General features: G+C 39.3%; 2 protein-coding genes and 1 long non-coding RNA gene across 6 annotated transcripts; 2 read left to right on the top strand and 1 right to left on the bottom strand.

The window, feature by feature from the left end:
* Positions 1-22,187: 22,187 nt before the first annotated feature.
* MRAP2 (melanocortin 2 receptor accessory protein 2) lies at positions 22,188-42,047 on the top strand. Its single transcript, XM_033512890.1, has 5 exons — positions 22,188-27,270; positions 27,934-28,082; positions 31,288-31,437; positions 36,361-36,460; positions 40,797-42,047. Exons 3-5 carry the CDS (start codon positions 31,311-31,313, stop codon positions 41,146-41,148), a joined length of 579 nt encoding a protein of 192 aa, XP_033368781.1. The 5' UTR covers positions 22,188-27,270; positions 27,934-28,082; positions 31,288-31,310; the 3' UTR covers positions 41,149-42,047.
* Positions 42,048-44,827: 2,780 nt separating this feature from the next.
* CEP162 (centrosomal protein 162) lies at positions 44,828-86,109 on the bottom strand. 4 transcript variants are annotated; one of them, XM_015622130.2, is made up of 28 exons: positions 85,876-86,109; positions 85,142-85,319; positions 84,211-84,314; positions 79,563-79,701; positions 72,894-73,046; positions 72,447-72,633; positions 71,666-71,715; positions 70,357-70,472; positions 69,366-69,396; positions 68,869-68,991; positions 67,925-68,116; positions 67,686-67,761; positions 66,564-66,828; positions 65,128-65,395; positions 63,333-63,475; positions 62,317-62,544; positions 61,536-61,670; positions 60,517-60,629; positions 59,630-59,735; positions 58,781-58,907; positions 57,708-57,871; positions 56,210-56,314; positions 54,936-55,160; positions 53,192-53,859; positions 52,234-52,375; positions 51,169-51,267; positions 48,275-48,409; positions 44,828-46,577 (listed from the first exon to the last, which is right to left on the bottom strand). In XM_015622130.2, the coding sequence occupies exons 3-28, from the start codon at positions 84,268-84,270 to the stop codon at positions 46,359-46,361; spliced, it is 4,269 nt and encodes a 1,422-aa protein (XP_015477616.1). In that variant the 5' UTR covers positions 84,271-84,314; positions 85,142-85,319; positions 85,876-86,109; the 3' UTR covers positions 44,828-46,358. The 4 variants fall into 4 exon arrangements, with proteins under 4 accessions (XP_015477616.1, XP_015477618.1, XP_015477619.1 ...); XM_015622132.2 differs by having other exon boundaries at positions 85,142-85,221; XM_015622133.2 differs by lacking the exon at positions 85,142-85,319.
* Positions 86,110-86,213: 104 nt separating this feature from the next.
* Positions 86,214-89,600, top strand: LOC107201991. Its single transcript, XR_001520506.1, has 2 exons — positions 86,214-88,273; positions 89,022-89,600. It is a non-coding gene; the product is annotated as an uncharacterized LOC107201991 (long non-coding RNA).
* The last annotated feature ends 38,111 nt before the right edge of the window (positions 89,601-127,711 follow it).

The following is a 127,711-nucleotide window of genomic DNA, read 5'->3' as shown; positions in this document are numbered from 1 at the left end:
ATTTTTCAGATGTAATTTAGGATTAATTGTCATACTTCTAAAAGCCTCAGATTTCCAGTGGAGTTTTGAATAATCTGTTACTACTAATAGCAGGTCTTTGTGTGAGTAACTCAGCAACAAGTGGTCATTTGACATTACTTTAACTTGCTGATCTAGATATGATACAATTTGTTAAAAATGTCAGAAGTGTATCTTTTAGATTTTACTTATATTTTTCTAATACTTGAAAGACTTGTTGCAGATCACAAATTTTATAATACATTCTTAAAGTGATGGCCACCAGGCTGAGCATCTAAAATCAAGTGTGAATATTTTTTGAAGGCAGCAATGCTCATGGTCTGCCTGTTTGCATTAGGAATCAAATCAGCATTAATACAGCTGTTAAAATGGAGCTGCTGGCAGTTTTGGTTTCTTTTTTCATAATTAACCTTTATTGCTAGCAACGTGGTCAAACAGGCACAAAATGTTTTGACTGGAAAGCAGCCCAGTGCAAAAGGACTTGGGGGTGCTGGTTGATAGTTAGCTGAACGTGAACCAGCAGTGCCCAGGTGGCCAAGAAGGCCAGTGATGTCCTGGCCTGGCCAGCAATGGTGTGGCCAGCAGGACCAGGAGAGTGATTGTGGCCCTGTTCTCAGCACTGGTCAGGCTGCATCCTGAGTTCTGTGTCCACTTCTGGGCCCCTTTACTACAAGGATGACATTGAGGTGCTGGAGCAAGTCTAAAAGAAGTTAAGAAGGCTCATGAACTGTCTGGGAGTGACTCTTGAGGAACTATGAGTCTGACTCTGACTATGAGGAACAGCTGAGGAAGGAGCTGGGTTGTTTGCTTGGAGAGGAGGCTCAGACATTCTCACTCTACAACTGCCTGAAAGGAGGCTGCAGCCAATTGGGGGTTGGCCTCTTCTCCCAGGTAACAAGTGACAGGACAAGAGGACATAATCTCTTGCACCAGAGGAGGTGCTGCTTGGACATCAGGAAGAATTTCTTCAAGGGCTGTCAGGTACTGGAATGGACTGCTCAGGGAGGTGGTGGAGTTACCATTCAACAGAATGTTCAAGGAACACCTGGACATGGCACTTGCTGCCATGGTCTAGTTTACAAGGTGATTGTTCAAATGTTGGATGTGATGATCCAACCATTTGATATCCAATTGATAGGTCTCTTCCAACCTAAAGGATTCTATGATTCCTGAAAGTTTTCTGTATCCATGTGTGAGCTGGTGTTGATAAGGTATATCATACAGCAAATTGCCATGACTTAAAAAACAAACAAGAGAAACAAAGTACTTAAAATACTCAGTTGAGTGCTTTCAGTACATTCCTTCAATACAGTGTTCTGTGGTTAGATGAATATCAAAATGTTTTACACACAAAACAATTATCCCTACTTATATAAGCACTACCTTACAGCTTTTTTTTCCTTTGTAGGATGATATTGAAAGTACCATGACTGCTTTTGTCAAGTTGAGATACTTTGCCACTCTTTCATTCTTTGCATTATTACATGTTTAAAAGGTGCAAGGGGTGAAATGACAGGAAAAGAAATCATAAAAAAGTTTTAAACACCTTACAGTTCAGTGGGTTTTTGTGTCTATTTGATCTCTCCAGAGCAGGATTTAGGTTGAAAATGAGTTGTCTAAAATGAGCTGGCTGTGGCAGAGATACATTTATGAGCTCTCTTATTAATCACTAGAATTCAAATCAGCACAGCCTGTGCCGGTGTTGAGAGTTGGTTCAGCTGTGCTGGATGTGGGATTAAGGGTGCTATGGGCCATTTGAGATGTTCACTGGCAAGCCAGACCTCTCAACAGCATCTTTTTTGTGTGTCTGTTTTTTCTTCCGTTTATACCTGTCAGACAATGTTTTCTATACATCTGAAGCCCAGTTTGGTGCCTAAATCTGTCTCAATATCTAGGTTTTTGATCACTAGTGATGTAAAGAAATAGAACTGTGAAAGCAGGTTTAAGTTTTTTGGTGATTTTGTTTTTTAACTGTCTTCAGGTTTTTCCTGTATATGTTTAAAAATATATCTGTACTCCTAAAGAATTAATACTTCCATGATTTTCCTGATCATACTTTAAATGGTCCTGTTAAAATAGCTGTTTTCACACAAACAGAGGAAAGAATAAGCTTACTTCATTTTGTATTCTACAGATATATAAATCTACTTGGAGAAGGGATTATGTAATTTTCCTAGGCTAGTCTGGAAAAATTTAGATTGACAAAAACTGAAACTCTGTAAAACCACAGCCCTTTCATTATATCTTGAGCAGATATTATAAATATTAAAGCTGCCAATCACTAAGGGGGAAAAAATCATATGTTTACAGAGTTCCTAGAGTGTGTGATCAGTGGCTTAACACTCTAGTCAGAGTCCAAATTTACTTAGTTCTTGGCCAGGGTAAATATTCTGTGGTTGTCTCTCTATACAGTCCTATGAGTATGCAGTACAGATTCTCCTAGTTAACTACCTGCCTTTCATTCTTTGATTTTCCTGTTATTGGATAAATTTCATGTTTTCCCAGCTGAAATTTCAGGGCAGGCCTGCATGTTTAGTTCCCATGGAAACATATTACTGGCTTCACACAAACTGGGCATGCTGAGTTGCTGTGGCAACACAGGTAAAAAATTGTAGTAGGTGTAGAAAAGTGTTAAGTCCATGCTAGCTGCTAAACCTGAGCATCTGCCAGGAGCTGCTGCTGGATGCCCCAGAAGGGAGTGAGGAGCTCCCTAGGATGCAGATCCTGGTCTTAAACCTTAAAATGGCAGGATGTTCTTCCCAACTTGCATATCTTTCTGCATTTAACCATGAGAAATGCACTTACCTTGTGTGCTTTGTAACTTCTCAAGGGATTTATTGATTCTGTTATTGATGAGTGGGCACATAGAGGTCAAAGAAGAATGTCTGGGTTTTGTCATGAACTTGCAAACGTTTCTAACTGAAATATACCCGCTCACAGTCCTGTCTTTGCGTGTGCAGGTAGAAAATATGATCCTGTTGGAACTATTTTCTCCTATTTAATATATTAATACCAATGCTACCCCATGACACATGGTATGCTATGACCTTTCTACTCACTAAGTCAGAAGTGGTTCCTAGCTTATTCCCAGTAAAGGGGAAAAAAGTTGCTAAACCAATTGACCAGCTCAGGATGGGGAGAAGGTGCTCACCTCATTTCCCTTTTGGTCTTGTTGATCTCTTTGAACTGTGTCCCCCTTGATCAACTGAAGGTCAGTCCAGAAGACAAAGTAAAATTTTGAGCATCAGCTTCATTGAAGATGAAGACAATTTCAGAGAAGAGTTACCTGCTTCAGTTAAAACTGTGGAAACTACACTGGAATGGTGTTCATGGAAAAGCCAGGGAAGTCCTGCTCTAATGTATATTCCAAAATAGCAATGTGAGTTACATGAGGGATATGAGTGACAGGTCTAAATGTCAGCTGCTTGGGAGGTGAAAGAAGTGATGTCCAGGAAGGTTATAATTTAGGGTCTTCTGCCCAAAACTTCCATGTCTTGAATGGTCTGTTCATATGTCAATGTTCTAAGTGGTGAAAGGCCTTCACAGATGCTTTTACACCAGGGGAAGGAGAGAGAAAGGAGGGTGTATACTATATAAGTGTTAAATTTTGTGGGGAGCCATCTCCTACCTCCACAGCAGACTGAGCCACTTTTGGAAAGTGCATCCAGTGCCTCTGGTAGCTTGGACTGTTTGGAGCAATGGAGTTTAGTTTGCTCCTAAATAACACAGTCAGTGTGAGTTTTAAGTAAGGTCATCTTCACCTGCTGCCTCCCTGTAGCCATTCAACAAGATGAATGAATAAAAGCAGATTCTTTATGGCGGCACCTTTTAAGTCTAAAAAGGTGTTTAAATAACCATCTTAAATCCATCTCTTGTCCTTTCAACATTCTGCATCATTCCTCACGGGAAAAATAAGTTCATTAAAACAAATTCTGTAGAGTAGTCAAATGAACATTGTTCTTTTTCAGTGCAGAAATTCCTGTAAAATTATTTTTCTGTAAAGACTACTGAATATGGAAGTCTTAATAAAAAAAATTCTGGAGAAGTAGTACTTATATGCAGAGATTCCTCTGCATATAAGTATATTTTGAAGCATATTTTGAAGCCAGTGAAACAATTTTAATAATTTAATATCTTCCCTACCTTTGTTTTCATGAACTTTAGGAAACTTGCCAGCAAAGTTTACAAGCTGAGTTCAGCCTGCTTTGTTCAGGCTCCCAGTGTGGGAGATACTGGTACCTTAGGACTGATACTCCCTTAGCTTTGGGCTCTGTGAGCACAGTAAAGATGGACCCTGCCAAAATGTTTTTGTAAACCTTGCAAATGTTTTGCCTTCGTAAACATGCACCATAGGTCTGAGTGCATATTTTGTCACACAATTTCTGCTTTCCCCTAAGTAGTCAGCTTGTTCTTGCATTTCTCTTGGTTGATGATGCAAACAGCTACCAAGGCCTTATCATGTATTTTATTCATATTAAAATAAATAAGTCAATAAATTGGTTGTTTTAAATGTGAGCCTGTAGGGCTTTGGTTACTTTTTGAACTCATCTCTTAGGCTCCTCATTTATATTTGAGACATAACCTGTCAAAAACTCCACTCAGGAGACCTTTGATCAGGTCTTTGCAATGGTGTTCTACAGAGCACAGCTGGTCAGTGAACAAGGGCAAGGAAAGGAATTCTGTATTGATAATATACTGGATGTTCAGTGTATTATTTTTCAGACATTGTTTATACACCACCTTGTCCAGTGACACTAATCTCTAGCTTAGCTTGCCTTATCAGTGCTGTTGTGTCAAAGTTTCTCTCTACCCTACTCCCTCCAATTTAAGGTCTCAAACCATCAAATATGCCTGAACCTGTGTACGTTATATACTCCCCAGCACTCATGACTGCTGTGTGTGTGTGTCCCCTGTGCCAGCACTGTGCTCACTGTTCTCCTCAGGAGCACTCTGCTCTCTGCTGCTCTATTTCCTTTCCCCTTAAGCTGAGTAGCTGAGGAACAGAATCAAGTTAAATTCAGATCAACTATCTCAAATTTCAACTGGAAATCTGTTCTTTCTGTTTCAGGCACAAAGCTGGTGTGCCCTTTTTTTTTTTTTTTTCTTATTTCAAGTGCCTAAGAGAAGAAATAGTTTCTCCCAGCAAAACACATCTTGTTGAGATTAGAAAACCTCAACACAGCCCTTTAGTATATGTTGAGGACATAAGAACATGGTGTCTTGCATATGTAAGGGACACATTTGCCAGTCTCTCTTGATAAGGCCTTGAGCTAAGGTATAGCTTATCTTGGTTAGCATTTAACTCTGTGTAGCTCTCCCTGACATTCTCTTAGTAAAATAAGAATAATTCAGTAATAAAATATGCCAGTGTATTCATAGCTACAAAAAGAACTTCTCCTAGCCCAGCAAATAATTGCTTTGGAAAATAGTTTCTAAAACTTTTATAGCAAATAAAGGTCTGGCAACAAAACTTGCAAATAACAGCCAAACTTTTATGTAATCTCTTTCTGATTGTTAGTATGACTACTTCAAAATGACTACAAAGAAAAATTGAGTGCAGCTCCTTTCCTTTTTCATCCTTTGCCAGAAGTCAAGAAAATGCATGAATCCTGTGTATAACTGGTTTTTTCAACTAGAAATTATAATTTTGTATATTCTTCAAGGCAGCAGAAAAAAATAATTAAATTTCTATACTGCAAGCTAAGGATGATTAAAAATGCTTGAAGGATGATTAAAGATGCTTGAAATACCTTTTCATCAATTATTAACCTTTTATTGACTCCTGGTAGTAAAGACACTGGTTTCAGCTCCCTCAGCTCACCAGTTGCCATTGAAAGAACTTGCAGTGAACTCTACTTTGATATCCCAGTATGTCCTCCAGCAAAACTGTGCAGCAGATTTAATGCTCCTGGTTTTGTCTGTGCTGTGTCAGAGGCATTGGTTTTGTGGTACCTTTGAACCATAGTTGTTCCACCAGAAGCCATAAACTGAGACCAATGGACAGCTTAGTCTGTGCTGGAACAGTTTAATCTGTTAAAAAGCCAAACAATGTCTTAGAGCAAAGCACCGAGGTGTCCTGCTCTGACACACAAACTGAAAGTACCAGAACATTGTTTTTTTTTCAGGTGCCTGGCTTTGATTTTCCGTATTAGTTTCTCTAGTCCAACTCTGAAAACTATGCTATGCCATGAATGTGGAAAATGCCCGTAACCTTGCCTCTCTGCATATGGCTGAAATCCCTTTGACAGTGTGAACTGTGGGCTTCTTGATAGTGGCAGGCATGTTTTTTTTCCATTTGCAGATGTGGCTATAAAGAGGTTCAGTCATCAGTGAATATCTGTGCTCTCCAAAACATACGTAAATACAGCAGAATAAGCAGGAGTTCTCTTGGATCTGAGGAATTGAGAAATAATTACCTAAACTGGTTTCCTACCCCAGTCCTGTAGCAGCTGTGTAGTTACCATAGCAATGAAAATGTTGCTCAGCATAAGAGAGAAATTAGCTGGACTGATGGACTATGCCATGGGTGATTTGGAACAACACTTAGTTCATATCCCATTCACTGGGAATAAAGCCAACAGAACAATGTCACATTTAATAAAACAGGAAAATAACAAGACCACAGTATGTCTCAGGTGAATAAATTCTACGGAAAAAGACACAGGATACAATTTTTGTTTGTATTCCATGCACAGTTGTATTTATAATGGCATGCAGCAGCTTTGGCAGTCCAGACAGCTTCCTAAGTGAAAGTGTGTTTGCTTTTATTCCCCCTTTCAAATAGATTGGTATCACGAGACTGTTTACAAATAAATTTTATGTACTCAAGGGAGAATGAGTGTGAGGAAAATTCAGAATTTATATCTTGTTGGGCTGTGTATAGTAGGACCCAAAGACAGTGGAATTTTACTCAATAAATAGTAATTATATATTTTTAAAAAAATATGAAATAATTATTATGTACATTTTTTAATGCAGTCAATTTTTAATGCTTTACCTTTTGGTAAAGCTCTTAATAAAATTCTAAGCATGGCAACAATGCTTGTGAAATGTGTATTGGGATGCTCACACAGCCTGAACACTTGAAAAATGAGCTGACAGATCAAGACCCTGAGAAGTGGTGTTATCTGGAAGTGTCTCTTAATGTGTGCTGCTTGACAGGAGAGCAGGATAAATCCACCACTCAGGCACAGGGGTTACTTTACTGTGAGACGCTGGAGGTGACTGATCCTGCAGCTGCAGAAAGACCCCTTGTGTAGGTTGGGGCTCACTGCACATTCAGCTCCATGCATGTTGGGTTTAGGAAGCAGGGTCATTGTCACTCTAATGGGGTTTTCTGGCCTTGCTGGTCTTCTGTGCGGGCACAGCACCAGCAGGACATTCCTCTTTCATCCTCAGTCCTGACCTACTGCTCTCATCTCAGATTCAAATCTAGGCTGAATATCTGGTATAGGTGAAGATCCTTCCGTCTTGTCATATTTCTTCTCTCATCAAACTGGCTAATTGCTCTCACAAAGTGGAAAACTGCTGGCCATCCCTTGCCCAGGAACTGCTGGGAAGCTTTGTCAGGAAGCCAAAAAATGTAAAACCATTAAGGGAACCACTGGTTTAGCCTACTTTTATGTTCCCTACTCATGCAGGGTGGGATCTGCATCCTGTCAGTGAAGTGGCACAAACACCTTGGGAACCAAGCACAAGTCAAAGGTTTTAGTAGAAAGAAGATGGGCTGTCTCTTGGGAAAAACATCCTCAGAGGCAGCCCTGTTGTGGAGAAGGTTTTTCTCTGAGGCTTGTTAAAGGGTGCTCCCATTAGCCCAAACGAGACAGGTAGTGCAGCTGTCCTGTTTCTGCTGGAAACAAACGTCTCTCAATACTTTTGCAGAGCAGCTGTTACTGTACCCATTGCTCTGGATGATAGCAGGTGTGCCCAGCCCATACCTCTTTGGGGCTGTTTTCAGCAAGGGATGGGCCTGGCCGAGTAGGCATGAAATCTAGCTCAGCAGATACTGAGAAAATTTGGAAAAGCAAATTGAGGTACAGTTGACTTAGCCTACTTCTATGTCCACTACTCATCCATCCCTTCAGAATTAAAACATGCTGCTGATCATAAGGTTTAGTGAGTGAACTCTTCTTTCCAGCCTAGGTTTGTGTGAGGCAAAGTGCTGAAAATAGTTTTAGCAGTAGTTTTGCCACTGGCAGCAAGAGTGTGAATTCCTAGGCACTGAAAAAAAGCCCCACTTTTGGCTGATCCTGTGATAGTGTCCATTTGAACACACAACTGACTATATGGATGTCTGTGCTGGGACTGAATGTAGTGCCTAGCCTGGATGGTTGCTAAAACTGGACTGAAACAACAATGAGAACTGCAGTTCTTTATCTAAAGTTGCCTTGGGCTCTTCAGTATGTGTCACTTAGAAAAATGTGGACTTGAAATAGTGTCTTCTGTCTTATTACTAGCTTGGGATGATTTCATGTGTTGGTGGAGGTGAAGGACAGCAAACACTTTATTCCTTCTCTCTTCCTCACCTCAGCCTTCACTGAAGAGAAGAAATGGCAGCATAACAGAGAAACACATGTGTTGAGGAGAACATGAACTTGACACAACCAGCAATTTCAGAATGCCTCAAAGCATTCCTTGAAAAAATGCCAAGATAAATAAAAAGGGAAACAGACGAGCTAAATGTAAATGTTTTGACCAGTGGGTGTTATTTTACCGACATGTTCACAGGGGTGTTTAGAGATGGGAGTGTGATGGTGAAAGAAGTGTTTGAAAAAGAAAATGAAAAAGAAAATGAAACCAGCATGAAATTCTGTAATGTGCCTGCAGAAATCTGGGGGTGATGCCAAGGTGTTACCTTTTTTTTCTTTTGGTTTCAGCGAGCTCAAGGTCAGGTCCTGAATGCACATTCTCCTGCTGTTATCTGGGCTTGCAGGGGACTCTTGTGATGAACATAAACAGTAAATATCTTCTTCCTCACTTGGCATTAGGCAAAAAGTTTTTGGCATGGACAGAATTTAATCAAAGTGCTAATTTGTTTCAGGTCTCCCCTGCTTCTTCTGTAAACATGGTGGTTTTTTCAAGTCTACAATGCTGTTGAAAACAAATCCTGAAACTGTTTTATAATAAAATCGACCTCATCTGTAAAAATAATCTGTTATGCATTGCAGGGATATAATTACCACAGTCACTGTCAGAATTGCGTAATTAAAATCCTTTATCCCTTTCTTCTATGGAAGAAAAGGAACTAATTATTGCAGGGATTCCCATTACTTAGAAAGAGCAAGATTCTTAAAAGAAATTCAGTTCTTTGGTGGCAAGTGACTTGTCTTATCCCAAGGAGCACTGCAAATCTTGTCTGTGTGAACCCCAGGGAGATGTGGGTGTGGGGCCTTTGTTTCAGCTTTTGTGTTAGCTAAGTGTAGGCATCTGAATGGATATACTTAATTTGCAGAAAAAAGTGCACATCATCTAAAGCAGAGTCTCTGCTAGTACTCTGAGATGAGAGTAAACCATGTCTTCCTGGATCATTGGCAGCAAGTGATGCTGATGATGCATGTTTAGGCTGACAGATGGAAAATTTATTTTAAAATATATCCCCTCTCTCCTTCAGACATAATCATGGAATATGTCTGTAATACTATTTTATTGCTACTGCCAAGAAATTTTCATCTGTTCTAAGGACCTGGAAGTCTGTGGTGAGCATCTTGTGTGACCTGCCTGCCTGATCGTTGGCCTCTTTGTCTCTGCAAGGATCCAAAACATCTTTATTTTTGCCTAACGACTACGTTTCCTGGCAAGCTGTCTTATATTTATTCCAATTACTGTCTCTATCTTCTATGCCTCTCACTCTTGGTAAGGTACTTTACATAACAGAGCAAGTGTATCAAGAGCTGTTTATGCTGTCCTCTGCTTCTACAGACTACCATCAAAGAATTATCCTGGCACCATGGATCTATCTGCCTGTGCACATTCTTCTTCATGTATTCAAATATTCACTTCAAATATTTCACTTTCTGAAATATCTGGTAAAACAAATTACTTGGCTGCTATTGCCATTAGTTCTGTTAAAGAACCCCACCAGCTTGATATTTCAATTGTTATTTTATCTGCTATGCAGCATGATTCTCTTTTAAACCATACTCTGGTAGGTTGGTACAGAAGAATGGCATTGTCAAGAAGTTTCCTTTTAGCTATCTTTTTCTGTCCTCTTTAGACATGAGATATTTTTTCCAAAGTGATCATTGTCCTGTAGTGTGGAATACTTGAAGAGTCTTTACTGAGTATTGCTGACCTGGAGCTCACTGTTCTGTCAGTCTGGTCCTCAGTGAGCCTTCACGGTGAACCTTAGCTTGGAGTAGATTCTCAGCAGTCATGGTTTTCCCAGAACTTACTGCTAATTACTCTGATTTCCATGTTTCCTTCCCAGCTGTAATCTTAACAATCTTCTCCAGAGTGAAAAAGGGTAAATGCAAAACAGATCAGTCTGGACAGGGGATGGGATGTGTGCAAGAAAAAGCTGAAGAAGTGAAAATGTGCCAAGACACAGCTTTTTATCAACTGTTTTTAAACAGAATTATAGAATGATTTGCACTGAAAGGAACCTTAAAGATCGTCTAGTTCCACAGCCCTGTCAAGACTTTATTTTTTTGCTGGATCCTATAGTTATTTCTGACACTTATGAATCTGACATTCCCCATATATTGGGCAGTACCCAAACACTGCCCATTAAGTTGGTCGAGAAATGATCATACTGAGCAAGCAGATGTGCACAAATGCTGTCTGCTGTTAAATTGGATAGGAAATTTTTGGGTATCGTTCTAATAACTGGAAAGCCAGAGCTTGGGATGGGAAAATTATAAACTGTACAACATACCCTATTCCTTTTTAAGTTATGACATCCATAACAGCAGGGCTCATCTAGAAGCCAACCTAATATTACTCCCTGCTTTTGGGAGGGTAAAATTTGAACTTATACTCTTCTTCAGGAGTTGCATAGCAATGTAATTTTTTTACCATCACATGGTGTATGAGCCTGAATTTTTCCTTCAGATTCTGATTATGAGTGTCTCAAAACTGGGACAATCCTCATCAAGCATGCCGTAGGAAATGCAATTTCTTCCACAGAGTGGTGATAATACACTGATGTTTTAGCTATAGATGAACAGTTTCTGCACAGCATCAAAGCCTTGGTGTCTCACTTTTCATGTCCACCCCCACCAGAAAATAGATTGAGGGTGGGGAGGGCACAACCAGGCAAATGTCCCAAACTAAGCAAGAGGATATTCCATGCCATATAATGTCATGCTCAGCAACAAAATGGACAGGAGGATATTTAGGGAGATGAGCCATCTTTTTTTTTTCATGGCTGGTATCAGTCCACTCATGGGAGGTGGTAAGTGATTGTTTTGGTTTGTTTCAGTTCCCTCCCTCCCTCCCTCCCTCCCTCCCTCCCTCCCTCTTTTTATTTTACTTCTGCTCTTCCTTTCCTCTTTCCCTGCTCCACTGTGGGCTGGAGGGGGATGCAAGTGAGCGGTTGTGTGGTGCTCAGTTGCCTGCCAGACCCACAACCTGACATTTCTGCATTGAGAAGACAGCTCCACTTCCAGTCAAGCTGTGTGAGTTTCTGAAGCCTTGGCTGGAACAGTAATTGTTAGCACATCTCTAAAGCCACTATAGCAAAGTGGCTCCAATGGGATGGATCTTAACAATGAATGCAGTAATCAGCTCTCTCTGGTGAAAGTCAGAGAGCTTCTGAAGGTGCACAGGTATGAAGATCTGGGAATATATGCAGGAGTCTGGGTCTTCTCCACAGCTGTAAACGATGACTTGCAAAACCCTGGTTGTCTTCTAGTGCTGCTTGGGGATCACCAGTCCAGCCATGCCAATATGTAGACCGGACTCATGCATCAGCAAGAAAGAGTGGTCTCAAGTACCAGCTGCTTTTGGCTCATGATTTTTCAGGTGCCACCTGGCTTTGGTTCCTGGCTCAGCCATGGACTGCTTGGGTAAGACCCTTCGAATCTCTGCCATGGCTCCACACAATCTGCTTCAGTGCTGTGGCAGTGGGAAGGTGTTACAGAAAATCTTATTATTGGACTCAAATAACAATACACACTGTGGCTCCAAGTAGCTTTCTCCCACGTTTTGAAGCTGACTTGCCCAAATTGAAGCTGAATGAATCATGACAGAGAGCTCTTTGTCTCTTTTCCCCTGTACAATGATAAATGTTCCTCCTATGGTTTCATTTTTAAATTAAAGCAATTTAAATCCATTGTACTTTCTCTGCACCTTTATTTAATTTTCAGCCTCTTGGCATTTTCCTTTCACTCTTCTTCAAAAGTTGTTATGATTTTTACTGTCTGATTAAATTAATTTAGGGCTCCACTTGTCACTTGTTTATTGTCTGACTGCCTAGCTCCCTTCGCTCTCCTACTGTTTAATACTTAGTACACATTGTATTTCCCAGCTTTAGCAATCTTCTTTCCATCTTCCTTGGCTGTTGTCCAGTATTTTGCTTATGAGTAGTTCTCATGACATAAGTTTCCCATTGTTATCCATCAGCATTGGAAACCTTTGAGTCAGTTTCTCAGCAACGAAGCAGATTGTGCCACCAGTTCCGCAATTTTCAGTACTAGCTAGTAGCACTGTGAGTAGTTCAGCCATCACGTTTGTTTCTTTTCTGATATCAACGGTAAGTTTTTGAAAATCTGACAGAAGTGTTTTTAACCATGAAGTCGTGCTGGTATCTCCAGCCTTATGTTCTCCTGACATACCTTGCTTTTGTGTCCTTGTTGCTTCTGTGATGATGGTAAGAAAATTGAGTTAAATTATATTTTATAACTGATTTGTTGGTTGGGTTTTATCCCTCCTGGAAAGTCACAGAAATACTTGAAACCAAAGAATGTAGCACAGTGACAGGGTACTCCATCTGTTGATGATCTGTTGATTCACCAGAATATACTTTCTCACTGCTCATGATGGAGGATTTATTCATAGTCACAAAGAGTTGGGAACAAGCTTTCTAATGCATTTTTCTATTTCCCCCTTGGGACTGATAGCTGGGGTGTCTTCCCTGGATATAAGGTGTGACTATATTTTTATGCTTTGTGTTTCTCAAATCTCCTTTTGGGCATCTTCCTATAACATCCCCCCTTTCCATTTAACCGCTATCTGTTTCAGGACAGGGGTGCCCCCATCATATGGACTTGTACTCTGCTTCCTACTATGAAACTTCAAGATCTGGAACTACTGCCAAAGGCTATGTTAAAAAAAAAAAATAATGAAGAAGCGAAATTCTTCGACTTCATTTGGAGTTCCTTAGCTCCCTTGTATGTCAAGGGTGTTTTCTGGATGTTAAAATCACAGAAACATAGAACAGTTTGGGTTGGATATTAACTTTAAATGCCATCTAGTCCAACCCCTCTGCAGTGAGCAGGGACATCTTCAACTAGATCAAATTGTTCAGAGCCCATCCAATCTGGCCTTGAAATTTTCCAGGGTTTTACCATCCTCATTGTAAAAATCTTCTAAAATTGGATGTAAGGACTGTTGTATCCTACAAGCTCAAAGGACATCTGTCACTTTTCATTATCACACTGGACTTATCAAATATATGCAATAACTTGCTTACTAGGAACTTAAGTTACAAGAAAGATATATAGATATTATAAATTTCATTTTCATTCTCTCCCATGTAATCCAAAAATTGTTCTTGAAGACACAGAAAAGCAGAAAGAAGTTAATAATCAGCTCTTGCTGGAGAGAAGCACCACAGCATTAACTGTCTCTCCCGTGAGGAGGCTTCAGGCATATCACTTCTACTGATCATAAAACCAGCGCTGTGAATTGTTTCACATTTATATCCATATCAAGCTGATGCAAATTTATGACTGTTATGTTCTTTTCAAATACTAAAATCTTATTCTGATCTGTGCACAAAAGGCCCGTTAATTTCATTACGAGCTGTATAGTATGATTTCATAAAGCTGCCTGTTATTTATATTACGGAGCTGTTAGAACCTCACTCCATTCTCAAACACCACCCTAGCAAGAGAACTAGCATGCCAGGCCTATTGTCACTGAAGGGCTTTTTCACACTTGACAGCTTAAACATACCTGGTGTTCTCATTTTAGCTTAGCTTTCTAAACCATTTGCTTAACTACAGTGTGTTCTTGTAGCAGGTTTGTTTTGCTCTTTCTGGGAATGGTTGTGCCATGTGTTTTCCCAGGTTACACAGAGGGCTGAATGCTGCTTGAAGCTGGTGGCACTCACCTCTGCCCTTTTTTCTGTCCCACTGAGTTCCATTCGAGAACAAGTTGTCAATGGGGATTTCAGGAGCAGTGTGGACATGGAAACACTGTGTGGCTTGGGTTAGGCCTGACAGAGTCACTGGACTGTTTTTGATCTAAGAGAGCCAAAAAAGAGTTGGTTTTTCTCTGACTAAGAAAGATTTTGGACAGATACAAAACCCCTTATTGAGTAAAGACTTAAGAATTCCATACTCACACAGCCTCTGACACAAGACTTTCACTGAAGCAGGGCTGCGTGCTACCTATCAAGGTTTTCAATGCAGTAGAGAAAAACTCTTCCATACTATAAAATAATCTTTGAACTGCTGGAAGTTACCACTGCCAGACCCTCAGGGAAGGAAGGCCTGCAGGTTAGCAAGTTCAGCCTTTTCAATTTCCTAGCAAGCCCTTTATGATGGGGGCAGCCTCATTTAAAGGTGAAGGAATGAATATATCTCTCTTAGCTGCTGGTGGAAAGTTCTGACCTCTTGTCATTGTGCTCGCCAGAGGGATTCCTGTATCAATCATCCTTGCTCTCCATGCTCTCTAGCCACAGAGATTATTTGGCTTTTGGAGCACTTTAAGCATGCAGAAGATACAAGAGCCTGTGGCCCTTTCTCTGACACAGGAGGCACTTAAACATCTCTGTTGAGCTCAGGAGTCGGATTTGAAGATGGTCTAAAGTCTTGAGACCTCCAGATGAAAGGTATTTTGCTATACAAATAGCACGTACTTACATATTAATAGCTATTTCCAAGCTCTATCCTAGTCCAAGCAGAAAGATTATTTCTTTGAAGAAACATGATTTACAAAGATTAGAGGCTAAAAAACCTAATTGTAGTGCAAGCATATCTTGCTTTATCAAGGGAAACTTTTCAAAGCTGAAGATGGCTACAAGCCAGTTACATGCACACTTCAGGGAGCTGTGGTTTTATACTAACTGTGGATGCAAAATTAATTTTTTAAAACAGTAAACCCTTTAAAGAGCTAAATTTTCATTGGAGGTTAAATGAGAGCTGAATTTTAAAGTGATGTTTAGTATTTAAAGTGCCTAAAAGAAATGGAAACTTTTAAGATGTTAGGAGTCTCTGCTGACCACCTTGAGAAAAGGAGGCAATTCCTCCCCACCAAGGATCTTTTCTTTCTCTGTGGATGGTGGGTCACTCTTGATTCTGCATTTCTTCCATGCACCTTACCATTGCTGATGCTATGTGACAACTGTGCATGTATTATAAACAGGGCTTTGTTCCTGTAACATGGTAAGGCCTATTTAAGGGGCTCCCTCCCCAAACCCATGATGTTTGAAGAAGGAACAGTCCTTCCTAAATGAATGTTGTCATTACAATGACTGTTCATATTATGTTGGACTGTAGCTGTATTTGTAGAAGTGGGTATGTTGGTCTGTAAATTTTGAAGAAACCAAACTGCTGCTGTGCAATAGCACAGTGCAAACACCTCCTTACAGGCTAATAGGCAGCATATTCAGAGGAGTGCTCTTTTCACCTCTCTCATGACCCTCAAAGTGTTTACCTTAACCAGAAGAGTCTGGCAAGCATAGTCCATAACTGTACTGCATACTGAAAACCACAGACTGAAGAAGAATGTTGGCTTCTGCCTACTCCCAATCCTTTATTTATCCTTTACAGATCTGTGCCGTAAGGAGTAAACTACCTCTCTCTCTTTTTTTGGAGCTACCAACCTTAGAGCTGTATGTCTGTCTAATACCAACCTCCGCTTTACAGATTTCAATCACATATTCTTTCAAACCATTTAACAGATTAACATAAATCAAGTTAAAATCTCATTCAAATTGTACTTGGCTTTGAGGATGTAGCTTCTCCTTCAGACCAGAAGAAAGACTGTGTGCATGTTAGTCTGCCTGTCTGATTATATTAGTTTCTCCTGGTTTATCTAATAAAAGAAATTGGCTCCCAGCAAACAATGCCTCATAGAAGGCAGTGTAATAATTTTTTATGGTGAATTGCCTTGTAGTTCAATGATGTGATTCCTCAAGAGGTGAAGACCTGGTTGATCAAGATCCTCACTACAGCAGTGAATATGGGGCTGTAAATGTTCTGTGAGCAAACACACCTCTGGCAGAAGACGATCCCCACTGTCAGTATCCTCCTCTACTATAGAGGGGACAGCAGGAAGAAAAACCACTACAAATTCTAGGCTAACTGGAGCTTCACAACCTGCCCTAAGGGTTCAGCATAAGATGACAGCCTTTGTAAAGGATTAGAGAATGAATATTTGAATGTCCTCTTTCTCATATCTAAGGGAATGTGGAATTATATTCAGGTCCTGCCTTTGCAGTCTCCAGCTGTCTGATCACATCCCATTTACCCCTGCAGGGGGGAGTGCCCCACTCACAGGCCCATGACTTGAGCTATGACTTGAGCTACAAGAAGGAGAACATGGACTGAGCAGGGCAGTAGGTGCAGTAAAGCCTACCATAGTCTAAACATCTGAGTCGATACCTGCAAGGCACATCAATATTAATCTGCTTGGCAGGTTATCCCTGCCTAGAGAAGGACATGAATCTGTGAAAATAGAACAGATAAGCTGCAGAGAGCTGCCCTTGCTGGGAAGCCTAGGGATACTTGCAGGGAACCACTTCCTTTCCTTCAGTCTCAGATAACTTCAGGACAATGGAACTTCACTGCAAGGGTCTGTGAAGACTTGTGAGCCTGATGTCTGAAGGCAGATGGAAGGCTTCTCCTTCCCTTCCAATAGTCCATGGAATGACACAACTGCCTTGGCTTCCACTGCAGAAGTGCTCTTCTGTACAGCACAGCAGAACCTGGGCAGTAAAAGCAAATTAGGTTTTCCTGTTTCTCAGACTCCAGAATAAAGCAAACATAACTTGGAGGAGCTTTAGGCAGTAAGGCACACTCGTGATTTCCACCAGTTGACATGGCTTACCAGTTTCAGTGGGTGAACATGGCTTTCTGGTAAGGCTTTGAACTGTAGGCTGTAGCTTACCAAATCTCAGTGACATGGAGCACATTTCTGTTTTATTGCTTACTAATGCTGGGCTTGGCAGGCACTGCAGGTTGTTTTGCTAAATTATGACAGAACTGTCATCTGCAGGATAAACTAGGATATAATGCCTGTGACTCATGAGTAGTTTTGTTGGAATAAAGCTGCTTCATACACAACACAATACTTAGAAAACAATACCTGGAATTTATTGGAATGAAGTATTCCTGTCCCTCTTTCCTCGTGTGGCTTACAAGATTGAACCAGAAACCTTTGAGGGTTTTTTTCCCCCTGTACTCTTCACAGAAATCGCAGTTCCAGGAACAAGTTGCTTCATGAAATAGGGTATAACAGGATATCTCAAAAGAATTTATTCTGTGACCAAAACACCAATGAAAAAGAATGCTGTGCTAAGGCATTACCAAAATAACCAAATGTGAGGATCTGTACAGGGGCAATCTAGATAGGTTGCCAGAGGCGGACGAAAGAGCAGGAAGTTTGGAACAGGATGAATCAAAATTAAAGTGGAGACTGCAAGCACTGTGGGTGACTTCGTTCTTTTCAGAACTTAAACTTTTCTAGGTGGTAACTTCAAGTGTTGCAGAAGTTGGAACAATTATCCAAGAATCTGATTACTGATATTTGCTGGCTGTCAGAGAAACTGTTTGTTTTAACCCCTGAGAGTAGAGAGGTGAGCTTATTCAAACCCTAACTAACACTTAGTACTTTTAAGGGGAGTAGGGTATATCTAACAAGTATAAATCAGTTTTTAAATTCGGTTACAACTTTGTCTCATAAAAACAATTGCAAATTACATGTAATATCTGCCCCATGTTCAGATAACTCAATTAATTGCATTAAAATGCAAGTAAGAACACATCAGATGTGGTGCTGATTCAGATTTTAAACATCTATCAGTGGAAAGGTGGCATAGTCATGAACTTACCTGGCTTTTTTTTTTTATTATATTGTTAAAAGGCATTTCAGAACATGGAGTCTGGAGAGAGAGAAACACAGACTGCAGGTCACACTCAAAGAAAAAAGGAGCACATGCTAGAAATTTATGATTCTGAAGAAGTTTCTAAGGACAAAACTAGCAGTTAAGGACTTAACTGGTATGAAGTGGTTATGTTGGCTCTACATCCTACTGGAAAGAGGAATATGCAGGATCATTAGAGAGTTGATATCCATCTTTTGCGTAGCTGGTGATGGAATAATGCCTAAGTTCTGATCCACCTTCATTGAAAAGTGAAAATGGATTACTAAAAGGAAAAAAGCGATGCACAAGGCTATGAACCTTATTCAAAGAATGCTAATTATAGTTACCAGTCACCATTAGAATATACCAGGAGAGAGTTCACAGAAATGGTGCTAAGAGCTTTAAACTCCAACAGGAAAGGAGGCAGCATTTTCAGTAGCTGAGCATAAGAGCAGTGGAAGATGCTTTGGTGCAGGAAAGTGGGTTCTCAATGGCTGCTATGGGCAAGGAGGCTGCCTCAGAAGCTATTCCACAGGCACGACACACCATTTCCTCACAGCTTTTCTGCAGACTCCACTAAATATTATATTAATTCCATCTTAAAATTATCTCTTGTGAAAGTGATACCACTACAAGATATGAATACAGTGTGTGAGTAATCCACTTCTTATTAATTATTTATATCTGTAGATTTGCATCTAACCTGAAGGGGTGGCTGCTGTTAAAACTTCACTCTGCATTCATGAATGTTTTAATCTTAGCTTCTAATTTAGCTTCATCTTGAAAGGTATATAAATATGCTTTCCCCTAACATAGGTTATTATTTCTTTTAAAACATGACAGAGGGATTCAACAGAGTTTGAAGAAAAATCAGAATAATTTTTTGGGGACTCTGAACCCTGAACTTGTAAGTACAATTGTCTATCAACAACACTGTTGAAAGTCAGCTTGGGCAGCTGGTTTGTAGATCTGCAACCTTGAGAATTTTTTTTTGAGAGTGCAGCACAGAAAAACGACAAAAATTCAGAAACTTGTTTCTTTATATCATTTTTATTAACATGCAAATGCAACCATACGTCTTTATTCTTATAACACAGTCATAATTGTCATAAGTGGTGCAAGAAAGCTTTTCTGTTTAAACCACCACAGATCTGGAAGAAATTCAAAGCTTTTCACTCTGCAATAATGATCCTTTCAATACTGTTTTCCTGTTGTTGTTTCATTGGTTTTTGTTTCTTTGTTGTCAGTTCTAAATCAGCTGCAGTGAGAAGTGTTGTTTGCTTTCTAGGTGTCTGCTAAACCACAGGCAGCTGCTAACTACACACAGATCTAAAGATTAGGGAAGTGAGAAGGACTGGCAGAATGAATTTCTGCAGAATTTGTGCTCTAATTGTAAATGCAGTTTGGCTGTGTGTCACTAAACCCGGGGCTGATGCTGCAGCTGCTGAGCCGTAAGAGGGCAGCTGCTGCAGATGAAGAGCCGTCCTCATTCTGGTCAGCCACAATGTGAATGCCTGTGTTATCTCTCCTCCTCCCTCCACTGAATTCCTTTGCATTTTAAAAATTCCCACTCCTGTCCCTATTAAGAGGAAGAGACAGTAATGATGAGCATAAAGAGAAAACGAAATGACAATGGAAGAATGGAAAAAACGTTGTGCAGCACCCTTATCTACACTTGCAGTTGTGCACCTGCAGTTCCACATCCCATCAGGCAAGAACACTGTTTCTTCTGCTGCAATCTCAGCTGCACTGCTATTGCTGAACAGTCATTAATTGTGCATTTTCACTAATATGAACTGTTAGAAACAAAATTTAGAATCTTGGAAAAATGCTGCCGTTCTGTTTCATTTGTGGGTTTTGTTTGGCTTCTCTGGCATTTGGTATAAAAGCTCTAAAATCTTTTCTTACAGGACATAGCAGAGATGTTTTGGAAGTGGAGTATTGGCTACATGAGGCTTCTTCCTTTTAGAGAGAATTTGAATGCTAATTTTTTTTAAGGCTCAGAAAAATGAGCATAAGCCTGAGTCATTCTGCCTTTTCAACAGCAGTGCAAATAGCAGAGATGGGAAGTTCCTGACGTGCCATTGTGCTTATTCACATTTCTGATTAGAATCATGAGCATGCATAAGCATCAGTTCTATATTTTTGAGATGAAGATGACAGTATTGGTAGCTTTTATGACCACTGCTAGAGCGGGATAGTACTGTCCAAGACCCAGGTCCTGCCTACAAAGAAACAGACGAAGGCAGTGCTAACAAGTGTCAGAGCATTGGCAAAGATCCACTGTAACATCAGAGGGTGGGTATTGCAGGGGGCTGGTTGTTTTGTTGGATTGGTGATGTCTCAGACTTGTTTCCTGGCACTGGATTGAAAAATGAAGCCATAGCATTCCTTACAATGCTTGCTTGCCATGAAGATGATTAAAAAGCCATGAAGATGGTGAAGAGCCTGGGTGTGTGATGCATAAGCATCTGTGATCCCTGGGCTTGGGGAAGGCTCAGGGCACTCTTACTGGTGTGGATGAGGACTGATGGTGGGAGTAAAGCAGATGGAGTGGGATTTTTCACAGTGGTGTCCAGTGACAGGACAAGAAAAAGTGGACATGAACTGGAGTAATAGACACATCCATTAAACATGAGAATTATTTTTTTTTCCAGTGAGGGTGATCAATGTTTCTCACGTTGTGAAGTCTCAAATTTTGGAGCTGAAGACCCAACTCATGTCCTGAGAAAAACACCCTAGCTGACTTGCAGCCCTAGATGATCTCTAGATATCCTACCAACCCCTAGTGAGTCTGTCAGCACAAGCTACACAGATCACATATTCCAAAAGGTCTCCTTGTTTTAAGAAGCTACAATTCACAAGCTGGTAAATTTGTAAGATTAGTTTACCTCATCAGTGTATATAAGCATGCAAAGGGAAACATCAAAAGGATGGAGCCAGGCTCTTCAACAGGAAGGAACTGATGCACAGGAAGTTCCACCTGAACATGAGGAAGAACTTCTTTATTGTGCTGGTGACCACGCACAGGTTGCCAGAGAGGTTGTGGAGTCTCCCTCACTGGAGATAATAAAGAACCATCTGGATGCAAGCCTGTGCAATGTGCTCCGGGATGACCCAGCTTTAACGGGGAGACAGTACCACATGATTCACCATGGTCCCTTCCAACCTGATCCATCCTGCGATATGGTTTGAGAGACCTGAACCGAATCCCTGTAGATTTCGGGCACTGCCCTCCACCTGCTGGCGGCTGAGGCAGCGCCTCTAACAACCTTCACCGCTCCCCACCAGGTCCTACCCACAAAGACTCCCCACGGGCAAGCGCGCCGGGCCCTCAGCGCCCAAGAGGGGACGGGCCATCCCTCTCCCTCCAAAATCGATGTTTCCCCTCGGGATGTGTGAGTTCCAGGCCGGCGTGCAACACGCACGGATTGCTCCCAGCCGATGCTCCGCCTGGAGCTCCCCTCTCCTCGTACGGCCGCGGCCGCCGCCGGCTCCGCGCCCTGCCCGCACCTGCGGCCGCCCTGAGGGCCGCTCCCGCCCGCGCTGCCCATTGGAGCGGGAGCGTCACGGGGCCGCTCCAGGCCGCCCGCGCGGGCCGGGGCAGCGCGCCCGCTGCTGATTCATTGGCTCTGCCGGGGAGCGAGCCCACAGCATCCCGCCTGCTCCATCCTGCCCATCCGCAGCATCCCGTCTGCTCCATCCCGTCCGCTCCATCCTGCCCGTCCGCTCCATCCCGCCTGCTCCATCTCTCCCGTCCGCAGCATCCCACGCGCTGCATCCCGCCCGCAGCGCTGGCTCTCCTGGCCGGGGCGTTCCGCGGGAGCTGCGCCTTTGGGCCGGGACGAAGCGGCGCTCCGGGATCTGGCCGGGCGGACGTGCCCGGCGCGGTAAGCGCGGTGAGGGGCCGGCGCTGCGGGGCGGGGGGCGAGCGAGCGGACGAGAGAAAGGGACGGTCCTGCCCTGTCCCCCCGTGTCCCTGTCCCGCCGTGTCCCTCTCCCGCCGTGTCCCTGTCCCGCCGTGTCCCTGTCCCGCCGTGTCCCTGCCCCGCCATGTCCCTGTCCGTCCCTTCCCGTCCCCTCCCGGGGGTGGGCGCTCCCGGCTGGGCAGCGCGGGAAGCTCCGAGCGCCGGGAGTTCAGGCTGTGGTTAACAGGTGGCCGAGGCGGCTCGGAACTGGGAACAGGCGGCCCCCGCAAGCCTTAAGATCTGAAGCGCTCTGCCAATTTTTTTTTCATTTGTAATAATAATGATAATGATAATAATAATAATAATAATAATAATATGCAGGAGGTGGCATTGTTCATTTGGGTGATGTGTAGAATTTCAGCTGTAGAAAAGCTTGTTTCTCCTTTGTGAGTTTGTAACGGAGTGATTCCTTCTGTATTCAAAAGCAGAACAGCTAAAAAGCACACTGACTACTGAGCATTTGAATGAATGTAAGAATTGAACTGAAAAGTTTATAAAAGAAAGGTTGGAGAAAAAAACCCCATCAGATAAGTTTGTTGTGTGTTTGTTGTGTGTTTGTTGTGGGGTTTTTTTGCTTTTTTTTTTTCCCTCTCCAGGTAACATCTCTCTTCCTTTGTGATTTCAGACTGAAGGGATGAACATCTCCATACAGCCTTAGATTACTTCTCCTGCTCTGTCTTGCCTTCTTCACTTTTTCCATGTGATCTTCCTTAGTCTGTTGATTCTCATATTTTCCCCCTGCCCCCTCCTTCCCTCCCTTCCTTCTCCCTTAACTCTCTCTGTCTTTAACAGTTGTCATCTCAGTGGTTTCTTCCTCTGGCCTCAGCCTCTGTTGACAGTGAATGGTGTGTAAGTTCAGGTCCCTCTCCTGAGCTGTCTGCCATTCTTTTTTTGCTGGAAACAATCACCTCAATGACAAGCTCACAAAACTTCCCTCTGAGCAGTCCCTGTTCCCTGACATTTGCCTTTTTATCCTGTCATATCACCTTGTTTGGCACATAAAACTGGACAATGACTGGAAGTGTAGACACACCACAAGTTTGGAACTTCTGTGACAGGTGTAGCTCGTAGAGAAATGGGACAGCAGTGGCAATGCTGCCTCAAACTGCCTCAGCAGGGCTGGTTGGACTTTGTTGGAGAGACAGCACTGAGGCACTTCTGTTTCCAGGTGTGTTTCCCAGCCCACTGCTCTCTCTTGGAGTGTCTCCCTGTTTTGGTCTGTTCCTCTCATTTGAGCTTCCCAGAGGCTGTGCACACAGGGGTGCAGATTTATGTAATCACTGTGGAAACAAACAGATGTTTTGGTTTCTACTTAGAGATAATCAGGTAATAGTCCACAATTCTGGTTGTTTTTCTTGTCCCTTTGTGGCTTTCTATTCAGGTTCTTAATCAGAATGTCAAGATAATTTTGACCACAGGAGTAAATGCCTGGAAAAATGCCAGGGGAATGGCAGGTCTCCATTGACTGAGGCCAGCCTGGCTCCATTCTTGTAAAAAATAATGAGATAATCTGGGTGTATCAATCACAACCAAATGTGTATCAATGAAATCAAGCTATTGCAAGAATTTTATTTTTTTTTAAGGAAAAAGCCTCAGAATATTAAGAGCTGTACACAAAGTATTTTGCTGCCTACTCTTTCCCTGGTCACCCATCTACACTTTGTCATGGAAAAGGTGAAGCACAGATCATACTCTTTCAGCTTGTTCAAGAATTTAAATCAAATTTAAAGTCTTTGACTCTATAATAGCAGCAATTACTGGCAAAATTATACTACAAATCTTACTGCAAATTAATGAAGGCTTTATTCTGTGTACTCACTGCAATGGACTGTGGTTGTACTGGTTCAGTGATGTTTTCCTGGCATCTACTTACTTATATTGTGTTATAAGTTACTTATAACACAGAGACATGGCAGGGTTAAGAATGGGAAAATTCAGACACATGCCTGTGAGCTGTCTGATTTACCTGAGGAGAAATTTGTATTTGAGGCACTACAATAAATTGTTTGCTTCTTCAGCAGTGCTGGAGGGAAGACTTAGATTTGAAGATGGGGGCAAAAATCCCCCAGGTCTTGTTTGAAACAATCCCAGACCTGTCTGACTTTGTATGAACAGCTCCATTTCAGTGAGTGCTTAAAATTGTCACTGAACCAATAAAGACAATATTTCTGCATTAATTTGTAGAATAACTCCAAAATTTAAGAAAATATTTGGTGCATCATATAGGTTGGAAATTTTAAATAAAATATCTATAATTTTGTTTTGTTACTTCTTGAGGAAATGTAATATGTGATTCAAATGAAGAAGCTCATGTGTTATTTCGCATCTGAGAGATTATGGCTTCCAGACCCTGTGTGGGTGAAAGCACAAGCTGAAGTCTTTTCCACCATAGCACTGTCAGACCCCAGCTGTGAGATACCCGAGTGTGGGAGTAGCTCTGATAGATTTATCATACCTGTTTTGTTTGGGTTTTATTGTCATCCCTCTCAGCTGGTTTATCTTGCTCTGGCTTCAGCAGGGGCTGGGAACAGAGCTATTTCTGCAGGGAGAACATTGAGAAGTGAAGAGGTGCTATGGGAAGCGTGCTGTGGCTTGTACTTCAGATCAGAGGAACGCTGCGTGAAGATTAGAGAATTATTTTGTAATGGGAGAGGGGAAATTGTCACTGGCTTCCACTCCACTTGTCAGCCTCAGCTTTGTGGTGACATTTCACACATGCAAAGCTGAAACAGAGCTATGAAATGAGGCCTGAACACACTCATCCATTTTCTGGGCTGTGCAACCCTACAAGCACTGCATGAAAGCTGGAGCCTGGCACGCTGCAGGTTGGTGCGGCTGTCTGTGCAGCCCCAGTGCCTCTCTGGGGCCCAGGCCACTGACACCAGGGGAGCCCAGGTAATTTTAGCTGTGAATCAGTCCTGAGTTTCCCAGGAACAACCACACAAGGGTGGTTCCTTCCTTCAGCCTTTCCCCTGTTACAAATGGTTGGTTTAGGTGGGGTTGTTTGAAGCACACCTGGGTGTCTCTGTTCTTGGGTACAGTTGGGTTTTCTGGCTGCACTGAGCGCTCTGCTTCCAATATTCCTTCATGACTTGCACACTAGCCAGCTAGAGTCAATCTAGTTTGGTAACCCTCTGCAATGAAACAGTTTCTCAGGGAGGTTTTTTTTGCTTTCAAATTGAATACCATCCTTCAGTTACAAAAAGTGGCAGTGTTTGTTCTGTCCCTTCTGTGGAGGCTGGATTTTTTTTCTATAGATTCTTATGTGGTAGCACAAATGGGAGGTATTTTAAAAGCTGCTCTCACAAGTAGGTCCTATTCTGATGGAGCCATTCCAGTTGACCTGCAGTGTGCTGATCAGTAAGAGTGGATGGAGGGAGCTTACCTTTCTCTCTGCTCAGAACAAAGCATTGGATTGACAGACTTCAGCGCCAGAAAGGAATTCAGAGCACCCCCATCTCAGAAAGCACTGAGCTTTCTGTGAGAATAAAGCTAATAAAAAGAATCTTTTAATAAAACTTGATTTACACTTTAATCTTACCTCATTAGTAGATATGTCAGGGATCTTTCACTGAAGGGTTTTCTACAACAAATCAGCCTGAGAGGTTAAAAAATTGTAGTGAGAAAGGTTAAAAAAAAGTAATATGGTAAATAACTGAGGGAAAGGTAGCCTTTCTTTTGGGAAGTGTTGAATACATATATATATATACCACTGATGTCAGCATTTATAACATTACAGGACTGAAAAAGTCTCAGTGTTTTAATGCTTACTGGTAGGGCTTCCTCCAGTCTGGTTGGTCATGAGGGAACTTGGGTTTGCAGCTGCCATACCCACACATCTAAGAGGAGGCTGGCTTTTAGTGGGGAGAGGATAACAGGCTCAGCACTGATTGTGTAATCCTGCCCTAGATGCAGGAAATAAATGGAATTATGGCTAATCTTTATTACACTTAGAAAATGCTGTCTCTTAAGACTGTATGTTCTGGCTGTAATCCAAAGCTTTTGGTACTGGAGTTAAGCTAAGCTTCAGTGTGCTTTGGGAGCAAGTCCCCACTAGCAGTTCCATGTCCCTTTACTGTCAGTGCAAGCCTGAAACTTCTTAAGAGGAATGCAGACATTCTGTGATACCATGCTAAGTATAATTCATCTGCCTTCTCAGACAAGGGTAATGAGTGGTCTTATGTAATATTTGCTTTATTTATTTTTCGAATCATAGAGTTGTCAGTGAACTCATAGTATGGTATGATTTTATATTAGTTTCTGCCTTAACTTCCAGGTGGCACCTGCTGAGTTGGACTGCTAAGTGGGCATTATTGTTTGCTTATATTGTTATTTTCTATAGGAAAATAGTAGGCAAATCCTTTTAGCCTTTATTAAATTTCACTTTAAAGTCATAATCTCATCAGTTTTTAACTAGGTACAAACAGTAGCTATACAGTTAGCATGAAAATTGTATATAGTGGTGTAGAGTTTGTGTGGGGTGTGTAAGAAGTTTGTTGTTAGAGTTTACATTGCACAGTTATAAGGATAGTAAAATTTATGTCATATGATGTGTAATGTGGTGGTATGAGACAAAGATGTCTCTAACTGTAACCTCTCATCCTTCATTCACAGTTAAGCAGTGACTAAAACCAGCTTTTTTCCTTTCCGTTGTTATTAACTCCTTTTGTGATGGATCCAACATTACTCTTGTTACTTTAGTGCAATGGCTCAGACATTGCTGTTTGTGAACATCAGTAGCAAACATAACCACGGTTAACATGGTGCTTTCTTTTGTCTCCAAGAAAAGACCTATATCAGAGTTAGCACTCATGATTGATTTTAAATTGTAAAGTCAGTTTTCAGATCTTTCCCTCTCTCCCTCCCTCTCTCCCTCCCTCCCTCCCTCCTTCCCTCCCTCTTTCATTTTTATTGCTTGCTTTCCTCTCTTTTATTGCAGGTGGGATTGGGCATTCCCCTGAAAAGACCACAAATTTGAACTCAAACCCTGCTCACCTAGGGTACTGACAATTAGCAAGAAACAAGGACCCTTAGGTGAAGTATTTCCTGCAGACTATCCTGTCTGAGCGCTTGGGAGTGGCACAGCTTGTTCCAGGCCACGTGGTAGGGTTGCAGAAAGATGGGGTCTGTATTGCTTTTCAGCTGATGCAGTGCAGCAGTGTAAATAAGTTTGTGCTTGTTTCTTTCATTTGATTTTTTTCTCTGACTTCACCTCCTAGTCTTTGGGATGGAGTAAAGAGGAATGTGGGGGTGGCTGACTCCCTTTTCCCTCATGCAGAATATTGGTGCTGGTATGGGAATGTAGAAGATATGGGAACAGTCTGAGTTTTTAACTTCCCATAGCCAACAATTTCTGGGTTAACTATGCTGCCTAGCTGATGGAGCTGATGCAACAGGGTGTACTACTAAGCTTTCTCAGGCTTGGACTCCTCACAGTTTGCAATGTTCCTTCTTTTTTGCCCCTGTCTGCGTCTTGGGATCTTCAGAGTTTGCAAGCAGACTTTGGTTTGTTCTTTTGAAAACCACTGAGTGCATAGATTCTGTGTCACTAAGCAGAATAGAAGTATTTGGAAAATAGACGTAGTTTGTGACTGAAAATTCACCATGCTGCTTGTGTCTACCATCCTGGCAGTTTCTCTTGCTCCAGAAACAAACTATACATGAATAATCCACATGATTTTCTTTTTCTGCATACAGGTCAGCTTTGGAGGTAGTTGTTGCTGGTTACAAGGAGAGTTTCAGACATTCACAAAACCAGATATGCCTTTGTGGTCTCAGTGGTGGTGTAAGCCATGAAGTTGTGTTGCAGACGTGGTGTGTGTTCAGTTTTGCTTTCATTTTGAAAGGTAGGTGGCTGAGAGCCTCATGTCATGTATCAGTGATGTCCAGATTGGAGAAAATAGTCCAGCTGCACAGCATTTGATAGCCTGCTGCTGCTGTTGAAGAGCATGGGTTTGATGCAAACATAGCCCAACAGCCACACTAGCTTGCTCAGGTGCCGCTGGAAGCTGCCAGGCCAGCTGAGACCTTACAAATTTCACACAGGTTACAAACAAGTTCTCATCAAGGCATAGTTCAACTCCAAGAGTTGCAGTTGGGTCTCCATGGGGAACACCTACTTTATCTTCAGAAAGCGGCCCAATGCTCCAGAAGAAAGCCCTGAGCACTTGCCCTTTCTAGTTTCCAGGATACCAGCCTCCCTAAATTTCAAAACAGAGTCCTGCTTTGGGGTTTTTTGAATAATCAAAGTGAAGCTTTTTGTTCTTGACTTACTTGCTCCTGGAAGAAGAGAGCCAGAGTGAGGAAAGCCTGTCTGCATCCATACACATCAAAATCAATAGAGGGGCTTTCATGTTTGCCTCAAAAGACTCCTGTACCTTCCGGAAAAAACCTTCAGCAAAGTCAATTATAGGAGATCCCTGTGAAGCTTCAGAGCTGTGGGATGAATCATGGCTCTCAGAAAGAGTGTTTAAGAGCATCTTCTGGAGGAGTTCCTTCTTGGAAACGCTTACCTCTTACCTGAATCCCTGCATGACCTGCTGCAGCCAGGCAAGTGCACCTGACAGGTGCTACTGTGCCAGCTCAGCTGCCTTTGCTCTTCCTCAGGAGGAGTAAGGTCTAAATAGTCACTTCTTTCACTGTGCTGGTCCTTGTACCACCATGCTAGACTGGCTTTTTAAGGAAAATAAAAGGTTTTTGCATGTTTGAGGCTGAGTTTTTGGAGGTATTTGGACAGAAAAAGCTTACAACTGAGCTGGAAGCTGGTTTGGAACAGTGCTTATGCTTAGCCCTACTGGTTGATTTAGCAGCATATTTATATGCTTCAAAGCACAGATTAGCCAGAGAGCTGGTGACTCACCTTTTCATTAGCACCTCTCCTTCTGATAGTGGCTTGTCTGCAGTGGAAGCAAGTCTCCACATGCATGCAGCCAGTGGTGAAAGGCTGGAGCTTCTAATCCCAACCTAATGCTACACTGGGACAGATGCTTTGTGTCCTGGAAGTGGCTGTGCTCCCAGTAAATCCTAAATGGACACTACTGACTAGACTGGGAGAGAGCTCTACATGCAGCCCAATGAATCCCAACTGCTTTGAGGTGGGAAGAAGGACTTGAGGTGGAAGAAACAGTGTTTTTCAGATTGCTCCAATACTCCGTTCTGAAGTTTGCTGCAAGTGGATTTCAGCTCTTTTCGCAAGACTAAAAGGAAGGAGGTGACAGTGGCCATTAGTGATGCCACGTGAGGAATATTTAAATGAAAGGCTTCTCTGGAAAGTGATAAAAAAAGCAAAATAGCCTTTAAACAGGACTAATCAATGTTGTCAAGAGACATGTCATCAACAAAACATTGAGGAGAAGGGGAAAGAAGTTGTTGTGAGCCCTGTGTAGTCTCCTGGAGCACCGTCACAAAATAAAACAAAGTCTTGTAATAAACAACTGACAGAGCTGAGATGGAAGCAAATTAGCACAGGGATCCTAGGGTTTTCTCTGTGTCACTTCCTTCTCCCAAAGCAGCAGTTGCTTTAGTTAATTAAAATAAGAAAACTTCTGTCTAAAGCTTAATCAGACATTCTGTCTTTAATTTGAGGAAATGGAAAAGTCAAGGAGGATCTTTACTGCCAACACAGGCACATTTAATTAGACTTACCTCTTTCTCTCACTCCATTCTGAAAGGGTTGGAAGTACAAGATGGGAAACATTCTCAGCCATGAACTGGGTTGTCTACAATATCCATGTTTTTTTCCTTCTCCTCTGTGCTTCAGGCTATTTATTAATTCTGGAGGCTTTCTGAGTGGCTAATTGGAGGGTGAGGGTAACGTGGTGAAGCTTCTTACCCTGATCCAAGAATGAAGTTCTTCTCAGCCTACCCCTTCACCTTTCCTGCTGCCAGGTTGCTCATTCTGAAAACTAAATTGGTTTGGGTTGAAGAATAGATCCATTTATTGTTTTAAAATATTTATAACTTGCCAGTCAAGTTTTTTGGTATGTGTTTAAATTTCTGAATGTTATATTTAAGCTGAAGTGAAGTTTACTTTTTCAGGTATCTTGCTTATTTAAAATTGCTTTGAGGCATTGCTGCCAGCATTTGGTCATGGTAGAATAGCTGCAGAAAACTATTTTGCAAATTTCAAATGCTGTTCATATTCACTGAGTGAAAGTATTTCTTATTTTTTGTTCTTTTTGTGTGGCCCTCCTAGTACTTGAAGCTTTAGTCAATCCTGCTGGGTTTTAATTGAATTCAAAATTACCCAAAGTTCATCTTGCTTTCACAAGCATATTTTTTAGTATGTTTCAATTTGGAATTCCTGATTCCAGCTACTGCAGCAGATGTTTTGTGCAGAGATGTGCTTTCTTTTGGTGTGCATAAAACTGTCTCATATTCTGAGAAAAAATTACTCTCTAAAATGCAAGGCTCTAGTACAGAATGGTGGAAATGACAGAGATATCAATCAAGACAATTTCATGACGCTCAAGTGTTGTCTTGCAATTTTTGTTAATCTGTGAGGGAAATCACTCCTGTTTTATTTTCCTTCTATAGAGGCATATTGAGCCTGTTTATCAGCATAGAGAAATTTAGGTTGGAAGGGACCCCTGGTGGTCATCTGGTCCAACCTCCTACTCAAAGCATGTTTAACTAGATCAGGTAAATTTTTCCTTGTATCTAATATGAATTTCCCGTTTCCCAATTTTTGTCCATTGCTTCTTGTCCTCTTACTGTGCACCCCTGAGAAGAGCCTGGCAGCAGCATCTCTGCAACCTCTAAGTGTAGACAGCACTGAGGTCTCTCCTCCTGGAGCTGTCTCTTCTGCAGGCTGAGCAAACCCCAAGGCTCTCGTGCCTCCTGTGCTTCAGCTCCCTAAACACCTTGGTTGCCTTTCACTGGGCCCTGTGTCTATAACGGGAAGGAATGGGAGGGGATGGGATATAGCCTGTCTGGTGAGGCAGTGCCTGCTCCTGGGAACAGTGATGAGGAAGTGATCCAAGAGATGAGTGAAAACAACAACCCGAAAGCTGTGCTAGGTGTAGCCTCCATTAACGCATTTCATATCCACAGGTCTGTGCTTGCTGAGGTGCGAGATGTCTGCCCTGAGGCTGGTCTCTAACAGAACCTCCCAGCAGGCCCTGTCTAACTCTGATTACACCTGGGACTACGAGTACTATGAGTATGGACCAGTGTCATTTGAAGGCCTGAAGGCTCATAAGTGTAAGTTCAGTAGAGACATACGTCCTTCCAGCTGAGCTTCATGTCTGTGTGTTCCTGTTCTTCACTTGTGACTGGACATTGTACAAAACCCCTTCCAGTGCCTTCTCTGCAATTAGCAATATCCCTCTATTTATTAGATCATCATTATTGCCTATTATTCTGTATCCTTTTGCTGACTTTTTCCTTGCTCATGTGACAACCATGGATTTATTTGCTGTGGTAGAAATTTGTCAATACTGAGGAATCTGACTGTCTGGAAAAGTTAGCAACAAATACAGATAGACTGCTGCTTCTGCTGACTTCTTGTTAGGATAAGTGTTGCTTTGTTTTGGTTCTATTTGTTTGTATTTGCTTCTATTAATGGTAAAAAAGGCAGTGGTGGGGAGCCTTACCTGCCATTACCTGTGTTTGGTTTTCCTGATAGAAAATAAATTTTAGGTTTTTAAAAGGTTGAAAATAAGAGAATAATTTTCTCCTTCTGAACAAACTTGCTATTGGTACTTTCTTTATAGGAGGAGTGCTAAATCAAATTTTCTGTTACTACTGGAGTTTCTTACATTAGAAGCAAAAAATATAGGATAGGTACCAGAAACGTGAAAAATATGAATGAGAATTGGGAGAAAATATAACTAGGACAAGCTAGTACAGCTGGACCAGTGTTTTTCTAAAAACTAGACAGTGGATTTGATGATCTTTCCTTTTAGAGGAGATGATTGTGAGGGACAAACAGTAAAAGAAGGGGAAAAAAGTAACAGAAACCAGCTAAATTACCTGACAGTAGAGAAATTCTGCAAACACTTTGCAGAAGAGAAAAACCCATCCTGTTTCTGAGCTAGGTGCACTGTGAAGGGGTTTGATCCCCAGACTTTAAAGTTTTGGGAAGTGTCCCTATCCAGTGCTGGAGCACTGATCCAGGATGAATCACATATTTTCTGTCTCATTTGTCACGATGAGCATTCTGACTGGGAAAAAGTAGTACCTGCACTGGCAAACAGCAGCCCAGGAAGGCTGATCTCCCTTGCCTCTACACAGTCAGAAGGTTTTGGGAAGGCTCTGGAAGGGACAGAAAAAACTTGCTGAAATTACTAACACTTCTGAAAAAAAAATTAGAGTAGAACTTACTTTTCTTTTTCCCCTCCAAAGAAGTCTGCTGATTACTGCCTGTATTTTTACAAATGACAGGTACTTGAAAAATGTGGGCTAGCTTTTATCTTGTTTTTAATTTGTCTTCCATTCTTCCACTCAATCAGAGGTTAAACCTGATTACAAAGATTACTGGTTGCAAAGATCAGCTGAAATGTTATGTACGCATCTTCTTTTCAGCTCAGTGTCTCAAACAGCATGATGGGACAAAGAGGTATAAATGACAGCTACCTCTGGATTGCAGAAGCCACAAGAAGGTCTTGGATTGCCATCAAAATAATGAGCATGGCAGCTGAGCTTCCCTGTCTGGCTATGTTGTTCTTAGAGCAGAAGGTCCTAGACAGCTCTTAGAGAACAGGATAGAAGTAACAACTGCTTTTCAGGTGGAGCTTAATGAAAGATGTCATTGGTAGTACTTGAATCAGAGATCTAGGAAGTACCTTCTGGTTATGGTGGATTTTCTTTGGTTTTTGTTTGATTCTTTGTTTGTTTAAAGCGATAGATTGGAGTTGGCTCTGTTTCCTTCACGTTTATTGCATGCATTCCCCAGAAGGCAGAGTTTAATCTACTAAAGGAATAGTCTGTGTTGTGTGTGGATACTTCTTGACGTGGCGTGTTCTTGTTCCAGCTATTGCTAGCTGAGCTGAGATCGTTGTGAAATGTGGAGGCAATGTCATCAGACATGAATGTCTCTGAAATCCTAAACTGGGGAGAAGGAGAGGAGATTAAACAGGGTTTGTATGAGGAGGGACACCTTGAATACATACAAAGAAAAGGTGTCAATGAATGCCTGTAAGTTATGTTGGAGAGCTCAACAGGGAATGGACTCCAGTTTAGGTGATTTGATTTAAATATAAAGGAATTCAGAAGCCTGTTTTCTGAAAGCAGAGAAAAATTTATTCAAAGTGACCCATGAGAAAAAGGATTGATAAAATAATCTACTACACAAAAATACTTTTCTTTGAACAAACAAACAAAAAAGATGCCACAATGATGTTTCAAATATATGAGTGCAAAAGAAGAAGAAAAAAACCCCAAAAAGTATGTTCTGCTGGAGAAGTGAAGGCAGGAACTAGAAATCAAGAAATCTGGAAAAACAGAGACCAGATATTTTGTACATTAAAGATTTAGAAAGTATATAGACAAAGATAGCCAGGAGAGACTCATGACTGGCAGAGGTAAGAAAAAAAATCACTTTTTGTGCCTTTGAAAATGAGGAAGCCTCAGTTATGTTAGCGAGAGGCAAAATAGGAATGATCAGAGGAGCTGGAACTGCTGCCAGGATGAGTCTGTATTATGAAAAAAAGGAAGGCTGAAACTGCACTTGAAAATGTTAAAGTATCCCATAATTGTTTATTTGTAACTTTGGGCAATGTAAGTGTCCTTCATACCATATTTTTTGAACAAAAGTTGGGTCAATTTTGAATAATTGTTCAGAATTTAGTAGGTTTGAATAATTTCCACTTGAGTGAGACCTAAATGAAATATTGAAGAGAACTCAGGACACCTGCTTGAATTTTAAGCAAATTCAAATAATGTAATTTATACAGCAGAGGGTTGGAACTGTGTCAGGAGGCACAATAAAGCAAGGAAGATGCAGCATTAGGTTTGGTAAACTTAGGAATTCTGTTGGGAGCAGAGACACCAAACCAACCACAAAACAGGCTTGTTATTCAGTACACAATAGGCAGTGTGATTTTTGTGGGGGGCAGTAGTTTATCAGAGCCTTGATTTTCTTTTTTTTCTTTTTTTTTTTCCTTTTAGTTAAGTTTTTCAGCTTGAATGATATAACCTATGTGCATATTTTTTACTTATCTTGATTGGATTTTACCTTCTGGTTGCTAATGCAGCTGCATACCATCCAAGCATGTTTCACTGGAAGGCACTAATAGCTGTAAATGTTTAAGTAGTAAATTTTTTAAAGGGAATATTTCTTTTTAGATGAAATCTGCATGTACTACAAAGTCCAGCAGGATGAGCTATTTTATATTAGGAAAGCTGACCATTAGGTATATCTTTAACCAGTGAGTACAGGCTGTGCCTACAGAACGATTCTGAAAGTAGCTTAGTGCACGTAATATATGGAATTACAGAAATAAACTCATGGCAGAATGCTTTAAGCAGAAAGAGATATTAAAATCTCTTCCCCCTCCATCACAGAGACCTATACTCAAACCACATTCCAATTATTTTACACAAGGTATTGAGAGGGGAAGATACAGCATAGGAGAGATGGAATAAATATTTCAGTGGGAGACTGGAAACTAAACCTCCTTAGCTTACCTGAGAAAGGGATTAAGGAGGGACTTCATTGTGATAAAGTATTTTCTCAGGGACAAAATCTCCAGTCGCAGCAGGCATTTTTGACTTTGCAGGGAAAGAGAGAATGGTTTGAGTTGATTTCCAGTTTCCACATCTGCCTTTTAATGTGGAAGATATTTCCCACTGGGAGCATGATTAACAGCTGGAGTCAAGCACAAGGTAGGATAGCCGATTCCTTGTTTTTTCAGTGTCTTTAGTGAGTCCTGCAGGAAATTCAACAGTTCTGTGCTGTGCCTGGTGCAGTGGGTCAGACATAACAGCCAGTGAGGATCTCTGAGGTTTGGTAGTGGCTGTGTAATGAGAGGTAAGGGTAGAAAGGATTCCTGTCCTGACCAAGCCTTCCCTCTTGCATGTTTGTATGTTCATGTTGTGAACTTCTACAGTGGAAGTTTTGAATGCTTGTATAAGCAAAGAATAACTAATTGAAATGACAGGTGAAAAAATACCTGGGTGCTGGTGGGTCCCTGGTGATATCGAGTGTTGGTGCTCTGTGACTTTGGGCCATGCTAATCAGTTGGTATTTGTCTGGAAATATGTTTGTCCCACTTGAACCTCTCTAAATCAAGTTCCTGGAAACTTTGAACTTCCCTTAGGAGCAACTGTGGATCCACCTTGAAGTTTTAAGTGGATATAGATTTGTTTCTAGTAGTCTAAAAAATTGTCTACAGTCTATTTGCTATAAATGGGAACAGTAGATACAGTTTATGCACACAGGCAAAAAGCCACATGCTTCCCAATGACTGCTGTATTTGGCTACTGCACTGGTGTTTTCCTATTGATTAACTGGTGGTTTGACTTTTTTGTCTAAATCTGCTGTGCTCCTCTGACACTGTGTTGCTGTACTTAAGTTGGAAACCCAAACTGAAAATTATTCAAAAAAATCTTGTATCTCTTGGTTAGTGGTATTTATTGAAGTAGCAAAGATTTTTATCTGTGGCTCTGTTTCATGCAGAACCCTTTGTCTTGCCACTGGAAGGTCTTCCTAAACATATTTTGTCAAAGAAGTATATTTAAATCCAGAAACTTAATGGTCTGGAGCAGAAATAACTTTAAATAGCAGGAGTTCAGTTCTACAGAGACAGAGGATTTTGAGGAAAATCAAATAATCCTCTCTTCCTAGTTCTAGCATTGAAGTTCCAAAGCAATGCTTGAAAATGGGCCTGGCATCACATAGGGACCTCCTCTTAGTTTACTAACCAAGAGAATTGTCTTCCCTCTGTTATCTACTGTCTGGTTTGTCTAGATAACAGTAGAATTTGGTCTCAAAATGAGATTTTCAATGGCAGCTTTCTGTTTAAAAATAGATAAAGATAAATTTGATTTTATCCCTGCTCTTTGTCACCCAGAAATAAACTTCCAGTTGTTTTGGGTTTGCACTCATGCTGCATGTGGAAGGCAACTTTTTGCAAGTGCAAGTAAAATATTGATCATCTTGTTTCATCTTTTTTCCCCCACCAGATTCCATTGTGATTGGATTTTGGGTTGGTCTTGCAGTTTTTGTCATCTTCATGTTTTTTGTCCTGACCCTGCTGACGAAGACGGGAGCACCACATCAAGAGTGAGTCTGAAAGTGGGAATGACAAATCCAGCCTGCTAAGTGGCACACCTGGGCTCTTGCAGCCCCCAAACAAACAATGACAGTGCTGACACTGTACCATTTTATTCTAGTCTGTTCTTATGAAACAGTGCAGTCTGTCTTCATTTCAGGTAATTTTAGTGTTTTCATTCTAAAAGGATGCTTTGGGTAGGCTGCCAAACAGGTGCCTTTGATTACTGTTTTGCAAACAGGTGGGATGGTTCTAAGTAGGCTCAAGTTTTCATGGAGTGATTCCGTGAATATCAACAGAGTAGATACAAATAAGATGCAGTGCAGATGTTGAATTAAGGAAGCTGTAGCCTGGCTGGTTTCCAAATGTTTGTGTGTTCAAGCTCAAAGACAGATACGAGTAGTATTTGCAAAATCTTCTCGTAAACCCTGACATCTGAGAGTGTCTTAGGTTCTGCTGAGAAATTGCAATAGATGCTGAAGTAGAGATCAGCTCAACATTTCTTTAAAGCCAGGGTCCCTTGAAAGTCCTCTATCTTTTATTCCTTCTGGCTGATAAGTATGTGCAGACCATGCCTTGCCCCAGTGGTTTATCTGCATTTGCACAGGATGCAGGTTGTAAGTGTCCCTTCCTCTGAGAAAGTTTGAGCCTACTTCTCCTCTCAGGTTTGTGTGCCATAAAGTGGAAATAAAAAGCCTCTGGAGCATGCGATTTCTTGCAGGCAGACAGCAATGATGAGAAGCTGATTGTAAAAGGCAATTCCTTGTGCTTATCACTTCCTAAAGCAGCCTGTCTATGCCTGCTGGAGCCCCTTTGCTATTTAATCACATGTAAACTGGCTCTGGAACTCCATGTGATTGCATATCTTGAGAGACAAGGCCATATTAGAGAGGGCAGGTGTACATCCTGAGCTTCCCGTGGAGTCCTAAAATTTTGCTCCAGCGAGAAGAAAACAGAGGCAGAAAAATCCAGCTTACCAGAACTGACCTGCTGGTATTTTTGTTTCCTCTACAGACTGTTATGAAGTAGCCAGATATTGCCCCCAAATAGATTTAAAATCCCTGTAATTGTTCATGTGCTGTCTCTTTTTCCTAACAATCTTATTTATTAGCTAAGCATGAGTCTGGATCTCAAGTGGATTATTTAAGAGGGAAAAGTGATGAAGTCAAAAATACCAACATAGAGAGAATTTAATACAGATGTTTGTCAAAAATTTTTACACTTGTAAAAATTTACTTCCAGGTAGCAGAGGCCTCTGTGATATCTCCCACTTTCTTCTGCTTTTTTCATCAGTCATCTCAGAACAGTGTCCTATAGAGTTTGTGAAATGTCCACCTTTGGTCAGCTTCTACATCCAGATAATGTGGTCAGAATTCAGACTTGCTCATCTTCATCATTAGGCTTGAGACTTCCAGAAATTCCTTCTGTTCTACACTTTAATATATTTTTTCTTCAGCTGCTGGAGTGAGACCGATTATTCCTTTCTGTATTTATTATAGATCTCTTTGAAGCTTTGAGAGCTGTGTGCCTGAGTGCTTGCCCACTTGCAATGTGTGCTAGTTGGCATCTTTAACAAATTTGAGCACTGTTTTATTGATATTTGGTATGAAATGTGCATGGTACTGAACCTGGATCCTCTGGAAATATGCTAAGGGCAGGGATTACAGTTGTGTTCTTCCATTTTTGATACTTGTATATAAAAACTGGAGAACACCTACCTGTAAAACCAGAGCAGACTGGTTTCACTTTGTCTGCATTTTCTATTTTATACCTGACTGGACTCTTCATGAATTGGCATTTCATTAGTGGGCTGCCTTGAGCCCTCCTTTAGAAATAGATGTTAACAGGATTCCTTGGTCCTGGGAGAAAGCCAGCTTGATTGATGGATGAAGTCTCTGAAGTCTCTGACTTCAGTAAGGCTATTTGGCTGTTCTTCAGAGTACCATTAATGTGAGAGATTAAGTGGATCTGGGCTCAGATGGATGGATCCAAAGTAGAATACTCTGATTTTTTCTTTTTTTTTCTAGTAGTATGCTTGGCTCAATATAAAGGGGCCTGATAGCTTGTACTTTTCAAAATTACACAAGATGTTCAGAATTAGGTACATTCTCAGACCAGAATGGACAGGATAGGGATGGGGACTGGCAGAAATTTAATCAGTTATGGAAATTATGTCTGTTGCATTTCTCTTTTGTTTGCTTGCATATATAACTGTGTGTGGAACATTAGCTTGTGCAACTGAAAAAAAAATTTGTTGGCAATATCTGAATTTCCAAAAAATGCTCTCATTCATCAACTCAGGAGTGGAAAGCATGCCATATTTGTTTCTGCATTTAAAAATGTCCTTAAGAGCACATTTGTGCAACAAATGCAAGAGATCATGCAACCTATCTATGCAAAATATTGGCTGATAAAGCAGTAAATGTTAGATAACTGGGTTTTTTTTAAGAAATCAGTTGATCTTTGTTAAATAAACCTGGGATTTTTGAGGCTGCTTTTCCTCAGTGTTCTGAAAAGATATCTGCTGAGGAATTCTTGAAGATTGTAATGAGCAAGACTATGCAATTTCTAATTTTTAAAAAATGTAATAAAATTCCTCTCTGAAATACAAAGGTGGTGTTTGTGAATTTCAAAATCCAAAAGTATCACCGTATATTAGATCATGTGTATGCTTCATCATATATTCTCAACATTCTGGGTCATTGTAAATTTATTTGCATCTTCTGTTCTTCCATTAAGATTAGATTGCCATTGCCAGTCTTGTGTACCCCTCTGCATGGTCAGCCTTTGTTCCTCCATAGTTTACTGGTTTATGAAGCACTTTCCACATCTATGGAGTAATTCTACTCTTGTAGTGGATGCATTTTAAACTTTATTCTGCAGTCATTTCTTCCTGGGCTTACAGTGCTTGTCCTTCCTTCTGTGCTTATTTGCCACCTCTATTGCCTGTGCCACAACCTAGAAACTCTTGGGACAGATTTGCCAAATTATATATGAAACTTAATCTGGTGCTTTTTACTGCATTGTAAATACATACATGTCAGTTGTCAGTTCAGAACTATTCCAGGCTGTTTTTCCCCTGATGTGTTTACAGTAGATTATTATTTAGTTACTGGGCAGTCTTACATCAATTTAAATGTTATTCTTCTGCCCGGTTCACTTTGAAATGCAGAGTGAGCCAATACAGCTTTGAGAAACTAGAGAACTGCTTTGGTTTCTAGGCTAGTGGAAGCGATTTTCTGAGGAAAATCTCCTCAGAAAATTCTCCCATCCTGTAATGGAAGTGAATTAGCTTTTGAGAAGCAGGGATCTTTAACTGTGCCTGAAATGGTACTAATGGTAGGTATCCTGTGAACTTGAAAATTTTAGTGGGTAGATTTCTGAAGGTGTCATCTGAGCCTTTCAAAAGCTTGTAGGCACTTACCTCCTACTGCAGGCTTGAGGAAATTAAATTACACTGAAAAATTCTTCAGTGCTGAGTGGACCTTTAGATGTCCAGTTATCTGACTCCAGTGCCATTTGCAGCATCTTCAGATGTAAACAGTATGATTTATTAATTCTTAACAAAATTCATATTCTGAGAAAACTCATTCATTCATTGCTCATTCTCTGAATACCTCTACTGCCTTCCAAATGAAAATAACTTGCATTTTGTGATGATAGCATATAAATCCAGCCTGACAAAGAATGAATCTGTAAAATTTGTTACCTAGCCTTAGCTCTTCTCACCCCCAGCTGCAAATGGCTCCTGCACAAGTCCATGTAGATTGGTGCTGGTTTGAGATAAGAGTTATAGAAAAAACTGCCAAAAAACATGTTAAATTATCCTTCCTGGGCTGCCTGGATTGTTAAGACTGCCAGTATTTAAAGCAACTTTTAATTCCAGCTCTCATAATTTGGAAATCTGAATGTCATTGATTGAAGTCAGCAGAAAAGATGGTTTGATGTCTGAACAAACAAGCACTCAATGCCCTTAGTGAGAGCAGAGATGCCTTTGCCTCAGAAACATTCTGTCTATCAAGAACATTTTGTTCTTACAAGCGATTTAAAACAATTGTTACTACTTGAAATCAAGAGTGTTTATAAACTCATTCAGTGAGGTGATCATTATAGTGTATTGATTACTAGAAGTGCCATTTAAGAGTGCTGGCTTTAACTTATTCCCACAGAAAATTATCATGACAAATGAAGACTTAAAATTATAGTGCTGGCTTTAAAAGTCTGTGGTAGATAAACTGTAGGGTTTCCTTTTCTCCTGACCATAATGGTTGCTGAAACCAAACTTATTGGTAAGAACGCAAATAGTTCTACTTTTGTGTTTAATGTATTTTTCTTTTTCCTCCATAGCAATGCAGAACTTTCTGAAAAAAGATTTCGAATGAACAGCTTTGTGGCGGATTTTGGAAGATCTTTGGAGTCTGAGAGGGTCTTTTCTCACCAAATGGTTGAAGAATCCCAGTCACTTTTCCATTTCTGCATTAATGAAGTGGACCATATGAACAAAGAAAAAGAGAGTCAGAAAGGTCCAAGTCTGGAGAGTAATGCTCACTTCCAGGAGGTTCCCAAAAGCAGTGGAACATTTGAGGAAGACCTACATTGTCTTACAAAATTTAACATTCCTAACTTTGTGAACACTGAGCAGAACTCTTCACTAGGTGAAGATGATCTTCTCATCTCAGAGCCACCAATCATTTTATAAAGCAAACTGGTTATGCAATCTTCCCATCGGATGCTTTATTGAAAAAATATTTTACTTTAAGGTAAACATTCCCATTATTGTCCAGTTTGAAGCCTTTCTTGGCCTCCTGCTCTTTTGACAGAAGATAATTCAGACATGTGCTTTTTATTGTATGCAAGACTGGCTGTACTGATAGAACTGTTTAGCCAAGAAGTAAGACATTGACTGCTTTATTCTGATGCCTTCTGTGATCTAAAACTTCTGCTCAGTATTATTTTAGCTTTTTTATTTATTTTTTGTTTCTTTCTTGTATTGTTCTTAATTTTTAAATGACTACTTATGACCAGCTTCTGAAAGATAATAATTTACACGGACTGTGAAGGCTGGAGCCTGGCACTGGGAGGTCTGTGAAAATTCACTGGCCAAGAAAAGTGCAAATCTCAAAGACTGAAGAAAGGAATAAACAGCCCCTGGGGAGGTTCTGTAGTTTCTGCTACTCCCAATAAGGATGCCTGAAGCTGAGCAGCACAATAAGTATCTGCTTGGGACTAACTTCAATTTCTGACCCCTAACTGCTTTTTAGTGCAGGTTAAACCAAATTTACAAAGCTGCCAGAGGGAATACCTTGCAAATGAAATAGTTTGGTTACAGTGTTTACAAAATGCTGTCACTACCTGCTGCTGAGTAAAAGCAAACTGGTGCCTGTAATTATACATCAGAATGACACCTCAGCAGCTGACCCATGATGACATGGAATTTGTATTCTACACACTAGCACAAACTGTGATTTGATTCTTTTTTTTTTCCTGTTAATTGATGATATGAACTTCCAGTTCAGTAATTACAGGATTCAGTAGTTTAAATCACAGGAAATAAGAAAAAAACCTATTTTTCTTTTGCCAATAAAGTTACTACATGCAGATGGTGGTGGTGGTGATATGTTAAGCTGGTGTTATGTGTTGCTAATAGGCTGAACCTTCCTATGCTTTTTGCCTTTATAAAAGATAATTTACTCATTGGCCAGTAAAGTGCTAGCAGGCTTGGAGTTGAGAGAACCAACTCCACAAGCATAGCTAAACTGTGCTTGCTCCATCTTTTGTACTCAATTTGGGACAGTGCTGCAACCCCAGCTGTCCTCCCAGTAAAAGATCTGGTAAGGATTTGAATAGGTATAGTTTCAACCTTTATTTTTTAGAGATGGAATTAAGTTCTGAACCTTTGAGAGTATTTAAAATTGTATTTCAGCTGTCTTCTAAGGATGGTAACTAATGATTAAATAGTTTTAGAGCAAGCATGTAAGATGCAGAGGTATCAGGTTCAAACCCTTTTCTGGATTTCAAGTATGCTCTGCGGGAAGTTCTTAATTGAGATGAAAAGAGTGAATTCCAGACACTGTGCCTAACTGGATTTTCTTGAAATTATTGTGCTTTATATCAAACACATCTGTGTTTGAGGTTAGAGACTTGCTGATACATTCTTCAGTCAATGCTGATTAATTAATCCCTTCTTCACCTTACAAATAGAAAAAAGATTGAGCATTTAAAGAATACAAGCTGTGTAGGAAGAGTGCAGGAAACATCTTTTATGCCCTCATTACACACCACTTACACACTAAATTCCTATTTTCAAATGTAATTCTTGCAGGACTTGCTGGTGTTTAAAGCAACAGGATTACACTTAAAACAAAGCAGAGACTATTTAAAACTAGCAGGTTATTTCTGAAAATAGTTCCCAGAGGAGACTGAAATGAATGAGCACAGCTCCAGTAAAATATTTCAGGTGCAGAAAAGGTCTTCTTTCACAGGAGCTACATAACTACAAGTATGAAGGCTTTAGGTGTGACTTTTCTTAAATTTGGGAAATCTGTCTCTGAATATGGCATCTACTTCCTGCTGAGGCACCTCAATAACTATTAGCTCTCTGATGTTTAAACTTTGAAGCTCAGTATTGCTCTTAATAACATGTGGGACTTGTACTAAATGGGGCTTTTATAGCTGATTTCTGGATGAGTGAGCTGCCTTCAGTACTGTTTGTGCTATTATTTTTTTTTTTTCTTTGCTGTGCTTGAAAACAGCAATGCTGGTTGAGGGAAGGGCAAATCTATGTTGAATCCATCTCCTTTGCATCTGAGAAATGAAGGGTACTTTAAAGGCATTTAAAACTATGTTTCATAGATCATTTAGGTTGGAAAAAGACCTTTAAGATCATAAAGTCCAACCATTAACTCAGCACTGCCAAGTCTCCCTCTAAATCACCTTCCCCCGTGCTACATGGCTTTATAAAAAAAAACAAACAAACAACAACACAACACTTTTTTCTTTTCCCATTCTTAAGTGGGTGACTCCACTGCTTCCCTGGGCAGTCTGTTCCCGTGCTTCACAACCCCTTTGTGGGAAAAAAAAAAAATCTCAAAAGTTTCAGAACTATCAAAATAATGCAGATGGGGTTTTAGAAAAAGAAGATGCTGCTACTCCCTGTAAGTTAGCCTATGCTTTTCTTCTGCTACCTTAAATCTCAGTGGCTTTTCTTTGGGTATATAAACTACTACTTAGGGGAGAAAAAGGAAGAATTTTGTGTATGGATACTGGCAATAATGCCTAAATGTAAGGTACTTAATAACAGGAGCCAGAGATGATGCCAACTTAACTTATAACACATTTGAATTTCATAGTTAATATCCTTCTGCCGCATGTATTAATAATGTAAAGCTATTTAAGTGTTTGGTTTCTGCTTCTGTTCTTTCCTGATGATGTTTCTACTTTTTTCATCTTATCTCCCTTCTATATTTAAAGTCCTTCATGCTACTTCTCTCAGAAAAATAACCTGTCAGTTCCTGCTGTAGAGCTCCCACACCACTTCACAGACACTTCAGTGGCAGCAAGTCTGATTCAGATTTTTTGCTCTGCCTCTGCCTTAGAGCCAAAGGCAAATGCAGAATCGTTCTGCAGTCTCAAAAACAGCTATTTTAAGGCTGTCCTTCCTTCCTTTTTATTTTCCTTTTTAAGACTAACAGACATATTTTGCCTCAGGGGAAAGGGCAATATATAACCTGTTTAAAAAAAAAAAAAATCATTTTTTCTCAGAAGATAAACACATTGGTGCACTAGAAACAGAATAGAAAGTGTTCTGATCAGAGTAGTCTTCAAAATGAGTACCTGGAATTTCAAGGTGTTTGAAAATTGAATTTTTTTGAATTTTCTTAGTGCTTGGCCTCAAGCCTCTTCTCAAAACTCAGTATAAATGCATCACCTGCAGCAGATTTAACTGCAGAGCTCCTCTACCAGCTACATGTTTTTTCACCTAAACATGTCTTTCATCTACAATCAAGGTGAAGTAAAGGAGGTATATTTGTCATGAAATTAAGTATTTATGCACCTTGACCTTGAATACTGTAACACTGACATTTTTTGCCACTTTTTAGCCTTGGATATTGACAGGTAGCAAGGACAGCAGAGAAGAACCTTCTGGCAACATGTTCTCCAACGAACTGGCTGAGAACTGACTGTACAAATTGCAAAAAGTGAATTAACTACATGAACATTAGGGCAGCCCTCTCCTAATGACTGCAGGATCATACATGGGAGAGGGTTTCCAGTGACCAGAAATGATTCCTCTAGGATTACTGTCCTAGGAACCCCTATCTAAGACCTGGCCTCTCTGGGAACACAAGGGCTGCAGTAGTTGAAAAAACATCTCTCACTTCAGGTCACACACTTTTAATACAGGGTTACATAAATAGAAAATTGTACAGGAAATAAATTAGTTGAAATGATTCAGTTTTTATCTTTTTCATTTCCAGAACAGATCCAAATCAAGAAAATGCATAATATTTACGCATAGCTGATACTTTATACACAAAGCATTTTTATATTTACACGTTTTATGAATAAAGACTAATACTTTTTTAGATGGGGACAGAATAGAAATACTGAAAATACCTGGACATGGACCAACCAAGCTTACCATATTAATTGGCAATGTCCATCCTTTTTTAATTACTATATATATATATTTCCTGGAGTGATGATTCTTCTTTCCCTCCACTGGGTCCATCTCTTTCTTCAAAGAAGAGCCTAAAAGCGTAGCACTCTAAGGTTCATTTATGTGCTACAGTAGGAATTGCTCCTATGTACCTGCTCTACAGCATAGGTGTGTAACTAGGCCTGAGGAGAGGGAGAAGGCAACAGCCTCCAACATTCAGTGTGTTACCTGCCATGATGCCTGTCAGCTCAGCAGAAAGTTACCTCCACGTTTGGTATTTTGGTCTGGCTTTTGGCTGGGTGGTGGTTCTGGTTTTTTGTTTTTGGTGGTGTGGTCTTGTTTTGTTTTCATTTTGTTTTTGTTTCCCTGGTCCCTTTCCTAACTTGCTCAATATTTTAACTTTACATTTCCCCACCTACACATCCCTCAAGTCTGAGCTTTAGCACACCGTAATTACATCTGACTGGTCTCTGTCAAGATCACCTACAGAGGTGCTTACTATGTCAGATCCTGAACAGCCCATTGTAAAAACCTTATCAGTACAGACTTCCCTTTAAAAAGGGACACCAATAACTACTCTCACACTGTATTTTATAGGTTTTTTTCTGTATCTGCCCTGTAAGAATTCAGCTAGACCCACTCTGCCATCATTACCAGCACAAAAGGAATTATGTGAAAAGGAAACAAAGAACAGCTTGAATCTAAGCACCAGCAGGGAATGCCTGCCCTGCTCCAGCCCTCCAATAATTCATTAAAGTGGAAAGAGGTCTTAAAGATAAGTGAATGAATATTATATGAACTGGAGGGAGACAAGCAAATATTGGAAAAAGACACTTTTCCTGCACTATGGAATGAAATGCATTTATCCTATAAACTAAACATACAAACCAAACAGCTTACTACTCAAATTTTTTGCAAGGGAATCACTATAAGCCAGGTTAGAAATCAAAGTTAAAAATATTCAGGCATATTCTAAAGTCTGTGAAAGAAGAACTTTTTCAGTGGTAGTTGAATTTATGGAATAACCTCACTACTCCTATTAAAAAAATACACAAATTTATTACTAATAAAATAGAAGACATACAATATGACTAGAGTATTGCTCAATGTAAATCTGCCTCTGGACATGAGATATTTCAGAGAAGATCAGAATGCAGTGTGATTTATACACATTACAATAATGATTTTCGATAACATTTTTTATACATAACTTAGAATATTAAAATTCTGCTGCTGTACTTAACTACTACCTACTCAGGCCTTCCAACAGCTGTCACTCCGAATCCACTGGAATCAGGTGCAGGAATAATAACCCCTTGTTTCTGCAGTTCACGTAAAACATCTAGTATTGAATCCAATTCCATTCGAAATTTCTCCAGTTCCTGGTTCTTCTGCTGTGCCAGCCTTCGCCACCTCTCAACCTCCTGGGTTTGCCTTACCTCAGAAATGTGCTGTGTTAGTTGGGTTGCCTGCAAATTAGAAGGAAGTCAGCACTGTGATTTCCTATACCAATACTCAGTCAGTGCTGCCACTTTGCAAAAATCTGCTACATCATTTCATCTGATGCTCTGTCTCAAAGCTGAATGCTCACATTAACTTGAAACAATTTGTACTGAATATTACAAAAAAATAACTTTGATAGCAATGAATTCCTTTAAATGTTTGCATTAATGACAGAAGAGTAGTATTGATTATTGACTAATGAGTCTCAGGAGAATTTAACTTGTCTCCAAAGCAGCAATTAAATTTGAATATTTAAGACAAAGCTCAGCATATAACATAAAACCCTCTACAAATCAAAAGAAACTTTTTGAATTGCCACTTAAATATGGTAATTAAAATAATGCTCTGCAAAACATGAATGACCATGTTGTAGCCTACAACTCTAGTTTTAAAAACCACAAGTTCTATAAATTATCAGAAATTGTCCTATGGTCACAAAGATCTGATGCTGCTGCAGATAAAGGTCTGAATAACTTTAACACGAATGCCTCACATAATCTTGTTAAATTACACAACATAAGAAGTGTCATAAGATATTAAAATCTCCACACCACAATTAATTGTAATAGATTACTTAAAGAAAGACTATCACTTGAAGACCATAATTATCATACTTGCAGTTTGATACTCGGGATAACCTGTTAACTTCATGCTCAGCAATTTCCTTTTCTACACTATTCACTTTAATGTAATTCATTTGGGCAACTGTTCAATGCCCCAGTGCTGATGGCTAAAGGAGAAAAACTAGGACAAAATAAAATTCAAAGCTTAATACACAACATGGGCAAGAGCACCACAAAAAGATGAAATTATTTGGTACTAATTACGTATACTATTATTTCTTTAAAAAAACACCCAAAACATTACAAAACATCTTAGCAAATACTATTGGTATTCAGTGGAGCTAGATAATGGAGTAGGCAGCAGCAAACACTTCACAGAAATGGTAAAGACGTCCTCACATTATATAAAAGAAAATTAATAGCAAAAAATGAACTGTATTACAGTCACCTTTAGAACAGAATGTGAACAAAAATAATGAAATCAACAGTGGCAACAGGATTTGTTTTTAATCCAATGACTTGTTTTATGCACAGATCTATTTTGAAAGAAATTAAATATCTGATATAGAAATGTACAAGAAGAAATTCTTCTACGACAAAAAAAATCTGTATATTAAAAGTATATTTCTTGAGATCTGATTTTAAAATTTAAAATAAAATATTTCTACACTTTCAACATAGCTTTTCTGAATAGGGCTGCTGGGACTACATAATTACGGTTCAATTAAGGAATATATAATAGCTTAGATCTGCATTCCAAACTGTTGTCAGTTTTCAGTAGCTTGCTTTCACTGTGTAACTGAAATATGAAATAATGATATTGACCTCAGAGGTCACACTGTCCAACCTCTGAACAGCAAGGCCTTCAGACCAGGCTGCAAGGAAGTTACACAAGTAATCTTAATTACCACAGCAGTGTCAAGCTGACCAGGCCTGCAACTACACTCACTTGCATTAGCAGCCAAAGACAAAACCACGGCTGTATAAAAGCTACTTCCCTCCTGCAGTGCGAGCTAAATAAGCCTGAATAAATACCATAAAATTACAGTTAAACCAATAAATTGCTCTTCAGAAAGAAATGCAGTTACACAGTGGTGTACCTTTTGAATTTCATGCTCTCTTTCTGCATGTCTGCTCTCTATATGCTTGATTTTCTTTTCCAGGCACAAGAAATGTTTCATTTCAGGACTCTGGCTCTCCCTAGCCTCTCTCAGTTCTTCCAACAATTTTGTCACCTACAGTCAAAGAGAATTGATAAAAATTGTTATCATTGTGTTAGGCAATGTATAAACCAAATTCCCTAAAAAAAATGTATTTGCATTGTTTAATCATTACATCCAAAAGCTGTTGAAAGGAGGACATAAAAGAGAAATCTCCTTTGTTCAAAAGCTTTAACAGGGACTCAGGGATTTATATTAGAATTTTTAATTTCTAAAAAGTAGCCTGAGGACACAAAAGTCTAGTTCTCTTTGATAAATTCAGTTCTGTTAATAATTTTATGAAGAAATTGTGTTCTGTCAAATTTTATACTTCACACAACAAAAGTTAACAGAATTATTATGATAAGATGTTCTTACACTATTCCTTATCACATCCAAGATACAGACCAAATATAGAAGATACCAGTGTATTTCTGAGGACTAAATTAATTAAAGATATGCTGCTAGAAATGATTAGAAGCCTGCATCTAAGTTGAATAATTACCAGGTAAAATCAGCTTGACAATGACTTAACACTGATTTCCTAATCCTCCAGAAACTGAGGGAAGTTTCCTTATAAAGCCCTACTGGCTTACTCTCATTCTTGGCCTATTTTAAGTAACTTGATAGTCCTTCATTTAACATCCAAAGTATATTTGATCACTCTTAATGTGTGGAAGTAAACTAAAGTGAAAACTTTGGCATATTTGTCCTTTATACTAGTCCTTAGCTTCCCTCAGCCAATGTATTTGAGAGCTGCTAACCCTCTTCAAGCACTTAGCCACCCTTGGCTCTCTGCTGTGAACTCAAGCTGGAAGCATTGTGTCTTCATTGTGTTGTCACTCTTACTGAGAAGTGACTCTAAGGCAGCTTATTATTATTTCCATATTTTAAGGTGGCTTTCTAAAATAACAAGGCCTATGTCAGTGCATTTTTGCCTGTCCATTACTCCAGCAGCTTTTAACCTGTTCATCCACGTTTGTCAGAGAAGCAAGACTTCGTTTCAAAAGGTCTGTGCAACTGAGTGTCTACTGCTTGGCTGCTAAGTTGTCCCACAGAAGGGAAGGGCTGATGTGTGGTCTCAAGTATAAAGTTAAATACAATTAAAAAAATCATAGTGGAAAGATCTCATGAGGGGAAAAAATCCCAGGGAGAAAATGGCCTCTGTGTATTTTGCCAGTAACTTAACCACGTCAAATACAATGCAGGGCTACATGCAGCTGTTAAGGAAAAGAAGTACTCAGTTAATGGAAAACATTAATGAACAGCACTTCTGAGATTAGTATTCAAGTAACAATCTTCCAAGAAGCCTCAGGAAAAACTGTGTCTTTTTGGACATGCCACCATTTTAGACAGAGGACTCAATCTTATTACCGGTGAAGTGCTTTCCCCTATCACTATTACTTCGATTTGCAGGTTTTGGTTGTCTTCTCAGCAAAACTTATTTAACCATTTAATGCTTAAGATGTATTTTAAAAGAAACACAGAAGTTGTGCTAGAGGGCAAAAGCGAGGCTTGACATAGATATTTCTCTGTACAGCCTTGCAATGATTTCTGTAACAAGGATACTCCTTTACATTTTTTTAAATACCAGCACCTTGAAGTTGGCCTCTACCATGTGGGCCAGATTGGATGATCACTCTCTTAAACCATCACTGTTAATAATCTGTAAAGCAGTCATAGAGGAAACAATAACATTTGTCTCACTGTACTCTTGCCCTGTTTTTCCAGGAAGAAGTATTACTTATACTGACACCACTGGCATGAAACAAGCTTTGTAAGGAAATCCAACATCTACATGATGCCAAAGTCTCAGCCTCTATTCTGCAAACACAGAATATTATTTAATAGGACATCTTTTTTCTCCCCCTACAAACCCACAGTTTTATACAAGTACATCACAACAGAGGTGGAATTTTTACATGTGTAAGATAAATACCCAGGTAAATCTGAGTTTCATGAGATTGAGATTAATCACTTTTAATAACCCTTGCAGGTTAGAGTATTATCAAAATTAAGTTAAAATTAGTGATGTTCATTCATCAAGGAGATGGTGAATAAAGCATAGGCACAATGCTGAGACAGGCTACATCCTCCTCCTGAGCAGGAGGTGCCAACAAACTGGCAGTACTTCAAGAATAACAAAAGCAGAGCCAATGATTCTAAAAGTTTGAGCTAAAAATGGACAGCCACTTGACATAACATTAACCCAAAAGCAAAGATAAGAACAAACAAAATTTTTAGATTATATGCTATTGATAGAAATAGAAGATTAGAAAAAAAGTACTTTTCTCAAAACCCACTAAATTCCTTAACTTTTATAGCTAACTCTCCTTTCTTAAGACACATTAAGTTTCAGAGACAGCAGAGGACTAACCTAAGAATATAACTGCCTAAGTCAGTTTTATGGCAATGGAGGATGAAAAAAGAAAATCTTTTGAGAACAATAATAAAAAATCTTAATAAAGAGGAATGAAGAAAAAGTTCATAACTCTCAGAGGGTATGAAAACCTGGATTAACCAGCTGATTAAATGTCATACAGATGACAGACATTTCAAACAAAATAAAAATAATAATAAAAAGATGAAAATCAAAGAAGGTCGAAGTTCTGCTCTGTATTGTTCCCCTGGTCACACAAGAAAAACCTTGCCTTCTCAGGGATAATTGATGTAGAAGCAATTGATGGAGATTTTGTTTCTAAGACTTATTTTACTTTATATTATTTGAGGCTTGACATGAATTAGGATGAAAATTCTTATTAGACTAAGGTACCCCCATTGGAATTGAAATTTACCTCTTTTTGTAGGAGCTGCTCTCTTATCTGTGAAACTAGAAGAGCTTCTTGACGTCTCTCTTGTTCACCAAGTTGTTCTTGAAGATGTTTTATTAATATCTACAAAAGGTTTAAAAATATTTTTTTGTTAGCATACACACCCATGACAACATGTGAAAACCTAGGCAGGAGAAGCACAGAAGAAAAATAAGCAGCACTGAGAAAGCTGGGGCTGTTCAGCTTGGAGAAGAGAAGATTGTGTGGAGAACTCACAGCAGCCTCCCAGTATCTGAAGGGGCCTACAAGGAAGCCAGAGAGAGATTCATCATCAGGAACTGTAGTGATAGCACAAGGAATAATGGGTACAGATTGAAAGAGGGGAAGTTTAGGTTACATATTAGGAAGAAATTCCTTACTGTGAGGGTAATGAGACACTGGAACAGGCTGCCCAGGAAGGCTGTGGACACCCCAAACCTGGCAGTGTTCAAGGACAGGCTGAATAAGGCCTTGAGTAACCTGGTTTAGTAGGAGGTGTCCCTGTCCATGGCAAGGGGGGCTTGTGAGTTGATGATCTTGGAGGTCCATTCCAGCCCCTTAACATTCTGTGATTCTGTGATTCTAGTACTGCAGGTGTAAGTGATGTGTGTATCAACAACACTGCCTCCAACATGTGTGTGTGCCTGGGCTGCTAAATAGTATGCAGGTACATATGCAGTAACTGAAAACAAGCCTCAATCTTCAAATTCCTTTCTCATTTTACAACGTTCTTAAATAATCTGAATGAAACAGCTCTTTCTACCCTTTATACCACGTGTAAAGCAGCCAAGAGGAATTGCTCTACTTAAAGATACTCAAAAGCCATGTGGACATGGTCCTTGATGACCCTCCTGAGCAGAGCAGTTGGACAAGACGACCTTCAGAAGTCCCTTCCAACCTCAGCCATTCTGTGATTCTGTGAATACTGTGGCACAGAATGATTTTTAGAACAACAGATCCTACTTCAAAGAAAGTAAGTTTTATAGCAATACAGAAAGAAATAACTTTAAGATATATCTACATGTAAGTAATATATCTACTGTATCTTACCTCCTGTGTTGAAATTCTGTTCTTTAGTTCAGCTACTTTAGAAGTAGAATGTTCCTTTGCATGCTGGCAAACAATCTTCTCGACTTCCCTCTGGTGGGAAGCTTTCAGAGATGCAATGTATTCTGCTGTGTCTTCCTGCATCCTGAACAGAGCAAGAGAAAAGTGAGATGTAGTAAAGCAGCTACAGACAGTTCTTCAAAAATGCAGCAGCTTCTCACTTGAACACACAAAATAAAAAAAAAATGGTAAAGGTGGCATATCTTTGATATTTCATAACAAAATCTTTCAAGACAGGATCACCATTTATTCTACTCCTATGGAAGGAGTAAAAGCTGGGAAACCTACAATGGTGAATATGTGTATCACCTAACTAGAGGCAGTTAGGATACAGAAAATTCAATCATCCTTTCTTGTTCCTCTTATTAAAACAGCAGCAAGAAAACAGATGCTTTTTAATCATAATGCACCTATCTTCTTTTAGGTATCTATTTTAGAAAAGAACTTGTTGCAATCTTAATATGCTAATTTCTTCTGCTTTGTGAAGGGATGCAAGGGAGACTAAGGCAAGTATAAGGTTTCTACGGTCAGCCAAGTAAATCCCACTGAAAGCATATCCCAGGTTTGAAGGAAAGAACACAGACCAAATATTAATGCTATACAACACAAAGCATCCAGGACATGATGATTAACACTGAGATATTTTACTTAACAGCATAAGAAATTGTTGTATTAATAAAAGCATTAATACAGGTTTGCTTGTAGAAAGAACTGTGACAGTGCACTGCTTAAAAAAACCAAAAAGTAACAAAAAACCTAAAAAGCCCTCCTAAAGCCAGAAAACAGTATAAATAAAGGTATAAGCAACCTTCACATAAGGCTGACATGTTAATGTGCTACTTCAATCCTATGTTTGACAACACTTTAAGAAGGTTTTTAAAGGAATATGTCGAGCATTTACCTTCGAATGTTACTTTCAGAATAAGCCAGCGCTGCTTGAGACTTCACCCGCTGCTGGCTCATTTCTAGGGACAATCTCTCCAGCTCCTCTTTCAGATGTGCATTTTCTTGCAGAACTTCCGAGAGATGAGAATCAGAAAAGGTATCTGGTTGGTGTACTTTGTCATCATTGAAAATGCTTAGACAGGGTTCAGTGTTGGAATTCCTTCTATCTGTTGCTGAGGTATTCTTTTTTGAGACTTCTGTAGAGTTTCCATAAGTGTTTGTTTTATTTCTCAAATTATTATCAGACAACATCACCATCCTTTCTTTTTGAAGTTTCTCTACCGTTTTTGTGAGGTCTTGTATTTCTCTGTTTTTAGTGACCAGTTCTTCATTTAGTTTTAACAACCTGTCTTTTGTGTTACCTTGTTTCATCTTAGAGTCCATGGACTCTAAGTCTTTATTATCATTTCTACTTATGAGTTTTAATTGGGAATTTTGACTTTTAAGATTTTCAATTTCTGTTTGGAGGTTTCCAACAGTGATCTGATGGGTTTTCTTTAAATTCTGAAGCTCCTGTTCAAGTTCTGCTGAAGTGGCTTTATCACCATTCAGTTTTGGTGTTTCATTCATAAATTCGTAGGCAAGCAGCTGCTCAAGCTCTGCAAGTCTTTGTTCATACTGTATCTAGGAGGGGAGTATAAGGCAGGGACAAAAAAGCAATTTCGTAAGTGTACTGTTATTATTAGCTCTTCCTGTTATTCTTTAAAGTTACTGCCCACCTGAAAGAAGACTTCAGAAGACAGGATACAAATCAGGATTACTAACAAACTACTCAATCAGTTCAGAAATTAATTCTGCTGTAAAACAGGATTACTTGAAACATTTACTACAAAATAATCTAATCCCAATGGATGCAGTAACTATGGGACAGAAAATTAGACTGACAAGAAAATATTTCATTTTTATGTAATTGAGTTCTCTTCAGATGCTACCAATGTTAATTTTGTCGTTATGTACTTGTTATGTCAGCTGGCAAACATTCATGTTATATGTCCAAAATTGTACTTTACATTTTTCAAAACATCTTAATTTTTAAAAGAACAGATCTTTCTTTTTAGGTGTTTATAAGTATGAACACAGAAGTATGAATTCAGAGAGACACAAAATCTTTCCTCCTAATAAGCTGAGGAAAACCTAACCTTCTTAATAGCTTGGATGGCCTCTGAGAAAAGTATAATGAGCAACTTGTGGAGAAAAGGTGGAACAACTGGCCAATGCTTTCTTTCTTGCTCATTAGGCACCTGTGCAGTTCCCCTTTTCCTTAAAGTAAAACGCCATGCTTCCTAACCCGAGTCCTTAGGCTCACTATCACGTGATTTTTGGACAGTATGTTTAGTGGGTCCCAATGCTCTCTGCAGAAATGCTCAGTCTGAAGACTTTTGAAGTCACAGCCTTTGGTACAGCAAGGAATTAGATAAGAAGCTACTCTGACCCACAGAGTGAAAACCACTTACCTTAATTATTAAATTATTAGTATAATTAAATTATTGTGCCTCAAGAACATATTCTCTTTGTTTCGATACCACCCTAGCAATTTCAATGCTATTTTTATCTTAGGTGCTGAAGGTGCTGAAATTCTGGTTCTAAATCCTTTGAGTATTTTGTTCCCCTTGAATGTGGCCTTTGCCTTCAGTTTTAACCACTACCCTGTCTTAAACAGTTGTGACTCTTACTTGCAAAGTAGACAACTCAACTTTTACCTTTATTTTTTGAAACTGTTGTTCCATGGCACGGAGGCTTTTCTTAGCTTCATCATCTTTACCTTCAAGTTCTGTTTCTAATTTCTTTATTCTTCTCTCCAAAAATTCAACTGTGTTTGTTTTAGCTGAAAGATCATTTGTTTTCTCAGCAGCAGCAGCAGCAAAAATCAAAGCAGGCAAGGAATTTGGATACCTTCTTTTTAGAATTCCTTCCATTTCTCTGATCTATTCATAAGAAAATTAAGTCAAACGTCAAAAATAATAAAGTTCTAATGAAAAGGTAGCAGAAATAAATGACAGAATGTTAACAAATTTCAATCAGTAAAGGTGGAAAAATGAAAACTATAGATCCACATATTGAGAATTATTTTATGTTCCTCTCATTTATGTTTTTGTTTACAGAAAATCCAGACTCATTTTCTCTTACTGACTAACTTACACATGATCTTAAACAAAATATTGCTCTGGTCTTCAGACTGCCTTATGTCAATAGTCTAAAGAAAGTCAAAAAAAGGGATTTGAGTATGGTTCTTAATGCTGTGAATATGCTTTTTTTTGGATTTGCATTCACATTCTACTTTTCCAACTGTTAGAGATATTTCAGAGCAATATCGGAATTATTGTCCCAGTAACAGATTATATGCCTTTTATTTTGTAGTCTGCAATAATATAAAACTAATACTTTGCATGCAACATTAATAACAACTCTCCCTTTTATCTATGGATAAGATATTCATATCAGAATTCTGCAAAAGCTCTTGCCCATGACAAGAGCTTTTGCCCACATCCCTAACTAAAGCAACCACCACCTCCTAAAATTCAGGAAGTCCCACTTCCACTTTTTGTTTCTTTGGTGGAAACACTGGAATCCAAAAGCATTTAAACCCCTATTCTTGAATCAACTTGGTTGAAATTCACCATACTGTTAAAGAATTACTGAACGTGGACAGGAGTCTTAGAGGATAGACAGCAAGCTTTGGCTTTTGCCCTCTTGCCCCTTTCAAAGAAACTCTGAGCAATTATTTTAAAAAGATTTTAAAAGGGATATCAGCTTGTTAGAACACAGTAGTAAGAAGAGCTCTTTCTAAGTAAATAATTGCAGCTTGTTGCATTTATAACACAATAACCCAAGTTCAGTTGTTATTGTGTTTAATAACACAAGTAACTTTATCACAGAACTTCATGCTATGCTTTATCCTTACAAAAGCACTAGGGCTTTAAGAGACCTTATCTCAAACAAAGGTTAAATGAAAGACAGTTCTTTTATTGCATACCTGTCGCTCAAGATCCTGAATTCTTTTAGCATCTGCTGCTCTGTCTCGCAAACGTTTCTTCTGTTGCACACACTGATCTCCTGCTTCAGCTCTGAGCTTCTCAACCTGTCCAATTTACAAGGAGACAAACTGAAATATGTATTCAGAGACATTGTCCTGTATTACAAAAGCATTTCAAACACACACAATACAGTGGAAGTATTCTGCCACTTAAAAACTCGTAAAGGTAATTTTAGTACTAAATGATTCTTCTGACTCTTAACCCACATGACAGTTTCCTTCTCCAAAGCAACTGAAACTAGATAGGGAAATCTAAAAGAGAATTTCAGCTCTGGGACACTCTTGTCTTCAGTAAAACTCTTTCTTTCCTTCATACTGCCAGTATGCAGGCTTGATTAATCAGCTGTCATATAAAGTACTACAGTGCATTCCATGATTTTAGGATGAATTTAGGAAATGGTTTGTGATTTGCAATGCTACACTATGTGGTGAAATATAGAAACAGCCAAAAGGCAATGTTATGCAGTGGCTAAATAAAAGCTGAGTCCCTGAATCAGGGGAAGGAGGGCCTGGATAACTCACATTCCTGCACTTCTAAGTCTGGCCATGAGGACTCAAAGCTATAATCTAAAATTGAATTCCCTACCTTTATTAGCCACTCTGTACAGGGATATTACACCCTGGATATTTAAAAATATTCCTATCTTGAATTCTCTCCCACATCAGTAATATTAGCATAAGTCACACTTTTATGCCAGCATTTTATAGTTTGACAGATTTGATTATTTCTATGAAGTCACAGCTCTAGGCACCAGAACTTTTATACACCTGTCCAGCCCAGAGAAAATGCCAATAAAAATATTTTCTTTCACAGGAATGGTATCTTGATCAAAGTTTGATATGGGGTGTCTTCTGAAGGCTGCTCCTTCAGAAGCACCTCCTTTCATCTGCGACCTCTCTAATAAAACACCATAAAAAAATCCCAAGATCAGTTACATTTTAGCATTGGTAAAACTTTCTGTTTTGTTGGTTTGTGAATCCTAAGTCTAATGTACTGACAAGTAGACAATGTAAATCTCAGCAGTATTCAAGATTCATGTATTAGTTTTGTTTTAGATTTCAAGTGTTGAGTTTTTCTTCCCTACTGCTGTAACCAGGGAGTTTTTCCTAAGAAAGAATTTAGAACTGGCACTTAAGAGAAAATAAAAGTGTTGCCTGAGTTACTATGGAGCACAAAGGAGGGAAAGAAAATGAGAACAGAGGTGTTCCTGGTTGTTAACATAACAATATACTTCTTTCCCTTAGGTCAAGAAATTTGAAGATTTTAGGGAAGCATGTTACTTTTGTTCCCAGAAGCATAGCCAAGATGTCCAACAGAACCAATCTAATATATATTAAAAAAAGGGATTATTATGAAGGAAATAATTACATTATACTCATCACTGGAAAAAGAAACAATTTCCAGTTCCAACTTTTACATAAAGCTAGATATTATCACCTCTAGTCTTAGTTTTTCAACTTCTTCTCTTGCATCTTTAAGACAGGCCGCATCTTTATCCAGAAGATCTTGATTTTCTGCATACCACTGAAGTCTTTTTTTTAAATTAGTAATTTCCTGTTTGTATGACTCTTCCATAACTTTAAATTCATAAGACTTCTCACCTACAAAAATAAAAAATTCTTAGAATTGTCTTATTAGTAATTGTGTATTGAAAGAGTAATTAGTCAACACTGTCTTCCTCAGCATATTTCATACATTTACCATTTTGACAACAGTTACTATAGTAGCTTTAAAACCAGATCCTAATTAGGATTTTAAAAGCAACAGTATTTGTAAAAACCACTTTATTTCTCTCATACATAGCAGTACTCAATGGCTTACAGTTAACCACAGAAAGCATTTAAAACAGAATCTATTCTTGATCTATTCTTGATCATGCTCTAGTAAACCAACCTTCAGCATCAAGATGAATGACAATGTAGAATATATGCTTAGATGTGTATTGATCATATTCCTCCCATTAAGGGTTCAAACTTTTTCTGAAGAGACATGGAGGTAAATAGTACTGCACTCAGCATTTGTGCCACCTGACACTGAAACTGAGTCAATTTTGACCTTCTCACATTAATTCAAACTGGAAAAAGCCCTGGTAAGAATACTGAAAAAAGTCCCAAGGTGTATGTTATAGTTGAAAAATGGGCAAGACCTGAATAGGAGACTAAGATGTAACATAGTAAATCTTTTCTTATGAACAGAATTGTCACATTATTGCAATCGTCTGTTTTCCATGTCTAGTGAAAGATGGGCAAGAAATCAAACTTAACAGGTCATAACAAAGAGTATGCTTGGATACAGGAAGATACTTTTTAATAGCATACCAGAAGTACTGCAGCATGCCCTTCACCGTATGCTTTTGTTAGACATTGTTTGGACATTGTTAGACAACGTTTGGAAATGGTCTAGATGCATTTCACTAAGCAATACATTATTAAGAAACAAGTTTTTGTTACATATTTATTTACTGAAATGCAAACTAAGCAAAATTATTCAACAAAATAAAGGTGCTTTACTTGATGCAGATGCAATCTGGACTTTTGCTAAATCTCTCTCTTTCTTGGCTTGTACCAAGTCTACCTCAAGAGCTTGTTTATCTTGTTTTAGACGTCTTATCTCTTCTTGTAATTTAGCTTCTTCTTTCTGGGTTTTAGAGAAAACATTAAAACATGAAAAACTAAACACGTAATATCACACAAATCCCCTTGCATGCCTTTTCATCATACAACAATTAAATCACAACAGTTGCATCCGACCACTGCAACAATAAGATCTTTTAATTTTGGTATTATTCTCAGGCCCCGCTATAGCAGAGCATGGGAAAACATATGCTAAACATTAAAACAAACCCCTGAACTCCAGATTTTTTAAGCCTTACTTAACCGTTATAGAAGTAGAAAACATTTGCCTTTTGAGAGGGCCAGTAAAAAAAATGGCTTCTGAGACTGGAGGCTGTAAGTTACATGAGAGATGTATTGTCCAACAGTTCACCTTACTACATTCTACCTGCCATTTTCTTCAGGCAGTCTCTCTTCTTGTTGCTACACATGAACACTACCTAACTTCAAGACCAAGGGTCTCGGTGCCAGAGCCACCTCTAAAGATGGAGCTCCTTGATCCTAAGTATGCACAGGTACAGCAAAGATCAGCTGGGGGGCTGAGATTTTGGGAGCAGCCAGTAAACAGACTGAGTGTCTAGGCATGTGCATGTAGGTTTGTTACTGCTAGTGAGCTCCTATCCTGATCTGCTGAGCAGGCCACATCAGGCCTGTGTGCTCCCCATGTTTCCAGCAGTTATTATTTATATTTCTGTGCTACAAGCAAAGGCACTACTCTGTGATCTTATAGGCTTGGTATATACCTACCTGTGCTGCTCGAAGCTCTGAAATCAATTCTGTGAAACTCTGATTTCTGGCTGACTCAGAATCCTGCATGATTCGTGACTGGTTACTGGTCTTCTCTAGCTTTTCTCTAAACAATAGCAAAAGCAGTTATGCAGAGTGGTGACTCAGCATACTCTCAGTGGCTACTGAAAAACAAACACAATCCCCTGCCCTCCAAATTGTACCACAAAGTCAATCTGTGCAGGTTCAAAACAAAAAGAGAAGCAAACATGCACAACATTTATATACAAACAGAATTCACTGTAAGGTGAAGTCTTCTCACCTCGCATGAACTAGTTTATTTGGACTACACAAGGGAAAGAAATAAAAATTGACCCTGCAATTCCTAAAGTGGAATTCATTTACAGGCCTCTCCAAAGCAAAGATCTGTACATTAGGAGTACACACAATTGCTAGGTTGTTTTTCCTCATTATTAGCACAGGATGCAAAACTCACAGGACCTACAATGCAGTGAATAGAATGGTTTCTCCACTAGCAGAACCTCTTGTGCCCCTGATCTACTGTGTATCTTACAACAGAATCAAAACATCTCAACAACATCAGCAGAGCCATACTATCAGAACAAGTGTTGTATAATGTATTATTATTCATTCTGGTATGAATAAGAACACTGAAATATTTCCCAAGTGCAAGTCTCTAGTCTTCCCATGGCTTTGCAACAGCATCAAGAAAACAAAGAATTAAATGCCCATAATCAACACAAATCAATTCTCAAAAGAAACAAAACCACAAACCTGAGAAACACTAGAAAACATGCATCTGATAGACTCTGCAATGGTGTAGCATAAAAAAAAATAAACAGCAGAAAATTCCAGAGATTTTGGGTCAGATATGTAAATAAGCCTACCTTAAGTGTATTAATTCAGACTTTATGCACTGATTCTCCTTAAACATTCGTTCTTCGTTTTTTTTATTTTGGATTTGTAGCTCTTTCATTTGTTTGTATAACCTCTCATTTTCCTGAGTTGAGACAGACAAAGTTAAAGAATGTTCATAAATGACTGTTTTCTACAGTTATAAAACAACTTTGTATGAATCACAGTTTCCCTGCTGAAACAGTGGAAGAAAATGCTACATATTTCATTACTGACCTTCTAAAATGGGTATCTACTTTCATTATCTACAATCTCATCCAAGTATCTGCTCACTCTGCAGGAAAGAGCTAAGACAGATCCTCCACAACCTATCCCAGCTATATTCTAAAAACATGTTCATGGGTGGGTGCTGATAAATCAGAGCTCAGCCTGCCCATGCTCCAGTCCTGGGGGCACAAACCATCATTGTTTGGGATGCTCACAGCCATATTGGAAAGACATTATGTTTATATCAAGAAATTATGCTGAGCATCAGCTGGAAGCTGCTTGAGCTACCTACTGGGGTTTATAGCTGCAAGTATTCAAAAGGATTACTAAGCTTGAATTATCTATTTCTCCACTTGACTCAGTAATACAAATCAGGCATGCTAATAAGGTTACCCTGAAATCTGCTGCTCAGACCTTGAGAAAAACATTTTAAAAAACAAAATGTTTCATATTTCTTATGTTGCTTAAATGTACTGATTTTAAATTACATTTGGGCAAAAAAGTTTGTGGTTCTTCATTGACCATAAAGTATTTTCCCAGTTCTCAGCTGAAAAGTTACTGATTTTTACAATTTAGAACATTTACGTGGAACTGTGGAAAAACTTAGTCCAAACTAGATGTGTGAAAGACTTTTAAAATCTGCAATATATTTGCCCTTCACACCCTAATTCCATCCACTTTTTAGAAAACAAGGTACTTGTTTTCAACAGAAAAGTAGTAACCATTAAACAATTTTGTTTCTGAAACTGGACAGAACACAGCTCAACATGATGTGTGGTGTTACCTGTTGATAACCTTGAATAATGACCTCTTGATCTTCAATCTCTTTTTGTATTTGTGCCAGTTTTTCCTCAGTTACAGGAATTGTTGCTGCATGGGTTGACCTCTTTTCTTGGGCCATCTCTTCCATATTTCTTAGCTTTCAGAAAAAGGTACACAAGCAGTAATAAAGTTTTGTTAGCAATATGCAATTTTCTACAAGACTACAGTCCATTCTCTTCATTAAGCTATGAGAGCAGACCAATGAGTGGCTCTTACTGGAGTTTCACAGAAGCATTACAAAACAGAAAAAAGGTATACAATGTTTGGGAAAAGCTAGAATTTCTGTTCTCATGTGTTTAGAAAAGAGGGTACATTACAAAGCAGGGAGTTATCTGCAACAAGGGTATAGTGGAATAAGTGGGAATATTTCATACAGATGAAACACAATACTGAAAAATGCATCAAGAATTATAAACCATATCTCAACATAGTACCTATAGTACTTATCTATAACAAGTGGTATCTGTGAGAGTGAATTAAATCTTTGCAAAAAGCTTGCTGCAGGACTCTTGAAATAACAATGTAAGGAAACTCAGGATAACATGGTTTATCTCCAAGGGAAAAAAAAAAAATTATGTCTACAGACAATAAATGTAACAGCAGGTATGCATTTATAAACTTGCAGTGTCTGTGTAAATTTGGATTTTCTGCTCATCAACAACTCATGTAAAGTAACATTGATTCAATTTTCAGAAGCAGTATTTCTCCTCTTCTATAGGCACAGGATAAAGATGATAAAGTACCTTGCTCTGAAGAACATAGTTTTCTTGACCCAGATGGGAAAGCTCCTTCTCGTGCTGTGTTTTCAGTTCCACTACCTTAACCTCCATCTCCTTCTCCTTTTGTGAAAGCTTACTGGCCAGCTGTTGAACCAAATCCCGAGCTGTGTTCAGGTCCTCCTCTGCTGCTTGTACTCGTTTTAACAAATACAGCTCTCTATCACAGCTTTTGAAAGGGGAAAATGGTAAGTCCTAGGGTAGACAATTCAGGGAAACATTACACTGAGCTGATTGTTTACCAGAACTCTGCTTGTCAGTTTTATTTAACTAGTTTGTCTGGGTCTCAGCAAAGCACTTGAAAAAACAACCCAAAATAGAACCCTCCCAACATTTTAATAGCAAAACTTCCCATATTTATTTTAATGAGCTACCTTCTAATTTGCAAAATATATATGAGGAAAACAAGACAAAAACCCAACAAGAAACAAATACATCCCATATAACAGCCACTATATTGTTACCAGAATTATCCTATTATGCATCATACTTTTAGAAAAGCAGCAATGCTTTAGGTATTCAATGAATAGCTTTGTCATGCAGTTAATAAGGGAGAAGGAAAAACCATTATGGTACTGTAAATTCAGTCATCTTGGAGAAGTCAGAAGGTACTATTAAATATTTAATGCAATGCAAATAGGAAAAAATCCCTGAACAGTAGTACTGTTTAAACATTAATACCAGAATATTATATGTAGAAGTCCTATTTAACCTTAACAATTAAATAGTAATTTTTAGAATTTAATAAGAAACTTTAATTATATAGAACTGCCAAAACAACAGCATTATGCAAACAACTGAAGAGCAGTATGATTATATTTGCGTATTTTAAAAGCAAAAATCAGTGTTTGACCAAAGGGAAGTCTTCATTCAGTATTTCAGTACTTGCCAACCTTGTGATAACTGTTAAAAGCCTTGAGAAAATAAGCTTGCAAACCAAGTTGTACATGCTATAATTAAGAGCATCACTGATTATTACTCACATGATGATACTGCCTGTTATAATCCCCAGCCTGGTGTCCAAGATTACTAACAACTGATTGGCCAGACAAAACTCTGTTAATACTTCCCTCCAAAGTCGGTTCATTTGTTGCAGATCTTATTATCCTAGTAGCAAATAAGGCTTCTTCATTTAGGCAGAAAGTAAAATAGAACAAATTAAATTCAGAATTTTATGTCCTTTAAGAAAAATATGTATTCATGTGATCCAACCTGTAGGTATATAAAGTATTCTACAACCTGAATTTTGAATGAAATATAGAAACTTGAGAACAATTATATACTATGGAAAAACTGGAGGGTTTTGGGTTTCTTTTTCAGTAAGGAGCTGATGACAAGATGCAAGAGAAAAACTGAAACAAGTAGTTGGGTAATAAATCCTTCATAAAATAAGGTTAACCTCACTCCTCCACTTCAGAAGTGGCCAGTTACTTAAGCATACAGAAACACAACATATTTCAAGCTATGAGGAAGATAACACAGTAATTTTCAAAATAGACTCTAGAGTGCAGACAGCACAGAAAGAAATGCAACATTTATTTGTTTCATCAAATAATGACTTGACTGGAATAAGAAATCAGGAAAGTTCCCCCTAGAGTCACTAATATACATGGAACTGTTCACATCTCAGTCTTCTGAAATACAAATAGTAACTACAACTGCCATTTCAACTGCTTCTGCTTAGGAATGTTACACCTGAAAAAAAGCCCCATCAGACAACGATTCTTTTCCAAATTTCATGTGTTTTTAATGTAACACACCCCTCAGAAAGATGCTTGCTTAGCACTGATGACTTGGGAATTGTTTGATTCAGTGATATTAATTTCAATGAGATTAATTTCAGAAATCATCTAAAATTGCTATAATGAATGGCTATAGCTAGGGAGGGAAGAGCAAGTTTGAATGAAGCCAGTGGTCTTAATTCCTCAGTACTTGTCATTCATTTTACCATTTTCACCAGGCTGTAAAAACCCTCTCTTCCCCAGGCAGAGACACAACAATGTACTGAGGAACTGAGATCCTTCAGTTCAACACCTGCCACTGAAACATCTCCCTAAGACAGGTAATGTAATCCTAAACTGCTTATCCTGACTACCTGCAGGGTTTTTAAAAAGCACTGCATGCTAGAAGTGCACTAAAGCCTGGGTACCTGTAGAGTTACTTGCCCATGCCTCTGGGATAGCAAACATTGTCTGCAAAGACACTAAGCTGAATTATCTCATGAAACTCTTCAGGCTTCACCCCAAAATAAAAAGGTTCAGTCCTCTACTTGCAACCCAATTTTCACAGAATTACACTGCTATTCACCTTTCCATAGTGTTTCCAAGAGACATGAATAGAAAATAGGACTTCCTTTTTAGTACTTTTTTTGCACTCCAGGAAAGCAAAGGTCAAAATAAGCTGAGAACAGGAATTCAGCCTCAAACATACAAGTAGTGAGTCAGTGAATCTTTGCACTTACTATCATGAAAAATGTCACCTTGTAGATATTAATTTTTGAACACCAGCTTTTTTTATTCTTTTGGTCCTACTGGTGAACAATAGTAAGTCTCAAACATAGTGGTGGTAAATGTGAGTGGAAATGAAGCACGACTACAAAGATTTATATAAAAGTCTCTCTTCACAGCAATTTCATGCTAATACATAAAAGTATCAGTACTTAACTGCATTTGAGTTTAGATTTCTCTATGACATTTGGGGTATTCTAATGTGTAGAACAAAAAGTAAACCTCTCTGGCTCTTAAACTCAAAATTAAAACTCTTAAAACTTATAATTACCTTTAGATTTTGCTCTATCTGCAGGACTTTTGGCTTTCACACAGGCATTTTTGAAAGTTTCTTTTGGTGTTTTTTTTTCACTAACTGGAAAAGACTGCTTTGAAAGTAAACTGGGTTTCCCATAGCCAGAAGTTCTAACCAGTCCATGAGGACCATGTGAAGGTTTCTTTTTATGTACAGGTGCTGGACTTCTGATATTCTTATAAGACATTGGTTTGGTTGTCATTGATCCTGATCTTTCATTCTTCAAGGAACAAGACCGAAGAGCCTGTGACAGAACACAAATTTTAGGCTCTGCTGTAAACTGAGGTATCATTCTCCAGTGAAAAACACTGAACCAGTTACCAAAATTACACAACTATAAGACTCAGGGTGATGGCAAGCATTATTTTTAACCCAATTAGTAGTAAGTAATTTTGCAGAATTGTACTACTTCACAACTATATAGGGCAAGTGTTTTGTAATGGCTCTGTTTAACTGATCTGGGAAATTGGGAAATTTATTTTAATTGTAGTGTACATTACAGGATATTTTGCTTAACAAATAAGGGAGTTCATGACTAAAGGCTAATAAACACAGTGAATACAGAAACCCAGCCACGAAGAAAGTAATAGTGGTAGGCAGAGGAACCCTGCTAAATCTGATCATTGAAAACAAAGCACGCAACTCCCAACACCAACAAATAAAAATGTTTAGCCAGTTTGCCCTAGTGGGAAATCCACTGATATAAATCAGCCAAACCTCTGTCCCTACAATGCCTTGCATACACAAGAGATGACTGCTTAAAGGAGTGTGAAGCTAATTTAGGGGATGCAAGGAGGAAAGAATTTGGGGATTCAGGGAGAAGATTAGGATTATGTAAATCTTGCTCTGGAATGTTTGAGATGATTGTAGGAATGTGCAAAATTTACATGATATTTAGGGAAAGAACAAAAAATAGGTAAAAACAAGTCTGGGAAATGGAGAAAAAATCAGATTAAAAAAGCTGGTGACATGACTAGGTTGCTGATCAGCACGCTTGTCTGACTCAGCTGGACACTGACCATTGCAGTCTCTTCTATATTCTTACTGTATTTAATTTCTAACTGTTCTCTCTGTACAATTGTTCTATGTTCTGAGCCTGTTGTGTGTTTACATGTGTCCCTCCAATGCTCACATGCTCAGAGACATCACCCTCTTGAGGATATCTTGCTGGAGACGTGGCATTGAAGCTGCCTTGCACATATTGGGCTGGGACAAGAAGAATCCCACTGGTCCCAATGTCCACTGGATTTGGTGACCTCCATCAGTAGCAGTAGCAACAGGAGAATTTCAAGAAAAAGAACCACAGTCTCTCAATTTCTTAACATCAGAGCATAATCAAGTGACAGGCAGTCTAAAATACATACCTTTAAAAATTACTTCCATATAACAAAAATTTGGCTGGTAATACTTACTTTTTTAGTTTTGCTTCCCTGTGAAAGCAGAGAGTCTTGTCCTATTTTTTCTCTTAGTATATCAGGCTGTTCTTCCATGGTCTGAATTTTTTTCTCAGTCATCCTCTGAAAGGCATCGTCATTCACACTTCTCCGTAGAAAGATGTTTTCTTCTCTGTTAAACTTTTCAACTAAGTTTTTCTCCCAAGCTGCATTACTCTGGGGGTCTTCAAGGGGTGAGTGGCTAATGAGGTCATTTTCTGTGCTGCCTACCAGTTTCACAGGACTACAAGAAAAAAGAAGTCATATATAATAAGACTTTTGCCCTTTGCTTTTCTATCACTCTGGAAAAAGCGGAACATTTTTTCCTTAGATATCAGCTGTAAAGACTGCCTGAATTTCAAAGAGCTACTAAGCCTCTTTTAAGACCCATCTTGCAGATTTAGTCATACAGGTTTGGCTCCCATGCTGTATAAAAAGAGCCACTTCCCAGCAGCGACTGTTTTTGTGTAGGTAGCAAAACTGGCTACAAGATAAACACCTGTAAGCCTGCAATTAACACTAATAAAAAAATGAAGAAGTATTTCTGCTGAGTGCAGCTATGTGATAAGCTCCCTGAACTCCTCTACTAAGCATAAGCTGTATTTCTGACAGTTCCAAGGCCTGTGCTGTTTGCTCAAGACAGAACAGTTGCAGCAAATAAGGGGGATGTATAGACTACAGGTTAGTAAGAATCAAAACAGTGGGGTTTGATCTTAAGAGGATTTGAATTTAAGATAATGGAGCTTGGAGAGCTAGGATAGGATGTGGGCTGAAATCCTTGAATGGAGAAGGGGAAAGAGAAGAAGACTGGGAAGGCAGAGAGCCTAGCTGTGAGAGTGATGAACACTCCTCCAAATTATTTGACAAACATGGCTGCTTATTACCCAAAGTAAGTATGGGAATCCTTGGTCTATATCCATTAACACTGTGTAACTCATTTAACAGTTCACTGCAAATGTCATAATGCCAGTGCAGGATGTAACAAAATTTCAGTATTTAATTAGAGAAAGAGATAGATGAGTTATTGAGTAAGGTATTTTTCACAAATCGTTACCAGCTTTAAGTTACTACAATTCTCAAAATGCATCTTGAAATAAATACCTTTCAGTGTCAACACCAAAATTTCTGATACTATGTCCTTTAATTGTTTTCATCAATTCCTCCACAGTAGGTAAATCTAAATAATGAGAAATAAATATAAAATAAATTAAGTAACAACCTAGAAAAAATATTTGTTGCAAGGACATTTAAAAATGTTTCGTAAATGGAATATTATAGATATTACTATCTCACTTGTTTTACAAGATTATACAATACATGCCTCCCTTTGAGCTATTTACCTGAATCAACAGTTGACATGTTTTTTGTATAGATGTCATTATTTTGTGAACTGCTTTGCCCTAAGCCTTCTGAGACTGCCACTGCAGAATTGTGCAGCTTCTGTTCATCAGTGTCTCCCAAAGACTGACCAATGTGATGATACGCCTGGTGTAGTGCTTCCATGTCACTGGTGGTTTGTCCACAGGAAGTACCTGAAAAAAAAGCAGACTTGTAAGAGACACTACTGGATTTTCTCTTTAGGGAAACATCCCTCTTGAGCCTGTGTTTCAGTTACTAGCTTGGTCTATTATGTAGGGATATCATTTACATTAAAAAAAAAAATTAAAAATCTCATTTTTCCTATAAAAAGAAACAGCTGCCAAGTTAATTAGTGCCTACTAAACTGTCTCATCTACAGTTTGCATTCCTTTCCCCCATTCTCTCCCACCTCAATATTTTAACACTACTAAAATTAACATTATAAAATAATATACATACACACAATATATAAAATTATATGACTATTTTAACAGGTGCCATCACAGTCATAATCTGAATATATGTGACCTGTACCACTGTGCAAAGTTTGATAAGAGAATGTAATTAATAATTCAGTTCAGTGCTGTCAAAGAAAAATTATAGATATGAGAAATAACCAAAGGAGATGGTATTTAAATATGAAATTGCAGCATCAAAAGCTACTTTGCAATAACCAAGTGTAAAAAGGGATCTTTTCAGCAGAAACATCACTTTTTCCTGAAATGTTTCCTCATGTTTCAAGATTTATTGGCAAAAGCCAAGGGCTTCATGTTCCCCAATAATCTAAGAACAAATGAAGACACTGGAGTCACCTATTTTAATAAAGTAAGATTTAAGGTTTTGAGTTTTGTTATGTGGTGGGGTTTATTTGGGTTGTGGTTTTTTGTTGGTTTTTTTCGTTTGTTTTTTTTAAAGTACCTCTTACCTGCTTCATTTATTTCAATTGCACTGACTTCTTCAGGCTGATCATGTTCACCTGGAGCTACATCTGATGTTTCAATGGCCTTCTGAAGTTCTACAGTGGAATCTTGTGAATCAAGCAATACAACTGAGAAGATAAATGTTAAAGAAAACACAAATCTTATTTATACTTCATCACATTGGAATTAAAAGTATACCAGAGCTTATCTTGATGTCTTAAGCATACAAAAAATACTATGTAGATTATTTTATTGCCATTAATGGAAAACCAATGAACTCTGATTACAAATTTGAGTTCTGAGGAGATGCAATAAATATAAAAATACATTGATAATCACCTTTAAGTGTTAAAAGTAGATTATTTTAACTATTTCAATTCAACATATTTTCATTAGAACACAATATAGTAAGGTGAGAAATACCAGAATAGTAAAAATAAAGTAAGCACGTTTCAAAAAGTTACATTTAGTCTTCTTCTACGGATCAAAGTTTATATTTTACCTTTAGCCAGCATGCCAGTGTTTGCTTCTTCCTAACAAAAAAAAAAAACAAAACAAAAACCCCAAACAATTACTTCTTGAACATCAGGGGAAAAAAAGAAATTGGACAAACTTTAGAAGTTGGTCCAATACCTAAAAACAGTTTTTAGAACTTAGAACTAAGCAGTTATTCATTCCCCAAGAATAGGCACTTCTCTAAAACCCTCCCTAGGATGCCAGAAAGTTCACAACATCCTGTACTCTATAAACCTTTTCACAAGTGAACAGAAATTAAATGCTCCTCTGCACAGAGGAGCATTTTTGCAGCTTTCTGATTTTCTTTCATTGTAATTTGAGAAAAGAAAGTAGCAGCAAACACATTATTTACAATTCTATTCTAACATTTCAAACATTTATTAGATATACCACTCTAAGAAATTTACTTAAAAAGAACTAAAAACCAAGTAAGTTTACCTAGTGAAAATGAGTACATGGTGCTCTATAAATTTCTTTTGAAAAAAAAACCTAATCTGAACATGTGCTCTAGGGATGCACCTATGTGCTCCAACCACATGTGCTATACATCATAACACCTGACTAAGCCAGCTGTGCCCTCACAGCTCATACAGTGAAGCTTTGTGGGTCCTCTGTCCTCCTCTGTACTGAATTACTTCCAGTAGTCTGTGTCACTTGCACATCACTAGCTCTGAGAGATTAATCACTAGCCATTCTGAGGCTGAGTTTCCACCTGAAATCATCATTTGTGCACTTCCACCCTCATTTCTTAACTCAAAGGAGGATTAAGCAGGAAACCCTGTGAAGAACTTAACCCTTTCTATGATCTATCGTATCATTCACACAGGAAAGTGCATATCCTTAATAGAAAGATATAGTCTGAGGGCCACTATATTCTTTCTGACAGTATGTATCATATAAAGGTTTACTATATTTAGTTACATACTGCAGAGCTTTTAAAATTCCTGCAAGTAATAGAGACATTTAGCAAGCTATACCTGTTCTTGAGGACTTAAATCAACTTCTGACACGACTTTTTGATTCACCTGATCTCCCTCAGTTTTAAGGGCAGAATTAGTATCTGTTTCTTCTTCAAAATCTTCACTGTAGCTACCTAAAAGAGCAAAATAAACATCAAATAGAATGAATATTCAAGGAAGATAAAGTAGTAAGAGACAGCTATTTCCTTTTCCCCAATGCCCCATCTAAGGACAGCCACTGCTAATGTTAGTCCTTTTATAAGGGCAACGGGAAGTTTCCAAAACTGAGTGTGGTACAAAAACTACAGTTGAAGTCACACATAATACCTCCAAATTCAAAGGATGTGTGCCTTATGATCAGATATACTGCGTCTCCTTAAGGTGCACTTGAACTGACCCCTTTTATTCAATTACTCTCTCTCACTTAGAGGTGAAATGATGCAATTCCAGCCCTGCAGATAAAGTACTTTGTGCATTCACTTTGACAACTCCAGCAGTTTTGAGGCTCAGAATCTGTAATTTGGCTTCTTATGACCTGTTTTAGTGGATCAAGCCACTCTCAAGAATAAGCACTCTTTAAAACCAAGTGTGTCAGAGAACGAACTTTACAAGCAAGCCAAAGGCTTTTCTTACAGTTACCTAGATCCTTTCACAATTTTCACTTCTCTTTTGCTGCATCTTTCCCTCTCAGCTCCTGTGGTTACAGGCTCCAGTGTCTGCATCATCTGTAACACTTAAACCTAGAACCCTTGCAAAACACTGGTTCATAATGTGTTCTTTATGTGTTTATGGTTTACAAATACATCCTCCTTATGCTGGGAAATTCAAGCTTAGCAACAGAAGCTCTCCAAAGGTCAGCTAAATATTTAAAAATACAATCCATTAATTTACATCAATACACTCTATTACATGCCAGCAATGAAGTATGAAATAAAGAGACATAACAAGAAAAAAAACCCCACAAAAATACTGCAGATTACAGAGATTAAACTCAGGCATGAGAAGATGGCACAAAAATACAGATGACAATTAAGGTACTGGAGTAAATGAAACATTAAATCAAACTTCAACAGCAGTTTTTTTGGTTTCTTTTTTTTCCATTTATGATCAATGCAGGGTGTTTACTGCTTTTTTCTTTCCTTTTCTTTTTTTTTTTTTTGCCTTTTGGTTTACAATAGATTAAAAATCCACTTAAGAAAAGAAAAAGCACAGAAGCAAAAGTAAACCCCTTAACCTCTCTGTATGAATAACAGCTGCACAGTCATAACACAAGGACAGCGAAAAAGGCTGATAAAAGAACTACAGGTAAAAGAAAAGATTGTATTACCAGATTTCTCTTCATGTGCAGATTCTTCTTCTTTTTCAGCTTTTTCATTTCTGAGAAATAAATTGAAAATTCTACTCTCTTTTTGCACAGCAAATAAACATACTTTTTTTCTTGGAACTCTACATGCTGATGCTTCTTACAATCAGTAATAAAAGAAAAAATTGTAATTTGTCCAACAAATTAAATCAAAGGTAAGAAAAGTGGTAAAGTGTCAGCAATTATTAAAATAAAGTATTTCCCAGCTAAAAATATCAATCTAACTCTTAAAACCACCCCCCTTCTGCATCCTCTTCAACATTTACACTAACTTCTCAAACAATATTTTTATCATCAAGGGTTGCCTCCTGTTCTGACTGTTTCATTCTGGATTAACAACATAAATTTAACACCCACCTCCCCTTTCTTTCCCCTTTTCCCATAAAACAAAAATTTTGTCCTTATCTAGAGCTTTCCAGAATTCTGCCACTCCAACTCTTTTCATATCAGAAGTTGCCTCTGAACTCAGCATTTTCAGCAACTGCAGCCTGAAATTCCCCTCATCCATTTCTCCCACAGATGTTTGGACTTATTTTCATGTTACTGATTATAAATGGGTTGCCCTAGTCTATGAAGAGTATCTTTCCTCTAGATTAATTTGTAATATCACATCTAAAGGGACACAGAATCTTTCCTGATCCATTTCCTTGTTATTATCAATTGTTACCTCTTCATTTAGTTATTCCTTACAATTAGGAATGTTGTTATTACTACTGAATTACAACTTTTCTTCCCTCTAAATTACCGTATAAATGGTGCTAGTATGACAGAATCATTGGAATCCAGCTCTTTATTTAATCTTGAAAAATCAATAGTAGAGGAAGCTTCTTGTTCTAGCTTGGCAAAGAAGTTCTCTTTTTCTTCTTGTTCTTCCAAGGTATCCAATCCAACTCCCATGATACTTTGATTAGGTCCAGAAGCTAAAACTGAATCTAAATTTCAGAAAAAGAGAATAAACTATGTCTTTGCTGTATGTCCACACAGAATAGCCATAATAGTTAACAACAACTACAGACAGACTTGTAAAATATTAATGGCATCAAATCATCACAAACAAGTACTAGGAGACTTCAGTTCATGACACAGCTGACAGAAGTGAAGAATCCCATCTAGAAATGAATTAAACTGCTTTTAATAGTAACTTATTTAGATCTAGTTAACTCAATGAAATGGTTGGGCTCTCAGTTCTCACCATTTGTTTCCAAGCTGTCTCTACTCAAAGAGATGGCATCTCCATTACTTTTCTGAAGCTGCATCTTTTCCACATCCATATTTTCATGACTTTCTCCCACAGGCTGTGAAGTGTTCCGCATCTTGACAAAATTTCCATTGGCTTCAAGCATTCCTAGGAAAAAAGTTGCAATATTCTTGACTACCACCCAAAAGCTATTTGTATGACACATCAGTCTTCTAGTCTCCTTCCAGAACCACCAGTTTTAATCTCACACAGCAATTGCAAAGGCATGCAGTCTCACATGTCACGTTCACCTAATTTCCACTAATACTGTAAGTAAATCTTGTTTAATTAATTAAGCTATTATAAACATTATCTTCCAATTCTTTGTATTTGCACACATACCTAAAGTTCAGCATGAGTCAAATGCAAAATCTGAGTTACCATCACATTACTCATGAAAGGCAATCTCACACATAGACCCTATACAGAAATTGACATTTCTTTCTTAAACCCCAGTTAATTGTATTTGATCTGCTATCTCAGATCACCACAGATTTTTTAAACTTCCTAAGCCATTGGCTTAGCAAGTACATTTCATTTGTTACTTAAAGGTTATAAGGAAAAAATAGAAATCAAAGTCTCCTAAAAGTCACTGATGAACACCCAGTTCTTCTCTTCTCTACATTTATGGAACTACAACTTGTAGTTGCTCTCCTAATTGTAATTTCAGTGTTGTGAGGGTTCAACATCGCCTTAACAATTCTATGGTGGCTCTCAGGCAGAATGCTGCCATATTTACTTCCCCATGGAAGATTAAAAGCCAGATATTGCAGGACATTCCTAGTTCAAAAACTCCTGTGTGCCTGCATGCAAAGCACACTCGTTTATACTTAGATTCTGAGTAAGATCTTGTTGGAGAAGGGATAGGAGAAAAAATGCATATGCTTTTTATGAAAAGACAATGCAATTATTTAACAGTTCTCACAGAAGGGAACACAAACTAAGTCTGTCTTTTCTGACATGAATAGTCAGTTGATAACACTCAGAATTTTTTGTTCTGCCTGGCCACATGATGTTCAGACTGTAGCTGTGTCCTTGTACTGAACACACCAGAAGGAGTGAAGACACTGACAACAGCTCATTTCCTGCTGCAGGAGACTGCAGGAGATCCATACATCAATAACACTAAATCAGTCTTCCATGTGCTGACCAAGTGCTTCAGCTGTGGGAATCTTCCTCTGCTCTCTACACAGGCCCATACAAATCCCATTTAAACATGCCATAATTGCCTACATCATGACAATGGAAAATCCTTTCCCCTTGGTACTGAAAATGCACTTAGGGTGAGGGAAGGTGGGAAAGTAGGAGTCTCAACACCTTTTCCCTCCCTACCAGGCAGCCCTCAGCATGTCCATGCTGACTGTAAGAGCCTCCTTTTTAAAAAGCAGACTAGGTTTATTTTCTTGATTTTAATGACAAATTGCCCTTGCACATCTTACTGGGAGGCTAAGTGCCTAAGACTCCACATCTTGGAAATCCACATTACTGTATCTAACTCCAGCTCTGTCCTCAATAGAGAGCTCTGAATGACCTGCCTTACATGCAACAAATAAATGTCAGAGACATTGTCTAAAAGTCAAGCTCCACATGTATAGAAATTTAATGCCTAAATAAATATATATTGCTACACTGAAAAGTAGAAAATGGAAAGCTCAAAGTGCTGAACAGAAGTACAAAACTACAAATAGCCCATTTCTCAGGTAGCTGAATGCAGTAATTTGAAGTCATTTACTCAGATGGCAGATGGCACTCTATTCTAGTTATCAAGGCAGCAAATAGAAGTCTGTTTGCAGATGGGTCACAAGTTAGTGTGCTATTAGCTGCAATCTCACCAGACCTCCAACACCCTATTTTTGATTGAGAATATAATAGCAGAATCAAATGCTAATCACAACTGACCTCCTATGCAGAGATTTGCAAGAAAGGAGAAGGGATTATACAACAGTAAAAAACCCAGTTAGAATGCTTAATACAACAAAAGGTTAAAGAAAGTATTTTCCTGTGGTTTTTTTATTTAAATCATTTCATATCCAGTGAAATTTCTCAGCAGATGTGCATTGATCTTGAAGGCTTCACAGGGTTTATGTAAACTATCTAATAATTTTTAAATATTTTGCTAGTCAGGGTTTGAGTCAAATCAGAGGTTTTTTTATAAAGTACCTTCCATAATAATCTGAAAATCAAATACTATCCCAGACCGAGATGCTTTACAGCCATTCTATGCAAATAAGGCTTATGAAAACATACACATACATTTTCTAGAGCTGCATATACACTCTAGAAAACTAACACGGGGAGATGTTCTGTAGTCTACAAACTAGATCACTAACATGATCCAAAGACCAAGTGCCAAATATTTCATTGTCATGGCTTTCCAAAATATTACTGATCTGCTTGAATTTAACACCAGTGCCATGCTTAAAGCAGGGCAAGTTAATTGATGTTGTCTTTTATACAGAAGCATTTAACAGATCAATACTTATAATTCCCACTTACTTGCTGGAGTTTCTTTTCAGATAATATAAAATGACTCACATAAAATGCTGAATCTAAAGTTATACTGACTAAAATAATCCTGCAGATTAAAGTTTAAGTTTTTCATTTATACCAACTGCTGTTTCCATTCCAGGGGCAGCATGCACAAAGCAGCACAGTCATCAGCAAAGGGAAAAGAACCATATCAGTAGAAAATAAGTAAAATGCTTATCTGACTGTTGTCTTTGAAATTAAACTAGTAGAACAATGAATATTAATATTTATTGAGTATGAAATGCAGGAAGTGTAAGAGACTTTCTATTTACTGAACACGCACTTAGTACAGGTGAGAGCTTTTTTCCTGATTTTCAAAGTTATTTCCCCCTTTCCCCAGGCTGACATTCAATACTGTCTGTCCTACTACATCACTATATGTAGTGATATATGATGCTACAACAACTGAGCACAAGTTCACACAATTATTAGTTTCTTCTGAAAATAATAGAAGTATGTGGCAGCTTGGTCAAATGGACAGTTTGCTAAGGATTTTCTATAGGAAACATACTAGTAATACAAGGTTGATACTGAATAAATATATCAAAACACATTTAATCAAATACCAGACTGGGAATCTGAATGGGGACTCCTTTGTTCAGTATTTTCCACTACTTCGGAATGGCTTTCTGTCAGTTTCTTCTCTTTTCTCACTTTAACAAATTTTATTTGAAAATCTTGAAAAGACAAACAGCAGAAACAGACATGCAAGCAAGACAGGACAGAAATTCTTAGTATCCAATTTCTTTTTATCATTTAAGTGACAAAAGCAAGTAGAAAGGACATTACCCAGGTCTCTAACTTGTCCAATATGGGAGACAGTGTCTTGAATCGTAATTTGAACATTCGTTTAAAGCTGAAGAACAAATAGTTTAAACATACCTAGAATAATTAGTGGAATTATTTTAAAGTGTATTTTATACTTCTCAGCAAAACAGGCTATTAATTTAACTCTCTGCCTATTTTCTGCCACTTCTGTAACAAGATGCCTTGGGAAAAAAGACAAACCAGGCAAGAAGTAAGTGTAGAGCGTATTTGTAACATATTTAATCTTATTCTCTTTGTCTTTCAAGAAAGCATGATAGAAATAATGAAGTAACTCAAAATCAAAACCTCAAACTGCAAGCAACATATCAGCTTGGTGTATTACACAAACTAACTATTCAGGCTTTCTTCACATAATGTTACCTCTACACACACCCAAAGAAATCAACTTATACATATGGAAGATGCATTTGTAATTGATGCAGTGCCACACTCTGGGTGAAAGTAAGATTTATGCATTTATTTTGCATTTACTTTGTATAATTATGTTTGATTCATGATGATAAAACAACTTAAAAAATACTAATTCTATTATCTGACAGTCTACTGATTATGTCCTATCTGCAATCAACATGAAGTTTCAAGCCTAGAAGGACACAGAAGGATCTCCACAAAATTTTGAAGCATGCTGACATTATACTTTCCAAAAATTGAATTCAGCTCATTTTCATGTTTGTTAGTATCACAGCAGTGTTATTATTTACTCCCAAAGGAAATTATTTTGCTATTTAGGGGATGCTTACATATAACCTTACAAAAAACTACAAGTCTGAATCATCATCTTCTCAGTCATCCAATGCAGTAACTTACACTGCAATGCTGCTGTGCCATCATCTACTTTTAAGAGGTCTGAGCAATGCACTACACAACATACACACACTGTGAATATTATACATGGCAAAATGGTATTTGACAAAGTACTTGGAAGCACACAAGACAGAGATACACAAGAAAATATGAGCAGTTCTGGAAGCCTATCCACATGTCCTGAATGTCTTACAGTCACCTGACCTGTCATTTTAGGACACCACAAATCCATCTACATGAACTGAAATGATAGCCACATAAACTGCAGAGAAAAACTCAATTTATCCCAAAGGTGGCCAAGGTGGTCTCTGCAAATGGCTCTTTTGACTCTAGGTTAATTGCCCTTCAACTAGATCCTATCTTGCAGGAAGGCATTCATCATAGCACACATTTTGCAACTGCAAAACTGCAACTGCAACCATTTGCAAGTGTCCAGAGTGACAAATATAGCCCTTTCCTCATGGGATGACACAACCAGGAGATCCACTTCATGCCATGGAGTTACCACCATCTTGCCAAGACAGAAAGAGGAAAACTTTCTAGTAGGAATTAAAGGCCCCTCTGCTTGGCAATATTAAAGTAGTAGGAGGGATATGGCTTGTTGTAACTCCTCCACAAGTGGGGTATTCTATGCAGAGTGGTGACAGAGCAGTAAATGAAATAAAACTGATAATCTGTCTGGCAAAAATCATGCTCAGGGAAGAATTCATTGCACGGATCTGGCACGTTTGGCGTACACTCCTATATTCTCAGTTTTGTAATGTCCAGCTGCCAAGATGTTGGATCTTGGAGTAAAAACGCATTACATAGAGATTACTTTCAACTCTCTCCAAAAAAAATAAAACCAGCCCCTCATCAACAGCATGAACATGAATAGGCTAGCTTCTTTTGCATGTAAATTGATTCCATACTGGAAGAACTGGGTAGGGCCACCTTCTGAATGCCTTTCTGTTAAATGAGAATATTTTCTGAAGAGAGACCTTGAAAAATTTATGATATATTTCATACATCAGTAAATTGTAGATCTAGTTTGTTTCAGTTCTAATAGCTTTAACTTTAGTTAACATGCACAGCTGAGAAGATATTCTTAATTTTAAAAATTACAATGGTGGAAATAGTTTAGATGGAACACCTTGATATAATCACATTGTTTCTTATGATTCTGTTTTGAAATTTACTTAAACCACACAAGCTCTGTTCTATAAAACTTGTAATCACTCTGCCCTTTAGGAATCTATTCCATTGTATTTTCTACCATAAGAAGCATCAAAGTTGGGCTGCCTCAAGCATCTCAGAAAAACCATGGAAGCATGCTGAACTTCTAAAGTCACCAGAAAATTTTCTATGATAGTATGAAGAATAATGAGGTCATGTTAACCTCTTAATTCTGACATTGCACAGCAAGAACACTCCATCCTTACATTATTTGAAAGTAAGGAAATCATCGGATCTCACAACTACCTGATAAGAACTTTCTCATATCCATCTGAGTTTTACATCAACATCTTAAAAGGCCACAGACAAATAAGTCCAGCTACCACCTATTAGGATAAAGCCTAAATGGTACAACTGCTGATTAGGGTTTGACTCCTCACTTAAGACAACACTGACAGGATACAGCTAGTCTTAAAATCTGAGACTACCAGGAGTATTTTAACTCTGTCAGATGAAAAATTGATTTTGTAACTTTCTGGTAAGATCCACTTGCAATTAATACAAAAATTAAGATACCACTAGTTACTGCAAGAAGAGAGGAGGCAATCACCCTGTGGAAGCTCACTACTCATAGGCTTTACTACCCAACAAGAAGACAATGTAGAAATTAAAAAAACAGAGGTGGAAAGCCTGCAAATTGATTATATATTTTCTTCCAGAACTATGCGGCCGTGTCAATTCTGAACCAGCAACCATGTCATCACAGCCAATTTTGCCTTGAGCCAGGGTTCTTGGCAAAGGAAATGTTGAGAATACTGAAGAAATACATCTTGGATTCAGCTGGTGTTGAAAAGTTTTTCTGTGCTTTTCCAACCTACTACAAATGTTGCAGTCAGCATACGTTTGTACAAATTGTTATTTTTCCACAACAGTTTTGAAAACAGAAAGCTATAAAAACTCAGTATAAAGAACAGGTTGGCTACAAAACACATATACCACTATTTCTGCAGAGTTCATAAGTTATATTTTCTAATTATTTTACTATTTATAATGTGCTCATTTTTTACAAGTTTTATTAACTCAAAAGCTACAGAAAAAAAATCCAGCAGACAGCTTGCACAGAGCTTGAATATGAAACATTAAAAAAAAATAAATTCTATTTGACTTTTATGCTTTACAAACTTGCACTGTAACATTCCAAAACACTTGAGTGGCATCAGCTTAATCTGAAACCAGGCCTAACACGCAGTATGAGGAAGAACTAGCCTGACCCCCTGTGGCCAAAACATTGCAAAACTGTAAATTTACCACCATCATCCGAATCTTCTTCAGATAACCACCATGGCACTGAATCCTTTTTCTTCTTTTCTTTTCTCCTGGGCTGTCCCAATTTCTCAAGCATGCTGCTCTTTTTCTTTGAATTTCCAAGTGAATCATCTGAAAGAGACTGCATCAATTGCATACAAGATTAAAGAGAGCTTTTACATTTTTACATTGTTTCAGCCACTCAATTCTGGACTTCTGAGTCCAGATGCCTCTCATTACTCCCCACTGTTTGTCTTTTTTGTATATGCATGACAAAATTGATTAAGAAACAATAACTATATTCATGTGCTATAATACTGCATATTTTAATAACCCCACTGCCAGAACTGGATATATTAAAAGTTGACATCTTCAGAGAATATATGTTCAAATGAACTGCATAATCAGTTCTTTCTCAATTAGTTAAGACACATAAGAACTAAAACTCTGACTACACCCCTGAAGATAATGAAGTAGAGCAGAAACAATTTTGCCTCTTTGCTTTCTACATGAACATTATTATTAATATTCTAAAAATAAATGTGCACTAGCAACATTCTAGCTGCCAGCAAATCAGATTTCAGAAATTAATTTTATAGTTTGTATTCGTGGAATACAAACTATAAATGCCAGAGCCATTTATGTCACAGCCAACTGTGTATCAAACTTTCATATGTGTTAATCATCCATGCTGATTTTGACTGATTACTTAAATCAATAGAAAAAAGAATAAAAATCTGTGAGTATGGACACCATATGAATTTAAGTTACTGAAAAGCAACAGGAATGAAAAAACAACTAACTTCTGCTCTTTTCCTTTAATAATGCTCTTTGTGGCCTACAGCAGACTTAGAGCCACAATTAGCTATCCACACATTGAACAAGGAAATTTTCATTAAACTAGTGCACTTCAACCTGATGTTCTACATATTCTTTGTGCAGCAAACTGGGGTTAATGGGAATGAAATACTTTTTACCTAAATTTTTAGCTACAGCTGTTAAAACCAATTGTCTTAAATTGTCTTAAAGAACACGATGCACAGAGTTAGGAAAAGCCTAAATGGTAAGAAACAAAGAATTCACATACAAAATGCACCTGTGATGGGAAAATTTCAAAAGCTTCACTTTTGTAATAGTCACAAATAAGAAAACGTGATAGTATAAACCAAATATTAGAGGCAACAGGATTGTGGATACTGAATATGTATAACACAAGGGTATGTTTTATTAAAACAAGCCTCTGCAGTCCAGTACCTCCTATTACATTAAATACACTGCCATAAAAACCAACCGTTCCTATGTGACTAAACCTTCAGCTTCTCTGGGCTTAACAAGAATATTGAAAAATCAAATGTCAATTATATAAAGCTATAATTTAAGAAAAAATAATAGCAATAAAATATTATTATCTCTGATAAAGAACATCCTTAGAGCTTTCAGTTTGACAAGAGAAAACTAAATGCCTGTCAATATATCTCAGAAAGAGTGCTCTGAGTCTTGCACTTTAATAAAACACAATTTTAATGAATTATGAAACTGCTCGACAACAGAATGTATTGCAATTTCTTGTAGTTGACTCTAACGTAGAAAAAAACAGCTTTAGATGTCTAATAAATATCTCATAAATAACAATTTTCTGACACTAGTCACAACTCAAGTACTAGTGCCATTGTTCTCAAAGGTCAGACTGCCTTCTGCTAGCTAGAAGCACTGACAGGTGCTTGATGTTGTCACTTGCTGTTTCTTTTACAACCAACAGTATCTTCGGCTGCACACGCAGAACTTCAGTGATGCTCATACTTCTCAGGGGTTTGTAACTAAAGAACCTGAAACACCCACAGGTTGTGCTCAAATTCTGGAAACTTTCCATGTCCAGCCATCTTGTCAACTGCAGACAGTAAAGCTGCAGCAGTTGGGAAAGAAATGCTGACACAAAAATACTGGTGTATTTTTCCCAACATGCCAGTTGTCTCAACAGCAAAATATCCTAATTTTTTTTCCTTCCTTTAGAAAAAAGGTAAATTTACACAAAAAGTGTCAGTTGTTTAAACTCAACATAAATAAAAGCCAAAAGAGATAGTTTTAAGAATGAGAGCAACTACATGGCACATTGTCAGCTTACCACCTGCTTTGCATGTGAAGGAACTTAAAAAGGATAGGTATTACAGAACTTGATCTAAAACACTCAGACTTTCATGACCAGTTGTCCTAATTAATTCATGAAACCAGTATTTTTCAATTAAATAAGTCTACTCCAAAATATGCTTTTACTGTACAATAATATGTTCATCTATCTGATTATTTAATAAAAACTTGTTTCTCAAACATGGCTTAATGTGCGGTATTTCTCTTCCAGACACTATTCTACAGATATTCTAATAAGGATGGTATAGCCTTTCCTTTTGAAAGTCTTCCTTCTCAAGTATCCATGATTATCAAGTAGAACAAAGGTTAACTGAAAATACTAAAAACAGACAATGGCTTTTTCACAACATTACTTTGGGTCATCAAAAAAAGGCAATTAATTCACTTAATTGAAGTACTATGCATTAGAAAGAATTTCTCAAGTTGCACCTCCCAAGAGAACATCACAGCCAACACAGCAAACACTCAAAACCTGGAGCTAAACCAATATGACAGATGATGCTGAAGGGAAATCCAATTGACAGTAGGTGAACCAAAACAAGATACTGGTGCTAAGGAGTGGATGGACCTCAGGATCTCAGACAGTGGACAAGGAAGTGTTATGGGAAGAATTATGGATGACAATAGGCTATCACGGCAAGGGATTGGAATAAGCATAACCAGGCAGAGGAAATCATAAAAGGATTTATCCTACATGCAGTCACTGTTATTATACATTTGTCTTTCCTTCTGTATAATGATAATAGTCTAAAAAATCCACTGATAGCTTTTAAAGTTCAGTGGATATGCCAAAAGACTTAGTTTAATCCCCATAAGACCTGCATCATCCAGCTGTATAAAAAGTCTTTCTTTTAACTTCATATGTTTTAATCACATACACACATAGCCTAACTCCAAACACAGATTCATTAAGAATTATTTAAAAGGGAAAAATCCTGCTCCATTTCCTCTTTGAAAGACTTGCTTAAATGATATTAAATCTTCCCCAAACTACCGACAAACAGATTTTACCATTCCCCACCCACTGTGACACTCTCAACACAAACATCACCTACAGAGAGATTTCAAGAAATGGAGCACAGCAGTTTCCCATCTTTCTAATATTAAAAGGCCAAACACTTTTTATAAAAAAGAAAGCCAAGGAGAAGGACACAGCAGAAGATGCATGTGTAAAAATAACAGAGAGTAGATAATGCCATTGTTATTTGGGTCTGTATCTAGTTGGCAAAAAATACAATGAATATTTTTAATAATGGGATTAGCAGTTTGTAAACAGTTTTTGATTGAAATTATTAAAAAAAAATAAAAATACATGAATTGTTTAAGTTACATTCTCTGGGACATTACAAATGCTGCTTAAAATAATTCAACAGTTACTTGGATTTTTTTTTAATGAGTGTTCTTAATGTGGGCAATAGATGAGGAAGAAGAAGAGCATGTCAAATGAGGAATAAAATACCAGAAGCAACCACATGCAGAATTTTGACAGACGTGCATAACAAATAAAAGAATAAAACTCCTTTCTCTTCCCCAGAGAAACTCCCTTTGCAACAACAGTAAGAAAAGAATATTGAAGGAAATGCAAAGACTAGTTTTCTAATTTTACTATCATCAGTAATTTCAGTGAGTTCAAGAGTGCTAATTTAGTTACATAGTTAAAATAAATTATTTTTCACAAGTCATTAAATTGCAACACAGTTTACTTTAAAAAAAGTTCAAGCATACCTTACATATAACAGTGGAAATATTCTCTGACATCACTAGTTATGCTTATATATAGAATAAAAATTTAGTAAAGGCCTTACATAGCAGCATCTATGTTTTAGGGGTACCACACCGTGTGTCTGACAGACAAGACAGCAAGTTCTGAAATTACTAATTGTCTATTTGCATTGAAAAAAAACTATACCTATTCAGGGCATTTAGATCATGTCTGATAATTCTTAGCTTAAGTCAGAACCCACAGACTTCCATGATTTCGCCAGTTTTCAAAACCATGAAGCACTGTGAGGAATTAAAGGACTTTAATTCAAATTTTCTAATGACTACAACATGCTTAATTATTACAAGAATTTTTAAATATAATTCAGTGAGAGTAAGCATTGCACAGAAAAATTAAGAATTTTTTTAAACGTAGCTTGTGTTTATATACAGGCAGAGTTTTTTTATATCATTTTCAATTATACATCAATTTGAAGCTTCTGGTACTAAGTGGCACCAACAATAAAACTGAAACAAAAATCAAGAACCAAGGGCTCTTTCTGAAGATACAATCAGGCAATGACAAAATGTTTATTTAATTACAAAACTGTTCTCTTGATTTCAATACAGCAAAATAGTATGACTTTAACTTAGCAATTGAGACCTTGAAAAGACCCACACATAAGACAGCAATGTTAATTATGTGATGAAAGCACAGCTGAATCTTACATTTCATACTCTTCCATACTCAATTTTCCCCATTTTTTAATAGAGAATACAGATGTGACCTTGCTCTCAAACATACCTCTTTCAGAAACTCTTCAAACTGCTCATCTAATTCTTCCTTTGAAAATCGATAAGCCATATTTTGCAGCTGGACTTTACCTTCCAAACAACTGAGTCTAAAAACTAAAATTTAAAATAAAGTTAATAAAATACATTCTGAAATTGACATAATCTAATGATTTGCTTGAATAGAGCTATAAGTAAAAAAACCCCAATCCAAAACTTGAGAGATGACAAACATCATTCTCCCATCCCTTACAAAACTATTTACTGAATGAGACAATCAGTGCAAATGTACCATGCAAATTCCTGATAAGCAAAATACTTCCAAAACACCAGCTTCAGCATATAATCTTTGAGGGATAAATAAAATATTATTCACTTCAGCATCTTTACATTTTTCTTCAAAAATCAGCTCTCTTAGCAATTAACAAAATTACGCATTTTGTTAATAATCAAACGAAATCTACTGTAGTAGTATTTCCATTTTAAGGGCTTTTAATTCCTTTCTATGTTTCCTCTCCAACACTAGGGACATCTGGCATTGTTAGTTTTGTTTCATCATCTCTGCTGTGCTTTGGATTTACTAAACAATAAATAAAGGCAGATCTTTTTAAGGTTAGGGAATAGCATTTGGTTTGATCTGCCCTGGCACAGAAAGCCAATGACACTAGCCCCAGTCTCCTTCCACTAAATCAGCATCAACTTCTCAGGTATAAAATATGCCCCACAACCAAAAGGCTGCAAAGTTCTTGTGTATCACAGTGCTCAACACATATGGCTGCCTTCAAAACTGCATATGTACGGCAGCATTAAACTGCACTAGCATCTTCCAGGCTGAGAAGTGTGATGTAAACATAAAAGGGCTAAACATTTGCAAAAGTGCTTTTACCGTGAAATAAAACTTCTCCCAGTATGGAGCCCACTCAGTACACAGGACTGTTACCTACCTAATAAATTGATTTTGACAGGCGAGTTGTGACAACTGTTTCCTGCTTTCACTCCTTATCCATCCACAGACCACCCGACACTTTGGTTTTGGCAGTTAAAATAAAAAAAGTTATATAGCAGACTGCCCAGGAGCTGAATTAAGCACGATATCCTTATGTAAGCATTTGGACAATATCTCTGAAAACATGGTAAGGAGATTAAGAATGTTACCTCTCAGGGCACACGTAATCCAGTATCCTTTTATGCTTTCACATCAAAGAACACTTGATGTTAAACGCAGGATGCTTTAGCAATTTACTAAGTGCGCCAGCTACTTTAGCAAGTGGGGAATATTTAATTCTAGCCTTGCAAGAAAAAAACTAAGTGATTCTTCTGGCACTATCCATACTTCTTCCTACATTAGAATGACGGCTTTCTTCTGCCTACCTTATAATCTTTTATAACAACTTTTTAACATCTTTTATAACAACTAACAATACGTAACTTAAAGGACAACAAACGTGTTTACAATTTCAGTAACAGAAGATCATAGGCAAACATTAACCTTAGCAAATATACTTTTCAGCCATAACTTCAGACCTGGCGGCTCACAAATGACTTTGTGCACAAAAGAAAGGCGGCACTTGCTGGGATATATACTACAACACAGCGCAAAAAGCGGAAGTTTTGAGGATGTATGGCTAAACCATGGGGGTGGAGGAAAGCTTAAACAGCCTAACACATTTCACCTAACCTTTTCATCATCCCAGCCGTGACCCGATCTTCCTCCTCCTCCTGCGGCTTTCCCTGGAGTACACGCACGGCTGGCGCACGGCAGTGCTGGGGCTCGGGCCGGGCGGGCAGGGCTCGGCTCCAAGGCCCGACAGGCGCCCCGGGGAGCAGCGGGGGAGGAAAGAGAACGCGGCTCGGAGCCGAGCGCTGCCCCGGCCGCCGGGCGCCGACCTGCACCGCGCCGGGCCCCCCCTCAGCCACGGCCGCCCCGCTCGCCGGCGGCGCGGTTACCCGGGAAACCCTCCCGGCCACCGTCCCGCCCGCCAGCAGGGACCGCGCCACGTGATTCCGCCAAATGCACCGGCTTCCCTCCGCTCTGCTCTGCTCCGCTCTGCCCGCCCCGCCGCGGGACACACGTCATGGGGGAGCGGGCCCCGGCGGCCACGCGGGACGGGAGGGGACGGGCTGGGCGGCATGGCCGCCGCGGGACACGCGGGTCGTGAGGGGATGAGGATGGGGACGAGCCCGGGCGCCATTGAAGGGCGGCAGCGGCGGAAGCGGCCGGCGTGCGGAGCGGCGCCCCCTGGCGGGCTCGGCATGGTGGTGGGGATGGTCCCGGAGCGGCCGGGGCCGGACAGGGCTGGGGGAATTTCCATGAGGGAATTTCCGTGTCCGAGCCTTCGGGAGCCAGCCTGGTGTCACACTCGCACCGCCTGAGCGGGGACCGACCCCCTTAGCAGCGACACAGTCACACGGTCAGAGCAGGTTTCCTTCAGCCTCGACCCCAAGCGCTTCTCCAGAAATCGTACAACTGATCTTTAGGAAAAGCAACAGGGAAAGAGTTAAAATTGTGTTGTATTCCGTAACGCAAGGGTCAAACTCAAAGCATCCCTTCTCGCTTTTTCACAGAAATCCCTTTCGAAAGTTTTCCTAATGTTTCAGCCTTAGATGTCGGCCGTTGTGCTTTTAATGCATTTTAGCACATCCCTGGAAATGTTTAAAAGACGCAGGGAAATTAATGACCCCTGTTTCCCTGACCACTGCCTCTCAAATAACCACAGAACAATTGCAGTTTGTGCTTGCATGTGCTCTCCAGCGAGGGTCTGACAGTTGTGTTTGTTGTGAGAGTCACGTTGCTTCAGGAATTTTTATGCCAGCATTTAGTAAATGGCAAAATAAAACAAGTTCACTTAAGAATACAAATGGACATTGTTCACACACGTACACACACACACACACACATGCGTTTTAATTCTCTGTTCAGCAGACTTGGAAGGAAAAGATTCTGAAAGGAAGTTTTCTTTGACGAGTGTTGGATACTCATTGCAAGTGAGAAACCAGTTAAAGTCTTATTACTGCCTCTCATTTCCTGTTAGCTTGAGAGATAAAGACAGAGCTTCCAATATGGCCTTTATGTATCCCAGATTTTTTAATGCTAGCATAAATTATAGTGTAAATTCAAAGGAGCAAAGAAATATGGGCTCTGTATTTTCCACACAAGTCTATAGGAATTACTTTGCTAAAGGTGCTGCAGCACTTCTTTCAATCAGGCCTATTGTCTGCAGATGTAGTATTATGTTTCCATTTGCGAAGTGGTTTTTTTTTTGTCTTTATGTGCAGCTTCTGCTGCTGTCTGTAGGAAATGTGGGAGCTGATCAAGGACAGAATGCCCACATAAACTAATATACTAGAACAATTTGTTACACACGACAGCCTACAGATGGTGAAAACATCAATTTCCAGCATTTACTCTTTTCTCTTGTCACGTGAAAATGCATGGAGTGAGGCATGAGAATTTAAAAAGAAATATGGAAATTAATTAAAAGAATGCCAGTCATGGTTCATGCCTTGATCCTGCTCAGATTTAAGCCAATGCAAATTTTACTGTTAACTTCAAAGCGATAGCTGTGACATCATTCATTGATCATGAGAGTTACTTCATATATGATCAAATAATCACATCAAGGCCTCAGTCCTTCAAGCTGCTAAAAAACTGTTGCACATTGAAGCTTTTCTGTTTGCAGAAATATGTTCAAAGCGCCTTGCACAAAGTATAGAAAAATGTGCAGAGGGATCAATGCTGTTGGAAACCTCAGTGCCCATATGGGAAAGAAAAAAACCTAAACCACTCTTGATGACTGTGGTGGAGAGGAGGCATTGCCTGGTGTTGAAATGTCATCTAGAGCATTCAAATAACATGCACAATAGCCACTTAAAAGATTTTCATTTCCTTCTAATGCCAACCAGTTGGAGCAGTTTTCTCAAGAGCTCTTAACAGCAGAACTTAAAAAAATGGGAGAATGGGGCTAGCCATGAATTACAGCCAGGAACATGGCAATTTGGGCAGCAGTGCTAATAAAGCAGAAGGATGGATACAAATTCTAAAATAGGTCCTGCTGGACAGAGTTCCAAATTATAAGGTAAATTTCAGGCTCTGCTGATGTGGGTGGGAAGCCTTTGTTGACTTCTATGAAACCAGATTTTGCTGCTGTAATCATTATCTTCTCATTTAAATATGTGGCATGTGCACACATAATACATATGTTTTTTTCTTGCTAAACAGGAAAAATACGAGTCTTCGTGGATTATTATAGTAATTTCCAAAGTTTAATGGCAAAATTAAAAGGAGTAAAATGTCCACACTTCAGTTGTCTGAATTCAGTTTTGTATTGTCCATAAAAGTCAATGGGGAAAAAAATATCAAATAAAAACCAAAAAACCTCTGCTACATTCACTTTGGCTGAAGCATTGCATCAGATAGTATTTCAGTACTGAACTTGCAAATATGTGAAATATGAGATTATGATAAATATTTCACCATATTCTTGGTTATGTTTTTTTAAGGGTTAACAGTTTCCTACGGAATCAAAAGCAAACAAACAGGGGTGGACTAAGAAGTTAAAATTGCATTTTCTGTGTATGCTCACTGTGATGAGACTTCCTTAAGTGGCGATGCAATAAAAGCCCTTTCCAGTATGCGCATCAGAAAAAACAAAAACCTCCTATAACTAGAAATTGCACAGAAAACAAAAATAATCACGTGGAACTGATTCTCTCCATGTGGGAGAAAATGGTAGTCAAACTAGGATTAGTTATAAAATAGTTCACATCAGTATAATTGTAGTTTAAAAGAGCATTTTTAATACTCTCACTTTTGGTTCACTGCAGGTTTCCTTTTGTTTTGCCGCTGATAAGAAGTCCTCAGATCCCAAGGGTTGGATTTTTGGTCGATTCAGTTACAGTAGCCTGAACTCAGTGTCTCACCGTATGGTTTTTTCCATCATGAATTTTCTCCCTGGATTGAGAACTAAATTCTGTGTCATGTTTCAAATTATTCCAGAGACTCAGACTGGTCACAAATCTTATTTCTTTTTGCATCACTTGAAGAGAGCCGCAAAGTTTGGAGTTTGGAAGCTGGGCTGTTGCTGGCTATTTCCCGTTTTCTGGAAGTTAGCAGACACGCACTGTTTCTCATGCTTTTTGAAAATGGATCCTCCCTCTGGCTTATTTGTGTAAATGTTTAATTGCCTTAATGTTGTGCCCTGTACTGCCAAGTTTCCCTGGAAGAGTGCAAAGTTGCTGTAATTACTGGCTGCAGGAATAAATCCTTCACCATCATAGAGGAAACTCTCCTATTGCCAGCAACTGTAAGCAATTAAAAATTCGTTCAAGAGGGTGATTGTTTACAGTCAGTAATTAAAGGTGCTTATCACTCTCTCAGATTAAAGTGTATTTGCAAACACTTAACGCTGCTTTTTGTTTCATTTCCTGATTCTCTCTGAACTTGTTGGAGAACATTGCTCTGCTGTGTAATCCAGCTAGCGGAGCAAGATTCCTTCTGTTGCATTTGAGAAATCCTGAGAAAATTATTATGCAAACACAGATACAAACATGGCTGGTTTGACTAACTGTAGCACTTTTGATTTACTCTAATGATGCTGTCCTGTGCCTACCGTAGGTCCTTCTTTGCCAGTGAAAATTCTCAGTTCTTGGAATCAGGCAACATGCTTACAATACCTACTCTGTGGGACTGGAGAAACAACGGGTTGTTTCCACCTGAGATAATTTGAACTGCAAACCCTCATCTGCCTTGAATATTCTCCTTTGCATATAGAAAAGTTTTGTAATAAGTTTTTCTCTTTGTGCAAAAACACACTGCATGTGTTCTGTTCAGAAAAAGTTAAGGAAAATATTTTTATAAAAATTTCTTGGTGGCTTAGGAAAGATCAAACTCAGAAAATTCTGCAGAGAAAAATTAAGTATTCTGATTTATTAAAATTTTTCAGATCTGTAACATCTTTCATTTATCCTGACAACATATCTGCTTAACACTGGCAGGAATGTTAGCTTTGCATTTCAGATTTTCACTTGGTTATTTTTAGTTCTTCTGAAGCCTGGGAAATAAGAAATATAACCGCTTTGAACAGTCTGAAAGAGCCAACTCTAGCAGGGCCTCTGAATCTGATTAGATAAAACAACAAAGAGGTTCTGTTAGGGCAGAGGCAGGAAGAACTAAGGTGGGTGGCAATATCTGTCATAACTCAGGGGAAATGTAGCCTCAAAGCACTCAAAAGTGGGTGAAAAAAATAACATAAGCAATAGACAACTTTCCCACATCTTAGGTCACTCTCCAAATGCAGTTTGAAGAACTTTCTCTGCGCTCCACTTTTTCTTTTTTTTTTCCTCTGTATTTTTAAAGTACAATAAACAGCACATGCATGTGTGTTTATATTAAAAAGCTGATTTAGGGGAACATCGTTTCTCTTCAGATAAGTATCTGAAAAAGTACAGCGTGGCAAGTGCAATTAGATTTGTTTGTACAGAAACGGTGTAAGATCTTAAGGGAGAGATTTGCAATTTTCAACGTTTTCCTCAGAAAGTTAGGTATCTTAGGGATGGACAGGAGATTTCTGCCCTAAAATAAGGCTAGTCATAGCACCACATTTTATTCTACTGTCCAGGAAAAGAATAAAACTATTGTGTTGAGTGCAACTGGGAGGTGTTCAGTTTTTGGGGAGCTTGATTTAAAAATGCTCTGCTGTTGGAGGGGTGGAAACTGAAAACACCCTCTTGGCCAAGGATTATGCCTCCCTTCATTCAGTGTAGGATGCTTATTTCGGGTTGGAAGAGATTGAAAAAGAGATTTGTGCATTTCCTTAGAAAAATCAGTGAAAATGTTTTTGAAGTTGCTGTGCATCCACGATGTTGAGCTTCTTCTATGTCGAAGGCTGTGTTACCTGTTTGAAGCCCACTAAGTGTACCCCAAACTAGTCCTGCAGCTGAGGAATGTGGTGCTTGTTCTTCATATTGGAGACATATGAGAAAAGTCCCTCCATACTGCTCTTTCCCTGTGTGTAACTGTGGCATTCCTCCAGTAACTTTGTCTGTCTCCCATGGGACAGGTGTGGTGTGGAACAGGAGATGCATAAAGGTATGATAACTAATGCTAATCCAACACCAGTTTGCACTGTTCCAGGCACCCTGTGCCAGGCTGAGGGTGTTCATGTGTGCATGCCTGTGAACTAAGTGCGTGTAAGAGGTACTTTTCATCAGGTTAAAGGCAGTCACAGTGTACATTTGGGCTGGAGAGCTGGAGTGAGAGTGAAATTTATCCCTATGACCTTTCTCCTCAAGTTTTTTCTCATTATAAGTTCATCAGAAAATAATCTGCTCCCCAGTTTTTAATTTTGTTTGAAATCTCTCTGGGAGGTTGACTCTTATGTTTCTGCACAGGGAATTGAGCATCAGATCTGAAAAGCTTGAGGGGGCAAAATCAGATTCTTGCCAGGAATTGTTGCCTATACAATTTACACTCCACCAGCTGATCTGTGGACTGCCCAGATGAATGTATTGGAAGACTTTTTCCTGTGATGAATGGAAAAAAGATAGATAAGTGGACATGGATATCCCTTTTTGTCTTTGGCTAGTAAAGGAATTACCCCCTCAAAACTGGGTTCATATGTAATAACAAAAACCCTGGGATGTGTTAACCAGTATTGATGGGGGGGACAGGTCACTATTACAAGTCTGTTCTCTTGTGAGAAGCAAGTTTACATGTTTTGTCAATATAATGTAGCTCTCTCACTCATCTTCTCACTTGTGGAGACAGAGGGCCCAGTCCATGCTGTTTGTACAGATGCTGTTACTGCAGAGATGGGGGATGAGGAAGTCAGGGACATCTGAGGTCTCATTCTCTGCGACCACATCCCCAGCTCTGTTCAGGGACATTTCAGTAGGTGTAGGTCCCTCATCCTGAGCATATTTCTAGCATGACACCTTTGTTGCCTTGTGCTGGCATAAGGAGTTTTCATTCTGCACCAGGTGAAGCAGCCTTTCTGGAGTCAGCATGTCTCCTGCTTTTTGGTTTAGTTTTTCCTTACCTGGAAAAAAAAGATAATCTAAATTGATGTTCTGTGTACATGAAACGAGAGTCAACCAGATAGGTACTATGGAATAGAAGACCTCACTACTCTGGAATTCAAATGTAGACAGGAAGATGTATTTATTTCTTTTCCCTATAAACAGTGCTTTAGGGATATGACCTGTCATTACTTAGAGATTTCCAGCAGTGGAACCTTTGGTGTCTGTCTACCACCCACCTAGTACCAAAAATGCCACCAAGAGATCGGCTTGTCGCGGGACTAAAATAGTCCTTAAAGCTTAGCCTCAAAGGTATGACACCTGTTCTCCTGTGTCTTCTCTTTCTCTCCATATCTACCCCACTAATCACCTATTAGCTCCTAAGGTACCAGAAATAAACACCAGCAGTCCCAAGGTTCAGACAGTGTATATTAAGACCTATGAAAACAGCTTTTTGTAAGCATTTGTCTGGAAAAAAATACCTAGCTTAAGGATTTAAAAGCCTACTGAGGTTTCTTTGTTATTTCAGGCTTCTGGGAATGGTCATTTTCTTAATGTGATAAGAAGCTGAAATGTTTTCAAGGAAAAGACACTTAGATGTGTGGTCTGCCTGGATTAGTAAGACTGGAAGCTGCTGTTCCATGAATCCCTTAATTACGACAAATCTTCCCTGGCAAGCTGCTATACATATTTAATTGAATATTAGACTATGATTTTTACATGTATAATGAAGGTATTTAGGTGTCACAATTGTCTCACTGTGTAATAATATTTGAAGTGATTTAATTTTAAGTTGGGTAAGCTTGGACTTTTTGTTCATTTCCTCCACTCTGAGGGATAAAATAGCATGGTGTGAAAGCCTTTTAAGATTCAACAATATTGTTCAAGCATAGCATCTGCAACTAATAACTATGTAACTTTGAATAAAAAAAAAAGTCTAATTATCATGGAAAAGGGAAGATGGTTGACTCATCTTCTGCAGTTTGGATTACATGTGTGGGATTGTGTTTTGGATGGAGCACTCCAGAATAGCAACACTCCATCAAAAACACAGTCGTGCACCTGTACTCCAAATGGCTGAATAAGGCAAAACACATGTCATCTGAACACTGTGAATCAAATTAAAAAAAAAAAAAAGAAAAAAAAGAAAAGGAAAGAAAAGAAAGGAAAGCTGGAAGAGAAATAAAGACAAGTACCATAACACTGGTGTGTGTGAAGCGTTGTTTCTTTAAAGCTCCCTGAGTGATTTATTTATCGCTAAACCTCTGTTCGCAAGCCATGTTTGATTTTGCTCGATGCTGATATAGACACTGAAACTGGATATTATGGAAAGGACTGCCAGCAACTGTTTGATCCTGATAAATTACAATAACAGGCACAATTTACAATGAGGAGCTATTGCTGCTTCTGGCTCTAATGTGTGATGAGGTTTAAAACATGGTGGGCCAAAATTCCCTTACCTGGTGGCCCCCTCAAACCATTTACAGAAGAGCATTTAAGAGAGCCACTGAGCAGAAGAAAATTACATTCACAGCGAGGACCAGGCCCAATTTTATATCAAAGGTGAGCATGTGTGTGTATGTGTATCTGCCTGCATTTGGAGTGAAAGATGTAGGGAAAAGAAGTAGAAGAAGCGTGTATAATCCACATGTTTGGAAATTTGTGTGTTAACTGAGCAACCCATTCCCTGGTTCCTTCTACATGTGCACACACCCCCTCTACACCCCCCACACCACCACCCCTCACCACCCCCCTTTTTGTCTGCAATGCATATGTGTTGTGAATATTGAAGTATTTGTTCTGGGAAGTTAATTGATGACTGGCTGCTTATTTGATCTTCATAGTGTCAAGCTCAAAACGTAATGAATGATAAAACCCACCCAATAGCTGGGCTTGGAAAGAGGTGCAAATTCAGAAAAGTGGTATGAATTAGAATCCCCTGCATATTTTCTTTGCAGTAGCATTCCCAGACACCTGCCCCTCATTTCAGAAACTTATACAAGCCACAGTCTACACCCAGGAGAGTAAAGACAGATTTCTTGAGATATTTCATTGCCTAGAAACTTTTGATAATCTCATCAGGTGCTGTTTTTGTACTTTAGGGGACTTGGAGTCTAATCAGATTAACATCCACATTCTTACTGATGTGCCAAAAGTTAGCTGTCATGGGGGAAAATGAAGAATGGAGTGAAGGGGATACTGCAGGAAAAAGAGGAACAAGAAAAATATATCGACTACATGCACATGAAACTGCATTCTCTGATCAGCTCATGTTGCTGGTGCCTTCTGTAGTGAAGTACAAGGGTAGAAGCAACAATTTTGTACACTTTTGTTGGTGAAATGTTGAATGAGGCTTCAGAAAGTCTTTAGGAGTAGCAGTAACATTCATTGTCTCTGGCAGATTGCTTACTCAACTTCTGAAGGACTGTAAAGCACCTGGATTCCTGCCTTTGGGAAGTGTTCACCTAATCAAGACTGTATCTTATCTCTTGCCTGACCGCATCTTCTTTTAGTTGCCTCATTGAGCTGCTGTTAGATTCACATGGGATGTGTCCAGAGATAATCAGGAGAGGTTTTTCTGGATTTGCAGCATGATTCTCCCTTAATCCAACATACATAAACACTTGCACATGAGCAGCAGAAGCTGTCCCCGGTTCCATATTCACAAACGTATTTTGTCTGAGTCCTCTGCCTTTGACAAGTAAACTTGTCCATTCCTTTATTTATCCTCTCTGACTTTCCATTTAAAAATCCTATATATATTTCACTAATCATTCCTCTTTTCCTTTGAATAAATGTATATATACACATGCCTACCACCCCCTCTCTCTGCTGCTGCTTCCCCAGCCTTTGCATAGGATCAGCATTTCCAGTGTCACCTGCTGGAGAGAGGCAGGCAGAGTTGCTGCATGTCTTTAAAGAGTGAGTGTGTCCATGAACATAGACATGTGCACACACGTGCTCTCATGTATAGGTGCACCCCCATCCTGAGGAGTGAGGGATTCCCTGGATCATGGAGAATGAAGCAGAGGAGGTGAACATGGACTTGTTTCTCTCTAATGTGGACACGGTTTAGCAATGACATAGTATGAAATATAGATCTTGAATGCAAGGGGTCAGGCATTGAGGAAAAAGGCACACTCATTCCCCCAGTTCTAAATATATACAAATGTTTAATGTCAGTATCTGTGGACTCTGTGTGAAGGTGCAAACTACCTAAGAAAAGAGGCTAAAATAATTTCTAAAGAGGTACCCATTTCTATACTGCCAAGAATTAGGTTGGATAATTCCAGGCCAGGTTCCAAGATCACATGCCTACCAGGGGGGCATATATTAGAAATTGAAATTAGATATGACAAGCTGATCACAGGAGAAAAAATATTTAAGTCAAAATATTTTGGGAAAGAGATCAGCTTGAAATTAGATTAATAGTTGCAAAAAGTGGCCTAAATACTCCAAATGAGGGCAGTCTATGGGAAATGCCTTAAATAAGTATATATATATTTTTTTTTTTCTGAGCAGGCTGGTCAAATTGCCAAAAATGACCAGAATTTAAGGGATTTGTTTTCTCCATTGATGCTGTAGTGAAAGAAGAAGCATGGCTGTCATTGCCCTACACTTCCAGTGAGTGTGAGTTATGTATCTACAGCTTGGTGGGCTCCCAGAACAGATAGGTCTGGTCTTCTGTTCATTGGGAGTTCTGTGGTACTGGGACGGGTAACTTCTGTGACTTGCCCTCTAGGAAAGCAGCCATAAAGTTGTTGCTTTCCCTAGTGACTGGTCAGTAATAATGTTTACTTCTTTTGATAAAAATCCATCTAATGCAGCACTTAAATGTGTTTGACTTGAGCCTTCCAACTTGTGAGACCCCCTCTGCTAGATTAAAGAGCTCAGAAGTGCACTCTATTTCTTTTCTGTGGCAGTACCAATATATTGAAACCAAACCTCTTCTTCTTGACCAGCTGTGACTTGAGGTCAGCAAACTTGCTGCGGGGAGCTACTGATTTCGTTTGAAATCCGCTTCTGTGATAATAGAGCAGCAGGATGTGCGAGTCACTGGATGGAGTTTACCTCTCCACCTGCTTGTGCGGGCTCCGAGCAGCAAATGCAAGCGATGAGAAAGTTAACAACCAGCGACAGCAGAGCTGGCCACACGCAGTCGCCCCGGCTGTCAGCTCTGCTTCAGCTGAGCCGACGTTGCCACAGGGGGGGTCGTAGGTTTTAAGAGAGAGATTTCCATGTGTCCCTCCTGCCTTCTCTAGGCGGCAGACTACCTTGCATAGTTCAGGTTTCATCACGAGCCATGTTTACTGAGTTGTCAGAGATAAGCCTGTCTCTAGAGGCAAATGTTAGGACCGGGAACAGAAATGCCAGCAGTGAGCACATATGGCACTGTTTGTACTCTTAAGTTTGAAAGAACTAGACAAGTTAACAAATACAGATGTTTAAAATCAGTAAGAGTGTTTAATGAAAACAAACAAAATACTGTAGTCTATAAAGCTAAACCTGTTTTTCTTTTGCTCCTTTTGACAAGCTGGGATTAGTGTTTTTCTGAACCTATACCCTCCTTGACATATGGGACGTTTTTGAGGGACTTTAGCCCCAGCAGATGCTGGGTGGCGCTTGGGTGGATGCCTCTGATTTTTAGTTAGTTAATAAATCAGCTTTTACAACCATGTGTATCCTATGATTTAACACATGCGTAACAATAATACTGGATTAGGAAGAACAAACTGTTTCACTGCAAAGGATATTTTATTTCTTAGTAATATTGCATACAATAAGAGCTTTTCTGTAACATAAACAAAGGATTCATGCTATTTTTTCATTTAGCCAGTGCCCTTCATCCCCATGGGTCAAATTGTACTCGGAATTGTGTTAGTACAAATGCAGAGTACCTCCACTGAGCTCAGTAAAACTCTTTCCATTCACTTCAAAGGATGCTGTGTCAAAGCTCATGCAGCCTGCTTTCCACAGACATCAGCAGCCACTTCCTCCCTAGTAAACTGCCTAAGTGATGTTCCCTCAATTAAAAGACTCATGTAATGCTTTACCTAATCAGAAGGTTAAATAGTGTCACGTTGCTTTCCTACAAAAATCTTTTTCCTATGTGTCCTACTCTTGTTTTTGGAAGGAAAATTTTCTTTTTAATCTTTAAACTCCCACTGCAGATATGTGCTAAGCTACTAGCATACATGACATCATCCTTGGCTTCAGCCTTTGAAAGTGAAGTGGTATTTAAAAAGATGAAATTCTGGTAGCAATGTCACACCCGAAGCTGAAGTTTAAAACAAAACTGACAACAAAATCAACTGCCAGGAAACAGACAATTTTTTAAATTAGACATCTATCATGTCAACTTTGAGTTAATCTCTGGAGCCAGCTCAAGAATGGATGAGGTAATATTTGCACATGTTGTGGATAAGATAGAATGAAAATGAATTTTCTTTTCTTTTCTTTTCTTTTTTTTATTTTTTTGGCTAATGTGCTACAAAGATTATGAAGCCTGATGGTTGGAATCACGAGCTGTGACTGGGGGGTTATGTATGAAGCAGCAGGTTAGAATGGCTTTAATATGTTACATGATGATCTCTGAAAGTCCCAGGCTGTATACAAAGTGTGGTGAATAGGGGCACTTGCAGGAGGTAGGAAGATAGGTGATAAGTGGAGGGTTGACATAATCCTGGAGAAAGCTCTCAAAGCAAACACATTTAGTGGATAAGTTTAAGGACTTGGTCTCACTGCCTTAGTTATGAGAGCCAAAGGTTGAGGCTTAAAGGGGAGTCAGGACTTGCTGACAAAGCCAGCTAAAAGATGGCTGGATGTAAGTTATAGCGCATGAAAGAAAATGAAACATTGAGTCATAACCTGTTAAAAGAGCAACCTCTTTTGCTATAACAGAAACTATCTGAAAATTTGTTTTTGTCTGTGTTAATAGTGCTTAAAACACATGCGAATTACAGCTGGGAAAGGAATTTCACTAATTCCTGTTTTCTGTGCTGTTTGTGAAAGATTTTCTTAGCCTTTGTCTGTGCTGTTCTCCAAAGCATATTCTTGGCAAAGGTCTACATTCCTTGCTCAGCGTTTGTACCCAACTGCCTGTGAAAGGTTGACATGCAGAAACTCTCAGAGGCCTGGCTTAGGAAGTGTTTGGCTCAGGTGTCTTGTTCTACCTTGCTCTTTTTTGGTGGTCTCAGTGGTCTTTTCTAAAATCTTGGCAGTTCTGGAGGCCAGTTAAGTGAAATCAGTTCTTTCCAAGACCCTGCCCAGAGGTCCATGCTGCAGCCTTGTCTGTAATTGAACAGCTGTTCAATTGCTAGTTACATAAATAGCTAGCAATAACTTCAACTGATAGCTATACATAAATTGCTAGTCCTTTGATCTATTTCTCCATACCACTGGGATAGCTTTGCACCTCCTAGAAGTGTGCAGGAGCAGAGGCGGGAGAGTTCTACAGGGTAGGACCCCACTCTCCACAGGCAGAGATACAAGTTTTTTTGGACTTTTTGTGCCAGTTTCCCTTGGGGATGTCAATGGAAGAAGACTGAAGAACATACAACAAGCAGGAAGGAAAAGATGTGTTCCTATGGGAATGTGAGGGCCAGGAAGAGAAGTGAGATGCTGGTCTTTGAATCAGAGCAGGAAAGGTCTATCCCACAGCCATCTCCATCCCTTTTGAGAGATATGCAGACAAGAGGTTGATTTCAGTCATTAATGTCTGGTTTACAAGTGTAAGAGCTGAATTTTCTCTCAGGCATTTTTGCTGTGGGCAACTATGAGTTTGTTACAATCTTCTGGAAACCCCACAGTCAGGGGTGCTGCAGTCTTTATTCACAAATGACCATTAAATATCCAGTTCCATTCATATCTGCTCTCCAGCTGAACAATAGGTCTGAAAACTGATTACCTGTGTTTTGGGAAGGGCACTGTTATGCCAGAGGAAGTTCAGGTGAGAACCAGAAAAAGGTGAAAGAACTTAGTGCCAGCCTTACCTGTGGACATGACTCCACCAAGGAGCTCAGCTTCCTCCAAAGAAGAGCACACTGAAACTTCTTGTAGGACCACACAGAGCAGAACACAACACGGAGTATTTTCACATACTCTGAGCACGGACTACTCAATAGGCAGCTGCTATTCTGTCAATGGATAAAAAAATAAAATCACTAATTAAAAAAAAATTAAACAAATCAGTGCTTTTGAAAGTTTGGTGTTTTTCAATAGAATACAAAATGAATACACAATATTCACTACTTTCAAAAGAGAGTCAGTGGAGAAAATCTGAAGTAACCATGACTAGGATTGGGAAGGAATGGAAGTGAAGTTTTGAAAAACTTTCAGTTTTGTGTTTTTATTTCCCTAAAAGTCCTGGGTTTTTTCTGTGTTCATTTTAATTTGTGGAAAGCTGTTTACATGACATTTATGCTGTGTATCTCTTGTGAAGAAAGTTATACAACATATGTGTTAGTCTATGCAGGTGTTTATAACTGTAAATGTTACTTTTGTAGTTTGCCAAATGGAAAATACACCCAATGGCATCTTCTTGAACCTGTAAATAAACTGTTTTCCAGAGCAGCCATCAAGCACATCATGAAAGGAAATGGCAGAGCAATTCCACTGACAATAGCATGAGAATTATTACAAACCAGATGTGAAACAATACAAATATTAGTGAAAAGAATAGTTTCTGTCTACCCGAGCATGACAAAGCTTCAGGAAACACAGGGATACGGATTGGATGTGCAATGAAAACAAGAGTGTGATTCTCTGAGTGGAACTGCAGGCTGGAATTCTTCTGGACAAGCTCATGGATGACATGCTGGCACAGACACTAACCAAAAGCCATTCATCCCTTTGACTGGGGCCAAACTTTTCTTGCTCCAAATGGGGCCAAACTTTTCTTGCTCCAAATGGGTGAGGAGCTGTGGCATTCCACCTGGGCATCAAACCAAAACTCCTTTCTGCTCTGCAGCCACAATGCTGTTAGGGGTGCCTGTAATACCTGATTCCAAAGGGATCTAGGTTTACACTACAGATGTAGAGGATTTGATTCAGTGCTTCAACCTTTGGTGTCTGGCTCTGCTTGTGATGCTCATCTGTTTGTGTGTGCCTCCCTCCCCGAGGCAGCTGGGCAGGGGAGGCAGGGACGTGAAGAGCACTGGGTTGTGCACCCTGCCTGCCCAACCCACTGGGGATGTCTCAGACACAGAAGGGCATTTGAAGGGCGCCAAAAACTATTTCTGGGCAGCTGAATCATTCCCTAGGTGTTTCACACAGCAGTAAGCTCCAGCAAGCTTGGATGTGAATGTGAATAGCAGCACTACACTATGGGCTATGGCTGAGGGTTGAATATAGTGCAACACTGGCATTACAGAAACAAAAGATAAGGTTTCACTCTGGAATTTACCAGGGTACCGGTGCTAACATGTAAAGTAGGTGGAATAATTACATTTTGTCTTTTTAACTGAGGTTAGAGCTCTTCCTTATCAGCAAATGAAGTGTTTACCAACTGACCAGGTTTCTGTTGAGACTGGGCAAGGGCAAACTGATGTGATTAAAATCTCACACTTTTTTTTTCTCCCCCAGTGTTTCATGTGAGAACTTCAGCAGCCCATCTGGCCTCTGTTGGTGGGTTTTTAAGTTGCCAGCTTTACTTCAGCATATTGTGATAATATTATTTCAAAATAGCCACATCATCAAGTATCTTTCAGGATGTGAAATACTTATAAAAATATATATTCCTGTTTCAGTTTATACAATTCCTGCCATCCTTTACCTACCAAACTTGTGTCATGTGAGCTTTTATTCCATTATTAAAAGGGAGATGTGAAATCATGTGGCCTTCCTATCACAAGATTTGCCAGCTGTAAACCTCATCACAGTTCCTGTAAAGTACATTTCCACAGATCAAGTTACTGCCAGGGAAGACTTTAACAATCTTCTACCCTACTTTCAACCCTCAACAATTAGTATTAGCAAATGGTCCAGGCCACTGCCTGAATCACATATGATTTCTATTCAAGAAAGACAAACTTTTATTCAAACCAGACCCATAAGCTAAACACATGAGTTTCCCTGCTTAAAATAATGAATCTGAAGTAGTTTCTATCATTCATTTTAAAAATCACTCTCACATTTGAAATCAAGTTGGCTATTTTCCCTTGTCTGTATTAGCCATCTGGTAAGGGTGACTTTTCTAACACTGGTGTCTAGAGATAGGATTTATTCTTTCAAAAAAAAACCAAAACCAAACCAACCATCTTTCCCTTCCCACTTTAGGTTTTTTTTTTTTCATTTTTGGAGCTTGTCCTCGTCATATAGACAAAACTCATCCTATCTTTGAAAAAAGGAAAAAAAAACCCTCCACACATGGCATAACTTCCTCTATAAGATTCTTAATATATTTTACAGTCAAAATGTAGTTTTGTATGTGATGATTTAAGAAAGCGCACACATGCTTTCAGGTCATTAAAGTGCATTGTAAAAATAATAGAGACACAAAGGGCTTATTCTCAAGAAACGATGCACACCCTCTTCTCCATGGAATATTGAAGATCTGTTTCATTTTTCAGTATAAGGCAAGTTCAAGATGCTATTTCCTTACCACATACCTCAGGGGTGCATGACCCCTGAAATAAAAAAAAGTGAGGGGATTTATACACAAAAGAAAAATCTTGGCACTTCTTAACATTTTGTGCTCTTCCTAAATAAAAGACCTTTAGAACAAATCCTCTTACTGCTGTTGGAAGGAGGTTGTTTTGTCAGAGAGCCTCATTTTCTGTGGATGCTCCCTGAGTGAGTCAGGGAGTTTGTTAGATGCTGGTTTGTAACAAACTCTAGTGAAACAGCATGTCTTTAAAACAGCCCTTTGTCCTATGTGATGGTTGGCTGTTCACAATAGACGTGGATGAGAGATGGTATGTGTGGTTTTGATGCACTGACTAACAGAATTGTAATTAAAATCTGAAAGCCGGAGCAACCAGAATATTTTTCCAATTAAGTATACCTCAGGGTCTCTTGACAGGTACTTTTTGGCAGAAGTAAGCGGTCTGTATGCTTTCCACCTTCTTTAAAAATATTAAATATCTTGATACCCTGAAGCAGGGATCAGTTGGCTCTTCTTGCAGTGCAACATACACAGTATTTCTTATCGTGGTTGGTCTTGGCCTACTGTCTGTCCATGCAGTAGTTCAAGTCTCTCCTCTGTGAAGGTATTGGTTCTCCCTGGATGAGTGAGTGGGAGAGAATTCAGCGTTTGCCACAAATCTTCTTGTATCCCTGCCCTGTTAACAACAGATCACCTAGACAAATTCTACCATACAACCATAGAATGTTTGGGGTTGGAAGAGACCTTAAGGATTATCTAGTTCCACCCCACCTACAATGGGCACGGACACCTTCCACTAGACCAAGTTACTCGAAGCTCCACTGAGTCTGGCCAGTAACACTCCCAGGGCTGGGGCATCCACAGTTTCTCTGGGAGACATGTCCCAATACCTCACCATCCTCACTGTAAAGAATTTCTTCCTAATACCTAATCTAAACCTACCCCCTTTCACTTTGAAGCCGTTCCCCCTGTCATATGATAGTCTGAGAAAGCAGTGTAGTGACATTTAGTAACAGCAGTCCCTGCAGGTATTTCTGGTTGTGCTCAAGTGCTGTGCATGTGGACTAGTTTGTAACAGTGTGGGAGCATCAGCACAGCAGCTTTCACGTGTCACACCCCTTGCCAAGGCTGCCCAGCTATACCTTCCACCCTGCATCAGCCAACTGCATCCCCAGCAGGAAAGGGCAATCTGGGGCTCACAAGCAGCAGTGTGGAGGGAGGGACAGCCTAGCCAGGCTCCTGAAGCTTTGGCCTCCATCCTACCATGAAGGGTGTCCAGTTCATGGTTTCTGCTAGTGCAAAAAGAGGCTCCTGTATCACAGACTGGAGATTAGCAGCCAAAGGTTTCAGGCAAGAGGAGGTCAGTTTGGTTTTTAACTGAATGAGGATGTGCCTTTATTGCAGATTTTTAAACCTGCCCTTCTAATCTGAATAATAAAGGACTGCTGGTAATATTTCCAACGTTTTGATCAAGGTTTGTAAGGGAGTGAAATATCTTTCATTACACTAGTCTGAAAAAGCAGACAAGATTTCAACAGTCAAACTCTTCCTCAGGTCAGTAAGGGTATGCCTAGAAAGCCATTAATGTTTTGTGTTTGTAATCACTTTTGTGGTAAAGAATGTCCTAAGATGTAAGCAAAACTGAAAGAAAAATGAAATACCTGCAGGGACTGCTGTACCCCAGAAAGCTTTTATGTAATATTTATACTACTTAAATGCATTTTGGGAATCTGAAATTAATCATCAGTTTAAAATCTCTTAAGGATTCCTGATGAGCTATATAGCCATTAGCTCACCGATTAGCAAGCACTTAGAAAGTGTTTAGAATATTTAAAAAATATCTTTAGAAGTGAAATAGTAAATAGACTTACTGTTCATAGAGATAGATGTGGTAAGAGAAGGACAAGCACTTGCCACCAGCTCTCTTGAGCTACACAATGGTTCTTTATTGAGCAGCCATTGCTACACCACATTGTTTATTTATGAGGATCTAGTCCACATATCCCTGCAGGAAGATGCTGTTTGACTGTTCTCACCATTATTGCTGCCATTTGCAGCTCCAGAGCTGTCACAGCCATGAAGGGTGTTGAAGATCCACCCAGTGCACTCTCCTAGGGAGACACTTTGCAGTCTGACTGCTGGCCCAGAGCACCAGTCCCATGTGCAGAGTTATCTGACATGGCCCACATCCCCTCCTGTGCTGCTCTCAGACCTGGGCTCAATTGGGAATACAGTACAATACACACGAAGGCCTAATTTCAGTTGTGTCTGTCTAGACCATTTCCTTGTGCCTTTGGCTCAAGAGGAGCCTTTTCAGTGTGATTGCTGGAGCGTGCACACAGAAAATACACTGGGCTGTGTGCAGGGGATGCTTCACGAGTTGGAGTTGCATTGCATGGCATTTCTGCGGGTAACAGGTCAGTGCTTTCCTACTTGAGTCCTTTTCATTTGATCTTTGCTGGGACATTAAGCTTGGCTATTTTCTGCAGAGCAAGGCTTTTACCAGTCCCTGTCCCTGCAGCCGGGGCTGTGCCCCAGCAGGTGCCCAAGGTGGCCACCACTGGCCTCAGGGCTGCGGCCCCTCTGGGAGTCAGCAGAGGGTGCTCCTGCAGCAAGGTAACGCTGCCATGCAGCCCTGCGCTCAACAGAGTGCCCGATAGGAGGTATTGCTTTATAAATTATTAACCGCAGCTCTCTGACACACTAGCAGACTCACATCTGTGGGCATTTTATATAAAAGACAAGTAATGGGAGAAGGTGAGATCTTCAAAGTGTCTTGTAACCCAAGAAGGTCTGTACTGTATAAGCACAGGAGGCAGCAGGGATTACAATAAATTGTGTTTGTTTGGGCTACAGGGACAGCCCCTGCTCTTGGGCCACTGTTTGATTCCTGGGGCCAGCACGGAGCCTTTGTCAGCAGCAGGTTTCCTGATGGCCATGCTGGAGGGAAACCCTGGAGGGAATATTTCAGCTGCTCCCTTTTGGGTAGGCAGCCCATGGCCAGCTGCTGAGTGTTTGCTGGCTGCTGGAGGATGTGCGGCAATGTACGGGGATGTGCAGGGATGTGCAGGGATGTGCAGGGATGTGCAGGAATGTTTGGGGTGGGAGGAGGGCTGTGGCAGAGAGGTAGCATAGCTAAAAGTTGAGAGCAAGAAAGGGCTGCTGCCAGGAGGAGAATAAAATCAGAAGGAAAAAGCAAAAAAAATAAAGGGAGGAAATACTCCAATGGCCCCAAATACCCATGGACTTTGTTGTAATTTTTGTTTCACACTGTGGTTACTTTTCTGGGCCTTTTAAAAACTATGTGTGTGCCTTGTGTGCATATGGAAAGAGGAGGTTGTAGGGATGCTTTGAAATGGGTATCTCAGGGCCTGCTGTATGGAGACTCAGTTTTATAACTTGGAGGTACCCTCAGCTTGGTGATCTGGAAGATTTGCTGTAGACAGCTGGGTTTTGGATACTTTGTCATCTCATTAAAGCCAGTTACTGCACTGTTGAGGTCACAAATGCTTCTTTCTGGCTGATGTTTTTCTACTCAGTTATTTGCTTGTGTCCAAGAAGTTGGGAGTTGGGGAAAACATGATTTTTTTTGTTTCTTAAATAATTTTTGCTGTTAAAATTCTCACTCAGCATGTTCCTCTTGTCATGTTGAAAAAAACCTAGTACAATTATCAAGCATTTGGGTGTAGGCAATAATATAAAATAAATAAAAACATTTTTGTACTATCTCACACTGTTAGCTCCCGAGGGAGACTCTCATAACAATGAGAATGGAAACGGACATAAATTAGGCTGTTACTACAGCTGACTAAATAATAGCTGGAGTTTTTTGTCAACTAAGTTGTCCAATTAATATTTTTGTGGTCTTCAGTGGGCAGAAATTACTTGACCAATATTGCATTGGTTTTTTTTCAAGGCAACTTTGATACATATGTGCTTCTTTTCCTGGAGACACTGTCTGGATTTGCCTTTATATTCTTTTATTGTAATCACTTCCTTAAAATGCTCTTTTCCTTTATGGTTTATATGTGTCCTTTTTGAATAGGCATTTTTAAACCAGAGGTAAAAATCACCCAAACTGGCTTCCAGACCCTTGTAATGAACATGGCTTCTTCCAATCCATTTTCATTTCCCCTTCTCTTGACCCATCTCTTCTATCTATAGAGGTGTATCTGCACTTTTTTTTCCTGTTTCTACATATAGGGAGACCCAGCTGCTCCTCCTGGAGCTCCCTGATCGCAAAGGGATGCAGAGTGTGTGTGAGAAGATGCATCTGCCCCTGCAGACAGGGCCTGTTGTTGGAGAGCTATTTCAGTAGTGACCTTTTTCTTGTGCTCCACAGTAGAGCCTCCAGCCAGCTCTCAGTGCTCACGGAACAGCAACAGCAACACGCACTGAAATTGAGGTAGGTTGGCACTCGTGTGTAGCAGCAGACATTGAAAAGCAGCTGCAAGTCAAAGAATATGTGATGGCTGGGAGTGAGCAGGAATGTCTGGTGGACATGAGGAAGCTCAAGTCTGCTGTATCCATTGTTGTTGATACAGTAAATGCAGATTTTAGAAAGAAAACCAAGGTGTAGTATCAGCTATCCATGAAACCAGAGACATTTCACTCCTATTTATCTAAAACTCCTTGGATTATCTTCACCAGTGACAGTATTAACTTGTCCTGTCCTCAGACAACACCCAGTCAAAGCATTTATCAAACTAATTCCTTTGGATATTTCGTTATCCAGATGAAACAGACTCTGTGAGGTGGCTTTTTGTTCCCTGGATTTACAGAATTAGCCAGGAGGATGTATCTTGTGAGGAGTTAGGAGAAAAAGGCATTTTAAACCAATTCAAACATGGAACACCTTTAATTCAACTAGTTTCAGTTTTATCCCACTTTCATAGTGTATCCAAGCAGACACTTGCAAAGACTGTAACTGCAGTATTACAGAGTGAAAATGCAGATTTTGCAGGCAGAAAACTTTTCTGTAGCAGAACATCAGTGCTGGGTTAAACCACAGATGGTGTGGATAAATGCATGTTTTCCTCCATGTTGTTACAGACACTGAAGTACCTCCCAACACCAGTGGAATGGCAAAATTCCCACGTACTGGGAAAGGACCAGTACTAGGAAGGATGGGATCCTTGAAACCAAAATCTACCAATCACTGCAGTATTCCCATTAATTCTGAGGACTCTTCACATTAATCAAGGTTTGTTTAAGAGACTGCTACATGTGCTCAAAAAATTGCAGGATCGACCTGCCTGCCAAATGAGTAATGTAGGGTTGCAGATGCTTGACTTGGCCAAATTCACAGCAAGGTTGGTGTGAAGTGGCAATTGTGCCCCAGGGAGTCTTCAGGCTCTGACTCATCTGTGGCAACAGAATAATATTGAGTGGGGTTTCTGCCCCAAGCCAGGTGCTGAGGGGGCTGCATTCTAATGGGAAGGTGCCACCACCTACCCTGCTAGTGGCACTGAGGTGGGCTGAAATTCCAGCTCATTTCAGACAGAAGGTTGTGACTGTCTTGTCTTTCTGTAGAGCTCTTCCACAGCAGATGATTTGTCTGGACTTCAGTGGCAGGGATGGAGTGACAGGGTGGGGATGAAGTTATCCCAAACCTAAACCATTCAGATAGTTTTGGTGGATAGCACATTTAAAATCCTAAAACATTAGAAATTATTATTGATCTCTGTACTTTTTGACCTTTTTTTAATAAAAAACAAATTGAAAGATATTTTGAAATGAAACATCCTATTTTAATTAGGAAACATAAAAATATTTTTTTACAATTTCACTGTGAACTATTGGCATTTTTTAAAGATTTCCTAATATATAAGTGATTTGTTTAAAGCAAAATGTGTTCGTAAACTGTGCATTCATAAACCTGATGTGTTTATAAACCTTATGCTCTCAAGTCTCATTTATTAAAAAAATGCAACAGCAGAAATGAATATGATAAAAACTCCTTTTATTTGTTATTTTAAAGTAAAAACGATGCCAAAGAACATTTTGATGTTCCTCGTGTGACGACTTCCTTGATCCAGCTGAAAGCTTAACTACTTGCCTTCTAGCATTGGGTACATCCGTAAAGATAATGAGATTATATAGTTTAATTTCATGGGAACACAGGTCTTGGTCTACTGCTTTGTTAGTGATGACCTGAAATCTTAGCTCAAATCTCAGATGGATTTTTCTTGATACCTGCAGTGAATATTTTGTGTCTAGTCTGCAACGTGAAATGATATTACTTTTCATTAAAGAAATAAGCAGTCAAATTACAGTTTTTTCATAGGATATTTATAATTAGAAAAAAAACCAGCCAAAATATAAAATCTGTAATTATGCTGTTAGCTATGGCTACACCAAGAGCTTTTCATTTGTCTGTTTCAATGCAGGGCTGGTAAAGTCAGGAAAGCCTGGAAAGCATAGAAGCCTCCATCAGAGTTTCATGAAAAATGCCTTGAATTTTAAGGATTTGGGGTTGAATTAATATTTTGGATCAATGACAAAATATTATTTTGGTGTCACAACCATTTTTTGGGTAAAATTTTAGTTTGTGCTTACTCAATATAAAAGACAGCAACTGGAATGTTTTCGAATTTAATTCCATTTGGCCGTTGGCAGATTTTGTCTCCTGACAGTTGCAATTCTGAATGTTTGCATGCTCTGCATGAAATTGGCTATTTTACAAAAGAATTATACAAATCCTAGAGTTTTTGGCTTGCAAATGGGCTGGAATGAATTATGAGCTAGTTGTTGTGTATAAAATTAACTAAAAACCAGACTAAAGCAAAAAGCCTTCAGCAAATGTACTTCTGCTACTAGGCTTTTTCTAAGAGAAAACGTTGAATTAACTGTTTCTTGAACTTCCAAGAAATGTAGCGGCTGGATTATTACAAAAGCCTTGGCTCTATGAAACTGGGAACCTTTTGTTTTAGGAAAACAATAGGAAGACTTTTTTTTTTTTTTTTAATGGACAGATTCTCCTGGGCTAAGCAGCATGATGCCTGTGCAGCTACATAATGGTCAGCAAAGCCTAACAAAGTGAAATTAGTTGATTCTAATCCAAGTGAATTTATCCCTGTGTGCTTACATGGAGTCACCATACATAGGAAAACTGAGGGGTTATCATGTAGCCTGTGTGACAAAAACGAATATTTGAATTCTTGAGTCAAATCACAGAAAAAAAATCCTATATTTGGAAACAGATAAGGACCTAACAGGATATTTAATAATTGGAGCAACATTAGATACACTGTATAGATTAAATTTGTATTCTAGGGAATAGTTCTTACCAACAACAAGAGATTATGTCTTTATTCCTTAGAGACTGAGGGAAAGAACTGGGGATTATATATCACTTAAATGTGCCACACACATTGTCTCTGAAAACTCTGGTAAGGAGAAAAGTGCTTTCTAAGGCCATGGTTTCCTTGTTTAGTTGGATAGCTTTCAAGGAAAAAGGAAAAAAAGAATGAAAAATTAATAAAGGAGGGGACTTTTTGCATGTTTCACATTACCTTTGTTTGTTAAGATGGAGTATGATGTGTGGAAAAATTTCAAATCTTTAAGGCATCTTTTAATATTTTAGTTACCTGAAATATTAACTGATTTATTAGGTTCTATGATATTGGATCCAGGTCAGTACAGGAAATACTCAGCTGCAGCAAGTCTCTACAAAAAAATAGGTCAGACTATCCATATATCTTCTTATGTTATTGGGAAATTGTTTCCCAGATAGCATTGTAAGTAGAAATGTGAGGCTTTTTGCATTTCACCATATCCCCAGTGGTTGCACTGTGACTTCCTGCACATGCTGTTCCAATGCCCCTCTGTCCTAGTCCATAAAAGAGCTCACTTCATATTCCCCAGAATATAATGAAATATGGAGACAGTGATATTTTCCATTTTAGGAGCAGGGCATGTTGTGACATTCTAGGAAAAAAAACCTCCTGGCTACACATTTGTGGAGCCTTAGCATCTCGAAGGCAAAACAGATTCTGAAGGTAAGGATAGATGGTATAATATTTTTATGGAAAAATAAAAATATTTTTGGAAACACTATGCATTGAGTTTACTAACAGAATGAAAATCAAATTCTACTGCTTCACAGATCTGTGCAAATTATTGTACAAAACTACACTGTACTATTTGCTCCAGAACCTTATTCCATTTCACATTGTATATGCACGCACAAAAAATCAAGAGAATGAGTGAAAAATCTGCAATGTCATAGATAAAAATCTGCAAAAGCCTAGGCAAGAGTTCTATTTCAGGTACTGGATTTTGGGATTCTCATTTATCTTAGCCCTTCTCAGTACATCTGACAAAAATATCCCCAGATGGTCCTCTTGTTGCATCCAGTGGAGGCTGCAGCTTTCTGGTGATGTATTGTGGAAAATAAAATTGAAGAGCAGCAGTTGGATCCAGAGTGCTGGAACTGAAAAGTCCCCCTGAAAGTCAAGTGCCTATAGCTCAAGCTAGTTGCAGCAGGTTAGTCTGTAATTTGCTGTTATCAGGGACACTTCCTGCAAATCTTGGTGATGCTGTGGAATAAAGCATAAAAAAACACCCCCACACCTTTAGGAGTGGAAACCTACAGGCCTAGGGTCAGTAAGCCCTATTTGTCTCCAAAAACAATTTTTAAGTGTTTTTGTATTGCCTTGGATACCTGAAGGCCTACAGTCCACCACAGGAAGCCCAAAGTTTAGGGATTTGTGTGAAATTAGGTTGCCCAAAACCTGGTCCAAGGGGCAGAAGGGAGCTCTTCCATTTTAAGGATGCGCAGGAAAACAGTTCTCCCTGAATTATGAATCAGGTTCAAGGTGCTGATTCTTGCCTTCAAAAAACAGGCAGGACCTGAGCTCCTGTTTTCCAGAGGACTTGCCAAAATGTTGGGGAGGAAAGATCATGGATGGCTGTTGGTCTTCACCTTGAAGACTTGCTGAGGCAAGGACCTTCCATGACCCACTACAAGAAGAGATCATCTGCACCTGACTGAAGATGAGGGTATGTGTCCTTCCAACACATCCAAACTCTCTGTTGTACCCAAAAGCAAAGAAAAGGAAGAGCCCAACGACCTGCATGCACTGTCACATCCTAAGCTCTCGTCCAGGCAATGGGCCATATATGACACTGTGCTGAGGAAAGAGGCATCCATACTTGCATACCCCTGTGATGACCAAAGTTAAGCGGAATATAACAGGTAAAGTGATTTTTTCTGGCCTCCAAATCCAGACCTTCTGCGTATTTGAGGAGTTACTTTGCTTACATCCTCACTGTGGCCCAGGAAATGTTGGGGTCTTATTATATTTGCAGAGTGGGAGGATCTGATCTGTTGTTTACTCATTACTATCTGAAATGTTTGTTTACACAGTTTTAGTCACCATATCACAGGAAGAGGATATAATTTATCAATTTCTAAAAGCAGAACAGTAGGTCTTAAGAAGACCCGGTGATAAGGAAAAGTTACATAAGCTACCTTTATTTTTTCATCTCAAAGGCAAAGGAAATCTTTGAAATGGTCTTGTCTATTAACTCAAAATGATTAAACAAAAGAAAATATATAAGCAGGTGACCAGGTCCCCTAAATTAAGTCCAAGAGTTATTCCTTCAAATAATTAGGTGCTGTAATGCTCAGCTTCTAGACGTTATCAGTATAAAAATATTAGGATTAGTACTTATGCAGTGTGATGCATGGGTCAAATGCCCATGAACCAAAATCACAAAATCCAGTTGGCTGAGTTGGGGTCGTATAAACTAAGAAATGATGAAGTTGTATCTTAAAGGCTCATCCTAGTGTGGAACTAAGGTTACTATCTCTGGACTCGTTAAGACATGTATCCTTTAATGTCCTTTCGGAGTTAGGTACTATGTAACCCTTTCAATGCAGCATCTCTAGGTTGGTTATGCACAGCTTTGGGGAAGCATTCCTGTTTGTTTGGCTCACTGTGTTTAATGTCTTCTGGGTGAGAAGTGATTCAATCCTGCAGTAGATTGATGAGGTTTGCTGGATGTAGGGATGACTTCATGGGTAATTGGCTCTATTTATCCCATAATTTACTGGATTAACTCAGTATCTGAAACCACCTTGTAAACTGCTCAGTTCTTTGTCTTTTCACCTTTCCTATTTAAGGGCGTGGTCTTTCACTGGAAAAAGCCTACAGTGTCCTTTATGTCAGTGCTCTGTTAGATGTTTTTTTCCTCTAAAAGCTCAGATGAGAGGGCATCAAAGGGCTTGCCTAGATCTTTTCAGATTAAATTTATTATTGTTCCTCAACAAATAGAGTAGTGGCTACCTCATTCAGACACCACAGGTGCTGCCTTGTACTGTGGCTAAGGCAAAATGCAAGCAAACTGAGTTTGCTCACTTCTGTTTCAGGCCATGGAAAGTTTGCCCATTTGGGAAATGCAGTTAGCCAGTGGATGAGTTGTCATTACTCGGCGGGGCTCCATGTGGAATGGTTGGAACCTCTCCAGCAGCAAGACAGATCTTCTGCACAGTGTCCAAGTTCCACACCTGCGAAGCAACAGCAGCTTTGCTCACCCTTCATCTGGTGAAGACCTCAATTCCAAGCTGGCTCCAAGCTTGCTGGGTGAGCCTGCCAGAGGCCTTTGGGATGTGAAAGACTACCCCTCTGTCAGTGCTACATGACTATTTGCATCACATCCAAGCTAAGTGAGAACCTATGGCTGTTAGTATGGAGCCTATCCCTATAGATTAGCTCTCCAGCATGAGACAGCTTTCTTTTCCAGCCCATATATCCCCTTTAAAAAAAGTTGCCTCTGGATCAATCACTGAGAACATAAAAATGTTATTTCTATCTCTAAGTGGACACATTACAAATTCTTATAGAAGAAAAGTCTCTGTTTTCTCTCTTTCGCATTGCCAGTCTTCCTGCTGTTTTAATCCTTGTGGAACAGAGCAGCTGTCAGAACGTGCATGTGTTTCTCTGCAGTTGCATCCATAGTGACAACTAAAAATAATACAGGAGGGAGATAATTAACATGTTGCTACTTTTCTCTTTGTACTGTGCTGCTTACACATGTATTTACTAACATGCTGCTCTATCATGGCTCCCATTAGAGTTGTAAAGTTTTCCTACATATGGGCTTTAAGCTTTTCTAAGCACAAATTTGACTTTTATTAGAGAAACTTGATATAAGACAGTAATTTCAAATCTGACTTATTGCACACTTATTGGCTCAATTTGTGAAGTTTTATAAGATGCCATTATTTAATTCCCAGAGCATGCTTACAGCTGCTGCTGCTCTTCTTGGAACACCTTTTTGCTTTGGCAAAATTGCGGGCTGCAACCCCCTCCAGTTGGTAAACACACAAACAGACCATTGAGCGCTGAAACAAAGTATTCTGTATGCTTCTGTAAGTGATCCTAATGCCTGCCTGAAGGGTTGAGTCAATGCTTTGGAAAACCAGAGTTTTCTGGGCATGACCACAGGCAATGGGTTATCTCTGGAGCCAAGAGTGCCTGCGGTGTGTTTGGGATGGTGAGTGCAGCTGGCAGCATGATGCAGTGCAGACATATTTAAGCCAGTTTTGAACGAGGTGCCTGAGGTATTGAGAGGAGGCCAGAGGCTGGGGCTGCTAAACCCAACTGAGAGGCTGGCTAAGCCCACGGGCAGGGACACACCTTGCTCTTGGCATCACCACAACCACTTGTACACATGCTGTCACCTCCAGGCTTCTCAGCAGCACAGCTTGGTTTGGCTGCCACACAGAGCATGGGGAGGAGGAGCAGGGGGTGCTGCAGAAAAGCTCTGGCCAGCTGTCTCTGCAAGAGGCATTGCTCCACATGTCCACCTCAAGGACTGGGCTGTGAAGAACCTTAAACGTCTTTTAATTGCTATCATCTTGCAGCTTTCACAACAGATTGTATAGTTACAGACTCATCATAGGATTTCTTCTGGAATTGCTTCCTTTGAAGAACTGAGCAAGCATGGCACAGCATTACAGTGTTATGGGCTATGGGGGCTGATAATGAAAGAAGAAACACTAGTGCTCCATGGAATCCTTCTGCCAGTTGGTTGATGTTGTCTTTAATCTTGTTCCCCTATCTCTGAGGAACCTACAGTTATGACTGATAGCTCATTCTTGCTGTAGCTGATTTTGTTTTCCATATGTCTCACCAACATTCTTACATCTGGTGCAAGAAACTGTAACAGAGCAAGCAAAACCATTGCATTGCAAAAACTAAATGTGAAATGTTCTCATGTACACTGTGTATGCGTCTATTTCAAAATGTGGCCATTTAGAGAGGTATAAGAAGACAGAAACCAGTCAGATTCATTTTAACAGCTAAATGCCTTCATTGGGAGGCATTCAAGTCAAGGCATTCCCTCACTCTCTTAACCACTGAGAGCTCCAGGCTTTTCCAGAGGGAGATGGAGGGAAGGAGCCTGGTGCCTGAAGTCAGGAGCTCTGAGTGTAGCTACACCTTCTGGAGCACCTCTAGGACCATCGTCAGCACAGATTTTTTTTCACTTAATAAAACTTCTGTCCAAAATACACCTTTGAAACTGACCCGCTAAGATGCAATTTCGGAACATAGGTGCTGATATAACTTTAATTATGCTTCTATTAATGCTAGTGATTCAACTTTATTGAAACATTCAAACTTATTTCATTCAACATACCCATTTATAGAGTGCATAGTAAGGGTAACCCGAATCTGTTGCTGCCCTATGGGAAGCATACCTTATTTTCTGAAGTTCAGGGTAATTTCCTCCATAGACTTACCACCCTTCTACCAGCTAATAAGTAAAGTATGCTGGAGATTAAAAGCACTATTCAAGATATCAGGTGATAATTTGGCAATCCTGTGATGGGAACATAGGTTTTCACTGCTGATTAATTTGTTTGCTTTGTACTGTTTCAGTCTATAACTTTAATGTTTAAATTCAATACCTGGCAAGATGTCCTATGAGTTGTTAAGTTCTCAGGAGAACATGAACATGGTCTTGGCAGTGCAAAAAGCTGAAGATCACTCAGACACAGTATCTTATTTCTAACAGTGGTTGGCAGCAGGCATGAAGGGACAGAATAATACTAACACAAGGCATGTAGAGCCTTACCTATCTTCCTAGCCTTTAGTTATCAGTGCGTTAGTGATGCCCTACACTGTCATCCACTATGATAAATAACCTGAGATAGACCTACTTCCCATAAATCTGTTTCTTTCTTTTTGGACTGTAGTTTAACCACATGCAGTGTTAAAAACTGTTCTCATTGTAACCATGTGAAAATTGCACAGGTAGCATGTGAACTCTTTGCCATGCCACTTACAGTGCTGTAAGTAATACCGCTTTTCTGCTCTTGTTATCCCAAACTGAAGACACATAACCTATGTATTCTCTTGAACGGCAGGTGTTGTGTCAGTGATGCAGCTGCCATGCCTGAGGCATGGGATGCCATTCAGAGCCACCTGCACAAGCTTGAGAAGTGGGCTCATGTGAACCTCTTGGGTTTCACCAGGCCAAGCTCAAGGTGCTGCACCTGTGTCAGAGCAACTCCTGGTATCAACACGGGCTGGAGGATGAAGGGATTGAGACCAGCCCTGCCAAGAAATATCTGGGGGTGCTGGTAGATGAAAAGAATGGACGTAAACCGGTGCTTGCAGCCCAGAAAGTCAACCATATCCTGGGCTGCATGACAAGGAGAGCGGTCAACAGGCCAAGGGAAGAGATTGTGTAGTGCTGCATCTGGCTCTGGGGTCCTCAACCCAGTAAAGTTGTAGATCTGCTGGGGAAGGTCCAGAGAAAGGCCAGGAAAATGAGCAGAGGGCTGGAGCACCCTTCAAATGAGGAAAGACTGGGAGACCTGGTGTTGTTCAACCTGGAAAAGAGAAGGTTCTGGGGAGACATTATTGTGGCATTTCAATAGTTAAAGAGCACTTATAAAAGAGCTGTGAAAATAGAATTTTGGTAGTGTCTTTAGTGATAGGACAAGAAGAAAGGTTTCAAGCAAAAGGGGGTAGATTTAGACTATATATAAGGAAGAAATTTTTTACCATGAAGATGGTAAAACACTGGATGCCCCATCCCTAGAAACATTCAAGATCAGATTGGACAGGGCTTGGAGCAATGTGGTCTAGTAGAAGATGTGTTTACATCTACAACAACAGGGGAGTTGTGCTAGGTCACCTTTAAAGCTCTCTTACAATCCAAACTATTCTGATGATTCTATGTGTGGTTGTCTGGGTTGTTTCTCTTGGCATTTTCTCTAATTTTAGTACATAGATTCCCAACATTTGATGACCTGGTACAAAGATGTGTACTTACATATATGCTTAAAATTAATACCCAGGCCTAGTGCCTCAGATTTTTTACTTGACTTTTTTCCATTGATATATTTTCTGTAGGCCTAGCCAATGATTGAGTTAACACTCTAGGATATGTGCAAAGCGGATAATACGTGCACACTTAGGACTACAGGCAAAGAAATCCAAAGGTTCTTTTATGACAATGGAAAATAAAGTGCCCTGGTATTCCTTCAGCTTGCCTGATTACTTGATGCCTTGCTTGATTGCCTGATTGGTTTGTTTTGGGCTAACCTAGTAGTTTCCACAACATTTTTGAATTTTGCCTGTTGCTCTCCAGCAGAGCTAATCCAAATGTGTAAATGTTTTCACAATGCAGGAGTGCATCTCCACATTATGTGCTCAAATATGAATGCCAGTGCTGTTTTCAAGGGCAAGCATTGTGACTTTTCCAAACCTCTTTGCCCATGAGTCTCTTCTGGTTGAACAGCGAGAGCTTCCCCCTGAATGAAGCTTGCCTTCATTCTATTCCTACAGTCATTGTGCTGTGAAGAGCAAGCATGTTATGAAAGGGGTGCTCATTTCCCACGAAAAATCAAAACCTTTTCAGGTCTTGTGCTGCAGTTCTCTCTGTACTTACTCTATCAGACCATGGTCAACTGCTGTACTTGTTTTTCCCTCCCTATGATGATATATCTTGGCAGCCAAATCCACCATCCTCAGGCCTATCTCCGGTCACACAGCAACCATTTTCTGCAGCGATTGCGTTTCCACTTCAAAGCTTTTGGAAACCTCAGGAAAGGATAAACCTGGTCTGTGGACTGCATGCACCACAATTTTGCCTGGGAAAGGCTGGCTGCCCCTGGAGCTTTTTGGGACCTGCAACTATTGCCCTTCTCTGTGCTTAATGAGGCCTGTGGGCATAGAACTGATTTAGTGGAAACCAACAGTCAGAGTTTAAATATGCTCTGATGACAGCTGACTTTACTTGTTAGAGGTGTTGCACAAGGCTGTTGCTAATGATTAAAGCAGATGGACAGGAGGAAGAAAGCAGAAAGCTCGAATGTGTGAGAGGTGAAAGGGCAGGAGAATTAGCCCAGAGATTTCCTGTGGTCTGTGGGTGTTTTGTGTTAAGCGCTAAATCAAAGAATTGTTTTTAATGAATGAAAGTGCTATACTTCAGCAACTTAATTACAACTAGCCTTCCTCTCCTGCCACAGTGGGAGTGGGTATTATTTGAGATATACTTGTGGTGGAGTATAAAATCGCCTTGCCTTACCTTTCTGCTGTTATTCTGCAAACACTTAATTTGCGGGGACCTTGTGAAAGGCAAGGCTGTGAAGCATCTCTCCCCTGAGCATCAGGACACTGCTCAGGGCACCGAGGAAGCGTGGGGGAGACCCTGGCTGGGCTGGGTGCTGGCCAGCAGCTGCCTGCACAGCAGATGCAGTTGTTGCATCTGTTGTACTGAAACCTTGCAGGGTTTTTCTTCGCTCTGGCCTCCACGTGGCCGTGCTGCCGTGCCATGTCGTGGCTGTGTTGGCACTGAGCAGCTGCTATGGCCCCTGCCCCAGCAGTGTGTCTTGCCACTGTCCCACCAGCCTTGGTGGGGAGCGCAGGAAGGTTTGGGCAGCACAGCCAGCTTGTGCACAAGCATCCAGCTACACCAAAGGCGTGCTCTGGTAATGGGATTAGAGGGAGGAACAAGGCCAGGATGAAGCTCTGAGGTACATTTTTCTCGCCATCTCTTTCCTAAGCATAATGCATTGCATTTCTGCATAGTCTTATTATCTATATAAAAACCCTATTGATTTTAAACCCAAACATAATTGCTGGATTTTTCTGAATGGCACCCAAAAGTCCCTGATTCTACATCCAGTCATGAAAATGAGCTCATAAATACATTGTATTCTGCTTTTCTTGGCCATGGTGATACCAAAATATTCTTCTTTAGCCTCCAGTGATGAAAATATTAGATATATTTTAATTGTCTCTTAAAAATGAAGGATACAACTATACTGAATGAATGTATGAAAAGTACAACTATATTTACTCCAGCATCAACTGCATTATAAATTAAATTAAATTAAATTAAATTAAATTATATTAAATTAAATTAAATTAAATGCAGTCTTCTGTCAAGGAAAACATCTGCAACTCAAAGCAAAATTATGTTTGTTTTGGTAAATTTTATGATTCAAACATGAAAGGAATTTTGTGCAAACATATGAGGAAAAAATGTAGTGCTACCTGCACAAGTTTTTAATATTTTGCGGTTTCATGTATGTTTTTGTGAGTAGTTGGCTATGTATCTGCATTAGCTTCAAGATATGAATATATTTAAATTTCAAATTATTTTGCTAGGAGAAAATTAAGTCTATGCAAAAATATTAATGAAATGAAAATAAAACTGCTTGCAACTTACATTCTACAAAACTTCTCCCTGGAAAACAACATTCCATTTGATGATTCCAAATAATAACAATGATGATGATGAAAAAAGGAAGTGCTATAAATTTTGCAATGCACGTGAATTCCGGAGTAGCAGAATTAAACTGTTTTTTAAATCTTTCTGTTGCTATTTTATTGTTGCTTTCACATGCCTATTCCCTGTAATTTAACATTTGGAATGGTAATTTGGTTTAACCTCTTCCATAAAAGGATAAGAGTTTCCCTCTGTCTTTTTGGTTGAAAGACTGCATATTTTAGGCAAAGCCAGTTCTCTGTTCTGGAAGAAACTGTTTGCTGTGAAGAAATCAACCTTGACAAAACTGTAAGACTTTTTAAATTCTGGTGAAAATAGGTAAATATTGATCAGGAAGAACCTTTTATTAAAAATCAGTGTGACTTTCCATTTTCATATGTGCAGGCAGACAAAAGGCACAGATAAAATATTTTATAGAGTTTGGCTCAAGATGAAAAAAGAACCAAACCAAAAAAATTTTTGTTCCTGTGAAGAAAAAGAAAAAAAGAAAAAAGAAAAAAAGAAAAGAAAAAAAGAACAACAAAAAAAATAAAATCCGACAACTTTTGTTCTAGTAATGTCTTTCCAGCTTTGATTTAAGCTTTAGTTTCATTCAAATTAAGCTATTTAGCTTTGTCTGGTTTGAGAGTCATAATCATACAAAATAATAATGTTTTGCCAAACACAATAAATCAGCCTAAGTTCAGTCTAAATTTGTCTCACATTTTTCCAAATTCAATAAATATTTAGCAGGTTGGACCATGGTTTGAGGTTTCTAATGGATTCCCTGACTGTGTAAAAGCTTCCTTTGATGGTTTGATGCAGAAAGAAAACATAGTTCTATTGAAATCTAGAAGGAGCTGACCAAGAGAGGCAGAGAGAGATCTGCAGAGACATGTTTGTCGAGTCCTCCAGAATTGTTTAACCATTAAAATCTCTAATGGAGCACTGTCGCAATAATTGGCCATGCACAAGTCATTATAAATATTTCAATGGCTACCAAAGTCCCCAGTCTGCCTGCTGAAGGAATTACTCTTTTCTAAGTCATGGGAAGTCCAAGTCCTTTGATTTCAGGCAGTATTTTTGTTTTGTCCAGGTGATGTTGGGTAAAATGATGAAAAAAATGTAGGATACTTTTAATTTCTGTTTATGTTTAGGATCTTCTTGATATTACTACATTTCTGTATCTGGGTATATATTTACTGAGCCTGAGTACAATATTCCCTATCAATGGAAAGATTTGTTGTTTGATGGATATTCTTGATTTGCTGAGGAAGTAGGGAACCATGGTGATCATGTGACTCAGAGTTTGAAAAATCCTGATTTATAGCAGTGCTGTGAAGTTAGCAACAGTGTCTTTCATTTTAAAACTTGGTCTTGTTATCCATTCAGAATTGCTTAATTTTAACTTCCAATTAGAAAAGTCTCTGGTTAAATCAACTTCCCCTGAGTATAAGAATTGTGTAAGTTTCCTCATGGCAATTTTGAGATTAGAGTGTTAAAATTAGCAAATGTGAAAAAAAAAGTAGCGTTGTCATTAAAGTGAGAAACAATCTGAGACAAATTATGTAGATAGGTTGAATTCCACTATAAGCTTTTTAAGAATTAAATGTCTTTATTTTCTACCATTTTAAGATAGTATTGTTACTACATTTGAGGGGGGGAAAATAAAGAAAGAATATTTACTTTAAAATCTGTTATAATACATTTTTGCTTCAACCAAACAATAGTTAAATGAAAAGACACAATTGCAGTAGGGAAAATACTGTAGTTAATATAAGTAGAAGAAGGGAGCTGATTTTAACTGCTTTCCCTCACAAAACGCACAACTGAAATGTAATTGCTCATGAAAATTAGTCCAAGCTACTGACTGTGCTTGGTTTTGAACACTTTGGTTTCCACTTTTGTGCATCTGTGAGGGACTTCTGCTGTGTATACTGTGATGCAGCATAAGCAAAGAGCAGAACGGATATAAAGCTATCTTTCAGTCACATTGCACGTAGAAACATATGATGGCAATTATGAAGGACAATGAGCTTGGACAAAGCAATATGAACAGGTACTTGAAATATCCAGGCCGGCTCCAACCCTCCTGGTTTTGTTTAAACCCATGCATTGCCTGTGCTGGGGATGCCAGTGGGACCCCAAGATGGGGGAAAACTGATTTTGGGACTGTTGGGTGTAGTCTGATTTATGTTCAGACTCCACCTGTGTTCAGAGCTGTGCTTGTGTTACTGGTTTATCTCTGGAGATAACAGCAGGTGACAACTAAACATATCTAGAGCCAAAAGGAACTTTTTTCAGGTTTCTGTGTAAGTCTATGATTTGAGCCAGGGAAACAAACAAAAAAACCCCACTGTCTTTGCAGCTGTCTTTTGCAGCTGTCTTTGGAAGGAGGAGCTCTGTAAAAAGCAAAGAAACTTTTTTCCCTCAAATATTCCTAAAAGTCTGTGGCACTGTTTTCCTCAAATCATCAGTTTTCTCACTTGATCAGAGTTACCTAGGTCTTCATTCATCTCAGTTGTATCCTAAGTTGTAAGATAAATTGCACAGGCAAAGGGCAGAAGCACACCTAAAACTTTTGAAGCCAAGAGGAGGACCAAGAAAAATGATATTCAGACATTAAGAGACAGCCCTAGCAATTTAAATTCTGAGAGCAAGGAAGCTGTCAAAAACAGGAAGCAAAGAAAAGGCGAATTTGAGCAACATGGCCTAGTAGAAGGTGTCCCTGCCAATTACACACAATGGTTGTGACTAAATGATTTTAAGGTCCCTTCTAACCAAGCATTCTATGATTCTATGATTATACATTGCATATTTTTTTTGATGTCTGAAATGGCATATGGAGGAGGTATGGATAAAATTAAGAGAGATTAGAAGGTGCAAGGACCAAAGAGGGAAAAAAACCAAAGTCAAGAATATGATTGATAACTTTGTTTTTTATCCTTTGCTCTGGGCAGTAGGAGGGATGGGAAGTGACACGGTTAAAGAGCTGGTATGGAGGAACTCACACTGGTCAGAAGTTGCCTTTTGTGGCCCTGAACAGGCATGGTGAAGGACAGAGGAGCCCCCCAGGCTAAGACAAGGGGTGGTAGATCATAACAAGTGCAGAAAGCCCAAGGTGGAAATGAAGGCTGAATGTGTCTATTGAGACATACGTGTTCTGTAGAGAAAGCTAAATTATGGAGGGAAGAAATGAAGTGGACAAAAAAGGGAGTAAAACATGTTGAAGACTAGAATATAATTTAAAAAAAGGGGCTCTTGCAGAAAGGGTACAGTGTTTTCTATATGTAGCCTAGGAGAATTAAGTGTGGATGTGTGGGAGCCTGTCCAAGACTGTAAGTTTAAAAAGGGTAAGAAAACATAGCAGCAGGAGTGCTGAATTGAGATCAAGAGCAAGCGTCCTTACAGGTCACTGGAAAATCGGTGTTGGCCAGTCATTACCTCAGTGTAACCACTGATATCTTCTACCCAAAGTGTAGAGAAAAAACATACTAATCTCAGATATCCTTGTACGTGAATTCTAGATCTGTGACAAATGCTGATGATACCAAGTGAGGTCTTTAGGTCTGACTGGCTTCAGTAGAGAAATAGAGCTTTAACCTCAATTCTGGCTTTCAACCATTTGCTCTGCTGTTTTATAGCATGTCTGTGGTCCCAAATTCTAGCTGAAAAAAACCCAGGACTTATCTTACATAACTGAGGACAGGAGAATGTCCTTAGGCTCACAATAGAGAAAGCAATGCTCTTCTGAGAAGAGACAGTTCACTCCAGTGTCCTTGTAGAGTATGCTGGAAGATGCTGGTGGTGGAACCAACTACCATTTTCTTTCATCTCGACAAAATTGCAAAAACATATCACAAGCTTGGGACAAAATGAAAATGAAGAAGAGGCCTGGACTCCAAATGTTCTTTGTTTCATGGAATATAGTGAAAACAATGGTGAAAGCAATTGACAGGTCATTTTTTAAGAACTGAATTTTACCATTGTTTCACATTTATCTTCATAAATACTCAATAATGTGACACACTGAGTCAAGTTGTGTAACAGTTTGACATATCTGAGGCTATTCTGTTATCCTGATCATTTTATCACTTGCACATCTGATAGAGACAACCTGGGCATGCTGAATGTGAATTTGCTTTGTTCCTCCAACTGTTTCAGTTACTCCTCTCTTTTAACTGGGTTTATTAGCCCTGTATTTCTTCTGTACTGGACTGCCTGGTAGAAGACAATCTGAAGAAAAAGCAGACTGTACTCAGGCTTCTGCTCTGGTAATCATCATAAACTGCTCATGTGCAACGTTTCCTTTCTATACTGTGCACACTACACCTCATTCATGGAAGAAAATGTAGAGATCTCTTTCCTAAGCAAGTTACCTCTAGCTTCCTTTTCCCAATATTTCATGCAAGCATGGAGCTCCCAGTTCATGACTCCCTGAGATATAAAGCCCTAAGGGTTTACTTTTCTTATCATCAACCCCTACTTTTAATATTTAAAGAAGAGTAGTGGTTCAGACCACTGTTTTTTCTCAGCCACGGTACTAATGATTGATATATTGAAAGAAAGCACCTTTGTCATAGACAAATGAACATCTTGATAGATGAGATGAGGAAATATTCTGATTAAATAATCAAGAAGGCAAGGAAAGTAGAGAAGAAACATATACTTTCTCTGAAATTTTTGTGACAAAAATTTTGTTAGTAAGAAGAGAAGTCAGTATGGAAGTCTTTTGGGAGCTAAGGGGTCAAAGCTGCAGAGATGTGGCCAGTGTCCCACCCCTGCTGGAGACAAGCCCTTGCACACCCAGGTCACTGTTAGCTGAGAGGGTAGCAGCAGGGACCTCATTCCTCAGCGTCATTCTGTGTGCAAAGCTGAGAAGGCTGATTGCCACTATGGACTAAAAGACACAAGGTGTTAACATGAGCTCTTGTTCAGCTGTTTCATCGGCTCAAAAGCTCAAAAGCCAAGAAGGCAAGTAGTTGTTTCTCACATATATGGGTACGCTACTTCAGGTTTGCTGAAAAGTTCTCCCACTGAGTCCTTGGGATCCTGTGGGTAGCTTACACCAAGTTGTCAACAACATCCACCCCAAAGCCAAGGTGGCCACCCAGCACACTGTGGCTGACATACAGCAGGATTGGTGTATCTGAAGATGGGAACCACAGTGTTGTGAAAGGGCTGTCTGTGAGAGGCACCAGGTCCTGCACCCTGCCTTCATTAATGTCAGCCCATGACAGGTCTGGAGACAGAGGCTGCCCAGTGGTCTCATGCTTCCCTAATGAGCACCAGCTCATGTGTTTCTATGGGAACACAATTTTGATGAAAGACAAACCTCATCTCCCATAAAAATTTGCCTGCTGCGGGCCTAAACAGTCTATCTCAACTCAGTCAAGTCTTTCATTATGTAGCCTTCATGTTTTCTCTGAAGGCTTCATATCAACCTCCTTGCTTGTGAAATAAAGCAGTCAGGAAACTTAGACTGCAATTTCAGTGTACTTGGCATGTCCATTTGAGGAGCAAGGAGTCTACAGCTTAGGCTTTAAATCACATACACAGAATAGGATCCTTCTGCCATCAGACCAACCCCAGCAAATGCTCTTGGCTTGATTTCCAAAATTGCTGAACATCTGTTGTTCTTGCTGATTTCAGCGCGCTGTGCAAAAGCTCAGCAAGAGCTCAGCAAGTCTGAATGTCAGACTGGCTGCGTGACATCCTGAAGTCTCCTGTGGTACAGGGAGGTCCACAGTGGGTTTGATGCTGGCATGAGACCAGTTGTTTCATATGTGGGAAGAAAGAAGCACTCATGCTCTGTGGCCAAACAGGCAATTGATGGAGGAAATGCAGCAGTGGCACAAAAAAATGTGGTGCAAGCTGAGGCAATCATCACTCCAGCAAGCACAATGAACACCTTCTGGCTACATACATGGCTACATGTGTTATGCATTAGAGTTACACATGTTAACTATACCCATATATTTTTTCCTTCTGTAGAGATAGCCAAGCCCTGGTACTGAAGGCCAGTTGACTGACAGACATAACATGATCCACTAGATTCGCAGGTCTATGGGCACAGGAAGCCCAAGATAACTGCAGAGCTGCTGACCAGTAGATTGACCTTGGGTGAGTTTCCTTCTCTGCTACTGCTGTTGGTCAGTCCATTCCCTACAGTTGTAAGCTCCTGTCAGGAAACACCAGAAGGAGCTGGGGGAATAGAGGTAGCTTTTTCCAATGAGTGCTACTGCCTGCTGACAATTACCTTCACCTTAGGAGGGTCGGTGGGGTTGAGCAGGATGGCTTAGGAGGAACAACAGCTGTTGATATGGAGTTAGTCAGGAAGAGACAAAGGCCAAACATAGTCTTAGAGATAGCAAAGGTGTGAGAAGCTGTGGGAGGACATTATCCATCTTTTGGACTCGAGGCAGGATCTTCTGTGCTGAAACTCTATCTGGCATACATTTCTTTCTGCAAATGCTGCCAGTACTAGAAATTGCACAACCTCCATCAGAAACACCTTCCTGTGTTTAAAGATCCTTACGGCTTTTCCTAATGCCTGGCCTCATTCTCTGCTCCAGTTTAAGTTTTTTACTGCTTGTCACATCTAAATGGAGATGAAAAAAAGCAAGAATAGGTTTTTTCTCTTTTGGCAGCTGTCCTTCAAAGCCTTCAAGGCCTATTACCATTTCTCCTCTCAGTTTCCCTTTTTTTTTATTTTTGGCTAAGCATTATGAAATTTTTTCTCTCCCCTTGTTTTTCAATCTCTGCTTATTCTTATTGTCTTTCTCTGAGTCCCTCCCTTCACATAATTTTGAAGTGCTGTGTCCAAGACCAGACTCAATACTTCAGAAGTTCTCCAATCACGCCAAATGGTGTTTCACAAATGTCACTTCTATTTATACCCCCAGCATTCCCATTTTCTGCAGTTCCCAGCATCAACAGCTCACATTTGATGTCTAAGGTAGAGTCACCCATACAGTCCTCTTTCTGTGGGGCCTGCTGTGAAACAAGCATTTTGTCCTGAGGAATTCAGTCTGCCAATTGCTGAGGAATAAAGCACTCAGAACAAACTGGAAAGACAGGGCTTTGGCTCATGATTCATTTTGAAATGGACCATTATTTACCAAGCAAGAACCAGGGAACTCAGCACAAATAAAACTGTTCTCCCAAGTCCATGGAGAGCTGTCTGGCCCCAAAACCAGTTTAATTTCACCTCTGATATCCAGGCCCTTGCAGCAAAGAAAGCTGTGGGAACAATAGCAGAAGTCATGGCAGCAAGAAAAACAGAAGCAGTGAGGTTTGTAGGATCTGGATGCCGGCCATACATCTGGGCAAGCCCACTGCACACAACCTGTGATGCAAGCCCTGCACAATGCAAACAGACATGTGCATTTAAGTCCAGCCTACATGTAAGCTTTTAGCAATTGGATCCCCTGGAGCGGCCCTCTTCATCATTAAGCGACCACTCATTTCCATGCTGGAACATCATGAGAAGGGCACTGCAAGGGTACAAGGGAAGAGCCACTAGGCCTTCCCATCAGAGGGGAGGACTCTTGGGCCTTCTGGTAGAAACTGATGCTTTTTTTCTTCACTCTGTAGTCTCTTATTTGGGCATTAGGTTCAAATTCTAGAATGAATCAATATGGTGAAAAACAAACCCCTCTGAATAAATAGTTTGAAGGGATATTTTGCTTTCGACCAGAGTGCTGTCAATAATCAAATTAATGGCAGTGTTTCAATTGTTCTGTTTGGAAAACAGTTTGCAGGAAGTACAGCATTGCTCTACATAGAGTTCATGTAAGTTTAAGGCTTACTCTTTTCTTTAGGTTTAGATAAAACACAATCTCTTGATATGACTTAAGGAATACTGTGGCTAAAGAATACTCTGCCTGTGTGTGTGTGTGTGTGTTTGTGTGTTTGCAGAAGAGAAAGAGAGAGAGAGCGAGAGAGAGGCACATAGTGGCTTTTATTTTCTTACTTTTAATAGGGCTATTTTGTGAGGCTGAAAAAAAATTGTTAAACTTGCCTTAATTGATTGTTTAAAGTACCATGGTGGATTTGTCTTTTAAACATAGCCCATGGTTAAAGTTCCCATTGCATTGTATTTGAAGTAGGTCCTTTGTGCTTTAAAATGAAAACTGTAAAACTTTTGGTGTTTAAGGCTTTCTGACTCCAAGTTAATTGTTTTCCTTTAATATGAGCAGAATTAAAGATATTAAAAATCGACTGCTGGAGCACATAATTGTGGCCTCCCATCTATTCTTCTTGTGGAAATGAAAGGAATATTGAAAGAGTTTCTATTTTACAATACCAGAGGTGGCCATGCATTTACAACTCTATATATTCTTTTAGTTGAATTCTTCTAAACCTCACGCCTGGCTAGCAGTTTTCTCCCAGACGATTTTCATTTTCAAAACATTCACATCCAATAAACTACACGAAACATAGTGTGAGAGGAAAAAGGGGACAGGAAATGGCTCTGTTGCATGGTTATTACATCCTATTGCCTGTGGGTTGCTTTGTTATGAGTTTTAACTATGTAAATATGACGTATATGACATCAGAATTTAATCTAAAGCTACTAGGTGGGAGATAGAGTGTGACTTTATTGTTAAGGCTAAAATCAACTGGGTGTTGACAGGTCTCAAAAGTCACTGAGTATAAGCTTGAAAAGGAAAAGCTCAGACTGATAAGCTGTTCCTTGACTGACAACTTCAGGCTTGACTGCAAGTATTGAAAACAGTTGAGCAAATGGAGGGAAAGAAGTTTTATTTCATAAGAAACTACACTGGGAAATACAGGAGGATTTATAGGCTGACGTAGCACAAAAACTTAAGAAAAACAGGTGTGAGGTTTATAAAATCTGGAAACTGGGAAAGCACATTGTCCATGAATGATTTCCCCATTATAGTTTAATTAACCTTGTAAATGCCCCTATGCAAATACAGTGCCAGAATGAAGGGAAAAAATAAAACACTGGTGTCCACTAGCTTCGACTTTCAGCAAATCATATGTCAACAGCTCATGGCAAGGGGGTGGGTTGAAAAAAATGAGAAGAAAATAAGAGAAAAGGATTTCAGTGGGAAATAAATTCACCAGGGAAAACAGCACACTGATTTTTCATCTTTCCAGTGAAGTCAGACCAATTTTTGGCACTGTAAAA

This window comes from Parus major, chromosome 3 (genome assembly GCF_001522545.3).
Source record: "Parus major isolate Abel chromosome 3, Parus_major1.1, whole genome shotgun sequence".
Classification (NCBI taxonomy): Eukaryota; Metazoa; Chordata; class Aves; order Passeriformes; family Paridae; genus Parus; species Parus major.
This window is presented reverse-complemented; position numbering and strand designations above follow the sequence as displayed.

Excerpts from the sequence above, each read along its gene's own strand:
- MRAP2 (XM_033512890.1), top strand. The coding sequence starts at position 31,311 with ATGTCTGCCCTGAGGCTGGTCTCTAACAGAACCTCCCAGCAGGCCCTG. Across the intron at positions 31,438-36,360 it reads AGGCCTGAAGGCTCATAAGT|ATTCCATTGTGATTGGATTT; the intron begins GTAAGTTCAGTA and ends TTCCCCCACCAG. Across the intron at positions 36,461-40,796 it reads ACGGGAGCACCACATCAAGA|CAATGCAGAACTTTCTGAAA; the intron begins GTGAGTCTGAAA and ends TTTCCTCCATAG.
- CEP162 (XM_015622130.2), bottom strand. The coding sequence starts at position 84,270 with ATGGCTTATCGATTTTCAAAGGAAGAATTAGATGAGCAGTTTGAAGAG. Across the intron at positions 69,397-70,356 it reads ATTTAAGTCCTCAAGAACAG|GAAGAAGCAAACACTGGCAT; the intron begins GTATAGCTTGCT and ends TTTTTTTGTTAG. Across the intron at positions 68,992-69,365 it reads CACTGGCATGCTGGCTAAAG|TTGTATTGCTTGATTCACAA; the intron begins GTAAAATATAAA and ends TTATCTTCTCAG.